General features: G+C 41.5%; 3 protein-coding genes, 1 long non-coding RNA gene and 1 pseudogene across 11 annotated transcripts; 1 reads left to right on the forward strand and 4 right to left on the reverse strand.

Moving 5' to 3' along the window:
• The first annotated feature begins 7935 nt into the window (after positions 1–7935).
• On the forward strand, positions 7936–36654 carry LOC103049562 (beta-soluble NSF attachment protein). 5 transcript variants are annotated; one of them, XM_007424726.4, is made up of 11 exons: positions 7936–8088; positions 18143–18222; positions 19527–19643; positions 21584–21630; positions 21783–21860; positions 22416–22471; positions 22942–23026; positions 23814–23918; positions 25194–25262; positions 30762–30812; positions 31957–36654. In XM_007424726.4, the coding sequence occupies exons 1-11, from the start codon at positions 7982–7984 to the stop codon at positions 32059–32061; spliced, it is 900 nt and encodes a 299-aa protein (XP_007424788.1). In that variant the 5' UTR covers positions 7936–7981; the 3' UTR covers positions 32062–36654. The 5 variants fall into 5 exon arrangements, 3 of the variants coding, with proteins under 3 accessions (XP_007424788.1, XP_087991011.1, XP_087991033.1); XR_015795113.1 differs by lacking the exon at positions 7936–8088 and adding an exon at positions 29121–29258 and having other exon boundaries at positions 17841–18222; positions 31957–32038; XR_015795110.1 differs by lacking the exon at positions 7936–8088 and having other exon boundaries at positions 17841–18222; positions 29121–30812; positions 31957–32047.
• A 278-nt stretch (positions 36655–36932) lies between these two features.
• GZF1 (GDNF inducible zinc finger protein 1) lies at positions 36933–51847 on the reverse strand. 2 transcript variants are annotated; one of them, XM_088134950.1, is made up of 6 exons: positions 51496–51590; positions 47326–48682; positions 44769–44863; positions 43053–43220; positions 41544–41701; positions 36933–40666 (listed from the first exon to the last, which is right to left on the reverse strand). In XM_088134950.1, the coding sequence occupies exons 2-6, from the start codon at positions 48669–48671 to the stop codon at positions 40310–40312; spliced, it is 2124 nt and encodes a 707-aa protein (XP_087991076.1). In that variant the 5' UTR covers positions 48672–48682; positions 51496–51590; the 3' UTR covers positions 36933–40309. The 2 variants fall into 2 exon arrangements, with proteins under 2 accessions (XP_087991076.1, XP_087991070.1); XM_088134944.1 differs by lacking the exon at positions 51496–51590 and adding an exon at positions 51630–51847 and having other exon boundaries at positions 36934–40666.
• Positions 51848–53533: 1686 nt separating this feature from the next.
• LOC103063005 (GDNF-inducible zinc finger protein 1-like) lies at positions 53534–66335 on the reverse strand. 2 transcript variants are annotated; one of them, XM_088134921.1, is made up of 7 exons: positions 65484–66335; positions 62297–63544; positions 60970–61860; positions 58798–58892; positions 57253–57420; positions 56724–56881; positions 53534–55573 (listed from the first exon to the last, which is right to left on the reverse strand). In XM_088134921.1, exons 2-7 carry the CDS (start codon positions 63541–63543, stop codon positions 55475–55477), a joined length of 2658 nt encoding a protein of 885 aa, XP_087991047.1. In that variant the 5' UTR covers position 63544; positions 65484–66335; the 3' UTR covers positions 53534–55474. The 2 variants fall into 2 exon arrangements, with proteins under 2 accessions (XP_087991047.1, XP_087991058.1); XM_088134932.1 differs by lacking the exons at positions 53534–55573; positions 57253–57420; positions 58798–58892 and having other exon boundaries at positions 56728–56881.
• A 3309-nt stretch (positions 66336–69644) lies between these two features.
• LOC112543243 (uncharacterized) lies at positions 69645–76813 on the reverse strand. Its single transcript, XR_015795119.1, has 2 exons — positions 76524–76813; positions 69645–74812 (listed from the first exon to the last, which is right to left on the reverse strand). It is a non-coding gene; the product is annotated as an uncharacterized LOC112543243 (long non-coding RNA).
• A 4015-nt stretch (positions 76814–80828) lies between these two features.
• On the reverse strand, positions 80829–89918 carry LOC103050292 (GDNF-inducible zinc finger protein 1-like; annotated as a pseudogene). The gene is made up of 5 exons (XR_015795116.1): positions 89057–89918; positions 85881–87127; positions 84554–85444; positions 82936–83093; positions 80829–82448 (listed from the first exon to the last, which is right to left on the reverse strand). The product of XR_015795116.1 is annotated as a GDNF-inducible zinc finger protein 1-like (transcript).
• Positions 89919–118776: the final 28858 nt, after the last annotated feature.

The following is a 118776-nucleotide window of genomic DNA, read 5'->3' on the forward strand; positions in this document are numbered from 1 at the left end:
AAGAGAGATGAAAGTTCAGATAATTCTCTAGCCCCCAGGCATACTGTCAAGTAGAATTCCTGAGATGCAAATATGTTGGAGGAGATGTTATTATTGAAAAACATCCTGTAGTGTAGCTATGGAGTGCTACAGGAAAGGGAATAAAAATGAAGGAGGGAGGCACAGTGCTCTCAATACAGCATATTAAAACAATCTATATCTCAAGCAGTACGTTTGTGATGCAGAATCTAGCTGGATAAAATGAAACAAAAGCCTGTAACTTGAAATCCTACTTGATTCAAAAAAATATTTTCCATTTTATTTGTGAGAGTATAACTTCTCTAGCTATTTTGATTATTGGGTATGTATTATTTTCATCAAGTGTATCTACAAAGTAAATAAATGGGAGCATGCTGTACATTTCTGTGTCAACTGTGTTCTCAAATGCTGGAAGGCCATGAGGAAGCTGTCCATTTTTTTCCTGCTGGGTTCTTGAAAGCCCCTTCAAAAACGCATTACAGTTGATCCTGTCTAATTTTGTCTTCATTAACATGATAAAACATATTCAGGTGTCACATGCTGTTGTCTTATAGGAAGCATTTTTTCATTTTGTGCTTCTTAGTGAAATAATATCCCGCCTTAGGATTCAGCCTTCAGAAGGTGGAAATTGGAGCAGAGGATAACTTGCTCACGTCTATGTAGGTCCATAGCAGATCTTCCTTCCAACCCTTTCTCATTCTTGAATTACATTGATGGCTTCTTTTCATTTTAATGGGCTGCTGCAGTGTGAAGAGCAGGAGGTAAGTTGCTTGGGCAATCTTATCCAGGAGAAGAATTTGAATGCAAAGATTATTTTTCCACTTCTTTTCTATTTTAGGTTTGGAAGCTCTGGAATAGTATCTCCTTGTTCAACTCTACAAAAAAAGTTTGGACATGTTATATTTTTCACTAACTCAGTGAATAAGGTTACTGTGGTAACTTCAATCTGGCAGAGCAGCTGCGTGTGTTGAAAAAAAGTCTTAAGTTGGGTTTCAGTTACCTTAACTATTAATGGAAACAGTCCAAATACATATTCATTTCAGAAACAAAGGTGTCTGTTACTCCCACTATATACATCTCCATGTTCAGTCTGCTAAAACATGGAAATGTTGGCAAAAAAGGTCAAGTTTGTCCCCAGAGGGAATAGTGGCTAGAAAGTGAGATGAGACTTCCAGCAAAAAATACCCGGATTGGTTTTGAAGGCTGTTATAAATCTTTCCAGATGACAGAACATAAAAAGATTAATTTGCCCCATCTTTTTTTACTTCCTTAAAGTTGCTCTTGAAGCAGAATTTCAGTTACCTTTTTTGAACCAATTCTCTTTATTTTGAGGTAGATAGCTCCTGTGCACCAGATTTTACAGGTAATCCTTGCTTAGTGACCGTTTGTTTAACAACATTTTGAAGTTCTGACAGCCTCGGAAAAGGTGCTTTACGGCCTGTAAAGCACTTCTGGCCATTGTAAAACATCACCCCCCATTCCTGTGGTCACTTAGCCGCATTTTGGGCACTTGGTAACTGGCTCAAATTTATGACTGGTTGCCAAGTGCCCCACAATCATGTAATCACCATTTGCAATCTTCTCTGCCTGCTTCCTCAGAAAGTCAATGGGGAAGCCAACAGGAAAGGTTGTAAGTGGAGGGAATGGAGGGAAACCTCTTGGTGGTGTGCAGGAACGGAGCTCAAATCCTGAAGATTTGAGCTCTCTTCCTCCAGCCCCACGAAGGATTTCCCCTTCGTGCATGGAGGGGAGGGGAAACCTCTCAGCAGTGTGCAGGAACGGAGCTCAAATCTTGAAGAGGAGGAGAAACCCTTCGAGCTGAAATCCTTCAGGCAGCTCTTTCGCCCTGTCTGCTTAACAACCCAGGAGATTGCTTAATGACTGCGAACAGGAGTGCCCTGATTGTGGTCATTGAGCGAAGCAGTCACGTGGATGTCTCTCTTAATGATTGCTTCACTCGATCAAGATTCCCATCCCTATTATGGTTGTTAAGTGAGGACTGCCTGTACAATAAAAACAACCACGTGTGACTTACCCATTCAATTGTTTTGTCCCTATTTTATGGGAAATTGGGAGTCTAGAGGCACCTTTTCAGACTAGCACATTTCATCAAAAGACATAAGCTTTTGGATGCTACAGCTCAACTTCATCAGCTTGCAATTGGTCTTCCAAGTGCAGCTCTGTAGAATGCATTGCAGTAGTCCAACTTCATGGTGACCTGAGTGAGAGATCATGAGGAAGGCCTCTTGAACCAGGTATGGGCACAACTGGAACATAAACTGGCCACCTGCTTGTTAGAACCTGACCCCTCCTGGCTTGTGAAAAGCTGCCTGGGAGGTGTCATACAGTTGGGTCCTATGCTCTTTGAAAGAGGGGGTGATTCTACTAGCCTTGAAGGATGTAGTGGTGCGTCCCCTCCTCAAGAAGCTATTGCTGAAACTTACCACCCCAGACAATTTTCATCCAGTCTTGAACCTTCCCTTTTTAGAATTTTTTTTTGAAAGCCTCACGCTATAGAAATTACACAAAGAATAGTTCTACTCTGATTTTTAAAAATTGGGGAAAGCTCCATCTTGCAGCTTGAAACCTGAAACAAAAGGTTTGATTCAGTATTTTGTGTCAACATGTATGATTGATCACCTTTTCCCGCAGTTAACGCAAGAGCTTCTTCATGGCTAGGATTAGCCTTACCATTGGGAAGAATTAAGTAAATGTCTGAGGTAGAAATCTGTAGAAAGTGAGGAGCAGGGCAACGTTAGATGACAGAGCTGTATGTGTCCAAGGCTAGCCAATCAAGTCTATATACAGCCTGATGACCATTAGATGGGTCTCATCTAGTAGTCGCCTTGGTTGTTGCAGCCCAGGTCTGGTAGCCTCACCTAACCAGGTTTGCTGTCATTTTAGTACTCTTCCAATAATTCTGTGGTGGGCCTACACTTGAAATACCTTGCAAAAGAAGAAAAATAATTATGAAAAAGAGCATTATAAAGTTTTAAAAGGTGCTCAAAACAGCAACTAAGATGATTAAAGGTCTAGATCAAAGTCTATGAGGAAAGACTGCAGCATCTGGGGCTTTTTATCCTAGAAAGACAATGTGTAAGGGAGAAGTCAGAGATACAAAATCATGCACAGTGTGGTAAAGGTAAACAGAAGTTTTTCCACTCACAATATTAGTATTTAGGCTTATCCATTAACACTATTTTGAAGAAAGTATTTCTTTGCATGGTAGCACAGTAAAACTAGAATTTATTGCCATCAGATGCAGAATCATTGAATCATTGGAAGGGGTTATGTAGGCCACCAAGTCCATCTCTGTTCATTGCAGGATTCCAGATGAAAGCATTCTCAGCAGGAGCTGCCTAGCCTCCTCTTGTAGTGCTTTGACTCTTAGAGATGTCTGTTCATATTTCTCCACCTAGGCATGGAAAGACCTGATACCACAGCCCTGAGCCTGAGCTTTCTATTGTCCTTGAATTTGATTGATTTTCAGACCACTACTCAATAAACCTGTCCCCTAATTTATATTATTACCACTTGAGATATCCAGGGGATTTCAAAGATTGAATTTAGACAGGCAATATCTAAGTTCCTCACCATTGTAACTGAACCTAAAATTAACATCTACCATTACTGAGGATGTGTTAGATTCATTCTTGCCTCATCGTTCAAGGCTGTAGTTTAACCTTTGTGTCAGATCTGAACACTGATCTCACTTAATACTACAATGGCAGAAGACTCCTGGATAGATAAATACAGGTTTCCCTTGTTTTATGCAAATTTGCTTTTTGCAAGTTTGCTGTTATACAATTGACCATTTTCATCCAAGAATTTGTTTTATGCAAAACATATTCATTACAGGTAGTCCTTGCTTAATGACCACAATAGGGACCAGAAAATTGGTAGTTAAGCGGGGCAGTCATTAAGTGAGTCACCACATGACGACCCAATTTTACAACCATTTTACAACTCATAAAGTGAATCATGGCTGTTGTTAAGTGAATCACATGGTCATTAAGTGAATCCAGCTTCCCCAATGGTCGTTTTTGCTGGAATTTGTTTAACAACCACATGATCTGCTTAATGACCTCGGTGATTTGCTTTACAACCATCATAAAAAAGGTTGCAAATCGTGATCACATGACCCCAGGATGCTGCAACCAATTGTAAATGTGAGCCGGTTGCCAAGTGCCCAAATTGTGGTGTGACCATGGGGATGGTGCAACAGTTTGTGACGGTCATAAGTGCAAGTACAGGTCATAAAACAGTTTTTCCGAGGCTGTCATAACGTCAAACTGTTGTTAAATGAAAGGTCGTTAAGTAAGGACTACCTGTATGATGCAATTTGTTGTAGAATAGCCACTTTGCACCAAAGGACTGGAAACATGCCATGACCTTTTCCTGCCAAAACCCCTTTCTCCCCTCACTCATGCATTTACCATTATGCTGTGCATTTGTTCTAATTGTGTGTCCTCTATCCCACTTACTTCCATACCAACAATAGCTATTACTGTTAACTATGGGATCAAAATGGCCATCAACATCTTGTCCAATCCCCTTACCCAAAATGAAAAGGAAAAGAGCCTCTCCAGCACCAGAACAAACTTGGACAGACTTCCAGGGGAGGTATGGTGAACTGAAGATGTCTCTGTGAAAGCAGAGTTGACTGTGGCAAAGACCAAAGAACTAGTGAGTAGACCAGTTCCTTGGAACCTCTGGATAAGGAGAGAATGGGAGATTGCCCACATGTGTTCCAGATGGCTGTTCCTCATGAGATTGCAGGACAGTGGCTTTCTACGGGTTTGAGCGCTGGGAGACAAAGGGATTTATTTAAGGTTTTCCCACAGCCAAATTAACTCATTGCTTTCCTCACTTTCTTATTTCAACATTTCAAAATGGTTCTTCCATCAAAGCACTTTAGATCTTAATGAACATTCTGTGACATTGCAGCAGCTAGAGCAGCAGCTAGGGATTATTTACGAAGAGGCAGTGAAGAAGCAGAAAAGTTTAGTATAATGCATGTGAGTTGTATGTTATATGTTGTACTGCAGCCCACATTCATTCATTCAAGAATTCATAAGGTTGCCCATGTCAATATGTTTTCTCCATACAGAAAAGAAAGCAGAATTTTAAAAATGCAATACAATACAACTGGGTGTCCAAATAAATCTCTCCCGTAATGCATTATAAAACACACACATTGGACTCAACTAACATTCTGGTCCCAATGCCTGCTAGAAAAGCCAGATCTTTAACACTTTGCCACAACAAGGCAAACTTGGATACTTTGGAGAGTGGTTTTAAGGGGGAAAGAGTTGATGTAAGGACTATCATCAGAAATAATTTCAAATGCCTATAAACATGATTGTAATTATCAATCAGGGTACAATGCGAGGGAATTTGAAATCAAGTACTTTTCCAATAATGTTTTAATTGATTTTGCTTTTTCTCATTATTTTCTTTTTTATATATGATGTGCATTTATTCTTTGAATAATGATGAACTGGTAATATTAACATCTTGTTCAAGGATTTATAGAGATTTCTAGTTTTTTTTTTTTTTAATGCAATATACTCAGTTCTTTACAATCAATCCACTCATGAAATACTGAACTTTACATTTCATAACAACTGTAAACTCCATGTACTGATATTTTCACAGATTTTTTCTAATTTCTGTGGGACATTTGGAGCTGATGAGAAGTTTGAGAGCTACGAGTCCCCTTAAACTTACATACGCTGTGCCACCCTTCCACTAATTAAATTATCATCCATGTCAAGCACATTCACATCCAGTTCGGGGAAAGATTCTTCATGATTTCAGAATGTTTTGGTACTGATTCAAACCGTTTGGGAATGGAAACCCCTTGAACTGTGGGACACCTGTGGCCCTAAACCCTCTTTGTTTCTCCAAGACATTACATTGCTGAAATTTGGCAACCAAAAGCTGGAAAACAGGTGCATAATACTTCGTTGATTCTTAGCACAAAACTGGCATTTCCTAGTGGTCTCTTATCCACATATTAACCAAGTCAGACTCTGCTTGGCTTGTTGAGATCCATCAAGGTAGAAGCCATAGAAACACTAAAAAACAAAAAGGACTAACCCCCAAAACAACCTCTCAGAAATGCCAATCTCTTTATTTATAAAATGTATACACTGCCTTGATCCAATTGGACTCTGGGCAGTTTATGGTATATATAATACAGTAAAATAATGATATATGTGAAACAATATATAAATATAATAAAACAAATCTTACAGCAGTGGTTCTGGAACTGATCCCAAAGGCCTTGCAGAAAAGGACTGGACACCATCCTTTTCTTGGAAGGCAAATTGTTCCATAGGAGAGGAGCCCCTGCGGAAAATACCTGTTTTTGGAGTCCTTCCCACTGCACCTCTTAGTAGCCCAGAATCTCAGTGGGTGTTTTCTGTCCAGATTGGGTGGGCAGATTTTTACAGGGAAGGTCTTTGAGACACTCAGGCCTTGAGATATTAAGGACTTTAAAGGTACCGACCAGGCCCTTGAATTATTTCCACCTGGGATAGCTAGAATCCAAATTGTTCCCAATAACGTGACCGATCTGGCACAATCAGATGGTAATACCACCCCCTGCAACTCTCCACTGGAAGGGGGAGCAGGCATCAGCTCCCTACCAATACCAGCCCGTCCCCACTACTACTGAGCTCCTCTGTCATCAAAGTTTGTCAGCCCTAATCCTTCCCTCAACCACTTCTTTGGCACCAAAAAGTGAAAAACTCTGAAGCCGCTGACAAGCAGGGCAAATAGCACCCACTTCCTTGAGCCCCACCAGAGCACGGATGAGGTAAAACGGCCGGGCGCAGGCCTCCCGCTGATCCACTGGTCTGCTCCACCCCTTGTTGCCATTCAGCACTGCCATCTGGGTGCCCACACCTTTTAAGGTTGGGGATCCCTGGGCCTTTGCCACTCAGAAGGAGGTGAAGAGGCAGACCCAGCCAGACATTTCAATGCTGCTGCCACCTGGATGGGGATCATGGCTAGCTCCATCACCGGCATAGCAGCATAGAGTCTGCGATACAGAAGCTGAGTGGCAGAACTCCAGCCCAACTCTGCACACTGCCAAATAGTTGACCAGCAGCACTCCGCCACCAGTTCACCCCACAGTCCAGGTGGTCAGACAGACAAGTTCAGACCCCGATCTAATACTGGTCTCCAAGCAAGTCTCCCACCCAGCCACCCAAAAGGCTGCTCCAGGGACTCTGCTCTTGAGCAACCCCTGCACCTTGCAACTTTCACATAGTCATATCAACACACTTATCCTATGGTCTATCCCATTATATATGGCCTTGGTACCATTACAAAAAAAAAAAAAAAGAATCACCATCAAAAAGTGATCCATCTGGCAAGTTTTGTTCTTGACAAATGCATTTCTATTACACAGTAATATTGCCCATTTCCATTGTCCCCTTTCCATAAGCTAGAGGTACATATAAATAAAAGCAGGAGCAAATCATAACGAACAATTTAAAGGGCAGTCTGCATATCAGTAGGTCCTAAGCTTTTGATGGGACTGCCATCTGTCATTTCTGAAAGGCAAGGAGGTTCAGGGCATTCCATATTTTAGGAGGCAAAGTTTTCCATGGCATGGGGCACCTACAGAGAAGGCAGGGATCTCTCCCCCCTCTCCTTCAGCCAAATGGGGAGATACTTTACATAGTCCTGAGCCGGGCGTTCCAGTTGAGCTGCCTATGGGGAGAACTTTATGACATCATAAAGGTGAATCCATTTGCAGGTTGCTCAGAACGTTCTTTGGGGGGGGGGGGAGGAAAGCGAGCGGCGCCGCTAGAAGTAGAAGGCGGAGAAGGGGAAGGAGGCGGAGCGGGAACAGGGCGGTCTCCCCTTTCATCTCCTTGCTCCCCCCCGCCCCCCGGCCAGAAATCGGAGCATCGCAGGCGGCTGCCGTCTTTCCTTCTGCGCCGCCGAGATGGATGCTGCAGCCGCGGGCAACAAGGAGCGGGAGGCCGTGCAGCTTCTGGCAGAGGCCGAGAAGCGGGTCAAGGCCTCCCAGTCCTTCCTCAGGGGGTTCTTCGGGTGAGCCAGCGAGGGGGAAGCGGGAGGCAGGGATGGAGCAAGGACCGCTCTCCTCGGGCCTGGAGGAGCCCTCCCTCGGCGCTACCCCCACGCACTCCTGGGTCTTCGTATCTGGAGCACTCTCCGCGCCACCGGCCTTGCCGATCCTCCCCCCGGTTGTGTTAGGCCCCGGCAGCCCGGGCGAAGGGAGAGTTAGTTGCGGGGTGACGATGAGGAAAGAGGGCAACCCTGCTGGAATAGGGGCTCACACTCTGGCTCGGGGTGGTGCCTTCGAGCGGGCGGACCAGTGTCTATTAGGGGCGAAGCTTTGCGGGCGGAAGAGCAATCTGGAGTTTTCCATTCGCACGTATCCTCAAGGGTTGCAGGAAGGAGGGGTTGTAAATAACAGCGGCTTTTTCAGCGGGCCTTAATCTGATGTTCCCACCTGTCAAGCGGCTGGAGAATGTCTGAAGGCCCGCAGGAAGTCTGTGAAGTGACAGGGCACATCTGAGAGGTCTACAAAATGAGAACAATTTTCACCGGGACTCTGGTGAAATTGCAATGCCAGCACAGGAGTTCTCACATTTATTGCAGATACTTTCCTGTGGACTTGGTCACAGGCATGGAACGTTAGTGGAAGTCAGCAGATGGAACCCCAGTATATGTGATAAGGCTGCCATCAAAATCAGTGCTTAAGATGCAAGTCATGGCCTTGATTGTGGCCCCTGGAGACTTTAAAAAGTTGTTATCAGATTGTAATTTTTAGTTGGATGAACTGAACAGGGGATATTATTTCAGTTATTAAATGCATAAATGGACAGTTATGAACGGTATTTAAATCGTAATGTAAATGAGCCTTTCATTAAAGGTGTACACTCTTGCCATAAGGGATCCAAAATAGGACTTGTGTTGTAAATGATCTAGATTTTTGTTTTCCATAGATTTAAGTTTGGCGTAGAAATTCCATTAGTCTGGTTGGATTTCTTATATCTCATGGTCTTTGGGCTCTCCTGTCTACCATTTTTTTTCTTTGTCAATCGAGACTAATGTTTCAGGGAGGCAGCAAAGTAGTCTGCGAATTGTGAAAGCTTATGGACCATTATTTAGTCATCAAGGTGCTGTTACAATGCTGTGCAGCTTAGCTACAACAGACATAAAGGCTATCTTCTGCAATTTGTCAATAATTCCCTTTCATGGCAGCCTGGGGATACAAGAATGTCTGTTTATGGTTATTCATTGATCTACAAGTGAGAAAGTGAGTACCTTCACTTGTGGATTAATTGATCCACAAAGGGGGATTGATGAGTACCAGGAAGATGGTGTTTTGTGTGGTTTCTTAAAGTAGCAACACTTAGCCAAACCTCATCTAGACTAGAAAGTTCAGCAGGGGTAGGCCTGGTTAGCACATGGATGGGAAGACAGAAAATATCAGGAATGTAAGTTAAACTGTAAAATCAACACACCATCCTGGAAAAAGGCAGGAGCAAACCATTTCCATGTTACTACTATTATTATGATGTTATATGTTGCCAAAGAAACAATATGGACATGCCCAGGAAGCCATCAGGAGGTCAGCTTGACAGTTGACAGTTGCAAATTCTCTTTCAACTTTACAATGTGGTTTACTAATTAAGATACTAGTCTGGGATTGGGGAAGCCAAGTTTCATGTCTCCGTTTAATCATGAAGGTTAGCAATCTACCTCAAAGGTCTGAGGTAAGATACAGTAAAATGAGGAGAAACCATCAACGCCCCTCCTCCATGGCACTGCCATTTAGTCCTGAAGAAATGCTGGATGATGATGATGATGATGATGATGATGATGATGATGATGATGATGATGATATTGTTGTTGTTGTTGTTGTTGTTGTTGTTGTTGTTGTAGAAATGTTTCTATATTTTGTTGAGTTCTAGAAGAGCACTTTGTGGTGATTTTATGACACTGTGTTTCAGTAATTGCCATTTCAATTCCTTTTATGTTACTGCTAATGAGGTTGTTTTGCTATTTACTCTTAGCATTGCTGTTCTACGGTTGTTCTTTAGTTTTCCTAATGTTTTGCATGCCTCCGTAAAAAGAAAGATTACAAAACTATTAAATAAAAAGCATTCCTACTCAGCCTCTGAGGCCAGGGGTCAAACATACCAATCCAGCTTCTTATTAGGCAAAAGAAGAAAAGGAGGTTAGAATCGATGTATGTTTTCTCCCATTCCCCACTCAGCTTGTCTATCAGGACAGTTTTCACAAACAGCAAGTGAGATGACCCACTGTATGTATGCAGACCGTGCTCTAGTAGGCTTCAGTCCATGGCTGAATGCTATTCCAAATTATAACACAAATCGTGTGTATTAATAATTAGAAGTCAAGAGTTCTTTGTTTCCCTAGTATGGAAAGCTTTTAGTCATGCAAATCCACTCATGACCTAAACTGGTACAATAGTTTCACTTATTTATTGTTTCAGTTGCTGCTGTGAGAATTAGGATGAGAATTTTTAATTCAAACTGAACGCTTTCCACATCTGCTTTCTATTTTATACAAGGGAAATTTCATGATTTGTTTTCAGATTATTGGTTGATTGATTATCTGGTATCTGATAACCTTTTAATTCAACTGTATAGTACATCTCTTTTTTAAAGGGACAAGATCTATCAATTAGTGCCAAAATAGATTTGTTAATATAATGGCATTATAAATTATAGTTCAGGGCCAAGGTATGTATCTCAGTGTTTTCTTTCTTTCTTAAAAAATATACAGTTGGGGAGACTGATGGACTGGGACACCATCTCTGTGTTCCCCATATATCATGTTCCCATTTTCAGTGCAATTGTTCTTGCTTATCTTACTGAAAAAAAATAGGGAATAATTATGGTGGTAGTTGATTCTTATAAATGCAAAGGAAACAGAAAATGCAGAGAAAACAAATGTTGGTGTTTTGTGATTCTGGAGGTGGTGCCAGTAAGCACTGTTGGTGCAGTTGACAGGAATAGCTGTAACTCTGAAGATGAAGATGATACTTACCAGAGGTTGTTCTCTCTTTCTTTCTCTCCCCCCCGCCTCATTCTCTCTTTCACCCTGAAAATGAATTGGCAATTATAACTGGTACCAGGTGCTGCTATGTATAAACTTCAATATATTACATCCTCCATGCACTTCTGGATTACAAGTTCTTCAATGACTTGCCTGAGATTTGTTTTTACATCACTCCAATATATGAATATTTTTACTATAGTTAGCAGACATGCCATGCTGAAGTATTTGGGGAAAGGCACATTAGGGAGAGAGGGAGGGCAGGCAGAGCTCTTCAAGAATTTAACCTTCTTTCCCCCGGTCTGGAACTTCTCAGTGTAGGAAATTTGGATTTGCTGTTCTTCCCTCTCTTCAAGACATTCTACCGCTGTGCCCAGGTCATTCAGCACCTCATATCTGTTCTGTGTAAAGATTAGGTAGGTACTCACATCAGGAAGTAGGAAGCAGCCCATCCCCATTTGTTTCCCAGCCTTGTCAGCACAGTGCAAATGGGTCTGTGGGTTGATTCTAGCAATTTTCTTGTGGTCTTTTGTCCTTGTTGGTGTCAAGGTAAGTCAGTAGGAGCTGCTCCGATATGTAGGAAGGCAATTTGTGTCAGAACTGTTAGCACATACTAAAATTTACATGTTTTATGCACTGTCTGGTATATTTTACATAGGGTGACTTATGGTGTTAGTTTTATCCACACCTTATTCTCTATATTTCTATTTAGGTTTGGCTTGCTTATCATATATTTTTAATAGACTTTCCTCCTCCTCCTTCTCCTTCTTCCCTGTAATACTGACTGGGAGAATCCTCACTATCCTATGACTGCTTTTTTATGTCTGGCCCTTATTACAGTATATTATTTCCGTATCTTCTATACTCTTATTATTCTATGCTGGTCTTTGGCTGTAATAAAGTTTAAGTTAAGGTATCACATGATAGAGGACAAATCTGTCTGCACCAGGCACGGCCTCCTTAAGTCTGCTTCTGACCAGGTTCAACTGGTCGATTTCATGCATGGAATGAACTGGCACCGGAGTCATCTTGACCTTTGACAAGCAGTGAAGTAGCTTACTTGGGCCCTGGTTAGCACTGAAATGTGGCACTAGTTTTAAATCAGGAAAATGAGAAATTCTGTGCTGCCTTTGACATATAATGCTTTTTTGTGCCTGAGCTTAGCATATCTGGGGATGGGTGGCTTTCTCCTTAGAGGAGCCCTCCTGGGTTTTAATATCTCAGCAGGACATACTCTGCAGGGCTGAGTGTGAATGACAGGCAGAAGGAATGTTCACTTTGGTGTCCTGTTCTTAAAATAAGCCATAGCCAGGGGCCTTCAAATTGTTGTGGGCTTTTTTCTTTTGTGGTTTTTTTATCCTGCCTTTATTATTATTTTTTTATAAATAAGGCGGTGAACATACCTAATACTCCTTCCTCCTCCTATTTTCCCCACAATAACAGCCCTATGAGGTGAGTAGGGCTGAGAGAGAGTGACTGGCCCAAAATCACCCAACCAGCTTTCATGTGTAAGGTGGGACTAGAACTCACAGTCTCCCGGTTTCTAGCCTGGTGCCTTAACCACTAGACCAAACTGATTAGAAAAATGTTTTCTTGTTTTTCTTTTTTAAATATGGTGTTCTGACTTTTTAAAAATGTTGCGTTAAGGACCCTTAGTAGTTTTAACATATTTTACTAATAATATTATGATTCCACTGTTTAAGAGAACATGTGGTTTTTAGGAGTGTTAATAATTACAAATTTGTACTGAGGTTTCTTCTGCATGTAAACTGGTAAGTGGAGCTGGATTTTTTCCCCTTACAATAACCATAAAACTGATTTAGCTGATTGTCAAATAAATAAATATTGATTGAGTGATTTAGTTCTGTAGGAACTGCTGTCAAACCTCCCTTTTGAAATGTGTATTTTGAATCAGGTATATATTTATTTAAATTCAACAATTCTAGCTTCTTTTTCCGATGATGACGTCCAATTCAGAATAGTGTGCAATTAAAAATGTAAGTAATTGTGAAATTAAAAAGTGTTGACAATAAAATAAGATTCACTACCAATTTAAAAACCAATAAAACTAGTTGTATAAAAATGATCAGCAACAGTAATTGGTTTTATGTTTGTTTTTTTTAACAAAATTAGAACAATACAAGAAGTGTATATACAGGATAAAAATGTTCATATTAGTGTCCAAGGGGGAATAATATTTTCCAAATTTGGGGAAGTTCTTATTAACTACTTAATTCTTCAGTAATAATTCTTGCTCCTATTGGGACAGTATCAACCAAACTGGATGTCTTAGGAAATCTGCACTTTGCAGATAATTTGATAACACAATGTAAATGTAATTCTGTAGTCCTTTAAGAGAATGTCCCATAGGCTATAGGAAGCTGTGAGCTTCCATCTGTATGGATAGTCCTGCATGGAAAATGTGGCTTTCTGCTTGTTTTCACTGCCTGCCTCTTGCTTGCTCTCGCTCCTTCCTTCCTCCCTCCCTCCCTCCTCCTCCTTCCTTCTTCCTTCTTCCTTCTTCTTCCTTCTTTTTTTCGTGATCTTTTGGTATTGCTGTACTACAAATGGCATACAAGGATTAAAAACATCCAAACAGTACAAATAGTATGCAATACAGTGGCATTAACCAGTGGGGATAGCGCCTAAAAAACCGAACATCACCCAAATGCTTTCTGCAAGTGCCACGGTTTCTGTCCTTCACAGAAACTCACTAGGGAAGAAATAGTTTTTAATCTGTCATGACAAGGTGTTCCACAGAAGGAAGAACCACCATTGCGAAAGCCCTGCTATGAGGTCCTTGTCAATGCAATCCTATAGGAAGGGCAGGATCACTTCAGAGCAGGCAATCTCGGGGACAGCCGGACCCTGAGCCATGTAGGGGTTTCAAGATGATAACCAGCACCTTGAATTGCACCTGGAAGTTGATGGATGCACTTCTGGAGTAGAGGTATTAAATGGGCAAATTTCAAAATGTCCAATGCTACTTGGGCTATCTATCTATGTGGTTGCTAAGAGTGGACACTGACTTGTTGGAACAATCAATGAATTTTTGTCTGTGTGGAAGTTCTGTTATCCTAATGGCAAAAGGGGGATGTTCCAGGGCTTTTCTGGTGTGGTATGAGAGTTTCCTTGGATCAAAATTCCTCTCCACAGTCATATCTATAGAAAAGCAGAGGGTGTGGGTAGAAACTGGTCTGAAACTATCAGTAGTATTTTTCTCCCTTTGAAATAAATGGGAATAAAAGTATGCAAAGAGAAAAAACTGGTGCCAACCAAAATATGGGAGAGGGGAGCTCCCATTACTTACCTTCAGCCCTAATTGGCACTAGATGGGCTTTTGGACTTTGAAGGGCAGGATAGAAAAAGTATTGCTGCTTTTGAACTTTGGTTCAAAAATCTCAAGACTCCTGAGAATACAATGGATAGGCAAGAAGATGAACAAATGGATCATCAAACAAATCAACCCAGAGTTTTTACTTGAGGCACAAATGACCAGGCTCAAATCATCCTACTTCGGACACATTATGTGACTATCTAGCTCTCTGGAGACGGTTCTAATCCTGGGAAAGGTAGAAGGAAAGAGAAGAAGAGGATGACCAATTGGAAGACCTGAAGAACCAGGTTCAGGACAGATTGTCATAACAAAAATCTGTGTAGTTGCTAAGGCTTGATGCTGTCTTCATGGCACATATAAAATCTGAAGGGCTTTGGACATTGGTGCAACCTGCTAGTGACACATTACATTGGCTGTAATGTGCAACCTTGTAGTATCAGCCCTTCAAGGTAGACCAGACTAGGAAACCAAAGTTATGAATGCTAATACAGGTAGTCCTCACTTAACAACCGTTTAACAATGGTTCAAAGTTATAACGGCCTCAGAAAAAGTGCTTTACAACCTGTACTCACATTTTCAACCATCACAAACCATTGCACCCCTCCGCATGGTAACATGATCATGATTTGCGATCTTTACGACAGTCGCTAAGCGAATCATGTGGTTAAGCAAATTCTGGTAAAAATCATCCATTGAGGAAGCTGGATTCGCTTAACAACCATGTGATTCACTTAACAACCACAGTGATTCACTTAATGGCCATCATAAAAATGATCATAAAATTGGGTCTGGTCATGTGGTGACTCACTTAACAACTGCCCTGCTTAATGACCAATTTTGCAGTCCCTATTGTGGTTGTTAAGCAAGGATTACCTGTGCTATTTTTATTATAAAGATTACAGTAACAGAATCTTGCAAGTCTGAATGCACCTCCCTCTCTTTATCTTCAAGAGAACTAGGGAAGGTCAAATCTGAGATGCTTCCTTAAATTACATTTCTGCCTTGGATCCAATTTTTTTTTGTCTGACTGTTGTCTTGGTCGCAGCTCTTCCTCCTGTTCCTCAAGGTTATTCCTACTTTCCATTACATACAGCCACATGAAGACCTTTAATCTCTTTTTATGCTTCCCTATAACTGCACCACTGAACATTGGTAAAGTGCTGAAAATCAGAATCATGGTTTCCTGCCATTCTGAGGCAGAACATTACATATTTTTAAATTAATAATTATATAATTCAACATAGGTGGCACCTGACTTTAATCAACTCTGGGTGGCTCACAGCATAAAAACAAAACAAGAAATTGTCAGCCCTTCAAGGTAGTCCTGACAAGAAGCGCAAATAAGGTCACAGTTACAGAATCTTGCAAGTCTGAAAGCACCTCTCCTCCACTTACTTTTACTCTCCTGAAAACTAGGGAAGGTCCCTTCTGAGATGCTTCCCACACCCCTTTTCCTTCTGTGGGCTGAGATACCTTTTGCATGACAATTGTCTAGGCTACTGCTCTTCCTCCTGCCTCCCAAGGTCATTCCTGCATAACGTTACGCAGATATACAATAAAAAGAGTGCATATAACAATAAAAAGATGCCCAATCCAGTTAACAACACAAACATATTATACACCCATAAAGAGCTTCAACCAACCTAGTCCAACACTTGGAAGAAGAACCAGGTCTTTAAGGCCCTCTGGAATAACCTCAATTGATCAATCAATCAATCTGCAGCTTCCTTACCATCATAACATATCCCATGTACATACTGTAATAATGGCCCATTAACTCCATATAATCAGCATGTCCTGTTCATTCCTTCCCACCTTCTGAAAAACACTGTGTGATTCTCCCACCAAAGTTTGTGGCTGAGAAAATACTTATACTTCTGCCATAAATCTTTTTCCCCGATGGGATTGTTATACCTATGAAATAAAATTAGGAGTGGATGCAGTCATACTGCTTATTAGTATAATACAGTAGATGTTTTACTTATTTGAAGATTGACACACTAAGATGGATATTGCCACCCACTCCAAAAGTAGAAAGTAGGATAAACATAATTCTTTGTTTTGTTAAATAATTTTAGTGATTTTTAAATTGTATGATCACATTATGAACAATCACATACAGTATATAAATAGATCAACCCTCCACTAACTATAAATGGGCAATTTAGCTTTATGGACTTTCTTAGCACCTTTACTTTCACTTGGAAAGAGGCTACTATAATAGTAAAGTACTACAGGTAGTCCTCGCTTAACGACCGTTCATTTAGTGACAGTTCAAAGTTACAATGGCACTAAAAAAAGTGACCTTCGAGTGGCGCCCAAAGTTATGACCGTCGCAGTGCCCCTGCAGTCATGTGATCGCAATCCAGGTGCTTGGCAACCAGCTTGCACTTACAATGGTTGCAGTGTCCTGGGGTCACATGATCGTCATTTGCAACCTTCCCAACTGGCTTCTGGCAAGCAAAATCAATGGGGAACCATGTGATTCACTTGAGGACTATGTGATTTGCTGAACAACTACATGATTCACTTAATGACCGTGGTGATTTGCTTAATGACCACTGCAAAAAAGGTCATAAAATTGGGTCCCGTCATGTGATGATTCGCTTAATGACTGCATTGCTTAGTGACCTAAATTCCGGTCCCAATTGTGGTCGTTAAGCAAGGACTACCTGTATTTAATAGCATCCATGTAATAATGACTCATTTTTATGTATATGGAACACCTAAATCTTGCCCAGTAGATTGATGTTTCATTTGCTTGCTTATTCATTTCTATTTGTTTTTTAATTTTTTACTTATTTATTTATTTATATCCCATCTTTCTTCTAGGAGCTTAAGAAGGTTTTTATGGGGCTCACCCCTTGTTTTATATTCATAACAACAACCCTGTGAGGTAGGTTGGACAGAGAGAATGACTGGCCCAATCTTATCCAGAAGTCCCACTGAGTGGGGATTTGAACCTAAATCTCCCCCATTCTAGTTCAGCACCTTAGCCCCAATATTGTACTGGCTCTAATGTTTTTGTTACTATTCAAATACAGTAGCTAATAATATAGTCTCTCAGGTTCTCTTCTAGAGTGGTTCCAGATCCAGTTTTCTTCATCCTGCAGTGATTGGATCCATCTTCTAGTAACATGTATGGTTAAATGAGAGAGAAAAAGCACGATTGTGTCAGGAGGGAACATTAGTAAACATGTCAAAAGTTTCTGTGGCTTTCTCAGGTGCTCACTATGCAGAATTCAATTTCCAGTGCATCAACAAAACCAAGGATTCTGTTTTTATCCCATGTTCTACGGCAGGGTTCCTCAACCTCAGCAACTTTAAGATGGGTGGACGACAACTCCCAGAATGGCTGGCTGGGGAATTCTGGGAATTGAAGTCCACCCATCTTAAAGTTGCTGAGGTTGAGGAACCCTGTTCTATGGGAAGGCTCTTTTTCGTTGTTAAAGGAATTAACAGCCCAATGGAAGCTCCCGTTGGCGCGTTTTCAGCAGCAGTTCTTTAAATCCTGTCTCCCTTCTTTTCAAGAGAAAATTGGTGGAAGTGCTTGCTTCATTTTTATGAGTTTTTATTTTCCATTTATGTGGAACTGGTGTCCATGTTGTTTATTCTTATAACTTTTCTTTGTCTTCTCTCAATATGTTTTCATATCTGGTTGTTTCATAGTATTAACGATATTCTAATTCTGTGTCTCCTTTTTGTTTCTCCTAGAGGAAATACAAGGCTTGAAGAAGCATGTGAAATGTATACAAGAGCTGCCAATATGTTCAAGATAGCCAAAAATTGGAGTGGTATATATAGACATTTCTATCTTCTTTATAAATAAAAAGGACGTATTTATCTGAAGATCACTACCACAGGGGTGGAGGGTACTGTAACCCTTCAGGTATTGCTTGATGTCAGTTCCCACCCTTCAAGATGGGCCATGCTGGTTGGGGCTACTGAGAATTGGGTTACAGTCCCTCAGTCTTCCCGTAGAACATTCAGGTACCGTGGCAAATAACTGAGGTGATTAATTGTCCTGAAATGGCGTTCCTTGATTGCACACATAAGTGATCGCAAACTGGGAATTTAGCTGCTTTGTCTGATATTTCAAGTTGTGATTCACTAACACTGAATTTTAAAACCCATCCATCTCTGCCTACAGTAGATTGACTCTGCTTTTCTTTGATGACCCAGTCCCTTTTTCCCAACATGAAATGGAGTGATTCATGCTTCCTTAGGAATTAGTATGGATATTTTCAACTCTGGTTATACAAATTGAGGAGTGATATTTTCAGCATTATTTCATTTTAAGTAAATGTTTAGGAAAATTGGTTGCATAATTGTTAACTTCATTTAACAGTTCTCTTTTGGGTAGTCTTTATGAACCTGTTATATATTTTTGAGGGTTTGTTATAGTATCATTAACTTGCCCCCCTAACAAGAGAAGTCTCTGTTTCATCTAAATCAGTGGTTCTCAACCAGCGTGTCGTGGCACACAAGTGTGCTGTGAGCTTGTTTCTAGTGTGCCGTGAGATTTTTGTCTTATTTTTTTGTATTGTGTATATTCTGTATTATCCATATATTCAATACAGTTTAACTGTTTAACTTCCCTGTGAACCATGCCTTACACATTTAAAAATATGTATTAATAATTTTCTGGCTTGCCACAGAACTACAATATTTCATATTGTGCCACGGATTCAAAAAGGTTCAGAACCCCTGATCTGAATAATGGAGCCTCCATGTAGCCAAACTACATTTACTTCCATCCACTTAGAATCTGGCTGAGAGGAAAAGGCTGGACAGACTTTGCCTCTGATTTCCCTACAACTTGCTTAGAGAAACAGATAATCCCAGGCAAGAGGATTTAAAGCACTGTGCCTGATTTGAGCAGCCACGTCCCTGGGGCAGGTAGAGAAAAAATGGAAAGTAGTGTAAGAAAATAGTTTCTTTGTTAAGGGAATTAGCAGCCCAATGGAGGCTCCCGTTGGTGGGTTTTCAGCAGCAGTTCTTTAAATCCTGTCTCCCTTCTTTTCAAGAAGTGCTTGTCGCTGATTCAAATGGCTCCTTATAACTGGATGTCAGAATGCCGCCCCTGTTTCTTTTTCAGCTGCTGGGAATGCCTTTTGTCAGGCAGCAAAACTCCACATGCAGTTGCAGAGTAAGCATGATTCAGCTACCTGTTTTGTTGATGCAGGGAATGCTTACAAAAAGGCAGATCCTCAAGGTAAGGTGCATTGGGGTAGGGTGGCCTTCCCTTGGCATTTCTTCTTGGCAAGCAAGATAGATAGGAGCATCACTGATTACAGGGGTGTGTTAAAAGAGATAAGGCATCAGACAAAAACAACAAGTGCTTTTTTGTTCAGATCAACATGAATAATTCCTGAAAGCATCTAGGGAACTTTGAAATCTGTGGAGTATTAATACTAATTCACACAGCTATTATATGCAGTTGGTCATTGGCCATGATGGGATAACAATGTGAGTGTACGTATATGCATAATGCAATATATGCCCTCCCAATTTTCTTTCATCTTGAGTATGATTAAGAAAAATAATGTGTGATTTTTTTCCCATAAACTAAATCTTTTTGAACAAGGTATGTCTAAATATGTTGCTGATCACTAACTTTGTCCTGTCAGCTCCTGAGAATTTAAAGGTTAATTATAGGATTAAAAAGATCATTATAGGAAAATCAGGAGGTACAATAGTCGGAGATTAATGAGAGACATAATTTTAGTGTATATTTCATATATATAAACATTAATTTGGACATGAAATTAAGTTATTGTACATACTTCAGCAGAATAGTATACCTGGGCTTTTGGCCAGCCCAACATTGCCAGATGTGTTGAACTACAGTTCCCATGATGATCAAGACTAGCAACTGGGCACAGTGCCTTGGAATTTCAAGAGCTGTAGTTGTAAAACATCAGGAGGGCAACAGATTGGACAAAGCTGATTAATGTACAAGACTCCTATATATATTAAACCTCTAATCTCAACTGGATTTACACATGAAGGTTACTTTTCACAGCATCTGTTTTCTCCTTGTTCTGAATATAGAATGGGGCATACTCACATGCTTGGTATATAATGAATGAAAATAATAGTAATAACATCAACAACAATAATAAGACTTGGTGCCATACGAAAAGATCTGGAAAAGTACTTGGACACAATAGGAAGAGATAAAATCTCAACTAATGAATTATAATTCTAGTTCATGCTAAACATTCTACATATGATCCAAGAAGATTCATGCACACATCTCTTCAATTTAAAGATGTGACTTTTTAATGCAGAAATTCTGATGGAAAGTCCCAAGTGCTGGAAGACAGATGTCAAATTCCTGCGTGTGTCCCTAGTCATGGGATGGACATCTCAGGCCCCTTTGAGTTTACAAAGCAGTCCTTTCCAAAGGACTGTACAGAGAAGCTCTTGAAATTAGGAATCTGTCTCTATGCCAGAGCATCAATTCCTTAAAGCCGTGTTTCTCAACCTTGGCAACTTTAAGATGTGTGGATTTCAATTCCCAGGATTCCCCAGCCAGCCAATCTTAAAGTTGCCAAGGTTGAGAAACCCTGCCATTCCTGGAAAGGAGCAGTAGCAAGAGTAGAGCAGAGATGGGCCAAAGGTAGGTCAGGATCTGCCGATAGATGTCTCTAGGATTTGCAGTGAATGGGGTGCCAAAGGTTTCCCGCTCACAATTTGTTTCAATAAGAGCAGCAACAACCTGTTTTGTCCTTCTGTTGCCCCAAACTAAGCTCCTGAAATAAAGAGAGCTAGGGATAATTGGAGTGGTTTTTGTGTAGAAAAACTATGGCATTTATTCCTCCTCAGCACTTAAAACAGGGTTTTGAATTCAGAACTCTTTAACTCTGGGTGTATGTTTTTTGCATCAAGGTTCACTTGGTGGACTTCAGGACTTTATTATGTATGAATGAATTAATGAATGAATATCCGATAGACCTGAAGTCTGCATTGCCGGCAGTAAAAGATGAAGAGGTTCTGTCTTCAGCTGACCTTGCATAGAAGAATAGCTGAGAATCTGTCTGTTGCATGTGCTGATATAACCCATCCACTTCCTTGCGCTGGTAAAATAACTACGTTTGGATGTCTGAGCTGATTGTATTCATTGTTTCCCTCCAAATGCATACGATGCAGAGGCTATCAACTGCTTAAATGCTGCCATCGATATTTACACAGACATGGTAAGACACCCAAAGTGCTAGGTTGGGATTCCGGTTTATGATCTTTCCTGTTGGTGTTAAGTCATTAACTCAAGTTGTATTCAGTTTGTATTCAGCATTTACCTCCGTTCAAAAAGAGAGTAAGTACACAGGCCAAATTCTTCTCTTCCCAGGGCCGATTTACTATTGCTGCCAAGCATCACATTACTATTGCAGAGATTTATGAATCTGAGCTGGTAGACATTGAAAAGGTAAGCCAATGTGCTTATTTGGAAAGATTTCGGTTTCATTCCTAGGCATACATGGCTGATTGAATTTGGAAGAATTGAGGAAGCCCATAAGTTTCTATTTCACAGCTACTGCCCAAGTTTGTTCAGTTTTCTTCTGCTAAATGAGAGGCCCTGGTGATCACAGAAAGTCTTCCGTGAAGGGAATGTCACTTTTGGGTTTAACTCATCAATTCTCTCAGTGTATGGATTTATAGTAAAATAGCATATGAGAGAAAAAATTTCATACGTGTATATGTGAAACGTTTCCCTTCTGTTATGAGAAGCAGTATCCCAATCGTGCATTTGGCGTCTATAAACTTAGATGATGTCCCCATTAGCAACTTAAAGGTCTTCTAGAGTCAAAATAGCAGTGATGTGGACAGGCTTTATATCATTCCAGTGATGACTGGGTGATACGATGAAGTTGCTTTAAGTCACTACAGTAGCAGGGAAATGGCTTGAATCTGTGAAATCTATTACCAGAATACCAGTTTTGAAAGTATAATGTTGAGTATGAATGTGTTGAATTCCTTTTAGGCTATTGCCCATTATGAACAAGCTGCAGACTATTACAAAGGAGAAGAATCTAACAGGCAAGTTTTCATAAAAGGCGTTCTTAATGTTGACAATCTAAATTTATTTATTTATTTAAAAGGTTTATATAGCCGCCCATCTTAAGTAACTCTCGGCAGCTCACAACAACAAATCTATATTCATTCTATTTTCTTTTTTCTTTTGCTACTGTAACATGAAATTCTATTATTCTCTTACTTAGGATTCAGGAGAACCTCCAGATCCTAAAACAACTTTCTTGGTTTGGCATTTTATTTGCCTGACAGTTGTGATAAAATTCAAAGCTCAGAAATTCTGTTCACGTGGTAATTGAAAATTGGCTAGTGGGAATGGATGTATCAGAAGATGGTTCTGTATGAATGTCAACAAAATGAATCAGATCTCAAGTAATTTAGATCCTTTTAGTGAGAGTGCCACCTGACAGTGGTACATTTTGATTTTCTTACATGTATTTCTGTGCTCTTCAGTTAATTGTGCCTTTTGCTTCTAGCTCTGCTAACAAGTGTCTGCTGAAGGTAGCCGGTTATGCTGCTCAGCTGGAGCAATATCAGAAAGCAACTGAGATTTTTGAACAGGTGGGTACATGACCTTTTGGTTTGTTAAAGGAAAACTATAAATCAGAGGTCCAAATTAATCAAAGCACTAACCTTGTGCAATCTGCTGAGTGAGGCAATTGGGCTGAATTTGTTTGAATCCAAACCATCAGAGAAGTTTCAGTTTACAACATATATAATTTTAAGGTATGGGTGGAAAAAAGCACCTGTTTTAGGTACATGTGCATAATAATTCAGGAAGAAGATTTCTAGCATTAACAGTTTAAGCAAGGTTAATTGCTTTCAGTAATCAGAGCCAAAGAGGAAAAGGGGTTGTGCAGGAAAGTAAATCCTGGGAGTTACCACCATGTAGTATTGCCAATATTTATAATCTTCTGAAATTATTTTAAAATCTCAAAATCCAGTTATCCTTACCAACTGCTTTAATATCTAGTTTCTAAACTATCAGTATGAATGTAAGAGGGAAGTTTGATGAGGAGATAAGAATGTCTGGCTAAGATCTAGTGCTTGAAGATTGATTTTGATTTGCCAAGCAGCAATGTGTGTGAGATTCAATATGTGTAAATCCCAGCTGTGGCAAAATGTGTTATGAAATTAAAAAGGTATTTACAATACCAGGTATTACTGAGAACGTTAAGGAACAATGTGACATTTGGGAACTTTGGGAAATGGGTCCTTTTGTAGTGGAAAAACATGCAGTTCAAATACAAGGGCAGGGATTCTCAAGGAACTGACTGAAATATTGTTTTCAACCGTGTTCTGCTTTTCCACACTTTATCAACTATAAATGTAATTTTTATCTCTCTAGATTGGTACAAGTACAATGGATAATCCGTTGCTCAAGCACAGTGCAAAGGATTACTTCTTTAAAGCAGCTTTATGTCACTTTATAGTTGATGAGTTGAACGCAAAGGTTAGTGCAGTCCTTTTTGTGCCATCATTATACAGATCAGAATTCCATGGTGTCCCAGGAATAAACAAAATATTTTTATTAGTTCTATATGATCAATAATGCCTGCTCTTATTGCATGAAATATCACAGTAGAAGTTCTGCTTTCAAATCTAAATGCTCTTTCTGTGCTTGCTTATGTAAACATAGGAATACAACAAGAACGATGAGACGATTGCTTTGTACACTTGCCATACAACTTAGCTGACAGATTTATGGGTCTGTTAGAAGCAGTGTTGTCATTTGCAAATATGAAGCCATAGTTTTGAATTCAGTATAAAACAGATTGATTCAAAAATAATGCTCCATGTTTTCACCATTCCAGGCTGACAGTAGATATTGGAATTGCCAGCAAGGCCATATTTGCTGGAAACAACTGAATATGCTGGAAAGCCCATATTTGACAATTGCAGATGTTTGTGTCTATCACTATTACTTCAAGTCTGATACGAATGTGCAATACAAATATTCACACGGTGTTGCATTTTGCAAGAATTGCAGCTCATGGCAGGTTGAGAATTAATTTATATGCTATGCAGGGAATGCATGAGGAGATCCCCACCTAAACTGTAGATAGGGACCTCCTAGTATTTTCCCTGAGCAGAAAAAAAGCAGCCAAATCAAGGGTGATTTTGAGTGGACTAACTGTGGGATGGGAAAGGCTTAGGTAGTCTCTCTGCAGAGTAAGGAAGATGGCCTTGACAGAGATATGCAAACTTTGTTACCAAAGCAATGAGGAATGAAACATATCTTAAGCCCACAACAGACATATAGTATTTAGAAGCAGCTCAGATGGACACCTCCCTAATTCACTGAAGTATAAGAAGGAGGAGGAGGTTCAGCACAATCAGATCTGCAAGATTCTGTTATTACAGCCACTTTCAATAAAAATAGCTTTAGCCTTCCTGTGGAGTTGATCTTCTGGTCTGGTCTCCCTAGTGGGGCTGATCCTCTCTTCCCTGTTATTCCTCAGGTGAAGAACGTCTCATGCAGTTCCATTTCAGGAAAACAAATTGGGAGGCTTTCATCTCTTATATGTGGTTTGGTGTAACCCTAAAATATCCCAGTTTGTCACTTTATAGAAAGATGCATATGTGTGGTCACTCAGATTCATCTCTTGAGTTTGTTTTGAGCATAAAGTGTGTATGTCATGGTGTTGAATGGCTGGTTTTCTGAGAAAACGTCTATCATGAGATAACATCTGTTCGATATGAATTAAATGCCGCTGCTATTTTTCAGCTGGCTCTTGAGAAATATGAAGAAATGTTCCCAGCATTCACAGATTCAAGAGAATGTAAATTATTGAAAGTAAGTGAGACAGCATGTTTTCCATTGCACTGAAAACAGAATTGATGTCTGATTGCTGGTCTTAATTAGAAGTATTTTATTTATTAAATGGTGATGGAGGGTTAGGGTCACACTGTGAAAAGAGAGGAAGAATGACCATCCCAATTTGCACGTTAAAAAGTAACAACTTCTTTCTTGGTTTGATTTGAACATTAGCTATGTGAAATATGTTTTTAGCCTATTTTCCAATCCTTGCAAGTCGGGAGGCAGAACATTTCTCATTATTCCACTGGGACTCTTAAAATGGATGGAGCCATTCACTCAAGTTCTCATAAAAAGTAAAGAAGTTGATTATTTTCAATGTTCTTCTTTTGGAACATGATTAGAAAGATTCACAAGACTCTTTAACTCCTCTAACAAATTTCCCTTCCTACTAATCCACATGGAAATAAATGACAGAGACACTACAAGTCACCATGAAAAGCTGAGCAGGATGGTGAAGGAGCTGGAGGGGCAGGTGGTGTTTCCTTCACTCCTTCCTGTCAAAGAAAGCAGACTGTGAGTGAACTGGGTACTCAGGTAGTGCCAGTGACAATGGTTTGGATTCATTGGACTGCATTTCTAAAATGGGGAAGTTCCGGCTAGAGATGGGCTGCAGTTTACAAACACTGGGAAGAATGTGTTTGGAAAATACCTAGCCCTCCTGATCTGCAAGTCTTTAAACTGAATCCTGAGAGGGAGGGAAAAGAGAACCCAAAATGTAGCGTGATGCAAGTACGGAATATGGAACTGGAAAGAGTGATGAGGATGGGGAAGCAATTAATAATGAGCGCATAAAACCAGGAAGGAACAGGTCAAGTCATGTGACCGAGGATTCCAATGGCTCTATAAATGCACAACATATGGGAAACAGGAAGAACTAAAAATTGTAATGCAGGAAGGCAAATATAATTTAGTAGGCATTACTAAACCTGGTGGACAAAACTCATAAATGAAATGCAGGGACTGAAGGATAAAACTAAAGGAATAGGCCACACAGAAGGGAAGGAGGAGTGGTGCGATATGTGAATACAGTGCCCACATATATTGAGATCCAGGAATTTGAGCATGAGGGTCTAGTCAAGAGCATTTGTGTAAGAATACAAGAGAGAGGAAACATCAAAGATGTTAACAGAGTTGGGGGACAGGGTATTACTAACTGTCAAGCCATGCAGATCTGCATAATGCCTTCCTGGACTAGTTTACAGATATTTAAGAGAGGAGAGACATCATAATTATGGGAATCCTCAAATACCTGGGCGTTTGTGGGAAAACCAACTTGGCTGAGACAGCAAGATGCCAAAAATGCCTCAGTGATTTTGCTGTCTGATTCATTTTCCAGAAGTTGGAAGAAGACCCATGAGGATCAGCTCTCCTATATCTGATCCTAAACAATAGGGATGAGCTGGTTGAAGAGATAACAGCAGTAGGCACCTTGGGAGGAAGTGACCATGTCCTCTTGCTGAGCGTACTACAGAAAGAGAAATTGGAACATAATTGAACATGCATACTAGAGATTTCAGGAGATCCAATTTCAGCAAGCTTAAAGAAGTACAGTGGTACCTCGGGTCACGAACGCTTCTGTTCACGAACAATTCGGTTCATGAACAGCACCGTTCGCAAAATTTTGCTTCCGTTCGCGAACTCCGCATCAGGTGACGAACAGGATCCGCAGCCATTTTCCCTGCCGTGACACTTGGTCATGGCTTCCTGTAGGGAGGGGGACTCTCCCTCCAAGCAATAACCGCCTCCCCACCCACCTTCCTGTCCTCCATGCCAGAAGTCGCCTCAACACAAGGTTAGTGTTCTCTCTCTTCATACTGTACTGTACTGTGTGTTTCATATTTTTGTGGTTTAAAAAGAAAAATACATATGGTTCAGAACGGATTAACTGTATTTACATTGAACCTTATGGGAAAATTTGATTCGGGTCGTGACCAATTTGGGTCGCAACCAGAGTCGCGGAACGAATTAAGTTCGTGACCTGAGGTACCACTGTATTAGGTGGGATCCTATTGGCAGAAATCCTTAATTCAAAGGGAACATAAGAGGGTTATGAATTTTTTAAAGATAAGATAGTGAAAGTACATTTACACCATTCCAATGAAAAAGAAAGCAGGGAACAGCTTAGGAAACCATTAAAGGTGTATAGGGATGTTTTTGATCAAGCCAGGAGTGATACGTGATACGTGAGATGTGACATGAGAGAGAGAGAGAGAGAGAGAGAGAGAGAGAGAGATGGAATATAGATGTAACTAGACAACCCATGACCTGTTGGGTCATTGTTTCAGAGAGATTTCCTTACCTAAACAGAGAAACAGAATGACCAAGGGCAAAAAGCAGTGGGAGTGACTTACGACTTGCTGCTGGCTTCCCCATTGGTTTTGGTGGTGGGAAGCTGGTAGGGAGCATCCGAAATCTTCCTCCCTTCCCCCTTCCTCACCACATATACTATTGGCTTGCACAGTTTGCCCTCCCCTCATGACCCTCAGGAGAGCCCCAGTGAAGCCTCCTGCTCCTCCTCCTCCTCCTCCTCCTCCTCGCCTGACCCACAGAACTGCCTGCCACTTTGCTGGGGGGGAGATGGAACAAAGGGAGCCACAGACTATGAGGAAAACTGCACCCCCACTGCTCATTGTGGTGTGTCCCCAAAAGCCCCCTCCCTTGAGGGAGGAAGAGGGCTCACCCGTCAAGCAACAGCGCCCCCACAGCCAACCCTTCCTTGCCAGCAAGCATCCAAGTTGCTCCCACATTCTTCCCTCAACATCCACTGCCGTTAAGAGATTTCAAATTTCTGCCTTGTTTCCAAAGCAGCCAATCGCCGCTCACCTGTAGGGCCTTGCCACCAGCCAATTGGGCACAGGGGAAGAGGGAGGTGGGAAAGAGGTTGGGAATATGCCCATGATGATCATGTGACCTGCACTGACCAAGGTGGTGCAGCATGCTGAAGTGGCCACAAATTTCCCAAATTTCAATCACACGGGGGTCACGGATCCTGGATTTTGGACACATTCTGTAACTTAGCTCATTTGAGGTACCTTGGTTCAAAAACTGTTGCCTAATGACATACTGTTTTGGCCAGTTGAAGGTTACAGACCAAAGAGTTTTAGTAGTATATAGATCACCAAGAAGGTATATCAGCAACTGGGTAATATCTGCAGAAAAAAAGTTTAAAAGGTTAAAGTGCAAAAGGAACTTTGGCTCACAAGGGAAGCTAAAGGCAACAAAAGTACTTTTTTGACTATATTGATAGTAGGCGGAAGAAAGAGGAACGGGTGGGCCCACTGCTAGGAGAAGAGTCCTGTTGTGCTGCCTCATCATGGTGGGGTGGGGAATGTTCCTGGCAGTTCCTTTGAGAAACCATGGAGGACAGGTGTACTGCCAGAGTGTTTGATTTTAGCAAAGTATAAAGTCTCCCATGAGATTCTAGTAAAGAAGATGGTAAAGTGTGGGATAGACTATGGGATGGACTGTGCTACCATTGGATGGTTATAGAGCTGACTCAACAATAGTATCCAGCAAGTATATGTCATCATTGCAGGGTCACCACTACTGGTCCTTGGCCAATAATAGTTTATGGAAATTTCTTCAATCGTCACATCTCCATAAAATATTGTGATATTGTCCTCTGATTTCTGGTTAGTGGCATTAGTGGGAACTTCTGGTCCTGGTACAACATTATCCTCTAAAAGAAGAAAAAGAAGAAGTGTATGTCAATGGCTTCATATCAAGTTGAAAAGAAGTGTCATAATGTACCACAGGGTTATGTTCTGTGTTGTTCAGCATTCCTTGGGTAATAACTTGGGTGAAGGTTAGAAAATGCAATTATCAAATTTGCAGGTGGCACAAAGTCATGGAGAACAGCAAAGACCTTAGAGGACGGTGTTGAGATTCAGGAGGATCTTGACAAGCTGGAACAATGGCCAGAAACTAGTCAGATGAATTTCAACTGGGACAAATACAAAATCCCACATTTTGGTAAGGAAAATCAATCGCATGAATATAGGACTAAGGCATCGTTCTAGACAGCAGTGTATAGTATGTGAAAAATATCTAGGTGCCTTTGTGCATCACAAGCTGAACATGAACCAAAGGTGTGATATCACTGCTGAAAAAACAAATGCAAGCTTTAAGAAATAATTGTCCTGCTCTATTTTGGGGTTGGTCAGATACACCCTGAATATTGTGTTCAATTCTGGGACTATGTTTTAGGAAGGTCTTTACAAATTAAGGCATATCCAGAGGACAGCAACCAAGAAGATGGGGCCTGGAATGAAAAATGTATGAGGAACCTAACTATACATATGTTTAGCCTGGAGAAGAGATGACTGCGAGAGGCAATATAGCTGTCCCAAGTATTTGAAAGACTGTCATAGAGAAGACAGAACAAAATTTCTCCAGAAGACAGGTCAAAAAACAATGGATAGAAAGGAAGTAGGTTTGGTTGAACATCAGGAAAAAATTCCTAACAGTAAGAGCTGTTCAACAATAAAACAGACTGTCTTGGAGCTGTTGGCCTCACCTTTGCTGGATGAACCAAGCTGGATGACCCATCTATCAAGGATGCTGTAACTGTGTATTCCTGCACTGGGCAGAGGATTGGACTAAATGTTCTCCAAGGTCTCCTCCAACTCTTACATTCTATGATTCTAAGTTCCCCATCTCCTTTGGTCTTTTGTAATCTCCAAGCGATACTCTGTCCTTGTTTGACTTCCTTTTCCTTTAACTTTATTTGCCACTGGGCTACTGTATAACCCCTGCTCTGGTAGGAGAGCACTTGGAGAAGCATTTCAGACAACAAAAATAATAATCTAGTGTTTCCCTTTTTGCCATTTCTGTCGCTGGGGCTGCTTCTCCTTCCATGCTTCATTCCTCTTTCTTTTCCCTTTCATTGATATGGAACTAATGCATTCTGTACTGGAGAATTGACATCCTCTAGTATTTTTCTCAAAACTCTGGGTTGGCACTGCTTATATCTTAGTCTCCCCCATGCTGAAATCTTGGCTCATTTCCCAATCTGTAAATCTACTGTTGGGACCTCAGCATGATGTAGGTACTCTGTGGCCCTCCCTTCATGCCTGATCTTGCTCTCTGTCCTCAATGATACCTGCAGTCAGCTGGGATCTCAGAGCAGTGTGGTCTTGCCCACTCACCTGCCTGTATATATACTGTACCATTATGAGGTCATTATGAGGTCACAATACCTGAATCTGTATGTGGGCTGCAAGCACATACTCTAGCAAGATATCTTTCAGATTCAAAGGTCTGGATAGGACTGAAATAAAAAAGCGTTGGGTATTAATGGTTTTCTAGTTGAAGGTCTCAATTATTAGATAGTTCGTAAAATATCTCTTCAGGTAATGAATAGACTTTTTTCACTCGTACAGAACATAAATAGGGTTCTTTCACACACCCATCATCCATGAAAATTGTAGTAAAATGATCATTTTTGCTGGTAATCCTTTTATGTCTTCCTGCTAGAAATTACTGGAAGCCCATGAGGAACAAAATTGTGAAGCATACACTGAAGCAGTAAGTAGACCTCTGTTTTAATTAAACATTTGAACTGAGTTTCAGCTTAGAAAAAAAAAGTCAAATTTTTGTTTCATTAGCAATTTCAAAGCACAGCTGGGCAACTGGTGCATTCAAGCAAGAGAGGCATCAATTACAGTCCAGTCTGATGCATGTCTAGTCGGAATTCAGTGGGGCTCAATCATAGTTCAATGAGTATTGGATGTACCTCAATTAGCTAATTTTAGTTTCCACTGAAGGCAATGGGCCTTGAAATCACAACTAACTTGTTTCACTGATTTCAGTGGAATTCATTTAATTTGAATTGAACTCATCTGACTTATAGAACTTGAAGTGAGAAATTTATATGCAATATTTTGATGATGCTATTATCACATTCTGCCTTGGTATTTCAATTTTCATAATAAATTAAATAAATAGTGTCAGTGCCTAGAGCAGGGCCAGGCATGATGAGGGAGCCCTTTCGAATATCTTCCATATATTTCATGGAAGATTCATTGTGTCAAAATTCTCCCCTACCTTTTCTCAGCAATGCATAGGCTCTGGCTATGAGGGTCATCTGATTAATGTCTGGGCTATGGAGGATGTAATGGGGAGAAGAAATTGTATTAGGGATTGTGTGAATGATTGGCAAGAATCAGAAGTATAATTCACTTACAATCTCTGAGGGAAGCCGCCTTGTAAGTAAGCATGTTATTAGTCTGCAATGATATTTGTCAGCCTGCTGGTGGCTGGGAGGAGAAAGCTGGAAAACTCTGTTCTTCCTGAAATAGCCCATTGCTCTCCTTTGGTGCTTTCTGTTCTAGGTGGCCATAAGAACAGGCATAATGCACTCTCTCCTCTCATACAGGGAATTCTGGAACCAAGGGAGAGGTTAAAAGGATTGTTGACAAACGTGGCTCACTTGCGGTTTTTTTCACCCCGGATTCTTAAAGCCACTCAAATGGGTGGCTTGTTGTGTGGAATGGTTTTGCAATATGAACAGTTGTTCTTTCCTGCTTGCCTCTAATTTTGGGTAATGGAATGAAGATGGTATAGTTTTAGCTTTCCTCTTGGACAAAATTCTTAAAATCATGAAAAAGAAAATGTGAATTCTGTGCTTATACTACATCTCCTGATCATTTACGTTACACCCTCTAACTAGGTTAAAGAATTTGATTCAATATCCCGCTTGGATCAATGGCTTACAACCATGTTGCTCCGCATTAAAAAGTCCATTCAAGGAGACAGCGATGGGGACCTAAAGTGAACTGGCTGTGCAGCGTGTGGCATTGTGACTTGTCTGTTGAAATATCCTGTGTCATGGCCAAGGATCATTATGGAATACATGATCAATGCTTTTTGCTTAATTGACTGGTGTCTCGTTTAATATCCTGTTGTGGCTCATTCAGTGTAACTGTGAACATGAATTTATATTGTTTTTCATTTCTCAAGGGAGAGCTTATGGACTGACCCTATGCATGTTTACTCAGAGGGGCAAGTCCCGCTAAGTTCATGGATCTTCCTCCCACATAACTGAGCATAGGACTGTGTACATTAACTCTGAAGTAAGTCCTCATGCAGCCATATTAAAACCCAGTCAGCTGATATGAAATGATACCCTCATGATATGGTTCTCCACATCTCCTGTCCTATAAATAGGGTTTTTCAACTTTATTTATTATAGGATCATCATAAAGGACACCACTTATTGTATATTTTAAAATATTAACCAATATTATGTTGTTTACTTGTGATTTGCATTACCACAGATGCAACACAATGAGTCACAACACTGAATAGCACTGAGATGGTAACCAAAATCCAAAGTTATCTTTACAATGCAATTCCAGGCATGTTTCAGTGGAACTAGATTGTGTGAAGTTTCAGTGAAGTTTCACAATTAGGAATAAGCCCCAAAAGGTGGCCTCAAGGGACCCATTTGTGGCCCCTCTTGCACGCTCCTGCTGATGCCTTCCCTGGTGGCAACAGAGCTGTTAGTCACCTAACTCCTGCCCTCCTGGACATTTCCTGGCCATCAGAATCACTGTCACTGAGGAATGACACAAAACAGAGTGGCTGTGTCAGCTGCCCACAGTAGCAGAGATTGTAGCCCATTCATAATGCCCTGATCTGAAGGGTGTTTTGGAGCAATGTTTGTACAGTAACCAGCTGGAGCAGCAAAACCTTCAGAAAAGCTGTGTGATTTAGGTGTTGTGAAGTGGCTGCTCCAGCAGTGAGTCACGAAGGGACTGGACTCCAACTTGTTGCCCAATTCGATCCATTGTCTGAAATGAGACTTTCACAATGGGACTGGAGTTAGCTCTGTAAGTCCCATTTTGGGCAAAGATGCTTTGGGTTGCAAGGTAAAGAGAACTTGATTTTCAGAAGGTATCCTAAAGGATGTACAAATTATAACCTTGTGTTTATTTTGATGACAAGGATGAATCAGAAATTATTACTGTATATTATAGTTAACATTACTTGAGACTAGTGACAATGGCAGAATTCTTGAAACCAGACCAGGAGATCTGGGACAATATGAGCCATCCTCTGAAATAATCAAGAGAGTACATTGGAACTGATGTGAATGAATCAGTCGCAGCTCATTCTTTCTCGGAGCTGCAAAAATTTTGATCAGGATGCATGTGAATATATGATGTCTGGAAGTTGGAATTATGTAATTCACTTGAAAAGAAAAATGAAAAGATTTTTTTTTCCAGAAATGCCCATCACGCCCCCAGGATAGACCTTTAATCCATGAGAGTGTATATCTTATTTGTGATAAATGACACGAGGAATTGTTGGATCAAATTCTATTTATACTGTTCATTTTCTGTCAATATGGATCTAAGTGAGATTGTTTCAATAGCTGCTGGCAGAAAATATGTCATTTTGATCTACACAGTATGCATGGGTGGGTAAATATTCAATAGGCATGTGAAAATACAGAACAGTCTAGGTCTGCAGTAGCTAACAGCCTTTCATAGCATAGGAAACAAATTGTTTTTCCGAAGTGTTTTTCTCAAGTCTGGTCCACACATATAGCAGAATGAAGCAATGGAAGCTTGATATGATAAAGCTGACCATCACAGCAGATGAGAAGAGCATACATGTTGACATTCCTTTACGTATGGATTCCCTTGGAGGGGAAAATCAGCATAGCCCAGCAGCCTAGATCATCTTTCTCCCCACTGCTCTTGGGTTTTGCTTTTTCCCTCTACAATGGCATCTCACCCTTAGAGATACAGGTTATTCTACCCACCTTCTTTTGCTGCTTAATCAGACCTTTGACCTAGCTTGTCATGTACTTTTACAAAGACTCTGTGCCCGTGTGTGTGTGTATGTGTGTGCATGTGTGTGTGTGTGTGTGTGTGTGAGAGAGAGAGTTACATTCTTAGCTCTGCAGGTGACATTCATCTATTTAAAGAAGTCTAGATAGTATCTACTGTGGTCATACAAGGCCAGGATAAGCATATTCCTGTTCCTCTTCTCACTGGCTTCCTCATATTGTTGCTACTCCTGAACATTGTTGAAAAACAGTAACAAGCTGCTCCACCCTCAGCTTCAACAGTATTTGCACCCTTAACTTACATTCAGTTTATGCTTTTGGCTAGGAGAGTATTACATTAGTGTTGCTTGGATGGCATTGGCAACGAAGCAGAGACGATAGAAGGAACAGAGACAGCCAGTGGGTAGTAGAAGTGGAACATAACACACACATGTATGATATGACTGTTGTACAGGGCTGGGTCTGCTGCAACCCACTCAAGTCTGGATCTAAAGAGTGCTCCAGTGGGAGGTCATTAGGGAAAGTGTGCTTCCTAGCATTCCAGTAGGAGAAGAAAGGCAAGATTGACCTCTGGCTATTTTCTAGTTTTATTTGTGGCACACAGACATCTTTATTATTTAATTAAGTCATGCTGGTTTACCTGTAAATAGAAGGTGGCTGTAACCAGTCAACTTTGCCTGATATTAAACATCTAAGCAGCGTCAGACCTCTTAGTGCTTGGAAGGGAGACCATGAGGATATCCCAGAGTTATAAACTAGCCTGGGAAATAGAAGAAAATCCAGGAAGAAGGGAATAGGAAATTACTCCTTATTCCTTGCCTCATGAAACATGGAAGTGACCAGTAGTGATGAGGAATTGATCTCAACTATATTGGTATCCCTGAAAATGATTTGTAATGCATTTTGCCACTACTGCTTTTCTGTGAGTGTAGTCACTATATTTAAATTCATCCACATGCAGTTTGTTAAAATGGGCTATAGAAGTGGCTGAATTTTGCTCTCCAAGGTCAGAGGGAGAGCTCCCGCCTTGGAAGGTAAATCCAGTATCTCGGTCTTCCTCCTCCTCTCCCCGTCACTATCTATGGTTGGAGGTTTCCAGTGTTGGAAAACCCTTATGTTGGACAGGTCTAAAAGCACTGTGTAATGAGTGTTGGGCTGGGAGGGACCATCCAGGAAAATAGAGATGCAAATGTGACTCGGGTTTCCTTCTACCTTGTTCAACTATATCACTGGACATGTTGGACTGCCCCAGTCTTAGTGTAAAATTGCATTTCATGTCATTTCATCAACTGAAAACGTTCACTTGAGAGCAAGACCACATTTTTTTGAATAAATGGCTCTGGTTTCCTAAGATCAATATGGACACAATATCAAGTTTGGATTGCTCTCCAAATAGTTCTCTGAATAGAACTCCTGTATGTCCATTGTACACAAATGCTTTCCCATGCAGTGTGAACTTTTTCCCCCCACCAGAATGCCAGTGCCACTGTTGCTCACTTGGTGGTGCCACTCACTTATTCTGGGTGCTTCTGCGTATGTGGCTGGGTTGCTTGGGCTCACTCCTCCCAACCATGCGGATGCCATTTCTTCAAGCTAAAAACAATTGTTTGGTGCATGCGTGTGCTTTGTGTGCCAGGATTAGAGGATATGAGCCAATGTTTAGCAGTGTTTAGGACCATTGCTATAGGTTTCAACAAAAAGTTTCATCTGGTAGGCTTTGGAAATATTTCAAATAAAAATCCACCATGTTGTGAAATATTCAATGTTGAAGAGATACTGTAGACATGCTTATATTCAGTCACTGACAGATTACAGTCACCATATAGATTGGTATCATAGCTTAGAAATCTGTGAAATTATCCTGGGTGCACACTTAGTAAATTCATTATTGCTTGTTTGTAACACAATGCCTATAAGTGGCATAACTTGGTCAATTCTCTTGCATTTTTATTTGTCTTAAATGCTGGAAAATGTTACTCTCTCCTAACAGCTGTAAGGTTGCAACCACCAGAGTTCTTGGCATCATCTTTAACTGAAGGAGCTGTTACTCCATTTAGGGAAGACTTCATCTGTTTGCATTGCTTATTGTTGGCAGTGTCATTAAACCAGTTTGCTACCCACTGTGAAGACAAAGTGTGTTTTTACTAATGCTATTTTTTTTTCTCTCCATAGGAGATTGTCAGGCTGGTACAATGTCATAAGAAGTAGTTATCAAATAATTATCAGGGCTGCGCAGAGATCTAGATTTGAAGGACAAAATGGAATTCAGAGCATGTACTGGCATGCACGTAGCACCTCTCCCAAAAACTGAACACAACCACGACTTTTCCCAGGCGCACATGACTGCCCTTAGCAGATTATACTTGATCTTAGGAAAAAAATGTTTGGTTTAAGATATTCCCTGCAGATGCCAAGTGTGCCCCAGATCACATTTTGCCCTGTACTTCCAATTCTTTGCAGTCCTAATAACTGTCAGCCCAGCATATAATTTTGGTAAATAGAAAAATTTACTCAGAAGTTGAACAATGACTTATGAGCCCAAAATGGAGTTCCTTGTGAATAGTTCCAAAATAAAATGCCTAACAGTTGTAGTTGCATTTTCCTTCTTCAAAAGATTTATAGATTTTGAGTTAATGAAAAAGCCTTCACTGATGCAATACTGTAATGGCTTTCATTGCTGTAGCACCTTTTGGCTTAGTATACTGTATGAATCTAATTACAGTTTAATCAGTAACCATGAGTAAGCAAACTAAGCATCGTTTAGTACGAATAGCCTCAGAATACTCTAAATCCAGCCAACTGTGGTTTATTCAATTATCTTTGGTGAAGCCGATCATAATTTAGCATGAAATATGAATACACCAATGTGAACAGATGCCATTTCAACACTTTCAGCAACAGAAATTAGTAACTGCAGCTAAGACTAGATCCCTTAGGTTGCTTTCCAATGATAATGAACTAAAAATTCTCCAGTGTAGAGCTACCTTGCAACACAGTGGCTGGTTTTAAGCATTGCTTTAAGACGTAAAGTAGCTTACAGATCGTAATTAATAATAATACTATGATAATAATACGATAATAAAATTATCGTAACAGATAATTCACATTATGGCTTAGCATGCTGTGAGAACACATCCTTTAGTAGCAAGCAGTTTCATTACTCTTGAAGACAAACATGAATGCTTACAGTGGACGTACATTAAGTCTACACGTTTCTCAGCCTTCCAGATCATGATATTTTCCAAAAAATGTAATGTCTTTCTCTAAATAAGTAACTTGCAAAAAAAGATGGCACTCTTTCATTTTTTTTTAATAAGGCCAATCAGTTTATACAACTCCATCTACTTTCACATATTTATACAGTATAAAATAAAAATCCCTACCTATTGGTACTTAAGGGTTTAAATATATTCTACAAATGCATTGCGACTCTCATTAAAATGCGATAGTCAAAAGGAGCACATGGCATACAAAATAAATATGTAAATATAACCTCTGGATAGTATTTCTAAAAACATCCCTTTTACCAGATTAAATAAAAATGGAAGAATTGACATCAAACTATTACTACGGAGTTTACTAAAAAAAACTATATATGGGAACTTTTTTATTGCTTTGCCTTCTGAACAAATAAAATACTGGGACAAGAATTTTGAAAAGCTAATATAGCAAAGATGGCCTAAATTATTCCTCCCCTCTGCAAGTGATTTTGAACTTAATGTAAAGAAAGAGAGGAACTTTTGAGGAGGACACACTTGGCTAAATGAATCCAAAACTTAACTTTCCCAAAGGATACAACCAATATCCAAAATCAGATCCAATGCAGGAATAAATCAACCTCAAAAAGTAACTGAGGAAAAGCACCAGGCAATACCATCTGAATCCACAAACACCTTGAGGAAAATAACTGTTTGCATGCTAAGATTACTTCTGTGAAAATTCTCTCCCTTGAGACAAAACAATTGTGCCTCCCCCTCCTCCAACTTACATTCTCTTGTCATAAAGGGTGCAGGGCCCAACACACACACACACATACCCATTTGCACCAAGTTCTGAAAGGGACGGTACATAAAAAACAGATGCCTCAAAAGGTTGATACTCCATGTCACGTGAGCAGATGTCCACTCTTGGAATGGGATTCCCCCTACTTTGTCGTCTTCTGCATCTTCTTATCTTTCCTAAAAATGCTGCAGTGGGTTCCCCACAACTTTCCAAAGAAAATTTGGGAGTGCACAGGGAGCGAAAGGAACCCCAACTCTTTCACTTACCTTAGTTCCTCAATGTAGAAAAACACCAAGAGTACAGTAATATGCATGGTTTTGAAAGAAGCATTTAACATACTGATAATGTTTTTAAAAAGTTCTGAATACAAAAATTAAAATTGCAGAGTTATATTGGCAAATTCAGGACATAGGTGGAATCTCAGATTCACATAAGCTTTGGCACTTCTGTATTTCCTGATTTTAAAAGTAAAAAGGCACACTACTGATGCTTTTTGAGTTTTAAAAAAGTTCTCATCTCCACAATCTGTATGATGTAGGAGGCATATTTTCATACTTTGGGGCAACTGCTTTACCTTGGTTACACTGCATGGTCTTTGGAGCTATGGGCACTGAAACATAATTGAGTAAACCTGTTTGTAAAAATCTACATGTTTTCAAACAGTTCTTCCTATCCAAACATCTGCTTTGCATTACTTACAATGTCAGCCCTGATTATAACTTAACTTGCCACAAGAGATGAAATGTTTCATACAAACATAAGCAAATCTAAACAGGGAAATTATATCCAGAATATTTCAGGCCACTGCCAGAAACCTGAAGATTTTATCTTTCTTAATTCAAAATGTTAATATAATAGGGCAAAGCAAGGCAATTTACAATAAATTATCTACAGCAAGATGTACCATCTTTGAGAAAACCATTTTTAATATTTTGGAGCAATCTGTTCTAAGAGCATACTGCCAATGAAATTAATCAAATTACAAAACAATCTTCTCCACAGGCAAATACCAGTAAATAGATTTCAGCGGCAGCTGGGAAAGAACCTCTAGGTCTCTAGGGGAACCAAGAACCGTGTGGGAGGGCAGTACCTTCTAAAGACGGTTTCTGGGCAAAGAATGTACGATAGTGAGAAGACACCTACGTGGATGTGATTAAGATGAAGAATTTATAAAACAGAGGTGGGAACCTATAGCTCTTTAGATGTTGCTAGATAACAATTCTCAGATAGCCTCATTAGTACCCATGCTGGATTGGCACTATGATTTGTAGTTTAGCAGCATCTCTGGAAAACCATCAGTTTTCTCACCTCTGTAGTACAGATATTTAAGATCACTATCATATGGGCGGACCAGTAGGGACTGAAGAAGGAAGAAATAGCTAGAAGGTTTACCTAGGAGGGAATTCAGCCCTAGAACAAAGCTTGTGAAATTATATTTAAAAAATCTGTTTCAAGCTTCTTTCAAGAAGTAGTCTGTTATATTGATTACAGGAACTTAAGGGTGCTCCACTCCTTTTACAAAGCTGAGTCAACATCCAAATTGTGGGGGCAGAGGAGGGGAGAGGGGATTTTCCCTTTCTCTCTTTCTGCTGTGATTCTGGAGGATGTCCAAAGTATCAGCTGCAGATTTTTGATAAGTGCAAAAGAGCTACATAAGGGAAGGGGAACCCAGGATTTCATTGCAACAGCCAAGGGACATAGTTGGATTCAAATAATAATTTTTCCACATTTCATCAGAAGAACAATTAGAAGAACATGTAAGATATTTCCTACTATCTGTTTAAGATGAGATATCTTAAAAAAAAAACATTAAAATTGCATAAAGTATTGGGCCCAGAGAAAGATTGTACTACAGTATTTCACATTCTTTTGCGTACAATATAAAAACAATGTTAAATAAGAGATAAAAAAGGAAGCTAACAGAATATTATGCCAAGAAGAAAAAAGAGAAATCTGGATTCAAACAGTACTGAACCTTTACTTTCTTTTATACTGACTGTGTGATCTGGACCCTACTTTACGTTATGCAGACAAAACATGAAAGAGAGTGTTTTTTTCTTTGACAAATGGGCTAAGTACTGAATTCATCCACTTGGATTCAACTAGTTTCGGTAGAATACAGAACTCTAACAGCACCCTTTTACAGGTCACTGTACTACAAGAGTTTACACAGTATAAAGTAATTTTTCCCTTGCTGAATTTCTCCACTCAGCTGATGGTGCTATTACATGTTCACCAAGCTGTGAAGAGGTGGTTGAAGCGAGTCTGTCTGGGTGTGCAACACTGTGAGATCATGCAAAGCTGTGGCTACGGGGACTTCTTGGGACCCCACTGCAGGTCTCAATTTACAGTCTGTTACAGAGGGAGATCCATTTTCATGCACAGCAGTCATGCTTTCTTGAATAGCCGTCAAACTTGGATAATGCCCATTTTCAGAGAATGACAGCAGCTTCTCTGATAACTTGGGACGAGCTCCATCGTATTCTTCATCAGGAAGTTCAGTCTTATGATCCTCATCATTCTTAGAAGCACCTTCAACAACTACAAGAAAAGACTTCCAGGGTGTGTTCTTATCATGAATCTATTAAAAAAAAATTACACATACTAAACACTCAGTATTCATTAGGTTCTACAGCACCTTCTCTAGTCTGAAACTGTAACAAACCATTCACAGAAGCTTTAAACTCTGATAGTGTGTGGAGAAGATTCTTAGTTAAGTAGTAGCCAACCTAGCTATTCTTCTTTCATTCCCCAATACAGCAGAATTAAAAATTTAGGAGCATTTTATGAGGCTTATATTCAACTAACAAAGTCTACGCTAAAGAGAGTTTAGAATTCAGAGAAGAACAATGGCTGGAGCAATTAAAATGTAGAAAGAGCAAGAAGAGGGGCACATTTTTCCCAAGTGAAGAGAAGGTGTGAAGCATTACAAGCAAACTAAAAAAAAATCTCAAGCATTAAACAAACTTGCATGTGCATTTATTCATGTGTAAATTATTTGCTCCTTCAAGGAACAGTTTGGGGGCTTTCTGATGGCAAAGATCAGGCTCTATAGCTGAAGCCCTTTACTCTATATATCACATTCCTAAATTGCATTGGGATGAGTTTTTGCAGATTTCCCCTTTCAAAATGAAAGCCTACATTGTTGCTGTACTCATGAAAAGCCTGTTTTGGTAGATGTCACCAATCAGGAACACAACAATCCAACAATAGGGAGGGTCTTTCATTCAGAGAAATGGAAATACCCTCTGCTAAGATGTGAAAGGTTCCCTTTTTTCCCATCTGCATAAACTGCCTGCCCATGGAAAGCCCTTATTCTAGTCCCATTATCCAAGAGGCAACCATACTATACTGTGGGATTCATACAAGGTATCCATCCCTGTCCTTTACTGCAACAGTAACATGTAATTGGAAGTAGACAACGAGAGATTTTCACAGAAGTGCCAGTTCTCCCTTACTGAGGTATGACGCCGAAGAGTAGATTTGTCAGTGAATGTCCGACCACAAGCATTGCACATGAATGGTTTCTCCCCTGTGTGGATCCGATGATGGCGTTGCAGGGCATTGAGCTGAGTGAATTGTTTGCCACACTGATCACAGCAGTATGGACGCTCACCTGTAAGATAAGGCACATTATTACTATTTCCAATGCTCAACTTTTCCAGATCTGTAACTCTAGATAGCACAGAAAAAAATTACAGTGTCCATCTGTAGGGCAACATCAAATGGCTTTCAATCATCTCAGAATACATCAGAATCCCCAGCTATAGAAATAATGTGAAGTTGAAAGCCTTAGCTACATTGCCACCTTGCTACTGTTAACTGTGCTACTCCGCATACTTACCCCCAATTAAAAGCAAAAAATAAAAATAAAAATACAACCAATTGGAGATTATAGAAAAAGATTAAGCATAACGTCTTGAAGATTAATCAGGAGATTCTTTTCAAAAGATGCAAAGAACATCAGCTGGTAATGCAGTTGCAGTGCAACGAAATAGATTCCTACATACTTTAATGAGGAAAGTGCCTAAAAGTCTGAAGAACAGAAATTCAGGAAATAATATATGAGAGCTAAGCAGGAGTTGGAGAATTTGCAGGTAAGCAAATAACAACAGTAACAAATTGTTAAGCTAAAAAAAAAAAAAAGTAGCAGTAACCAGTGAAGATCATAAGCAGAGAAACAGGTTCATATGCACGTATAAAAAAACTGAAAAAGTAAACAAAAGCAGACAAATTTTAAGTTAGGAACAGGAAGTTCAGTCAAAAGCAATAAAGTAAAAACAGCGCAAGGGGAGAGTTACTATTTTCTGAAGAGGTCAAAGTATGTATAAACACTAGATTCAAAGACAACAGGAAGAAATAGTATTTACGGTGGTGCTTAAAAATTTGTGAAGCCTTTTGAATTTTCAATATTTCTGCATAAATATGACCTAAAACATGATCTGTTCTCCACACAAGTCCCAAAACTAGATAATTGTTTCAAATGAGTCAAAAATGTGAGATCTGGGATCTCAAGCTATTGAAGATAGTGTGTGTCTCTAGATTAATTTGTCAGATTCAAACAAATATTAGATCTGAAACAATCATTTCTAACAACCAGTTTGCACTTGGCTACAGTTCATTTTAAGCAAGAGACCATAGCAGCCTGATTTACAAAGCCACAAATGATGGTTTACAAATCACAGTGACTGGTTGGGCAAAAACCCAAAAAACCATGGTATAATTCAGTAGGGTTGTGAATTCAGCCTAAAACACAGATGTTCTTAAAGGCTGGTGACCTGGCAGACAGCCCCATGGAAACCTGGAAGTTGTAAAAGATGCTACCATGATCAGATAAAACTGCCATCAGAATAAGGGCTACGACTGGCATCATCTAGCAAGAAAACTTTAGAGAATGCTCTCTCTTAAATTTTCCAAAAAAGTTTTAAAGTCAAACATTTTCCTAAGCTTCTTCTGTAGCTTCCTACCTGTATGAACTTTGATGTGCTGATATAATGAATTCCTCTGCGCAAATGTCCTGAAGCAAACTTCACATTTAAAGGGTTTAGATCCAGTGTGGATTCGATTATGGTGTTTCAAATACTCCTTGGAGGCAAAGCTCTTCCCACATGTTTCACACATGAAAGGTCGTTCTCCTAGAGTACACAGGAATTAGAAAAGCAAAAAGACTATTTTTAAAGACACCAAGATCAACTGACACACGTGAACGTGGATTTTGTGCACAAGGCCATCCACTCTACTATGTCTGCACAATAAACTCTTCCCATGACCATCATTATGCACAAGTTCTTTGGGGCCTGACAAACAGCTGTATGTCACAGAGTACATCAATCCATATAGCATCCTCAAGACAGTTTAGCCTCTACAGTGTCAGGCTACATCAGTTCCCCCTAGCTGGTGACCTACAGGTATTGGACAAAAGGTCCCAGCCAGTACGGCCAACTTAAAAAATGATTATAGAAAACCAAGTTCTCCCTGAATATTTTATACTGACATCTACAAAGTTAACACGGCAAAAGAAATTTCAAATACATCCCACAATTAATGATGGATGAATGAAAACGTTTCATAGTCAACATTTTAAAAAGACTGAAAACAAAGACTGTTACTTTGCATTACAGTTCCTACATCAGAGTCATATATAATTAGATTCATTAGATTTTTATAGCTGTTACAAAAAGCCTGTTATTATCTCATTGCTGTAGGACTTAAGATCAACATGAGATTGAGATAAAACCACAGCAACATTGGCATATAGCCAGCTTGGAATCAACTTACCAGCTAGCTAAGGGGGATGGAGATACAGCTTGTACATATGCTTGATTATGGGGTTATTAAGAATTAAACAGCAAGGTCACCAATACATATCCCTGCTTAACACAATAATATATTGTGGCATTTCCAACAGCACCTATTTTTCTGTACATAGTTTTTAATGTACTGAAGAAAGGAACTTATCTTGCTCTGGATGACTGCAGATGTTTACCAGAATCTAATTTATGCTACTGCAGTAGACAATAAGGTTGTTTTCACAACATACAATGAACTACAAACAAGCCAACTATGGTTTAGGCTAGCATGTTGTCCATGTGATTTTTATGGTTCAGGTATCAAAAATCTAACCAACTGAGTTAACTGAGTGAACTAGGATTCAATTAACTATGGGAAAATATGTCATGCGAACACAACATATCCCAAGTTACTAGCTAGTCTACAGAATAATTATCTCATGGTTTGGTTGATACCGCTAATAGTAAAGTCTCTAAATAACAAATCATAAGATTTAACAAGATGTAATAACAACCTACTCTTATCATTTGATCTGCTTTTTAAAAATAGAAAACTGAATTTCTCTTGATTCCAACAATAGCCTTGAGCCACAGAGTTCTGGAAAACAGAATGGGCAAACAGAATGGGCTACCCATATTAAGGTATACAGTAATTTTTCTAAACTGATGAGGACCAGATAAATATTTTTATATTGACAAAGAATAAGATTTGATAGCCATCAATCTGCAAGCACATTAACCTTTATTTTACTTCCCCCCATCATCTCCTACATACAATAATAACATACATCAGAACAGATTATATATCATTATTATGTTATACAGATTATGATTATACATCAGAGACTGAATGAAAAAAACCTGGAGTGTAAAAATGCGGTATTATCCTAGTACCTGTATGGCATCTTTTATGATATATAAGCATGTGATTTTGTGTAAATCTTGCTCCACAATCATTACAAACAAATGGTTTTTCACCTGTGTGGATTCTGAAATAAGAAAAAAATAATACAAATCAGGACAAGTATAACAGTTGCTCCTCAGCATCACTGAGAAGTAACCAGTAATCAGCAATCAATGACATTAACTGGATGACTCTTAAGATTTTGAGTTCAGAGGGGGGATCCCTCCCTTAGCCTGGGAAATGTAATACCTAACAGATACTTGTCCATGAAGTGCCCAACCCAATGGGTAGTATGTACATAGAAGTCTTCTATGTATACACTTTCCCAGTTGAATGGCAGGATGAGATGAACTCTCATATTAAAAATACATTTTTAACAAAATTCAGAGAATAAAAGTCTAGGCACACTGCCCCCAAAAGAGAGAAATTAGAAATAAATGTCAAAACTGACAAGAGAATGGTCTAATTAAAGGTTATTTTCTTAAAACAAAAAGCAACAGTGATCTAAATTAACCTGCAATAAAAAAGAACAAACACACTTAGAATTTGACTTGTGAAATGAATCACAACTAAAATGCCTTAACTTTCAGATTAATAATATACAGTAGTCTTATATTATTGTATTTAATATAGTAAATATTGCAAATATTTCAGTTTTCAAAAGCTGTGAAAAATTATTCACTTGTAGAAGCTATATGGCAAAAAAATACTAGTACATAATTAATTATAATTAATCATACTGGGCTATGATTAATCATCAATTGGGTTCTTACCTACATGCCTCATTTCTTCTGCTGAGATCAAGGACTGTTCAGTAATATTTAATATGCCTGGCTCAGCAATATATTGGTTGGGGGATTATGGAAGTTATAGCTCAACATTACAGGCAGCCACCAGGTTGGGTGAACCCATGTTGCTCTTTAGGTTACGAAAGTAGATCTGCCTTGTTCTAACCTTCTATATATTCCTGAATCTGAAAGGCAGTGGCATACGTCTTTGCTGTAGTGCTTAGCTGCTGCATCTCAGCTAGGAAGCCACGGAGAAAGCCATTCAGATATCATCCTAAATTGTTGCTTAGCACAATGTAAGCATACACAGCTTTCTCCTAAAGCATGCCTACTCCCCTCTCCAACTCCCTCTGCACAATCTTAACTTTTACATGAGGCAAGCACAGCTGCCTATTTCATCCAAACTTAGAATTTGTATATGATTATCTTCAACAAGTCAAATTTATAACCAATGGTTTGAAGTTGGGTTGTTTTGAAATTAGACTTCACTGGTGTTAAACCATAATCCCCAGTTTAGACAAAACAAAAATCAGGATCAATCAAAACTAAAAAACTTCTGAAATTCTCCTCCCAGCAGTGCAGAGAGACAGCAAGGGACTATAACTACCCAAAAAGGGTATGTTCATTTATGACACACTAAACCATGGCTTACAGTCTAACACCCAAATATGATAATAGTTTTGCATATCCCTTGCATGTATTATGTTACTCGCTTGGCTATAATAACAGGAAAGGACTATATAGCCAAGCACAGGCAGAAGTAACTCTTTCTTAAAGACAATCCAATTTCAAGTTCTTGTCTTACCAAGGAAATGCCTGCTACCTTTAAAAGAATCCATCCAGTGTTCCACTGCGACCTGCTTAAACCCTATAAAGAGTCATCTCAATGGCATCCCTCCCCAGTACCTCCTAAACCAATGATGGTTGAAGGAGAACAACATTTTGAAGTTAAAGAGATACTGGACAGTAGAAAGCATGGGGTTTTTTTTCAATTTTTCTACTCCCTGGAAGTAATATTAGAAACATACTCTAGTTTCTTTTCAGATCATGCATCAGAAATCTAGCCAAAAGCAGTTATTAGAAATGTTCACTCGGGACCCTTAAACTTCCACTGAGATAATATATCTGCTTGGGACACAGCCAAACATTCTTTAATGTTTTCTCTCTGAATATTTAATATGGTAACTGTCAACTGCACTGATTATCTCCAAAATCATGTCAAAAGGAGTGGGGGAAGGAATGGCAGTTCTGGGAGTTCCAGTCTACCCCATCTGGAGAGGACCAGAATGAGAAGGCTGTCTGAGCATACCACTGTAACACTCTTGAGAGTATTCCAAGTACTACCTAGACAAGGCTTTAATCAAGATGTATGAACTGGTTCTCAGGCTTATGACAACCTGCTACAATTTTCCTTAACTTTTGCACAGTATTGTACTTTACCCAAGTCAGTCTGTCACTGGAAGCCTTTTTTGATGTTTGACATTCCCACAACATGAACATGTTAATAATCAGGACTCTAAATGTTCTCAGGTGTTTAGCTAAGGCTTACATTTATTCCAAAGTAGATTATGGTGGCTCGGGAGCATTTTAGATTATGACTGTGATCTGCAGTTTCAAAGGAAAACATGTATTACTAAACCTGCTACAGAGGAGCTCCAACCCTATTTTACTTTCTTGGCCAGGAAGAAGCTGCCTCAGGGAGGGCATTAGCTTTCTGCCCAGAGATTTAGCTAACAAGGCCCGTTCCGTCTGTTCATACCTCATGTGTGTTTTAAGTGCCGAAGGCTGAGAAAACTTAGCCTCACACTCTGTGCACCCATAAGGCTTGTCGCCTGTGTGTGTCCTTTCATGAAGCCTCAGGGCTGTTTTGGAGCTCAAACCCTTTCCACATTGTAGGCAGTGATGACGCTCCCCACCACCCTCATGAACCTGCAGAATGTGCCGCTTGACGTCCTTCTTGCGCTTGAACTTCTTACCACAGAGCTCACACGGGAAGTGGCGCTCACTGCTGTGGACGTGGCGCTGGTGGCTTTTGAGGTTGCACCGGTTGGCAAAAGTCTGGCCGCAGGTTTCGCAACGGTAAATGATTTCAGCTGCAATTCCGTGGCTGTGCTTGATGTGTTTCAGAAAGCTCTTCTCATAGAGGAATTCTCGCTCACAAGTACTGCAAGTAAAGTTGCCACTGCGGTTCTTTTTATCCTCCTCCAATTTATTCAGGTTTTTTTCCCGGTGGTCCTCAGCACCATCACACCCTTTCTCCTCTAGTTTCACACTGTTCACCACTTGATCTTTCTCCTCCTCCCCACCTTTGTCATGTATGCCCTGGTCTTTGGAAATCCGGCTCTCTTCCACAACAGCTTCAGCGAACTTCTGTTGCTCTCGCAGGCGCCTTGTGTACTTCTTCTTGGGTATCTCTACAAACACTTTTCTGCCAGCCAATCTGCCACTTGCCCGCCTGATTTTGGCACAGGGGGCCTTCAGGGCTTCTTTTTTTTTGTCCAACTTCTCCTTTAATTTCAGGGTGGGGGACTCAAGGTCCACTCCAGTCCTGGGTCTTCTGAGTGCAGAATTTGTAAAATAGTCCACGTCGTCCCCTTGCAGTTCAGTTATTGTTTTTGGTTCAAGTAAAGTGCTAGGATGGGCCCCACCATCCTCGTCAGTATCCTGTGACTCAGAGAAATTTTGTAACTCCAGCAACACTGATTCGAGCATCTGTTTCTTTAGCTGAAAGCAGGTCTCTGACAAATCTAAACATTTCAGTTTCTCAGCCACTTCCAGCATGCGCTGCACCCGATCTTCTTCCACCTCTACCCGGGCAGTATAAACAAACTCCAGAAAAGATGCAAAGTCAGCTACCTGGACTTCATTCAGCAACACATTGGTCCTTGGTCCATCCATGCCTTTTTCATTAAGAAAGACCTCTTTAAAGAACTTGCTTGTGGCTGCCAGCACAGCTTTGTGAGCAACAAACTCTGCCCTGACACCTTGATATTCTACGCTCACAGTCACATCACAAAGGTGGCCTAGCAGACGCAGCTGGTGCATTTCATTCAGAAGGTTGATTGGTGAGGATTTGGATTCCAGAAGAACAGCATTACTTTCCATCTTCTTTCTCTCTAAAAAATACATTATTAATGTTAATAGTATGCCAGACAAATGAGATCAAGACCCCAAACTAATGTTTTCCTAACCAGTTTGAACAAGAAAATAAATCTGTAAAATGTACAAAATTCAGTTATGGCCCTTCTAATCAATGAATGGTATAGCAATTTCCTTTGCAGCAGGAGCTCATAGACTTTGATAAGATAGACTGCCAGTGATTTGCAACTGCATCTCCCTAAGTTGTTTGGCGTATGCAGGTAGCTCTTGTTTAGCAACCAGAATTGGGACCAGCAACTCAGTTGTTAAGCGAAGCAGTCGCTAAGTGAAACTGTGACTATGCTTATGATCTTACTTCAGCTTTCCTTTGCTTTACAGACCTGCGAAGGTCATAAATGCACGGCTTGGTAGCAAAGTTCCTTTTTCATCACCGTCTAAACTGTGAATGGTCACTAAATGAGGCAGTCACTAAATGAGGACTACCTATATAAAGAACAAGAGAGGAGAAGTTAATTTATTATTTTCTATGTTGCAAACTATCGTAAAGCTTTTATGACAGCTTCCGGGATTTAAAAAAATGTCCTCAAAACAGGAATAAAAAAAAGACGTGATGTTGTGTGAAAAGAATTCAAATTTAAGGTAAAAATAACTTAAAGTTCTTGGAATATTTTAAAAAATCATAGTTGGATGATAGCTTTACCCAACCCCCAAAAAGGAGTGTGTCATTGAACCAGCATGGTTATCATTGCTTTTTATGGGGAAATACATGTTTTTCGCCTGATGCTGAAAGACAAAAGGGAGACACCAAGGAGGTGAGCCTTCCTGGGAAAGGCCCTTATACTTGTACGCACAGCATTTCACCTGACCAAGAATGGAAAGAGCTCGCAGCCCTCTTTGTATTGGGCTTGGTTTTACAGTACCGTCTATTACTCTTTTACTCTTCTGCCACTATAAGCTCAGAACAGAAAAAGAGATTTAAAAAATCACTCCTGAGTAGGATGGCATACCAAAGAATCTGGGTTTTTTTCTTTCACATGTACATACAAAAGAGAGGATGAAAAAATATGTAGCCAACAAAGTGATGAGTTAACCAGATACCTGCAATGAGAGGCAAAGCTGCTTAGTTCAGCTCTTTAATGGAACAAGAGTCTGGGGCTGGGGAGGGGAGGGCTCATGGACTCTTTGAAGCAAAGCTCAACAAATCTGAAAGTTCTTTGCCATCCCTTCCCTTCTTCTCAGCCCCACTGAAACTCCTGTTCCTCAAGTCTGAATAACAGACCATTTTGCAGCTTTCCATATACACCTTTCTTACAATTTTCAGTTCGTTGCTGCACAGCCCACAGTGCCTTCCATCTTGACTCTCACCCTTGAACTGCTTAACACTCACATCTCAGATCTCTTCATCTGGAAGCTGGGAGGAAGAGTTAATCACACTGAACCATCCCTCCCAGATTGAGACAACACAGACCTACTGCTGAGGTAAGTAAACCTACAACAAATTAGTGCCTTGAACAAAGTTTGATCCATGGTCTGACTGGATAACCTGCCCATCTGATAGCCAGTTGCCTTACCATGTCATGCAAACTCAGTCCAACAACTGAGGTCCACATTTCCTTATTTTCCTTACTGTCTTTCCTTTCATACAATCTCATTTAGATGGTAAACTGGCAGATAAACTTATGCAAGCTGTTCTGAAAGCCTTTTCTGATTGAAGAGGGTCAAAAGTACCTCAAAATCCTTAAATGAATCGGTGAAAAGAGTCCCATTGAGGAGCAGTAAGAAAGTTGTTTTAAAAAAACCTCAACTCAATTTCCCTATTTCTATTATTTCATAACAAATTTTATCTTTAATATGTTAATTTACTTCTAAGTAAAATCATTTACACTGTTTTTCATTCTGATGATCAGGCTTCATGTCTCTTTCTCACAAGGTATGTTTTGGAGGCTTTCTGTGCCTCAAACTAGGGTTTTCCTTATGACCCTAGCTTGAGTAGGTGACAAGGTACAAACAGGGTTTCAGGGGATCTGACTGAAAAAGGCAGGGCCACATAGGTATCTGGTTCCCCTCCCCCCACGTTTTAGTCACTGAGAGGCAGGAGGGAGCCAAGCTTTATCAAAACAAACAAGTAGTTCCACTCTCCCAATCCCAAGCACCGCTAATTGTTTTGCATTTTTTTGCTAATGATTCTCTCCTTCCAACTGACAGCCTGACACAGCCTGTTACAAAAGTATCAAATGAGCATTTTTTTCTCTGATCTCTAACTTCTAGTTCAAAGCCATTTGAAACACAAACCGCTGAGAAATTATAATAGGTATTTAAAGTAAGTGTATCTGTACTATTTTTTTTTTTTGGAAAAGCCTACTTCCATCTACGTTACTCTTCTCCCCCAGCTGAACTTCACCCCAGATGTCCTCTCGTTCTGTCTGCCGCCTTCCCCTTCCACTCTGTCCAAATTTTAATTTAGCCTTCTCTAACTCGATGCCCCCCATAGGTATGGAGCTACAAGTCCTATTTTGTCCCAGGCAGCACGGCCAACTGCGAAGGGTAACCGGAGTTATCACAAAGACACTGGGGAGATACCAAGGTTATTTTAAAGGCTGGGGAAGGGGACCGTTTGGCGACCTGCTTTTTGTCCAAGGCACTGATGTCACTGCATAAATCACTCCCCCCCTTCCTGAGCTGGCTGCGAACACACTGCCAGCTCACAGCCACACGGTGTTCTTTGGAAATGACGGGGACTCCTATTCGTCCCCAGATCCGCACCGCGATCTCTTTCTAACAGCATTCCGGCGGAACCCCCCCCCCCGCCCCACCGGAGGAGGATAATTACAGCGCTATCACTTTGTCTCGCTCCGTCTCCCCCCTTCGTAAGGGCAGGCCCTCTTCTCCAGCCCCCTCCGGCCCGCCCTCGAAGCGCCGCGGACCAGCCCTGCCCCCCGCGTCGACTCCCCTCGTCCCACTCACCGGGCAACCCCGCAGCTGGGCAGCCTCAGGGCAGGATGGCCCCCCGTCACGCTTCCACATCCGGTAACGGCCGCCCTCCGCCCCTTCCTCCCAATGACGCCACAGCATATCTAGGGCGTTCGTTGCCAGGAGAAGGCGGGGGAGGGGTCGGATTTCGCTGGGACTTCCGCCGTGCTCCTATGGCCGCTCTATTGTCCCCCCGAAGCGGAGAAAGGCCTTTCACCATAGAGACGTCGAGGACTAGAAGGGCGGCGTCTTCGTGCTTAGCGGAGGTCCGGGTTACCGAATCTCTGTCTCGAGCGCTGCTTCTCGCGCTGTCTGTGCGCGCGAGCATAAGGAGCGCGTCCGAAGAAGAAGGTTGTCGTCTGCTTTTGCTGCACGCATAAACCGTCTCAGACTAGCCATTTTGAAAGTAGTAACGGGAACAGTCTTCCAGAAATAGGGCGACAGCGTCTGGCTTGCCCATGCCCCGCTGAGACTGTCTTCACCCAGCATACTAATGGTAAACCCTGTGTTAAAATAATCGTTGGATTCACTCCGTGGGGTAGGCTAGGCTAAAATGGGAAGGGATCGTTAGGCCCTGCAACGTCACTGGGTAAACCAGACAACGTAAGGCATTCGTCGCATGTTGTGGGAAGTGTGTTTTGTTAACCTGGGCTTGGCGTGTGTGTATCTCCACTAAGTCACGAAGAAGCAAACTTCTTCTGCTGGTGTGTTTGTAAACAGTCTAAAAGCAGTAAATCTCGTAAAAGTGAGAATAGCTTTTCAAACGAGATGCAGCAATCCTTAAATGCCCGTTTAAGCGTTCCACCTGTCCTCGTTATGTGAATGCAAATAACTAGCACGCAAATCACCCAAGTCAGATGTAGAATCATCAAACCAACAAGCCCAGACAGGGGTACGGCTAAGCCTTCTAACGACATAGCCAACTCCCATCGTTTGTTTACGATGCACAGTATGTGGAACAGTTTCATGGGAAGCACCACATTTAGTGCCTCTTTTCACAAGTGCCTGCATTTGTAGAGAGCACAGCAGCCCCAAACAAAGGCAATATCTCAAAAAATAGAGATCAGAAAGAAACTGAAATGACGGAATCCCAGCTCTGAGTTTATCTGCATAGTAACATAAAGCACTTTAAATGTAGGGCGTCTGTTATACTAATGTACAGTAGCCTTCTCTGAATTAGAATAAATTATCCCATTTTTATTGTTTGTTACAACTCTGCCAACTAAAGGTGCTCCAGTTGCATGAGTATCCCAGAAAATCCCACTTTTTTGAAAAAAAAATGGTTCCTTCTTTCGGATTGAGTGGTCTTTAGTGTTCTTACAATCCTACACAACTTATGCTTTGAACTACAGCAAGCTATTTTGTGTTCTCTCATTGTCCTTTTCTTCTTTATGCAGCACTTTGTAAGTACTGCAGTAACGTTTCTTGCTTTAATCAGATGCTGTTGCTTCTTAAATCTCTCTATTGGCTTCTTGTCTCCAAATCCAGCAAAAATGCCTTAGTCAAGGGCTTACATGACCTTGTTCTCTTTCTCTCCGGCGTTGTATCTTTTTTTAAAAAAAGATTTTAAAGTTTTTTTTTATTTAGATCTTCCAACATACAAAGATCTCTTACTTATAATTGGAAGTTCAATTTCTTTCAAATTCTTCCACACACTGCCTTCCCCAATCTCCTTCTCTCAGGCAACTTCAATGCTAGGTAGTAGGTGGATATGTTGTTCTACAGATCTCCCCAAAAGCACAAAATTGTTTACACGCATCACTTAGGATTGCATTCTTACAAAATCTTATGCTTCTGCAACAGAATGGGTCACATTACTTCTTTCTACTTCTCTTCCTGTAGTACGTTTATTTCGTTGAATTTTAGATTAGAATCAAAAGAATTAGATTAGAATCAAGACTGATAGGACAAGCTACCATATAGAAACAGCCAGCAACCTCCCACGAACTGATGCTGTTACCTAGACTGGTAAGAAAACATCAGCTGGAAGAGAAGCAAGTTCAGAGAACTTGAATTCAACAATTTAACCTTGATCTATGTATGTTTTTCACTATTGGATACAGGTTTGCAATTTTATTATCAGATACAGATAAAAGTTAGCAAAAAAACATAACAAAGTAGGTGGATTTGTCTTTATTATATTCTGAAACAAGAACGTCTTCAAATGAGCAGTAAAACTTTAGCGTTTAGCATCTTTAATTAATATGCATTGAAATCTAAGCAGAGAACAAGATACTGCCCCTATTTTACAAGATGCTTCTTCTAAAAAGAATTTTGCTTATTGTTAATTATTGCAGTTCTACAGCATCCAAATAACAATATATTCTGGAGAGGTTGTACAATACCATATTAGGTAGTGGTATCTGGACAAGAATTTCTAATGAAGATTATCCGATCCCCCTGAAACAGACTGACTAACGTTCAGGCAGATGAATCACTCACTAACCTAAGCAGCATCCTATTTGATATGCTAACAAGCTTACTGCTAATGGTCCATACAGAATTTTCCAAGTGCCAATCTAACATGCTCTGATCAGTTTTCCTGCAACTACTGGAATGGAGATTGAACACCATTATTTCCTGGCATTCTGTGAACTTCAAGATCCTGCCCTTTCTCAGTGTCTACTCCACATCAAAACCTTCACTTCAACAACTACTTTTCCTCAGTTTATATCCTGTTCTTTGTATTCTAATCAAGTTACTGTATTTCATATTCAGCCGTCCCATTCACTATAAAGTTCAAGCAATACAAGGCTAGTGAGAAACCTCTGAAACCGCAGTTTTCAAAGTGTGGCCTAGGGACCCCTGAAGGTCCCTGAGACCCTTTCAGGGGGTTTGCAAAGTCAAATAAATGTTTTAAACTTTCAGTTTTAATTTCTAATACAGTAAATATCAATAGGTATAATCCACATAAACCAAAGGTCTTTGGGGTTCTCAATCATTTTTCAGGATGTAGAGAGGTCCTAAGACCAAAATGGTTGAGAATTGCTGCTCTAACAGTTACATTCACCACTAGGAGACACCACCTGACGTGTTTCACCCTTACAGGGGCTCTTCAGATGTGGGTAGCTGGATTCTACCAGGAATTGAACTGGGGACCTTCACACTCTAGAAAACTACATACAGTGCATTAGCTTTAGAGACTCTCTGGTCCTGGCACTCAGCAGCTGCAGGAAGAGATATCTAAAAGCAGTATCAGAATGGTATACCTAGTGCACCTTCCCTTAAGCTCTCAAAGAAGACACATGTCATGCCCCCATGCACGTTTTACATTAATTCCACACACCCTTCTTGGCGGAGGGGGCATGCTCTCTATTTTTACACGGTCTAAATCTTTCATGTTTAATCACATCCGTTAACTATTACCCTTTTCAGCTTTGGCTCTCTCTCTCCTTTAAAACAAGGATGAACACTCTCTGACTTGAAGATGGCCATCCGATCATAATGGTTTGGTCCCAGGGAACCTGACAACTCGTTTATTTCATCTCCCAAGTCCTCAAAACCTGTTGAAAACATCAGCATTTAAGCTAACAGAAAGAGCCCAGTTAGAAACCATTCCATATCAAAATCTAGGCTGATCATTGGCCATGCCTCTTTGTAGATCCTGCAGGCAGATGGAGAATATTCCCATGCAGGGAAAAAACTGGAAGTATATCAGATGCTTATCCCCATGTTGAACTTGAATTGTTGATAGTTATAAAAGCATAAGAGTAGGTTCAGATTCTTTCATGTCATTATTCCATGCTATCTGTTCCACTTTTTTTAACAATTGTGCTTTCTGATGTGTAGCATTTTTCTTGGCAATCAGACCAAACTGTAGTAGAATTCTCTTCTATTCATCAAATAGTAGACAAAGTCTCTATTTTGGACCAGTTATGATCCTTTTTGATCGTAAGATCTATTAAGAAGCTTCTCCAATGAGCATTCCGATCATGGACCTACAACAAAAGAAGAAACAAATACTTTAGTATTCAAGGTCTCCCCTGACTTGCCAAACATAAAAACATATTTAAAAAACCCTCTATCGGTATGGTCATTAACTTTTAAAAAATGAAATCAGGACCAATTTATTATCTATTGGCTTGCTGATTTTTAAAAGAAAGCATTCAGAGTACAGGGAATGAAATCCTACATTCTGTATTTAGCTGCAGTGAGACAACAGTATTACCCTTCCCACAAAGTTTTCTCTCCTACATTGAATAGCCTAACAATCATCAGAGCTGGGATCACTGATGTACCAAGATGGGAGGCTTAATTCCAGAGGAAATTAGTTGTCCTTAGATTGCATTGAAATCAATAGAACTTCACTTAGTTGTAATTAATTTCAGTTAGTTGTAGTACCACTGATTTCAGTGGGACTGAAGAGTATCTAAGTTTTGCTACCTCTAACCCAATGTTTTTCAAACTTGGCCACTTTAGATGTGTGGACTTCAACTCCCAGAATTCCCCAGCCAGCATGATGGTTGGGGAATTCTGGGAGTTGAAGTCCACACATCTTAAAGTGGCCAAGTTTGAAAAACATTGGGTTAGAGGTAGCAAAACGTAGATACTCTTCAGTCCCACTGAAATCAGTGGTACTACAACTAACTGAAATTAATTACAACTAAGTGAAGTTCTATTGATTTCAATGCAATCTAAGGACAACTAATTTCCTCTGGAATTAAGCCTCCCATCTTGGTACACATCCACACATCTTAAAGTGGCCAAGTTTGAAAAACACTGATCCAACCCAAGGTAACTTCAGCTGCTTTGAAACCACCACACAGAATGGATGTTGTCGGCCCTTCTGCTTTCCAAAGCTGGGTAAACCTTGTGCATAACAGAGTTGTACTATAAGAAAACAGGGCAGAAATCACTGGGGCATTGTCAGTTTTCTCTGCCTGTGCAGAGGTGCCTTTGCTTTTGTCTCCCTACCCCAGCAGCTGGGCCACACTGCACGGAGCGACGGGAATGAAAGATGATTGCAATGCCACGCACTGCTTTAAAAACAACAGCAACAACTCAGTGAGGGAACTCTTTTAATGACCTCAGGACATAAAACTACCTATTCCTGCAGACAAAATTTGTAGCACAAACCAGCGAACGTACCAATACGTGCCTCCTCAGGGTAGACATATCTGTGAAAGTTCTCTCACAAGCCCTACATTTGTAGGGCTTCTCTCCAGTGTGAATACGCTGGTGACGTCTTAGGGCTCCTTGCTGAGTAAATGTCTTTCCACACTGCTCACAGAAATAAGGAGGAGTCTCTGGGAAGAAAATGAATGTGAAAAAAATAAACTTATTTCCGATCCCAAGGCTATTTTGAAAACATATTTCTATCTTGGTTTCTGACCCTCAGAAGACTTGTCACTTGCAGAGGTGAAGACAAGCTGGAACATGCTTGCATATTTATTGGACTGGTATACGTAGGTCTTTGGCTTACGAGCTAAATTATTTTAAGTGCAATCAATGAATGGAAAGCTATTACTTTTTAAACAAAAAAAACCCAATGTGGAGATCCTAGTTTCCTTTGCGTGATATTTGTATGGAACTTATTCCATTTATGGTGATTGTAGACCCCAAAACCCAGAAACCTGTTTTGCATATCCATCTCCTGAATCCACCATTCCTCCCTTACCTGCGTGCACATTACTATGTTGGGCTAATGAAGCTCTCAATCCAAAGGTTTTTCCACACACATCACACTTGTATGGCTTAGCTCCCATGTGACAACGCTTGTGACATTTTAAATATTCATTGGTAGCAAAATGTTTCCCACACACATCGCATCTGAAGAGGCGTTCTCCTGTAAAGGAAATGCATGCATACAGTACATACAAATATACATACTGTAGCCATCACTATACTCTCTTTCATGGTAAGCAATGTTATACAGAGGGCAGAAAAGGAATAATGAATGAACATTTCAGTTCCAATGCAGGATCATCCAAGTTGAGGATCACCCATAGGAGGTTTTCCAAAATATTGTTTTCTTAAGCTTTTCTTAATACATTTCTCTTTTCCTTCCCCTTGACTTTCAAATAACTTTCAGTAATAATGTATTTTTCTGTTCATAATACCCAGAAACTTCATGCAGATGTCAAGCCATGAAGAACCTGAAATGGTGTCAGTTTGCTTCATCCCAATTATCACATGTCCAAGGTCTCATTTGTAACATAACATGCTTGCAGCAGCATATAGGTAGTCCTCGCTTAGCGGCTGTGCTGTGGTCACTAAATGAAATGTCATGTGACCACAATGGGCTTACAACCTCACTTCCCCTTCAGTCGTTAAGCGAATCACTGCAGTTGTTACACAAAACATCATGTGACCACGACTTACAATTTTACTTCTGCCTTCTCTATTAACTCTGCTTGTTGCAAGCCAGTTGCAAAGCACCCAAATGGCGATCACATGACAGGATGCTGCAGGGCACTGCAATGGTCATAAATCTGAGGATTGGTTGCAAAGCTACTTTTTTATACTGTGTAACTTCAAACGGTCATTAAACGAGGCAGTCAGTAAGCAAGGACTACCTGTACTCTTCTTGCTTCTTTTTCTTCTTTTACAAATTCAGTGTAATGTTATTACATTGAATAACTGGCACCTGATAGCCCCATCTCTTTTGCAAGTAACTCCTTCTGTAAAATGAGAGAAGGATGGGATGGACAGAGGGAGCTGAAGCTCACCCCTGCATTTCTCCTAAAATTGTATAAAAAGAAAAGGGTGATGTTCAGGGGAGAGTTAAGCATTCCTTTCCTCCTGAAGGATCTCTGCAGTGCAGAAGGTTCTTGGACTAACATTATGCACAGTTGCAATGTCACAGACAGCTTGATCTTGCAGAATGAGTGGGCAACACGCAAACCTTGGCTACATTATATGCAGCTTTTTGGAGCTGTGGGGAACCTTGTCACCATCAGCTGGTTGGCAGAAAAAGGCTTTCCAGTGAGGACTAGATCCCTGTTTTCCCACTGCTAAGAGCAGCGGGAAACCAGGAATGTGTGCACGCACAGGCAGTCAGACCCAGATTATTCTCTACGTGGCTATCAGAAAACAGGCTGAATTGCTTGCATCAAGATACTGCACTATTGATTTTCTTCTCATTAAAAAATCTGATATTCCTCCTTTGCAACTAAGTAAATTTGGCCTTTTGCCATGTTTAGGAAATGAATTTAAGCCTTACCTGTATGTGTCCTCTTATGACCATTGAGTTTGCCTTTATCAGCAAAAGATGCCCCACAGTCCTCACAAACATATGGCTTTTCACCTGTGTGAGACCTGCATTCAGAGGAACATGAAAACGCTGTCAAAGCTATTCAAAATCAAATTTTGCTCCCAATTTTCCCATTTGCAAAAAGTTCATCAAGACCTTCCACTACAAACCAAGAGTGTGCAAGAAACCAACTCATTAAGTTTAAGAGCTCAGAGAAAAACATTGCCAATTCAAGGACCGAGGTTTCTATTGAAGCATAGAGGGAAAGAATTCCTATCCTGTCCTGGTTCAGATTCAATTTAATAAGGGCTGAGCATAAGGCTATATGCAAATAATGTATCCTAAGGCTCTGCTTTTAAAAAATAAACAGGATTAAATATTTAATTTATATAATAAATATGTATATATATTTTAGAACAAAATGCATTCATTTATTTGTTAGATTTATATCCCACCTTTCATTCAGGAACTCAGGGAAGGATACGTAGTGCAATGTAATTCCCCACATCAAGAATCTTGTGAGGTAATTCAAGCTGAGTCATTGGCCTAAAGTGAGTCAATGAGCTTCTGTGGCAGAGGGTAGACTAGAACCTGGGTCTCCTCAGGGCCAGTCCAACACCTTAACCCTTGCAGGTAGTCCTCAAGTTACGACTGCAATTGGGACTGGGATTGCAGTTACTAAGTGATGCGGTTGTAAAGTGTGATATCACATGACTGCATTGCTTAGCAACGGCAATCCAGGCAGTGCCGTGACATGCAAGTTGTTAAGCTGCAAGCAGAGGGACTCCCAGGTAAGGAGCACGGGGGTGCTGCAAGGGGATGGGGAAGGCCTTGGGCGGCTCAACGCAGGCCATGCACAAGCTGGGGGAGGGGGTGCTTGGTGCAGCCCGAGCTTAGAAAGCCCGGGGAATGAGGGCGTGGGCTGCATGCAATCGCAGGGAGGCTGGGAAAAGTCGGCGCAGGGTGCATGTGATCGCAGAAAGACTGTGGAAAGAGGGCACATGGTATGTTCATATGTGCGATTGCTGGGAGGCTGTGAAAAGTGGGTATAGGGTGTGTGTGTGTGCGATTGCAGGGAGGCCGTGGAAAGAGGGCCTGGGGTGCGTGCATATGTGTGTGGAAGTGCAGGGAAGCCAGGGAAAAGGCATGGGATGTGTGTGAGCACAGGGGGGAAGGAGGGCACAGTGCGTGCAAGCAAAGAAAGGCCGGGGTGGGGAGACTTACCACAGCTCCCTTGCTGGCTTCCCACTTACTGGGCTTGGGGAAAGTCAGCAGGGAAGCTCGGAAATGGTGATCACATGATCGTGGGACACTGCAACTGGCTGGAACTTCAAGGACTGGTTGCAAGTCCCTTTGTTGAGAACTGTCGTAACTTTGAACAGTCGCTGAACAAATGGTCATAACTTGAGGACTACCTGTATGCCACCTGTTCAAACCTATTGGGAGTTTACACTGTCTGCTCCCAAAAGGTCATCAAGGGAAGGAGACCAATTTGCCCTATACACTGGACAGAGATAGAGCAGCTGATCCAGTGTTGGCTTGGCTCTTCCTTTTCCATTTTTTGGTTCCTTTTGTTTGCTATAAAGTAGATTGTAAGTTTGTGGGGAGGGGCTGTCCTATCTTTCAATATCCATACAGCACTTAAAACCTTTTAGGTGCTCTATAAGACTTAAATAACCAGTAATAGTAATGGTATCAGGCCTAGCCCAAGGAACTCCAGGAGACCATGCAGATTCAGTTCAGCAATGTGTATTAGCTACAACCTCTATCAAGAATCTTCCCAAACTGAAACTCTGTTCCCACAGTAGCAAGCGAAAACAGAGTGAATTCCTCAGGGAGGTGCCAGCCTCATCCTCTTATCTCTTCCCCTCCCTTCCGGAGACGAAAGAGGATGCTTCTCTCCCTGAGTCTGGCCTTCATAATTCCATTCCATCACATCTGGACTGTAATTATGCCACCATCCAAACACTGCTGAAGGTTGACAGCTACATCTCCCCAGGAAGGCACCCACGTGCTATGGATTTTCATTTTACAATTTAATTTTAAATAGGCACAACCAGCACAAGCCAGCACAACAGCTAGCCCAAACAGCAGAAGATATGAGATGGTAGGGAGCAGAGGGAAGAGATAGTAGAAGCTGACCTGGTATGAATCTTGAGCTGTGATGGCTGAGCAAATCTTGAGCCACAAACGCCACACTGATACGGCTTCTCTCCTGTGTGGGTCCTCATATGAAAGACCAGGGCTGTCCTGGAACTCAGTATTTTTCCACAGACAGAGCAGAGGGGACGCTTCACTCGGCCTTCATGCTTCCGCACACAGTGAGTCCTCACATCCCTCTTTCTTTTAAAGGTGGCATTGCACAGGGTGCAGGCAAACTTCCTGTCTTCTGTGTGAACGCAGGCTCGGTGCTCTTTCCAGCTGTTGTAACTTGCAAAAGATTTGCTGCAAACATCACACTGATATACTTTCCCAGGCAAGGAATGATGGACTTCTTTGCAGTGGTTGACGTATTTCCTCCGTGACGGAAACTTCTCAGTGCATTTGGTACAAGTTATGATGTAAGCAGATTTGGGGATGACCTTGTTTTTGTTAACTTTGCAATTTACATCCTGTTCAGGGTCTTCTCTATCGTGATTATTTGAGTCCTTGTTGTGATTATCACCTGAAGAAAAGGCCTCATTGTTGCTATATCCTCCTGCTTCACAACGTCTTTCTCCATTTCCTTCCACATCCACAGTTCCTTGTCCACTGGTTTTCCCTTTTTCAGTATTAGTTTCATCACCTAGTTCCAGCTTCTTGCCTTTGTTGTCAGGCTGTGCTTCCCCTGGAAGAGATCTACTGGATTCTCCCTCAGGCTCCTGAGTAGCTTTGCCCAGAATTTCCCTTTGCTGGCCACTATTTGGCCCCTTGTGATGTATTTTGTTACTCCTGTTGATTCCACTATCTACCACTTCTACTTTTTCTGCTGGTGGAACTATTGTCCAATAAGCTGGCACGCATTTTCCATCATTCCTGGATTCATGTATTTTTCTGTTGGAGAAAAAATAATTTACAGATAGAAAGATGGTGCTTTGAGCCTTACAAAGACTTTAAAAAGCCATTTGCACATAGTATCTTCCCAAATGAGAACCATCAGCCTGATTTTGCCTAATAACGTTGTCCCAAGCCTCCAAAATAAGGCATTCCAAAATCTTTAGCCCCACCCACTCAGGCTGCACTGAAGGTTACAAACGGAGTGTCCAGGAACCACAGCTGGTACGTGGGCTGCTCACCTCTGCCGTAAAGCAGGATGTAGAAACCACAATGGCTGGATTCAGTCCACACAGTAAACCAAAACCAAACCAGTCCCATTATGGCTGAGCATAATGTGAAAACTCTGCCACAAAATCAAAAGCTAAAACGCTCACCAGCCAACTTCTGTTTGGTTCTGTTGTCTGCTTTTTATGTAGTTAAAAAAAGGGATTACCTTACATGAGTAGTAAAGGCTGACCTCTGAGCAAAACTGGCCGGACAGAGTTCACACTTATAAGGCTTCTCCCCCGTGTGGGTTCGAATGTGAACTGTCAGGCCACACTTGGAGCTGATGACTTTGTCACAGTAGGGGCACGGCTGCGGACGCCGCTCCTTTTCATGCACCCTGCGGACATGAGCACTGATATCCTTCTGACGCTGGAACTTTTTGTCACACAGCAAACAAGGGAAGCCCCGCTCTCTGTTGTGGACAGTGAGCCTGTGTCGCCTTAGATTGTGGCAACTGGGAAAGAGTTGGCCACAAATGTTGCAGCTACACTTAATTCCCAGGCTTGTGCTCTGCTCCAGATCAATATGAGAGTGGTACTGCTCAGCAAAGGGGAACAAATTATTACATTTGTCGCATGCGTACGATCTTGGCGAGACTCTTGGCATACTGCGGGTTGATTTTCTGAGTTTGGCGTTACAGAGAGTCAAACTACTTTCATCCTTCTGTTGGTCCTGCAGTGTCCTGCTTAAAGCCGTGTGGGCTTCCTTTAAGTCGTCCTCATTTAGCGAAGGACCATCAGTCTCACTGGTATGGTCAGATGTCATTGCTGACTCATCTTTGGACTTACCACTCACAATCCTATCTTCATTAGGGTTTATAGGTTTATTTTTGATATCATCAGAACTGGTGGTTAGTTTTGAGTGGTTCATTCTCTCCCCCAAATGCTTCTTCATTGGTGCAGCAGCCAAAACATGGGATAATTCACACTGTTCTTTCCCTCCTCCTTGTTCTGCTCGCTTCCAGGGCAATCTAACATCTTCATTTTTTTTCAAATGAACACTCGGTTCCAAATCTCCACCTACAGCCTTCATTTCTTCAAAAATGTCAAGCAGATCCTGGCATTCAAGCCTTTTGGCAACCTCCTTGATCCGGTACAGTCTGTCCACTTCAATTTCTAACTCTGCTGTGTAAACAAATCTGAGGAATGACACAAATTCTTCAGCTTGAATATCCTGGAGGATAATCCTGCAGTTTTTGACATTCATCATTTCATTATTGAGGAAAAGGCTTTTAAAGTAATTGCTAGAAGCTGCTAAAACAGCTTTGTGAACGTAAAATTCCTTCTGGATACCCAGCTGGTCTGTGTATATTGTAACATCACAAAAGTGTCCAAACTGATAGAGAGAATGCAATGTTCTCAGGAGGTTGGAGGCAGCAACACTGGATTTCATTAAAATGTTCTTTTTTTCCATCCTATTAAACAGAAATATAATTGAAAACATCCCATTGGGTTGTACAAATTACCCTTCTCATCAAGTTCAGTGTTAATGTCAGATCTTCCACATTCACACTAAGGACTTATACATGATCAAATTTTCAGTATTTAAAACTCCTATAATCAATGGCCAGATAGATGGTGGTAGATTAACATTGTCAAGTGATAAAAAGTCTCCTTTAGTTCAAAGGCTGCAATACCATCTATATTTACTTAAGTCACATTTAATCCAATGTTTTCTTCTGAAAATCCATTTAAGAGGACTATACTATGAGACCTGGTATTGAAAGGTTTTCCAGAGATTATTATGTTCCAGCCTCTGTTCTCTATTGTGAATTGTTTGTAAAGCTGAAAGGATGCTTCTTTGACAACCAGCATATAAAAAACAAATATGAAGATGAGATATACATAATTCAAATCCCTATAAATCATTGTGGACAGGCTTGAAAAAGTAGTGCATTTTAAATTCTTCTAAGCCATAATGTAGAATTTTGTGAAATGTTACTTTTATGTATGAAAGCAGCCAAACTGGGAAGGAGGAAACTACACTGATTCAGCCAATGAAACAAGAATAGATCTAATTGTAGTCTAATTTATACATGCAGTAGATTTAAGTGGCAATTCTTTCCAGAGACTGTGCCACTTCACATGGAGTGAACACTGCTCCTTCAGAAACTTTCATGCATGTAGAAAGAGGAGCATGGCACAGAAAATACTAAATCAGACATTCTTCCTCAGCCCTTTATCTTTTTACTTGCAAGGAAACTGTTTTTATTTAAATAAAAGAACATTAAAAAATACAACCTTCCTATTTGTAGGCCAACTACCGTAATGCAGTTCAGCAAAACCTTAATCTGACTGAATGCATTAACTGGATCAGACAATTTGCAGGAATAGTTGATAGCTAATTAATGGGGCAGGTTCCCTTGATCTGTTCCTAGGAGAAGTACACGTTTCCCCTTTGCTTCCTGTAGGAGAAAGCTGATGTATCTAGAGCATTTATTCCATTTTTTGGATTGGCAGAGAATGATCAGAAAGAGGCATCACTCTCCTAGAGTCCTCCAAATATGCCTAGACTAACAAATCGTGTCAGTCCAAGCAACCAGGGGGGGGGGGGGGGATGCATTAATGTGTTGGACTATAGCCCCCAAGGGCACTATGTTGGGGAAGGATGTAGTACAGCAGTGATGGTACTGAACTGGAGAGGCTGAGGCTCCAGGCACCGTTCAATAGGGCTTCCTGTGGACGTTCGCCCTCCCTTGGTCCAGGCTACCTCACAGGGTGGTTGTGGGGGTACAATTAATGGACAACTTCATGTAAGCCATGAAGGTTGACTTCTCAGAAAAACGGAGGGGCATAAACACGATGATTTCTAAAGATTACCCAAGTTGTAGTGTTAGCTAAATTAAACTTTTACCTCCTAACCCTGCACCTGGGGAAAGGCAGTGGTCTAATGAAACTGAAAGGGATCCAGGATTCGTGAAACAAAAACAGTTTTCCATATGGTGCTGATGTTAAGGTATCCAAGGGAGCTTTCTCCCAACCATATCCTCCAGATATGTCGTGCTATAGTTCCCGAGGATAACGGCGTTGCAGTCCAGTCCAGTCCTGGAAACTCATTGAAGAGCACCAGGTCGGGGAAAGCTGCCTCGCTTTTACGTGCAACCCCAAGGGGTCGCCCCGGCCAGCAACAAGGCGGGTTGCAATAGCACCGCGCGGAGTTCCAGACGGGGAAAAGGTCGCTCGGCAGCTCTGAACGCAAGACCCGTCCCTAGGCGCCGCGCAGCCCCTGCCCGCTCGCGGACAAAGAGAGAGGCGGTGGCGCACCTTCCCTCCCCGCTTGCGGGCTGCGGGGACCTGCTGGGACGACGCTCCGGACCGCCTTTCCGGCGTTCCAATCCGGGAGGTGCGACTAACCTGCTCAACGGGGCCGCGCGGGGCTTCCGCGGCGGAGGCGGAGGCGGAGGCGGAGGCGAGGCAGCCCTCGCGCCGCCAGCGGGAGTTCGCGCGGCCGTCGCTGAAGCCGCGGCTGAAACCGACCCGCGGCGGGCGCCGCCCGGGGTCAGGGATGGCGCGCTTGGGGCCCTGAGCTCGTCCCCGCCTCGCCTTCATCGACGGCGGGCCGTTGAGCCGGAGCGGCCCGCCATCTTTCTGGTGGGCGAGGTACCCCAAAAGCCATCTCGAGCGAAGCGCGCTCGGCCCTCCCGTTGGTCTGCTCCCGCCACCTGCTGGAGAAGGGAGGCGTTGACGAAGAGCCGCACTCCCTTTCGGAAGCTCGCGTCCGCCCCGCGGCTTCTTTCGCTCGGTGGTGTCGTCTGCCCCGTTTTTCCGAAGCCTCCGGAACTGCAACGTGGCCCCTACGAAACTCGGTCCTCTTAAGGGGGCAGGCTGGCAGGTCGGCGCAGAGGGGACGCACTGAGATTTATCCCCACCTAAAGTGCATTTCTGCTTCCTTCCGAAAGCTGATTTGCTCCGTAGAGAACAGCTGTAAGCCACATAACGCAATTTGGCCCACGTCTGCTCTGGTGTGAATGCCTCCGGCCTCGACAGGCCGCGCTTCTGCACCTCTGTGCTTAGGAGTTCTACCTTGCTGCTGCCCAAATGTTGCTTTTGCCGTTAATGGGACGGCGAATTAAAAGGAAGGCTCCACAGAATTACCTGTAGAAAAGGGACAGGGAAGAATATAAGAGGTTGGATACAGTGGGGCAAAAAAGTATTTAGTCAGCCACCAATTGTGCAAGTTCTCCCACTTAGAAAGATGAGAGAGGCCTGTAATTTTCATCATAGGTATACCTCAACTATGAGAGACAAAATGGGGGAAAAATCCAGACAATCACATTGTCTGATTTTTAAAGAATTTATTTGCAAATCATTGCAAAGAATTTGCAAATAAATTCTTTAAAAATCAGACAATGTGATTTTCTGGATTTTTTTTTCTCATTTTGTCTCTCATAGTTGAGGTATACCTATGATGAAAATTAGGGGGACGCGGTGGCGCAGCGGCTTAATGACGCGAAAGTTGCCGGCCAGAAATGGTCGACGCCTCAGTGCTTCGAGTCCAGCCTTCGCGTTAAACAGGGTGAGCTCCTGTTTCCTCCCCAGTTCCTGTCAACCCAACAGGTCGAAAACTCACATGAGTAGATAAATGGGGACTCTCACTCTGGTGGGAGGAAAAATGCTGGCGGCGCCTTGCAAAAAGGAGTTGGGAGCAGTTGCCGGTAAGTGCGAAAAAACGGAAGCCTCCTGCGCTCGCCAGCTGGGCTCTGCCCTAGGAAGGAGGCTCTGGCAAACCACTTCCGAAAAACAATTGCCTTGAAAACTGCAAGGACTCGTCCAAGCAGTCACTGCAGGGTCAGCAATGACTGAGCGCAGACAAAAAAAAAAAAAGTGATGAAAATTACAGGCCTCTCTCATCTTTTTAAGTGGGAGAACTTGCACAATTGGTGGCTGACTAAATACTTTTTTGCCCCACTTTAGCTCCATCCTGGTGGTGTCCGTACCACATTAGGATGATGTCATCACACAAAAACCCCAACAGCGTACTTGCGTTGCAGCATCTGATGCAAATTCTAAGCTGCGGCATTTCAGTGAAGTAGCCCTTCACGTGTCATAATGTTCCTCTGGTGGGTAGCTGTACTATACCCGCTGCTTCTTCAAAAGAGGAGACTGAAATTGGAGCCGAGAATGACGACATGGGAAGGACCCAAGCTTTTAATTAATAATACAGAAGCCCTAAAAAGACTTTGCAATAAAAAGGCCGGGTTTCCACAGTACGTTATGGTCACTTCGCCATTAGTGATTTATAGATCACCCAGAGTCATCCAACTACGGTTGTTCCAAAATAACAATAATGGGGACAGGCTTTATATCACTGCACTGAGGACCGGATGATGCTGTGAAGATACGCTAAATCACTGATTACGAAAAGAGCCATATGGTTAGCGAGCTATGAGAACCCGGCCATGATGGCTTATAAATTATGATTTAGTGTGTTTTGTGAACACGGCCTATGTTGTGTTTATTACTTTAGGCGACAGGTGAAGCTAAGCAGTTTTAAACATTGGTTGGTGAAATTGCTGTGTTCACACCCATCATTACTTAATCATGGTTTACTGAATAAATCATGTGAAGAAGTTGTGAATTTTATTTTGAATGACTTGTGAAGTTTGTTGAATAAACATTGTGAATAAACCACAGTCGGCTGCACTCGTGTAACATGTTAATATATAAATCACTGTTTATCCATCGTGTCAGGGCTTACACAATATAATACGATTTAGATTCCCAGAGTGGCACTGCCCACAGTCACCTCTCTTGCTGTCTGTCAGGCTCATGCCCTCTCTGAATTTGTTTTATTATTACTAATTTTAAATTACTTTAGTTCTTTAATTTTTAAAAAACTAGTGTGCTGCAAAACAAAAGACCGGTCTCCAATTATCCAAACATCCAAGAATGTTCCTGTGTCCTATGTATTCCCTGAAACATTCCTAATAAATCAATGTTTATGTATTACCTTTAGAGCTTTGGGTCCATCTGTACCAAAAAAAAAAAAAAGAGTAACCTGAAACCCTGGGAGACTAGAAAAAGCATTGAGGAGCAATCTCACCAATTTGCCTTCTGGTAATTGGCAATTTTGTTTTCGGCCATGCTCACTATGGCAACCGTTTCGCAAAAGTGCCTGCAAGATGCTATCAAAATGCCAAATGCGCCCACTGCTCCAAAAAGATTGGGGTTCCTCCAGTAAACTCCCATTTGGCTTTGGGTTGGCTCTGACTTAACATGTCGAGCAAGCACAGCCAATTTAGAAATCCAAGGATATTTCCTTTGGTTATTCAAAGGAAAAAGGGTAGCTGGAAATGTGCTAAAAACATTCATTTGAAGTGGTGGTATTGGCCTACCGTTACGACTGCCTGAAGATAACGCTCCAAAAGGATAAAGAGAACAAAGAGGCAGAAAGGTAGTTAGTTGGGCGGGTATACAGTGATAGTTAAGAGAAGGCTCTTGCTCCCACGGAAAGGCAAAAAGAAGATGCCGACCGAGACGAGTCCAGACAGCCGGGTGATCGTGTGATGACCCTTTCCTTAGACGGCTTCTAGTTTAATAAGTGAATAATAGCGCCTACCTTGATGCTTCCAAAAGTTCAATATGCATCAATGCATCTTAAGTGTTGTCAGAGAGGGACTTCTGAGGCCATTGCCAGAGAATTCCAATCCTGCTTCCTTCAGTCTGTTCTCTTTGCATAATTAGTAGAGTATCGCCACTGAAACCCTTCATGAAATAGGGGTCTGCCTGAAATGTATATGAAATAAGGCCCAAACAAAAATGAGAAACCTGTAATTGGACTTTGGTACATGTTTTTCCTCTTGGAATTTTAAAGCAGAGGTGCGTTGTTCCACTTAATTGATCTAATTGTTATTAGCCCTTCAAAATGATGGTGGGGATATCGGCAAAGTGCAAATACACTAGCAGAGCAACTATTATCCTTAAAGAGTAATTTAGATCAAGAAAATAGTGCAAGCAGAATGGGTTGGGTGATGGACAAAACAGGATTGTTTTCCAAAGTCTTTGTATTTTTATCATTCTTTTCTTTTAAAGATAAACAATCTTGCCTCGCAGTTGTCTGAGCCCTAGTAATATCGGTTGTTTGTGTGTATATTTTATCATCATGATGAAGCCAGTAAAATCCATGGATGCTGTCAGAATATATGTACCCTGTCTGACAACATGAGGTTATGCTGAGATTTACACAAAGAACTTTTATTTTGCCACAGGAGGCTTACGGAAATGTAAAATCCATTTCAGTTCATTTACAAGGTGGAAACCAGTCCTGACATCTGCTCATTTTCAAGCACAGCAAGGACAAAAGAAGTGCTCAAAAATTAAAGAGCACCAAGATGCAGGCAGAGGAGATGCAATCTGTGCTATAAATTACATCGGGGGGGGGTGGTGGTGGGAGAAATCCAACTGCTGTTAAATAATTTGCCATGAATATGTTTAGTTAAAATATAAGGCTTCATCTGTTTGTAAGAAACTGCGCTGCTCAGCTCCCAACGAAAGCAACTCTCCTTGAAACTGATGCAGGTTCAAAAAAAAGTTCATTTATTTAGAAGTAGCATACAGCTCTCAAGCACTGCTAGACCTAAGTCCCGCACGCGCCAAAACTTGATTTTACCCCCTGTCCGTTTCATCTCCTCCCCCCCTCAGCTTCTGTCTCCAAGTCTCTCTTGCACATGTCAAAGGTTCTCTCCTGGTCTCACACTGGTACAGCCTTGGGCATTCCTGAGAACTAGATAACAGTCCATCTGCACCTAATGATTCACCTTCCAACCCCCCCCCCTTTTCTCTGTAATGGCAGAAATGAAGCAAGCAAACTAGCAGGATGGTTGATTGATTGCTAGGATTCTAACATTCCACCCCACTGGAAAAACAACCAGTTTCAGTCTTTGTGGATGAAGACCTGTAAAAAAAAAAATTAGAGAGAGGCAAAACATATATACAATTTTTTCAACATTAAATGAAATCATTACTTTGGTTTGTTTGGGTATTTTTTGTAAAAGTCCTTGATCAGCTACGGTGCTCTCACATGTTTCTTTGCAACCCACTCGCATTGAGATTTGGGAAAATGTTTCCATTTCCCCTCTGTGGTTTCTGGCATTTAAAATCTCCTTCACTTCACTTCAAAATGCTATTCGCCTTCAATCATTACAGGGCCGGGGGGTGGCTGTGTAGCATGCCACTCCAGTGATTCTTTGCAAGGTTTTAGAAGGCTACAATGAAATACAGGATGAATTCTTTTAAGATTTTTTGGTAACTGCAGTTGAACTGTGATGGGGTTAATGACCTTTTCTATTATAAAAGGCCCCACAAATTTGGGTCCTAATTTTTTCGATGGCTCCAGTGTTTTGAGGTACTTGGTCAATAAGTATACCTTGTCTCCCACTTTCCATTCTTTTTCAGGTGATCGCTTGTGATCAGCGTACAGTGGTACCTCGGTTCATGAACAATTCGGTTCACGAACAGCTCCGTTCGCAAAATTTTGCCTCCGCGAACGCCAGATCGGTTTACCAATAGGATCCGCGGCCATTTTCCCTCCCGTGACATGTGGTCGCGGCTTCCTGTAGGGAGGGGGACTCTCCCTCCAAGCAATAACCGCCTCCCCACCCGCCTTCCTGTCCTCCACGCCAGAGCAAGGTTAGCTTTCTCTCTCTTCATACTGTACTTAGTGTCATATTTTTGCGGTTTAAAAAAAAAAAACATATGGTTCAGAATGGATTAATCGTAATTACATTGAACCTTATGGGGAAATTTGATTCGGGACGCGATCAAAAATCGGGTCGCGACCAAATTCGTAGGGGTCAGAACGGATTAACCGTATTTACATTGAACCTTATGGGAAAATATGATTCGGTTCACGACCAATTCGGTTCGCGACCAGAGTCGCGGAACGAATTAAGTTTGTGAATCGAAGTACCACTGTATTTTTTGTAATTCTTAATTATTGGCCACATATCTGTCATCTGTTTAATCCACTCATCCGCTGAGGTCACTTGAGTGGATTGTTGGGGAAACTCTGGGATTGGCACAAAGTCCTGCCCTGTAGCTACTTTGAACACGGCAAACCCAGTGCTTTGATGTACAGCATTGTTATAAGCCACTTCGGCAAAAGGCAGGAGTTCTGCCAAATTGTCTTGCTGATAATTTACAAAGCACCTTAAGTATTGTTCTAACACAAAGTTCAGGCATTCAGAGGCACCGTCTGATGACTCAAACTCAGGGCTTGACTTGACCCAATTAACTTCAGGAATGTTTTCCAGAACTTCAAAGTGAACTAAACTCTACGATCGCAAATGATCCGGTTGGGGGTCCCATGCGGTCTGTAAACATGCTGTATAAACATTTTAGCCAACTTCCCCCCGAAGGAATAGAGGTACATATCACAAAATGTGCTTGTTTCGAGAATAAGTCAGTAACTATCCAGATTACTGCTTTCTTCTTACGCTCGGGTAATTCAACAATAAAGTCCATAGCAATGTTTCCAAGGTCTCACAGGGCTCCCTACTGGTTATAAAAGACCCATCTGTTTACCTCCCTGCCTTTTTGCCATAGCGCACATTGGGCAGCTGGCCATGTACTCAGCTATGTCTTTCCTCATAGATGACAACCAAAATTGCCTTCGAAGAAGGTGTAAAGTCTTTATGAACCAGCACTGTTTTAATGAAAATTCAGGGACCATTCCCAAGCGAACAGCCAAAGCAATGTAATGCTGTAATTCCTCACCGGCAATAGCCCATAAAACATTCATGCTTATGTAACAGTATTGAGTTCTTATTCTTTTCAAACTGAAGTTGCTATTTATTTAGATTTATAAAATTGCGAAAGCCACACTTTAGCGATACAGATTTAAACTATATACACATAGATGCACACAAAATGTTTAACCAAAACTGCAAATGGAACTGTTGATAGCAGGCGTTACTGCTTAGGCACAGCCAAGTGAGTAAAGGTTTAGCAGTCTGATCATTACTCTTGCTGAAGGACACTAGGAAACGCAGGGCCCAGTTCAGCATTAATTCTCAGACATCTGGAGGTTTGTAGCAGTTACTGAGTACCATCCCCTTCGAATCAGAAGTTCAATAGACAACTATTGTAAAATGGAAGTGCATATAGAAACCTGCCTCCAAACCTCAGTTTCTCTTGTGTGATAGATATGACTGTGGCCATCAGATTTTGCCACTAAAATCTTAACTATGAATAGTTCAGACTCAGGAATTCATTTTTATGCCGTGCAGGTTCACAAACCTACTGCAATTTAATGGGGATATTTCAGGAAATGTGAGAGCAGAGGGGGGAATTAATTCATATAAATGTATAAAATAAAAACCTTTACTGTCCTTGCTGTCCACTATGTGGTACAATCTTCAGTTTTGGTTAATCTGAGAAATGAAGATCTCTTATGCTATTATGTCAAAGAATTTCAGTAATCAGGATAAGTAATTACACTCAGGTACAGAAGACAGAGATCCATAAAACAGATACCTGTACCATCAAAGAGGCAGGAGGCAAATTCTTCATCTTCCCACAGCTAGACCTGTTTGCAGGACCTGATCTCTGATTTGCTAACTCCCTGTGTACGATATAATTCTTTGCTTAACTGCCTTGGTTCCCTGTCTCCCTCATTGGGGTTCAGGGTTCTTCAAACTTGGCAACTTTAAAATGTGTGGACTTCAATTCTCAGAATTCCCCAGCCAGCATGCTTTTTTAGCCCATCTGGATCCCATCAGTAAGAGATACTAGACAAGATAATACAGACCATTGATGGCAATACCTTACTTCTCCGTGCTTTTTTTTTTCACCCATTCAAGTATCCACTCAACCTCATCTTGCATTTCAAATTTTGAGATGCAGACTTATTTTATCTGCTTGTTAATATGTCCTTTCCTGCTTTACTTTATTTTTTCTCCCTTTCTTTTTTGCTACAGCTTTTTCTTCTTTTTTGCAGAAAGCTGCTTAGATCTGGCTCTCTAATGTTTCCCTTCACTATCTTGTTCCTCAATTCTTCCTTTGCACATTTTTAGATTTTTCAGCTTTCAGGGTATTGAATGTGGTTTGTGGTACATGAGATCTCTGGTCCATCTAGGCCAGGGAAGAGCTGGCAACAGCTCATTAAGTTTTAGCAGGGTCTTTTTTCCATACAGCAACCTAACATCATTTACATCCGAAATATCCAAGGCTGAATTTTGCAGAAGAAAAAAAATCACCTTTGGAAATGATTACTGTAAGTGAGAAATACAGCTGGATCTTCTAGTCTGTCATCCAGATCCCAATTGTTTAAAGACTCAGTTCTCATTTATTATTCATTTTTTATTTTCTCTCTCTAAAACTGACTTGAAAGGATAGCCTTTAACTAAAAGACTCTTCTCTTAAACTTGGCTTACACTTTCAAAACCCTTCAGATAGAGGGTTTTTTTCTGTAAAGATGGTTTCTCCATATCCTCCTGAATGGTTGAATATGCTGTGTTTGGTTTTCGCCAAATGTGGTGCTATGCATTATGGTCAAACATCTCCACTTTGATCTCGTCTTTCCAAAGGAGTGTTCAGGAGGTCTTGTGATTTGTTCAGATGCAACTTCGCAAACCTAAGTCGTGCTGCCATGTTCTTTTTAGAGAGAAGAGGCTTTCTCCTGGCAACCCTTCCAAACAAACCATACTTGTTCAGTCTTTTTCTAATTGTACTGTCATGAACCTTAACATTTAACATGCTAACTGAGGCCTGTAGAGTCTGAGATGTAACTCTTGGATTTTTTGCAATTTCTCTCAGCATTGCACGGTCTGACCTTGGGGTGAATTTGCTGGGACGTCCACTCCTGGGAAGATTGGCAACTGTCTTGAATGTTTTCCACTTGTGAACAATCTTCCTCACTGTAGAATGATGGACTTTAAATTGTTTGGAAATGGCCTTATAACCCTTCCCAGATTGATGGGCAGCAACAATTGCTTCTCTAAGATCATTGCTGATGTCTTTACTCTTTGGCATTGTGTTAACACGCACCTCAATGCTCAAGACCAGCAAACTCCTAAAACTTTTCCTTTTATAGAGGTAGTCACACTTGCTGAAGATCAATTGATCAAGAGCATTTGATTAGCAGCACCTGGCTGCTACTTAGCCTCATACCTAAGGAAGCAGTAAGGGTGTACTCAGTTCTTCACGCATGGCTTCTCCATTTTGGCTTTCTTTTTGTAAAATAAATGATGACATGGTATAATGTGTCATGTATTGTTATTCATCTGAGGTTGTATTTACCTACTTTTGAGAACTGCTAAGGACCAGATGATTTTTATTATGTCTTGATACATAAAACTATAGAACTCAAAGAGGGTGTGCTTTCTTTTTCACACGACTGTACGGCTCTTCCAATCAATGAATGGTATAGCAATTTCCTTTGCAGCAGGAGCTCACAGACTTTGATAAGATAGACTGCCAGTGATTTGCAACTGCATCTCCCTAAGTTGTTTGGCGTATGCAGGTAGCTCTTGTTTAGCAACCAGAATTGGGACCAGCAACTCAGTTGTTAAGCGAAGCAGTTGCTAAGTAAAACTGTGACTGTGCTTATGATCTTACTTCAGCTTTCCTTTGCTTTACAGACCTCTGAAGGTCGTAAATCCGAAGCTTGGTAGCAAAGTTCCTTTTTCATCATCGTCGAAACTGTGAATGGTCACTAAACGAGGCAGTCACTAAATGAGGACTACCTATATAAAGAACAAGAGAGGAGAAGTTAATTTATTATTTTCTATGTTGCAAACTATTGTAAAGCTTTTAAGACAGCTTCTGGGATTTAAAAAAAATGTGCTCAAAACGGGAATAAAAAAAGATGCAATGTCGTGTGAAAACAATTCAAATTTAAGGTAAAAATAACTTAAAGTTCTTGGAATATTTTAAAAAATCATAGTTGGATGATAGCTTTACCCAACCCCCAAAAAGGAGTGTGTCATTGAACCAGCATGGTTATCATTGCTTTTTATGGGGAAATACATGTTTTTCGCCTGATGCTGAAAGACAAAAGGGAGACACCAAGGAGGTGAGCCTTCCTGGGAAAGGCTCTTATACTCATACCCACAGCATTTCACCTGACCAAGAATGGAAAGAGCTGGCAGCCCTCTTGGGGTTTTACAGTACTGTCTCTTACTTACAGTACTGTCTCTTACAGCCCTCTTTGGGCTTGGTTTTACAGTACTGTCTCTTACTCTTTTACTCTTCTGCCACTGTAAGCTCAGAACAGAAAAAGAGATTTAAAAAATCACTCCTGAGTTGGATGGCATACCAAAGAATCTGGGTTTTTTTCTTTCACATATACATATGAAAGAGGATGAAAAAATATGTAGCCAACAAAGTGATGAGTTAACTAGATACCTGCAATGAGAGGCAAAGCTGCTTAGTTCAGCAATTTAATGGAACAAGAGTCTGGGGCTGGGGAGGGGAGGGCTCATGGACTCTTTGAAGCAAAGCTCAGCAAATCTGAAAGTTCTTTGCCATCCCTTCCCTTCTTCTCAGCCCCACTGAAACTCCTGTTCCTCAAGTCTGAATAACAGACCATTTTGCAGCTTTCCATATACACCTTCCTTACAATTTTCAGTTCACTGCTGCACAGCCCACAGTGCCTTCCATCTTGACTCTCACCCTTGAACTGCTTAACACTCACATCTCAGATCTCTTCATCTGGAAGCTGGGAGGAAGAGTTAATCACACTGAACCATCCCTCCCAGATTGAGACAACACAGACCTACTGCTGAGGTAAGTAAACCTACAACAAATTAGTGCCTTGAACAAAGTTTGATCCATGGTCTGACTGGATAACCTGCCTAACTGATAGCCAATTGGCTTATCATGTCATGCAAACTCAGTCCAACAACTGAGATCCATATTTCCTTATTTTCCTTAACGTCTTTCCTTTCAATTTGGCCTTCTCTAACTCGATGCCCCCCATAGGTATGGAGCTACAAGTCCTATTTTGTCCCAGGCAGCACGGCCAACTGCGAAGGGTAACCGGAGTTGTCACAAAGACACTGGGGAGATACCAAGGTTATTTTAAAGGCTGGGGAAGGGGACCGTTTGGCGACCTGCTTTTTGTCCAAGGCACTGATGTCACTGCATAAATCACTCCCCCCCTTCCTGAGCTGGCTGCGAACACACTGCCAGCTCACAGCCACACGGTGTTCTTTGGAAATGACGGGGACTCCTATTCGTCCCCAGATCCGCACCGCGATCTCTTTCTAACAGCATTCCGGCGGAACCCCCCCCCCCCGCCCCACCGGAGGAGGATAATTACAGCGCTATCACTTTGTCTCGCTCCGTCTCCCCCCTTCGTAAGGGCAGGCCCTCTTCTCCAGCCCCCTCCGGCCCGCCCTCGAAGCGCCGCGGACCAGCCCTGCCCCCCGCGTCGACTCCCCTCGTCCCACTCACCGGGCAACCCCGCAGCTGGGCAGCCTCAGGGCAGGATGGCCCCCCGTCACGCTTCCACATCCGGTAACGGCCGCCCTCCGCCCCTTCCTCCCAATGACGCCACAGCATATCTAGGGCGTTCGTTGCCAGGAGAAGGCGGGGGAGGGGTCGGATTTCGCTGGGACTTCCGCCGTGCTCCTATGGCCGCTCTATTGTCCCCCCGAAGCGGAGAAAGGCCTTTCACCATAGAGACGTCGAGGACTAGAAGGGCGGCGTCTTCGTGCTTAGCGGAGGTCCGGGTTACCGAATCTCTGTCTCGAGCGCTGCTTCTCGCGCTGTCTGTGCGCGCGAGCATAAGGAGCGCGTCCGAAGAAGAAGGTTGTCGTCTGCTTTTGCTGCACGCATAAACCGTCTCAGACTAGCCATTTTGAAAGTAGTAACGGGAACAGTCTTCCAGAAATAGGGCGACAGCGTCTGGCTTGCCCATGCCCCGCTGAGACTGTCTTCACCCAGCATACTAATGGTAAACCCTGTGTTAAAATAATCGTTGGATTCACTCCGTGGGGTAGGCTAGGCTAAAATGGGAAGGGATCGTTAGGCCCTGCAACGTCACTGGGTAAACCAGACAACGTAAGGCATTCGTCGCATGTTGTGGGAAGTGTGTTTTGTTAACCTGGGCTTGGCGTGTGTGTATCTCCACTAAGTCACGAAGAAGCAAACTTCTTCTGCTGGTGTGTTTGTAAACAGTCTAAAAGCAGTAAATCTCGTAAAAGTGAGAATAGCTTTTCAAACGAGATGCAGCAATCCTTAAATGCCCGTTTAAGCGTTCCACCTGTCCTCGTTATGTGAATGCAAATAACTAGCACGCAAATCACCCAAGTCAGATGTAGAATCATCAAACCAACAAGCCCAGACAGGGGTACGGCTAAGCCTTCTAACGACATAGCCAACTCCCATCGTTTGTTTACGATGCACAGTATGTGGAACAGTTTCATGGGAAGCACCACATTTAGTGCCTCTTTTCACAAGTGCCTGCATTTGTAGAGAGCACAGCAGCCCCAAACAAAGGCAATATCTCAAAAAATAGAGATCAGAAAGAAACTGAAATGACGGAATCCCAGCTCTGAGTTTATCTGCATAGTAACATAAAGCACTTTAAATGTAGGGCGTCTGTTATACTAATGTACAGTAGCCTTCTCTGAATTAGAATAAATTATCCCATTTTTATTGTTTGTTACAACTCTGCCAACTAAAGGTGCTCCAGTTGCATGAGTATCCCAGAAAATCCCACTTTTTTGAAAAAAAAATGGTTCCTTCTTTCGGATTGAGTGGTCTTTAGTGTTCTTACAATCCTACACAACTTATGCTTTGAACTACAGCAAGCTATTTTGTGTTCTCTCATTGTCCTTTTCTTCTTTATGCAGCACTTTGTAAGTACTGCAGTAACGTTTCTTGCTTTAATCAGATGCTGTTGCTTCTTAAATCTCTCTATTGGCTTCTTGTCTCCAAATCCAACAAAAATGCCTTAGTCAAGGGCTTACATGACCTTGTTCTCTTTCTCTCCGGCGTTGTATCTTTTTTTAAAAAAAGATTTTAAAGTTTTTTTTTATTTAGATCTTCCAACATACAAAGATCTCTTACTTATAATTGGAAGTTCAATTTCTTTCAAATTCTTCCACACACTGCCTTCCCCAATCTCCTTCTCTCAGGCAACTTCAATGCTAGGTAGTAGGTGGATATGTTGTTCTACAGATCTCCCCAAAAGCACAAAATTGTTTACACACATCACTTAGGATTGCATTCTTACAAAATCTTATGCTTCTGCAACAGAATGGGTCACATTACTTCTTTCTACTTCTCTTCCTGTAGTACGTTTATTTCGTTGAATTTTAGATTAGAATCAAAAGAATTAGATTAGAATCAAGACTGATAGGACAAGCTATCATATAGAAACAGCCAGCAAGCCTCACTTTCCCACGAACTGATGCTGTTACCTAGATTGGTAATAAAACATCAGCTGGAAGAGAAGCAAGTTCAGAGAACTTGAATTCAACAATTTAACCTTGACCTATGTATGTTTTCCACTATTGGATACAGGTTTGCAGTTTTATTATCAGATACAGATAAAAGTTAGCAAAAAAAACATAACGTTGGTGGATTTGTCATTATTATATTCTGAAACAAGAACGTCTTCAAATGAGCAGTAAAACTTTAGCGTTTAGCATTTTTATTGAAGAAACATTGAAATCTAAACAGAGAACAAGACACTGCCCCTTTTTTACAAGATGCTTCTTCTAAAAAGAATTTTGCTTATTGTTATTTATTGCGTTTCTACAGCATCCAAATAACAATATATTCTGGAGAGGTTGTACAATACCCCCATACCCCTATGCATGTTTTACATGAATTCCACAGATCCTTCTTGGCAAGGGGGAGGCATACTCTCTATTTTTGTTGTTCAGTCGTTAAGTTATGTCCGACTCTTCATGACCCCATGAACCATATCGCGCCAGGCCTTCCTGTCCTTCACTGCCTCCCTGAGTATGCTCAGTTTCATGCTCATTGCTTCAGTGATGCTCTCTAACCATCTCCTCCTCTGCCGTCCCCTTCTGCTTTTGGGTTCAATCTTTCCCAGCATCAGGGTCTTTTCCAAGGAGTCCTCTCTTTGCATTAGGTGACCAAAGTATCTGAGCTTGAGCTTCATTATCAATCCTTCCAATGAGCAGTCAGGGTTGATTTCCTTTGACTGGTTTGACCTCCTAGCAGTCCAGGGGACTCTTAAGAGTCTTCTCCAGCACCACAGTTGAAAGGCATCAATTCTTCGGCACTCAGCCTTCTTTATGGTCCAGCTCTCACAGCCGTACATTACTACTGGGAAAACCATAGCTTTGACTATGTGGATCTTTGTCGGCAAGGTGATGTCTCTGCTTTTTAATATGCTATCTAGGTTTGCTATAGCTTTCCTCCCAAGGAGCAAGCGTCTTTTAATTTCACGGCTGCAGTCTCCATCTGCGGTGATCTTGGAGCCCAAATAAATGAAGTCTGTTATTGCTTCCATTTCTACCCCTTCTATTTGCCAGGAACTGATGGGTCTAGAACTCTCTATTTTTACACAGTCTAAATCTTTCATGTTTAATCACATCCGTTAACTATTACCCTTTTCAGCTTTGGCTCTATCTCTCCTTTAAAACAAGGATGAACACTCTCTGACTTGAAGATGGCCATTCGATCATAATGGTTTGGTCCCAGGGAACCTGACAGAACTCGTTTATTTCATCTCCCAAGTCCTCAAAACCTGTTAAAAACATCAGCATTTAAGCTAACAGAAACAGCCTAGTTAGAAACCATTCCATATCAAAATCTAGGCTGATCATTGGCCATGCCTCTTTGTAGATCCTGCAGGCAGATGGAGAATATTCCCATGCAGGGAAAAAACTGGAAGTATATCAGATGCTTATCCCCATGTTGAACTTGAATTGTTGATAGTTATAAAAGCATAAGAGTAGGTTCAGATTCTTTCATGTCATTATTCCATGCTATCTGTTCCACTTTTTTTAACAATTGTGCTTTCTGATGTGTAGCATTTTTCTTGGCAATCAGACCAAGCTGTAGTAGAATTCTCTTCTATTCATCAAATAGTAGACAAAGTCTCTATTTTGGACCAGTTATGATCCTTTTTGATCGTAAGATCTATTAAGAAGCTTCTCCAATGAGCATTCCGATCATGGACCTACAACAAAAGAAGAAACAAATACTTTAGTATTCAAGGTCTCCCCTGACTTGCCAAACATAAAAACATATTTAAAAAACCCTCTATCGGTATGGTCATTAACTTTTAAAAAATGAAATCAGGACCAATTATTATCTGTTGGCTTGCTGATTTTTAAAAGAAAGCATTCAGAGTACAGGGAATGAAATCCTACATTCTGTATTTAGCTGCAGTGAGACAACAGTATTACCCTTCCCACAAAGTTTTCTCTCCTACATTGAATAGCCTAACAATCATCAGAGCTGGGATCACTGATGTACCAAGATGGGAGGCTTAATTCCAGAGGAAATTAGTTGCCCTTAGATTGCACTGAAATCAATAGAACTTCACTTAGTTGTAATTAATTTCAGTTAGTTGTAGTACCACTGATTTCAGTGGGACTGAAGTGTGAGACCTGCATTCAGAGGAACATGAAAACGCTGTCAAACCTATTCAAAATCAAATTTTGCTGCCAATTTTCCCATTTGCAAAAAGTTCATCAAGACCTTCCGCTACAAACCAAGAGTGTGCAGGAAACCAACTCATTACAAGGATGCTGCCTCCACTTAATGATTTGGACTAAATAATTTCGTCTTTTTCAGAGATCTACAATGTTTTACGGGCCAAGGGCTTTCAGTGGTGAGTTGGGAGCCTCGTTCTAAAATTAGGTAGAGCAAGCACACAAAAAAAGTTGATTTTATTCCATTTTAATTTATAGTAAATTAAAACAAAATTCTATTTTATTAAAATGAAATGTAACTGAATTTTAATTAAATCCATAGAGTTTATATCATCGTTCTCAACATATTGGATAATTTAGAATTCCGTCGTATTAAAAATTACAATTAGGCAGTAACTTTGCAGCAGCCAAATCCACCTCTCTCAAGCAGCTTTGAGAGGTAGAAGGAGGCATGCTGTATGGGGGCCCCCAGGGCACAGACCTCTTCATCCCATAGCTCTCTTGACTAGTGCAAAACAAAAGTAAATGCAACACTGGAGATGACATCCTCGAATGATAAAATAAGAATTCTGTCATTTTCTACATTACAACCAATATGGAAGCCTTTAAAAAACAGGAGAAAAAGTTTAAGAGCTCATGACAAATAGCAGAGAAAAAGATTGCCAATTCAAGGACCGAGGTTTCTATTGAAGCATAGAGGGAAAGAATTCCTATCCTGTCCTGGTTCAGATTCAATTTAATAAGGGCTGAGCATAAGTCTATATGCAAATAATGTATCCTAAGGCTCTGCTTTTAAAAAATAAACAGGATTAGATATTTAATTTATATAATAAATATGTATATATATTTTAGAACAAAATGCATTCATTTATTTGTTAGATTTATATCCCACCTTTCATTCAGGAACTCAGGGAAGGATACGTAGTGCAATGTAATTCCCCACATCAAGAATCTTGTGAGGTAATTCAAGCTGAGTCATTGGCCTAAAGTGAGTCAATGAGCTTCTGTGGCAGAGGGTAGACTAGAACCTGGGTCTCCTCAGGGCCAGTCCAACACCTTAACCCTTACAGGTAGTCCTCGAGTTACGACTGCAATTGGGACTGGGATTCCAGTTACTAAGTGATGCGGTTGTAAAGTGTGATATCACATGACTGCATTGCTTAGCAACGGCAATCCAGGCAGTGCTGTGACATGCAAGTTGTTAAGCTGGAAGCAGAGGGACTCCCAGGTAAGGAGCACGGGGGTGCCGCAGAGGGGTGGGGAAGGCCTTGGGAGGCTCGGCTCAGGCCATGGACAAGCTGGGGGAGGGGGTGCTTGGTGCACCATGAGCTTAGAAAGCCGGGGGAATGAAGGCGCGGGCTGCATGCAATCGTAGGGAGGCCGGGAAAAGTTGGCGCAGGGTGCATGTGATCACAGAAAGACTGTGGAAAGAGGGCACAGGGAATGTTCATATGTGCGATTGCTGGGAGGCTGTGAAAAGTGGGTGTAGGGTGTGTGTGTGCAATTGCAGAGAGGCTGTGGAAAGGGCCCAGGGTGCATGCGTGCGATTGCAGGGAGGCCATGGAAAGAGGACATAGGGTACATGTGTACGTGTGCGGAAGTGCAGGGAAGCCAGGGAAAAAGGGCATGGGATGTGTGCGAGCACAGGGGGGAAGGAGGGCGCAGTGGGTGCAAGGGAAGAAAAGCAGGGGTGGGGAGACTTACCACACCTCCCTTGCTGGCTTCCCACTTAACTGGGCTATACAAAAAACAGAAACATGAAGATGAGATATACATAATTCAAATCCCTATAAATCATTGTGAACAGGCTTGAAAAAGTAGTGCATTTTAAATTCTTCTAAGCCATAATGTAAACTTTTGTGAAATGTTACTTTTATGTATGAAAGCAGCCAAACTGGGAAGGAGGAAACTACACTGATTCAGCCAATGAAACAAGAATAGAATCTTGTGCATAACAGAGTTGTACTATAAGAAAACAGGGCAGAAATCACTGGGGCATTGTCAGTTTTCTCTGCCTGTGCAGAGGTGCCTTTGCTTTTGTCTCCCTACCCCAGCAGCTGGGCCACACTGCACGGAGCGACAGGGGAATGAAAGATGATTGCAATGCCACGCACTGCTTTAAAAACAACAGGAACAACTCAGTGAGGGAACTCTTTTAATGACCTCAGGACATAAAACTACCTATTCCTGCAGACAAAATTTGTAGCACAAACCAGCGAACGTACCAATACGTGCCTCCTCAGGGTAGACATATCTGTGAAAGTTCTCTCACAAGCCCTACATTTGTAGGGCTTCTCTCCAGTGTGAAAACGCTGGTGACGTCTTAGGGCTCCTTGCTGAGTAAATGTCTTTCCACACTGCTCACAGAAATAAGGAGGAGTCTCTGGGAAGAAAATGAATGTGAAAAAAATAAACTTATTTCCGATCCCAAGGCTATTTTGAAAACATATTTCTATCTTGGTTTCTGACCCTGAGAAGACTTGTCACTTGCAGAGGTGAAGACAAGCTGGAACATGGAGGTGGGGAAGGCCTTGGGCGGCTCAACGCAGGCCATGCACAAGCTGGGGGAGGGGGTGCTTGGTGCAGCCCGAGCTTAGAAAGCCCGGGGAATGTAGGCGTGAGCTGCATGCAATCGCAGGGAGGCTGGGAAAAGTCGGCGCAGGGTGCATGTGATCGCAGAAAGACTGTGGAAAGAGGGCACATGGTATGTTCATATGTGCGATTGCTGGGAGGCTGTGAAAAGTGGGTATAGGGTGTGTGTGTGTGCGATTGCAGGGAGGCCGTGGAAAGAGGGCCTGGGGTGCGTGCATATGTGTGTGGAAGTGCAGGGAAGCCAGGGAAAAGGCATGGGATGTGTGTGAGCACAGGGGGGAAGGAGGGCACAGTGCGTGCAAGCAAAGAAAGGCCGGGGGTGGGGAGACTTACCACAGCTCCCTTGCTGGCTTCCCACTTACTGGGCTTGGGGAAAGTCAGCAGGGAAGCTCGGAAATGGTGATCACATGATCGTGGGACACTGCAACTGGCTGGAACTTCAAGGACTGGTTGCAAGTCCCTTTGTTGAGAACTGTCGTAACTTTGAACAGTCGCTGAACAAATGGTCATAACTTGAGGACTACCTGTATGCCACCTGTTCAAACCTATTGGGAGTTTACACTGTCTGCTCCCAAAAGGTCATCAAGGGAAGGAGACCAATTTGCCCTATACACTGGACAGAGATAGAGCAGCTGATCCAGTGTTGGCTTGGCTCTTCCTTTTCCATTTTTTGGTTCCTTTTGTTTGCTATAAAGTAGATTGTAAGTTTGTGGGGAGGGGCTGTCCTATCTTTCAATATCCATACAGCACTTAAAACCTTTTAGGTGCTCTATAAGACTTAAATAACCAGTAATAGTAATGGTATCAGGCCTAGCCCAAGGAACTCCAGGAGACCATGCAGATTCAGTTCAGCAATGTGTATTAGCTACAACCTCTATCAAGAATCTTCCCAAACTGAAACTCTGTTCCCACAGTAGCAAGCGAAAACAGAGTGAATTCCTCAGGGAGGTGCCAGCCTCATCCTCTTATCTCTTCCCCTCCCTTCCGGAGACGAAAGAGGATGCTTCTCTCCCTGAGTCTGGCCTTCATAATTCCATTCCATCACATCTGGACTGTAATTATGCCACCATCCAAACACTGCTGAAGGTTGACAGCTACATCTCCCCAGGAAGGCACCCACGTGCTATGGATTTTCATTTTACAATTTAATTTTAAATAGGCACAACCAGCACAAGCCAGCACAACAGCTAGCCCAAACAGCAGAAGATATGAGATGGTAGGGAGCAGAGGGAAGAGATAGTAGAAGCTGACCTGGTATGAATCTTGAGCTGTGATGGCTGAGCAAATCTTGAGGCACAAACGCCACACTGATACGGCTTCTCTCCTGTGTGGGTCCTCATATGAAAGACCAGGGCTGTCCTGGAACTCAGTATTTTTCCACAGACAGAGCAGAGGGGACGCTTCACTCGGCCTTCATGCTTCCGCACACAGTGAGTCCTCACATCCCTCTTTCTTTTAAAGGTGGCATTGCACAGGGTGCAGGCAAACTTCCTGTCTTCTGTGTGAACGCAGGCTCGGTGCTCTTTCCAGCTGTTGTAACTTGCAAAAGATTTGCTGCAAACATCACACTGATATACTTTCCCAGGCAAGGAATGATGGACTTCTTTGCAGTGGTTGACGTATTTCCTCCGTGACGGAAACTTCTCAGTGCATTTGGTACAAGTTATGATGTAAGCAGATTTGGGGATGACCTTGTTTTTGTTAACTTTGCAATTTACATCCTGTTCAGGGTCTTCTCTATCGTGATTATTTGAGTCCTTGTTGTGATTATCACCTGAAGAAAAGGCCTCATTGTTGCTATATCCTCCTGCTTCACAACGTCTTTCTCCATTTCCTTCCACATCCACAGTTCCTTGTCCACTGGTTTTCCCTTTTTCAGTATTAGTTTCATCACCTAGTTCCAGCTTCTTGCCTTTGTTGTCAGGCTGTGCTTCCCCTGGAAGAGATCTACTGGATTCTCCCTCAGGCTCCTGAGTAGCTTTGCCCAGAATTTCCCTTTGCTGGCCACTATTTGGCCCCTTGTGATGTATTTTGTTACTCCTGTTGATTCCACTATCTACCACTTCTACTTTTTCTGCTGGTGGAACTATTGTCCAATAAGCTGGCACGCATTTTCCATCATTCCTGGATTCATGTATTTTTCTGTTGGAGAAAAAATAATTTACAGATAGAAAGATGGTGCTTTGAGCCTTACAAAGACTTTAAAAAGCCATTTGCACATAGTATCTTCCCAAATGAGAACCATCAGCCTGATTTTGCCTAATAACGTTGTCCCAAGCCTCCAAAATAAGGCATTCCAAAATCTTTAGCCCCACCCACTCAGGCTGCACTGAAGGTTACAAACGGAGTGTCCAGGAACCACAGCTGGTACGTGGGCTGCTCACCTCTGCCGTAAAGCAGGATGTAGAAACCACAATGGCTGGATTCAGTCCACACAGTAAACCAAAACCAAACCAGTCCCATTATGGCTGAGCATAATGTGAAAACTCTGCCACAAAATCAAAAGCTAAAACGCTCACCAGCCAACTTCTGTTTGGTTCTGTTGTCTGCTTTTTATGTAGTTAAAAAAAGGGATTACCTTACATGAGTAGTAAAGGCTGACCTCTGAGCAAAACTGGCCGGACAGAGTTCACACTTATAAGGCTTCTCCCCGTGTGGGTTCGAATGTGAACTGTCAGGCCACACTTGGAGCTGATGACTTTGTCACAGTAGGGGCACGGCTGCGGACGCCGCTCCTTTTCATGCACCCTGCGGACATGAGCACTGATATCCTTCTGACGCTGGAACTTTTTGTCACACAGCAAACAAGGGAAGCCCCGCTCTCTGTTGTGGACAGTGAGCCTGTGTCGCCTTAGATTGTGGCAACTGGGAAAGAGTTGGCCACAAATGTTGCAGCTACACTTAATTCCCAGGCTTGTGCTCTGCTCCAGATCAATATGAGAGTGGTACTGCTCAGCAAAGGGGAACAAATTATTACATTTGTCGCATGCGTACGATCTTGGCGAGACTCTTGGCATACTGCGGGTTGATTTTCTGAGTTTGGCGTTACAGAGAGTCAAACTACTTTCATCCTTCTGTTGGTCCTGCAGTGTCCTGCTTAAAGCCGTGTGGGCTTCCTTTAAGTCGTCCTCATTTAGCGAAGGACCATCAGTCTCACTGGTATGGTCAGATGTCATTGCTGACTCATCTTTGGACTTACCACTCACAATCCTATCTTCATTAGGGTTTATAGGTTTATTTTTGATATCATCAGAACTGGTGGTTAGTTTTGAGTGGTTCATTCTCTCCCCCAAATGCTTCTTCATTGGTGCAGCAGCCAAAACATGGGATAATTCACACTGTTCTTTCCCTCCTCCTTGTTCTGCTCGCTTCCAGGGCAATCTAACATCTTCATTTTTTTTCAAATGAACACTCGGTTCCAAATCTCCACCTACAGCCTTCATTTCTTCAAAAATGTCAAGCAGATCCTGGCATTCAAGCCTTTTGGCAACCTCCTTGATCCGGTACAGTCTGTCCACTTCAATTTCTAACTCTGCTGTGTAAACAAATCTGAGGAATGACACAAATTCTTCAGCTTGAATATCCTGGAGGATAATCCTGCAGTTTTTGACATTCATCATTTCATTATTGAGGAAAAGGCTTTTAAAGTAATTGCTAGAAGCTGCTAAAACAGCTTTGTGAACGTAAAATTCCTTCTGGATACCCAGCTGGTCTGTGTATATTGTAACATCACAAAAGTGTCCAAACTGATAGAGAGAATGCAATGTTCTCAGGAGGTTGGAGGCAGCAACACTGGATTTCATTAAAATGTTCTTTTTTTCCATCCTATTAAACAGAAATATAATTGAAAACATCCCATTGGGTTGTACAAATTACCCTTCTCATCAAGTTCAGTGTTAATGTCAGATCTTCCACATTCACACTAAGGACTTATACATGATCAAATTTTCAGTATTTAAAACTCCTATAATCAATGGCCAGATAGATGGTGGTAGATTAACATTGTCAAGTGATAAAAAGTCTCCTTTAGTTCAAAGGCTGCAATACCATCTATATTTACTTAAGTCACATTTAATCCAATGTTTTCTTCTGAAAATCCATTTAAGAGGACTATACTATGAGACCTGGTATTGAAAGGTTTTCCAGAGATTATTATGTTCCAGCCTCTGTTCTCTATTGTGAATTGTTTGTAAAGCTGAAAGGATGCTTCTTTGACAACCAGCATATAAAAAACAAATATGAAGATGAGATATACATAATTCAAATCCCTATAAATCATTGTGGACAGGCTTGAAAAAGTAGTGCATTTTAAATTCTTCTAAGCCATAATGTAGAATTTTGTGAAATGTTACTTTTATGTATGAAAGCAGCCAAACTGGGAAGGAGGAAACTACACTGATTCAGCCAATGAAACAAGAATAGATCTAATTGTAGTCTAATTTATACATGCAGTAGATTTAAGTGGCAATTCTTTCCAGAGACTGTGCCACTTCACATGGAGTGAACACTGCTCCTTCAGAAACTTTCATGCATGTAGAAAGAGGAGCATGGCACAGAAAATACTAAATCAGACATTCTTCCTCAGCCCTTTATCTTTTTACTTGCAAGGAAACTGTTTTTATTTAAATAAAAGAACATTAAAAAATACAACCTTCCTATTTGTAGGCCAACTACCGTAATGCAGTTCAGCAAAACCTTAATCTGACTGAATGCATTAACTGGATCAGACAATTTGCAGGAATAGTTGATAGCTAATTAATGGGGCAGGTTCCCTTGATCTGTTCCTAGGAGAAGTACACGTTTCCCCTTTGCTTCCTGTAGGAGAAAGCTGATGTATCTAGAGCATTTATTCCATTTTTTGGATTGGCAGAGAATGATCAGAAAGAGGCATCACTCTCCTAGAGTCCTCCAAATATGCCTAGACTAACAAATCGTGTCAGTCCAAGCAACCGGGGGGATGCATTAATGTGTTGGACTATAGCCCCCAAGGGCACTATGTTGGGGAAGGATGTAGTACAGCAGTGATGGTACTGAACTGGAGAGGCTGAGGCTCCAGGCACCGTTCAATAGGGCTTCCTGTGGACGTTCGCCCTCCCTTGGTCCAGGCTACCTCACAGGGTGGTTGTGGGGGTACAATTAATGGACAACTTCATGTAAGCCATGAAGGTTGACTTCTCAGAAAAACGGAGGGGCATAAACACGATGATTTCTAAAGATTACCCAAGTTGTAGTGTTAGCTAAATTAAACTTTTACCTCCTAACCCTGCACCTGGGGAAAGGCAGTGGTCTAATGAAACTGAAAGGGATCCAGGATTCGTGAAACAAAAACAGTTTTCCATATGGTGCTGATGTTAAGGTATCCAAGGGAGCTTTCTCCCAACCATATCCTCCAGATATGTCGTGCTATAGTTCCCGAGGATAACGGCGTTGCAGTCCAGTCCAGTCCTGGAAACTCATTGAAGAGCACCAGGTCGGGGAAAGCTGCCTCGCTTTTACGTGCAACCCCAAGGGGTCGCCCCGGCCAGCAACAAGGCGGGTTGCAATAGCACCGCGCGGAGTTCCAGACGGGGAAAAGGTCGCTCGGCAGCTCTGAACGCAAGACCCGTCCCTAGGCGCCGCGCAGCCCCTGCCCGCTCGCGGACAAAGAGAGAGGCGGTGGCGCACCTTCCCTCCCCGCTTGCGGGCTGCGGGGACCTGCTGGGACGACGCTCCGGACCGCCTTTCCGGCGTTCCAATCCGGGAGGTGCGACTAACCTGCTCAACGGGGCCGCGCGGGGCTTCCGCGGCGGAGGCGGAGGCGGAGGCGGAGGCGAGGCAGCCCTCGCGCCGCCAGCGGGAGTTCGCGCGGCCGTCGCTGAAGCCGCGGCTGAAACCGACCCGCGGCGGGCGCCGCCCGGGGTCAGGGATGGCGCGCTTGGGGCCCTGAGCTCGTCCCCGCCTCGCCTTCATCGACGGCGGGCCGTTGAGCCGGAGCGGCCCGCCATCTTTCTGGTGGGCGAGGTACCCCAAAGCCATCTCGAGCGAAGCGCGCTCGGCCCTCCCGTTGGTCTGCTCCCGCCACCTGCTGGAGAAGGGAGGCGTTGACGAAGAGCCGCACTCCCTTTCGGAAGCTCGCGTCCGCCCCGCGGCTTCTTTCGCTCGGTGGTGTCGTCTGCCCCGTTTTTCCGAAGCCTCCGGAACTGCAACGTGGCCCCTACGAAACTCGGTCCTCTTAAGGGGGCAGGCTGGCAGGTCGGCGCAGAGGGGACGCACTGAGATTTATCCCCACCTAAAGTGCATTTCTGCTTCCTTCCGAAAGCTGATTTGCTCCGTAGAGAACAGCTGTAAGCCACATAACGCAATTTGGCCCACGTCTGCTCTGGTGTGAATGCCTCCGGCCTCGACAGGCCGCGCTTCTGCACCTCTGTGCTTAGGAGTTCTACCTTGCTGCTGCCCAAATGTTGCTTTTGCCGTTAATGGGACGGCGAATTAAAAGGAAGGCTCCACAGAATTACCTGTAGAAAAGGGACAGGGAAGAATATAAGAGGTTGGATACAGTGGGGCAAAAAAGTATTTAGTCAGCCACCAATTGTGCAAGTTCTCCCACTTAGAAAGATGAGAGAGGCCTGTAATTTTCATCATAGGTATACCTCAACTATGAGAGACAAAATGGGGGAAAAATCCAGACAATCACATTGTCTGATTTTTAAAGAATTTATTTGCAAATCATTGCAAAGAATTTGCAAATAAATTCTTTAAAAATCAGACAATGTGATTTTCTGGATTTTTTTTTCTCATTTTGTCTCTCATAGTTGAGGTATACCTATGATGAAAATTAGGGGGACGCGGTGGCGCAGCGGCTTAATGACGCGAAAGTTGCCGGCCAGAAATGGTCGACGCCTCAGTGCTTCGAGTCCAGCCTTCGCGTTAAACAGGGTGAGCTCCTGTTTCCTCCCCAGTTCCTGTCAACCCAACAGGTCGAAAACTCACATGAGTAGATAAATGGGGACTCTCACTCTGGTGGGAGGAAAAATGCTGGCGGCGCCTTGCAAAAAGGAGTTGGGAGCAGTTGCCGGTAAGTGCGAAAAAACGGAAGCCTCCTGCGCTCGCCAGCTGGGCTCTGCCCTAGGAAGGAGGCTCTGGCAAACCACTTCCGAAAAACAATTGCCTTGAAAACTGCAAGGACTCGTCCAAGCAGTCACTGCAGGGTCAGCAATGACTGAGCGCAGACAAAAAAAAAAAAAAGTGATGAAAATTACAGGCCTCTCTCATCTTTTTAAGTGGGAGAACTTGCACAATTGGTGGCTGACTAAATACTTTTTTGCCCCACTTTAGCTCCATCCTGGTGGTGTCCGTACCACATTAGGATGATGTCATCACACAAAAACCCCAACAGCGTACTTGCGTTGCAGCATCTGATGCAAATTCTAAGCTGCGGCATTTCAGTGAAGTAGCCCTTCACGTGTCATAATGTTCCTCTGGTGGGTAGCTGTACTATACCCGCTGCTTCTTCAAAAGAGGAGACTGAAATTGGAGCCGAGAATGACGACATGGGAAGGACCCAAGCTTTTAATTAATAATACAGAAGCCCTAAAAAGACTTTGCAATAAAAAGGCCGGGTTTCCACAGTACGTTATGGTCACTTCGCCATTAGTGATTTATAGATCACCCAGAGTCATCCAACTACGGTTGTTCCAAAATAACAATAATGGGGACAGGCTTTATATCACTGCACTGAGGACCGGATGATGCTGTGAAGATACGCTAAATCACTGATTACGAAAAGAGCCATATGGTTAGCGAGCTATGAGAACCCGGCCATGATGGCTTATAAATTATGATTTAGTGTGTTTTGTGAACACGGCCTATGTTGTGTTTATTACTTTAGGCGACAGGTGAAGCTAAGCAGTTTTAAACATTGGTTGGTGAAATTGCTGTGTTCACACCCATCATTACTTAATCATGGTTTACTGAATAAATCATGTGAAGAAGTTGTGAATTTTATTTTGAATGACTTGTGAAGTTTGTTGAATAAACATTGTGAATAAACCACAGTCGGCTGCACTCGTGTAACATGTTAATATATAAATCACTGTTTATCCATCGTGTCAGGGCTTACACAATATAATACGATTTAGATTCCCAGAGTGGCACTGCCCACAGTCACCTCTCTTGCTGTCTGTCAGGCTCATGCCCTCTCTGAATTTGTTTTATTATTACTAATTTTAAATTACTTTAGTTCTTTAATTTTTAAAAAACTAGTGTGCTGCAAAACAAAAGACCGGTCTCCAATTATCCAAACATCCAAGAATGTTCCTGTGTCCTATGTATTCCCTGAAACATTCCTAATAAATCAATGTTTATGTATTACCTTTAGAGCTTTGGGTCCATCTGTACCAAAAAAAAAAAAAGAGTAACCTGAAACCCTGGGAGACTAGAAAAAGCATTGAGGAGCAATCTCACCAATTTGCCTTCTGGTAATTGGCAATTTTGTTTTCGGCCATGCTCACTATGGCAACCGTTTCGCAAAAGTGCCTGCAAGATGCTATCAAAATGCCAAATGCGCCCACTGCTCCAAAAAGATTGGGGTTCCTCCAGTAAACTCCCATTTGGCTTTGGGTTGGCTCTGACTTAACATGTCGAGCAAGCACAGCCAATTTAGAAATCCAAGGATATTTCCTTTGGTTATTCAAAGGAAAAAGGGTAGCTGGAAATGTGCTAAAAACATTCATTTGAAGTGGTGGTATTGGCCTACCGTTACGACTGCCTGAAGATAACGCTCCAAAAGGATAAAGAGAACAAAGAGGCAGAAAGGTAGTTAGTTGGGCGGGTATACAGTGATAGTTAAGAGAAGGCTCTTGCTCCCACGGAAAGGCAAAAAGAAGATGCCGACCGAGACGAGTCCAGACAGCCGGGTGATCGTGTGATGACCCTTTCCTTAGACGGCTTCTAGTTTAATAAGTGAATAATAGCGCCTACCTTGATGCTTCCAAAAGTTCAATATGCATCAATGCATCTTAAGTGTTGTCAGAGAGGGACTTCTGAGGCCATTGCCAGAGAATTCCAATCCTGCTTCCTTCAGTCTGTTCTCTTTGCATAATTAGTAGAGTATCGCCACTGAAACCCTTCATGAAATAGGGGTCTGCCTGAAATGTATATGAAATAAGGCCCAAACAAAAATGAGAAACCTGTAATTGGACTTTGGTACATGTTTTTCCTCTTGGAATTTTAAAGCAGAGGTGCGTTGTTCCACTTAATTGATCTAATTGTTATTAGCCCTTCAAAATGATGGTGGGGATATCGGCAAAGTGCAAATACACTAGCAGAGCAACTATTATCCTTAAAGAGTAATTTAGATCAAGAAAATAGTGCAAGCAGAATGGGTTGGGTGATGGACAAAACAGGATTGTTTTCCAAAGTCTTTGTATTTTTATCATTCTTTTCTTTTAAAGATAAACAATCTTGCCTCGCAGTTGTCTGAGCCCTAGTAATATCGGTTGTTTGTGTGTATATTTTATCATCATGATGAAGCCAGTAAAATCCATGGATGCTGTCAGAATATATGTACCCTGTCTGACAACATGAGGTTATGCTGAGATTTACACAAAGAACTTTTATTTTGCCACAGGAGGCTTACGGAAATGTAAAATCCATTTCAGTTCATTTACAAGGTGGAAACCAGTCCTGACATCTGCTCATTTTCAAGCACAGCAAGGACAAAAGAAGTGCTCAAAAATTAAAGAGCACCAAGATGCAGACAGAGGAGATGCAATCTGTGCTATAAATTACATCTGGGGGTGGGTGGGAGAAATCCAACTGCTGTTAAATAATTTGCCATGAATATGTTTAGTTAAAATATAAGGCTTCATCTGTTTTAATGAAAATTCAGGGACCATTCCCAAGCGAACAGCCAAAGCAATGGAATGCCGTAATTTCTCACTGGCGATAGCCCATAAAACATTCATGCTTATGTAACAGTATTAGAGTTCTTATTCTTTTCAAAGTGAAGTTGCTATTTATTTAGTTTGATTTATAAAATTGTGAAAGCCACACTTTAGCGATACCGATTTCATCTATATACACATAGACGCACACAAAATATTTAACCAAAACTGCACACAGAACTGTTGATAGCAATCCAACCTCCAGACGTTGCTGCTTAGGCACAACCAAGTGAGTAAAGGTTTAGCAGTCTGATCATTACTCTTGCTGAAGGACACTAGGAAATGCAGGGCCCAGTTCAGCGTTCATTCTCAGGCATCTGGAGGTTTGTAGCAGTTACTGAGTACCATCCCCTTCAAATCAGAAGCTCAATAGACAACTATTGTAAAATGGAAGTGCATATAGAAACCTGCCTCCAAACCTCAGTTTCTCTTGTGTGATAGATATGACTCTGGCCATCAGATCTTGCCAGTAAAATCTTAACTATGAACAGTTCAGACTGTCCTTGCTGTCCACTATATGGTGCTATCTTCAGTTTTGGTTAGTCTGAGAAATGAAGATCTGTTATGCCATTATGTCAAGGAATTTCAGTAATCAGGATAAGTAATTACACTCAGGTACAGAAGACAGGGATCCATAAAATAGATACCTGTACCATCAAAGAGGCAGGAGGCAAATTCTTCATCTTCCCACAGCTAGACCTGTTTGCAGGACCTGATCTCTGATTTGCTAACTCCCTGTGTACGATATAATTCTTTGCTTAACTGCCTTGGTTCCCTGTCTCCCTCATTGGGGTTCAGGGTTCTTCAAACTTGGCAACTTTAAAATGTGTGGACTTCAATTCTCAGAATTCCCCAGCCAGCATGCTTTTTTAGCCCATCTGGATCCCATCAGTAAGAGATACTAGACAAGATAATACAGACCATTGATGGCAATACCTTACTTCTCCGTGCTTTTTTTTTTCACCCATTCAAGTATCCACTCAACCTCATCTTGCATTTCAAATTTTGAGATGCAGACTTATTTTATCTGCTTGTTAATATGTCCTTTCCTGCTTTACTTTATTTTTTCTCCCTTTCTTTTTTGCTACAGCTTTTTCTTCTTTTTTGCAGAAAGCTGCTTAGATCTGGCCCTCTAGTGTTTCCCTTCACTATCTTGTTCCTCAATTCTTCCTTTGCACATTTTTAGATTTTTCAGCTTTCAGGGTATTGAATGTGGTTTGTGGTACATGAGATCTCTGGTCCATCTAGGCCAGGGAAGAGCTGGCAACAGCTCATTAAGTTTTAGCAGGGTCTTTTTTCCATACAGCAACCTAACATCATTTACATCCGAAATATCCAAGGCTGAATTTTGCAGAAGAAAAAAAATCACCTTTGGAAATGATTACTGCAAGTGAGAAATACAGCTGGATCTTCTAGTCTGTCATCCAGATCCCAACTGTTTGAAGACCCAGTTCTCATTTATTATTCATTTTTTATTTTATCTCTCTAAAACTGACTTGAAAGGATAGCCTTTAACTAAAAGACTCTCCTCTTAAACTAGGCTTACACTTTCAAAACCCTTCAAATAGAGGTTTTTCTTCTGTAAAGATGGCTTCTCCATATCCTCCTGAATGGGTGGATTCAACGCAATCTTACCTGGTCCACTGAGAGTGTGCCCCAGAGAAGAGTGTTTAGGATTCTGACTTTTGACCAATTTGACCAATGGATCTTTGTTGCCCCCCAGTTTCTTGTCCCACCTGCCTTTTTAAAGGATCTACTGTATTTAGTTAAAAATAAAAAGGAGAACTGGCATGCTGCAAAGCAAACCTCTACCCTCAATCATCACCTTTTTAAAGAAAGTCCCTGAGCTAAGCCACATGCAGAACTATGGGTATTCTCAGGAAACAAAATAATGCTGGGTGACTGCATTTCACTTTCCAGCACTTTATAACGGGCTATATGCAGAGGCGGTTCTTCATCACCTCTATTTTGACCCTAGCAATATTTTCTATTTAGCGTATGTGTGTTTATGATTTCAGTGAAATCAGTAATAGCCATTAGTAGTAGCAAAATCCAGCTGCACAGTTGGAAATCTGGAGAAATTGAGATCTGCCAGGAAAAAGTTAAAAGGTCTTGGGGTAGCCAAGAGCTTGCTGAGAGCTAGAAGAGGTGGAATGCAGCGATCACACCATTTGCAAGCTCTAGGGCAACTATTTTGTGAGCATATCCAGGACACACTGTTCAAACTGCAACTATGCCTACTGGTCAAAAGGATAACCTACCCTTGGCCCATATTCCCCTATATTTAGGCAAAGTGAAGCAGCCCTTTGAGGAGCTGATCATTCAAGCTGCCTTCTGAAGCAAGGCTTCATTGCCCCCAATGCAACAGTCCTCCAGAGCAGAGTATTGACTCATTGGACCCTCTGGAAGCATTGCTTTGAGGGAGTCCATGGGGCACTCGAATCATGCGATGCTTGGCTCTGAGGATCCCTTCAGAGTGAGGTCTATTGCCTGTCTAATTGTCAGAGAGAGCAGGACAACAATTCTGAAGTCAGAAGAGGCTCCCCCGAAGGGAGGTGTAGCAATGGTGGGGAGCATCAGCCCTGCTTGACAGAAATAGGTCCACCAGCACCCCTCCCCCAAAAACTTATTTTCTTGTCACATAGTGAAATGAGCATGGACTTTAAGATCCTTTCAGACTTAACATTCCTTGGCTAATTATTGGGCAGAATAGGGTAGAACTGCATCACTCTCCTTTTTGATGTGCTTAATTCTTCATCTGTTTCTCTTCTTAAAATCACTCCAAATTCCAACTACAGAAGAATAATTAGAACAATTGGAAAAAATGGGATTGCTGTATTTCCCAGTTGAAGCACCAGATGTCACTAAAACCATTCTTTGTGGGCATCTATAAGAAGTATACTATCCTGGTAAAGAGCAACATTAAAAGTGTCATCTGCAATTTCTTGAGCTTGGCAAAAGGTACAGCTCTCTAAGAAATATAGTGCCCTTGCATCAAATAGCAATTTGATTGGCACCAGCATCACTAGCATCATAAATCTTCAGTAGCTGCAAAGCAAGCAATTTATCCTGTCCTGTTGCCCATTCATTGCAACTCCAAGCCTAGGGCAGTTGAACTTGCTGAATTTATGTCTGTAATCTATTTAAAGATAAAGTAACTAATTAATAAGTGGTGGGGCAGAATGGGAAAAGGGTACTCTATATGTTCGAATAAATAAACAAACAAATCAATAATCAGCACACAGCCTGCAGTATTGGTGTTCTATGCTCCCACCATTGGGTGTCAGTTGATATATGGACCACTGTGCTCAGGAACAATTGTCGTCTTTAATGTCAGCCCTACGTAGAACTCATTGCAGTAGTCTATCCAGATGGTAATGAGGGTATAAGGTGCCAGGTCCCCCTGCACTAGATAAGGCTGCAATTGGCATACCAGCTGAAGCTGGACAAAGGTCCCTCTAGCCACAGCTTCTGCTTGAACAGGAACTGTGAGTCCAGAAAAATTCCAAATTGCAAGGCTTGCTCCTTCACAGGTACTGCTTGCTGTCCAGAGATAATACTGGTCTCAGTAGAGAACCCCAATGAACAAATGACAACTCCTTGCCTGGGTTCAGAGTCAGTCTATTCTGTCCCATCCAGACACTTGCAGCCTCAGAGCAGCAAGCTACAACATTAATGGCATTCCCCCTTCAACAATGGATAATTGGGTATTATTAACATACTGATGATACCACGCCCAAATTGTTGAATGACCTCTCCTAGTGGTTTCATGTAGATGTTAAAAAGTGCAGGGAGAAAGCACAAACCCTGTAGCTTCCAACAAGTCAGGGGCCACTAGGCCACCTCTCATCCCCCACTACAACAGACCCAAACTGCCCACTGAGGAAGGAGCGGAACCATTGCATAATAGTCTCCAATCCCCACAAGTGGTCCAGCAAGATACCCTGGTTGAAAGCTGCCAAGAGGTCGAAGAGGACATGGGGAGGCAATACCATCCAAGTCCAAATGCAGGTCATCCAGGAGAGCAACTGGTGCCATCTTAGCCCCATAACTCGGCCTGAACCGTGACTGAAAAGGGCCCAAATAACTTGATTCTTCCAGGATGTTAAGGGTGCTGAATAGTTGATCCACTCCTACTGTCTCAACAATTTTCTCTAAAAAAAGGGATGTTGGAGATTACTAGATCCAAGGAAGAGCCTGAAGGGGCATGTCAGCCTTTCAAGATAGGCCAGGTCAGGAAACAGACTCCACAACTTTGATTGGAAGTCTACTTTATTGATATAGGCAATAGTAACAGAACCCTGAAAATCTTATCTTGTTTTCCTTCCCTCACTTTTATGCCAAAGAGAATTAAGATGAATCCAGTTTAAGTTTGTTTCTAATGTTCTCTCTTTTCCCAGTCTTAAATCATGTTTTGCTAACCATCACATTCCTTCTCCAATGTCATCTCTGTGGTTTTCTATACTACAAGACAGTTTATTTCAAAACTGCTGCTAGCTTCCCATCTCATAAAGAGGTATTGACTATCTCCTGGATCCAGATAGTCAGGTCTCCACCTGCTCCTCTCAACAGCCAGGGTGGAAATCCCCTTCTTTTCCAGAACACATATAATTTGCTCTGAGATAAAAACAAGGTCTAAAGTATGACCATCTATGTGTGTTGGGGCATGAACCTCAAGACTTTACTTGAACTAGCTCTCAGGGCATGGAGATTAAAGTCCCCCAGCACCAAAAGGCTGGGGTTCTACACCACTAGCCCAGAGATTAGTTCCAGCAGCCCAGGGAATGATCCTGCAGGTCAGTAAGGCTGCCAATACATCAACATGTGTGAGCCTTGAGAGATAGTCCAGACAGGAAACACAACCAGATGAAATAATTCTAATTTATTGTAAGGTTTCATTAATCGAATCTTGCAAGTCTGAAAGTATATCTCTACCCCACTGACTTTACAACCCAAAAAACTAGGGAGGGTCCCTTCTTAGACGTTTGCCATGCCCACAATCCTTTTGCAGGCTAAGCTGCCTCTTATCCAACTGTTCCCCTGGCTGTGGCTCTTTCCCTTGTCTTCCAAAGTCATTGCACATACAGTACCATTACAACATGATCCCAAGTTTGTTTCTATGGCCCAGCCTAACACACAAGCACTCACATCCTGGTATCTTAGGAGCAGAGTCACTATCACAGGCAAGGTTCCCCTCACAATCAAAGCCACCACAATTTCAGCCTTGGCTAAAGAACCCAAAACTGAGCTGGGCAGATTTCAGACAAGGCAGCATTGTTACCTTCCCCCGGCCAGATCTGCTACCTCCACCAGGTTGGGAACAAAAGTGGTCTTACTGTAGATAGATCTGGCACTGACCACCAGTACCTTGAAGCCAAGGTCTGCAGCAATATGGCTGCCTGGCTCCCAGAATGGGCCATTGGGTTGTAAGTTGGGGTTGCCACCAAATTGAAAGTCTCTTTATCTGATGGTTCCTGCCATATCTCCAACACTAAAGGGATATGATTATCTCTGTCCCTCTCCTGCCAAGGCTGACCAGTAAACGTCTCCCTGTGCAAGGAGAAAGGAGCCTCCATATCCCAGCCAGTCCAACCACCCAGGCCTGTTGTTGGAATACTACTCAGCTGGACCTTACAACCAACACTACACAAACTTGCTCACATACAGATATACATACATATACCCTTACTATACTGTATTAATACAAAACTGGAAGCCCTCTACCTCCCAGAAACCGTCCCACTAGCATCTGGACAGCTGGGCTTCAACACCTGTCTGCTATCACCACAGAGGAGATGGGGCCCCCTTGTCCCCTGCCTCACCTTTCACCCCAGCAGACTTTAACAATTCCATGGCAGGAAAATTTAGGACCAGAGCACTCCCAGGAAGGTATTATTAACCACCCCCTCCACCTCCCACTGTTAGTGGAAGGTAGTGAGGTGGCTGCTACTGCTGCTGCTGCTGCTTGTGAACTGTTAGATTAAAAACTGGTCCTAAATCCTAGCTGATGACTGTGGATGGAAGTGCCTTGAGGTATGTGAGATTAATGGTTCCTCCTCAGATATGGTCTTTGTGAAAATAGCTCATAATTTTGTAAGCTTTTCTTGCCTTCCAGAGCCCTGCAACAGGAAGAGAAACCACAACAACAGCCATGTATGGAGAGATGGGAAGCAGGAGTGACTATGTACATGTGAGTAAGTCTCCTGTGTATGGGTGAGCCTGAGAGGGAAAGGTGAAGTATATTGGGGTGTGAGTCAGAATGGCAGAGACAGGAAAGGTGGGGTACATAAGGGTGTATGCCCAAATTTATGGAAAGAATCATAATTCAGCTACAAATCACAAAAGAGTTGTTCACAGGACATGCTTACCCATGGCTCACTGAACTATGGTTTACTAATTTAACCCAGTTGTCTCAGTTCACACACATTTACCCATAAACTAAACAATTACATTTTAGCCTAGTGTAGAGGGTGTCCATGTGAGGAGGAAGAGGGTGGGCATGACATCATGAACATGCTCTACACATGTGTGACTGAGGATGTTGGGTCATCGCAATGGGCAAGGCTGAATGTTTTGGACCCTTTTTTTAGAGGCTTAACATAACTACAGTATTGTATCTTTTAATTCTCCTCCTTCCCCCAACTGTGATTTGAAATATTGCCTTACTTCTCTTTCCATTTGCATCCAGAAAATTTTCCTTCTGGAAGCCAGATTGAAATTACAATATATACAGAATTGATCTTTCAATGCTGTGAAAAAGAATCACAGCCTTATAAACAATTATAGTAAATGTCACTGTAGAAATCTAGTCTGTTTTGGAAGACAAAGCATCTACTTCCTTGAAATGGACATTCTGAAAGACACCAAAGGCTCTGTGAGGAGTGAAAACAGTAGGTGAAATTGTTTTCAGCTTTCCTGCACTTGATGTAATGAGATGCATCTACTTTTCTATCTTAGTAACCAAAATGTCACATAACAAAACTGTACTGATGTTTGGGGACATATGAAGCTTTATTTTGGACAACTGTTGTTTAAGATTGTTGTCTCAGTGTTTTGTGGTTTCTATGGTGTTTACTACGTGATCTCTTTAGGCTCTCGCCTAGGTTTCCTTCAGGCAGTATGTCCTCTGCATATGGTGGTCTGGCCCACTTCCAGGTACAGCAAACATTCCAACATTGTGAACATGTCATCCAGGGACTGTAGATGAGTCATATGCTTACCTTGGACAGAAAGGGAAAGGAGATCAGTCAACATCTGTTTTCTAACACTGGCCTATCAGTAACCTCCAGGCTTAGAGACAGTTTGCCTTATAATATGAGGTGCTGGAGGAATGGTGGAAAATGAAGGAAAATGTTAGGTTTCTAACAAAAACAAGATGCTGGATAAGGCAACTTTTGGGTCTCTCTCTGGATTCCAGAGTCTGGAATATACCCATTATCAGGACAAGCATCCTGGTTGTGACGTTCAAATAACATTTCACACCTTTTTTTAGCTCTTGGGATAATGGGTCATGCAGGCACTCAGTTACATGGGGCCTTCCAAGACATGGTTTGGTATTGTCCTGTTTATGGCTTTAAGCATGTTACATTTAGAGGTTTTTGTGGAATTATTATGTCTGGACTAGTTTTACACTTATTGTACACTGCTTACAATTGTTCACCACCTTGGGATTTGTTTTTTAACATTGAAAAGTTTGTCAATAAATAAAATAAATTTTGTCAGGAGAAAAATCCCAAAGAGTGCTTAAGAATACATCCAAAGCCATCAGCCACTGAGGGCAGCGCCACTACCCTGGCTGAACATCTGCTGGAATGATTTATTTATTAAATTTTTATCTGGTTTTCCCTTAGGAGCTCAAGATGTATACAAGCCTCTGTGGATAAATCCCACTGAGTCCTATCACAACATGTTCAAAACTTCCACCATTTCTTGCCCAATCTGCATGTGCAGAAGACCACAAAGCAGACTGAGGTGTGACATGTCCAGAGGCATCTATAAGGAGGCTAAAGGGGGGCAAAAAATGATTTTCATCATTTTGATCAAAACTTAAGGACCTGTTGATACCTCTGGACACATCACATGAGTTAGGCCTAGGTGATCTATCAGAATACCACCACAATACCCATGATGGCCATGAATTCTTGAGTCCCATCAAACACAGAAGCCTTGCCAAGGATATCAAGGTTTCCCAGAACTAAACATGAGGAACATTTGTGGCACCACGTCTGAGAGGAACCTCTGACAGTTCAGGTAGATAAATCATGATTTTATCAGTCTCTCAGGCATAAGATGATCACAATTGTTTTTCATTTTCAGATAAGAAACTGAGATGTATTGGAGATATTCCTTCTAGTTTTAGCTGCAGGGGCTTCTAGTGGAGAGAAAGATTAGAATCGTACTAATTTTCATCCAAAGATGGAAAGCTCCATCAATAAAATGAAGAAGGATGCAATTTTTAATTATCTGCCCCTACTCTTCCCTCTACATTCTCCAGACTTATCAGGAATGTCCCACATCTTTTGGGAAAGTTTGGGAGGTTATGGAGGGGTGAAGAGAAAAAGAGAAATTGATGAAAATTGACCCTTCCTCATTAGGCTGAACTATCAGCAGAAAAAGCCTAATTTGATTCTATAGCAAGAAGTTTTTTGTAGGTATTGAAAAAGAGAATAATTGATATTGCTAGACAGTTTAGCATTTAATGGCTTTATGATATTAAAGTGCCTGAGCCACTGTTTCATTGACAGGATTCCTGTTCAATGACAAGGAAACATTTTCAAGTTTCAATTCCAGACTTCCCCACTATTTGTGGAACAGAAGCAGTGACTGTAATTCATCTAAGAATTATACCAAAACAATGCATATGAAATACTATAAACACTTAGTTTGGGGCCTACAAGTTGCATTAGAAGCACCTTTTGCCTTTTCTTTCTTGTGGTGACAGCCTACTATCTGGACTGAATCACCAGCAACCAGAAATCGGAATTAGAATTGGAATCAGAATATCAGCTGCACTGTTCCTCCCTCCCCAGTGTATCTTCAATTGTTCGATCTTTAAATAGATTTTCACTTTAAACTATTTTAGAAGCAGATTTTGGTGGATAAAAAACAGATTTAATATGAAATAAACATAAGTTGAAGGCTTATGCCACATGCTTTGAATGCAGGAAACTCAAATCAGAAAGTCTAGGGCTCCATATGAGGGCTAGAGCTTACATGGTGGGAAATAAGAACCATTATGTTAACATGAAATAAAGGTTGGCCTTTAAGGCTGAGAAACAAATGGCTAAGCATCTGTTGATTCAAAAAATGTTAATCTTCTGTGCATATATGACCTCTCTGCAGCCAGCATAAAAGCTACTTAGCTAGTGGTGGCATGTCCTTGAAGCTTATGAGTGTGGGGTTGAGTTTCTGAAGAGAAGAGATTTATTGCTGGGCCTGTGACATTCTAATTTCAGGAGTTTATAGTAAGTTTTCAGGATTCATGTTTATGAGGCAGGAGTTCAAATATTTTGTGCCATCATTCATCATGAATCCTCTTCCTGTGATCTTCCCAGTATATTTACATGTTACTGATAACATGATAGCACTACGAGAAGGGAAGCACTGGCGCAACGTGATCTTACTTTAAGCCAATGCTTACTTACTTTACTTATTTAAGAAATACAGCCCCCTTGTATTTTTAAACATGGCACTGATGCTGTATGATGGAAAGAGCTTGCTTCTCCTGCTCACCAATGTTGTGCCTGCTCAGCCAATCTGATGGCAAAATCTTACTGCTATACCAAGGGACTGTTGGAAGTCTTTATGTTGAATGCAATGTCTATCTCAATTCTTGCAACTCAGAAGAAAACCTGACATAGCATCTTTCATTTAAAGTATCCTGGAACATATGCCAACGTCATCTTATGAAGCATCTGAAGCACTCTGTAATTAAAGTGTTGCAATGTTGCCTTTCTGGAATCTTTCTAACCTTCTCTCACACACCCTTAGACATTCTTAAAATAAGAGACACGTTTTGTGAAAAAGGGCACATCGTGTAACTGCTAAGATTGCTTCATTTTGTGAAATATTGGGATCTTACCATTAATTCTTTAAATGGTTAAGGCCATGAATTTATTTCCCATTATTCATGTGGCCCTTTTCATGTGAGGAAACAAGGCAGTTGCTCCCCTCTTATGACAAATGGGCACTTGTTCTGAGGAAGTGCTTCCTCTGTCCCTTTTTACTATTAGGCAAAGCACTGCGAAGGTTCTTTCAAAGTTCATATGTCATCTACTTTTAGCAAATTTATGGCCCCCAGCAGTAAAAAAGACATGTGTAGGATGTGTAGGAGAGTTATTCACTTCTCCAAACAATATAAAAGTTGATCATACAACCAAAACAGTTTTGATCAGAAAGCTGACAAAGGTATTCCAGACTCAACTAATATAAAAAATATGGAAGCAAAACATGATACCCAGCCTTTGAAATGCAGTTGTTTCTATAGCTCTCAGAAATCGATGTCTGAAAATATTTTGAAGTAAAATGTTCATTTAAAAAAAGAAGAGGAAGATGCTGGAGTGCTCCTAAAGCTCTTCTTAGGCCTTCCCCCATTTTTCAACTGAAGTACACTCTACCCATGTTTAAGTTGGCTGAAAACGTTATTGTCATGCAATTTGTTTGCTTCCGTTAGTGATCCCTAACTTGTCTCTATAAATGTTAGTTCTGAGTCACCACCGAATGATGCTGTCCTGATTAGGGATATACAGGACAGATTTGGCAAAGCTGTTGGTTGAGTTCTCCAGCTTTGTCTCTTGTCCTCTTCAATACGTCAGCATTTGCCAGGCATGGTGCTGCAAGGAGGGTCTGACATCAGGACTCTGATGGCATCTCTAGACTGCTTTGCTGGCCCCTGCGCCTAGCTCCATTCTGTATAACACAAGTTTAATGGAGTGTTTTAAAAAACCAAATAGGACTTGTAAAGGGAACTGAGCCTCTTGTGACCTTTCCTGGGCGTAGTGTTTGGTCCCATCATTTCACTGTTCATTATTGCAGCCTTGAGCAAAACTGGAAAGGGTGATAGAAAAAGTATTCTCTACAATATCAGCTGGGCTGCAGCACAAATCCACTCAACAGCCCCTGTGCCTGCTCCAAATGTAGGTTTAAAAATAACAGAGTCTCCTTTAAGTCTAATCCTACCACTGGTGCTGTCAAGCACGTTCCATGTTGTTTTCTTTGCAACAACCTAGACATGAATTAGTGGTTAATCTTGTACAGCTCTTTTTGGGGTGAAAAGCAGAATAGGAGCAGAAGAGGCTGACTAGAGATGAGAATGTATCCACATCACCCTGATATATGCAGTAGGTGCCTCTCTGATCACCCCCACTACTGGTCCTTGACTTGGCTTTCGCCATCAGGGGTAGTGAAGCGTAACAGATTTTATACACCTTGAGGCTGTTGCTGGATGATGTTAAAATGTGGGGGGGTGGGGGGTGGACTACTTTAACACCAGTAATACTAAGGATTATTTTTGCCTGTCTTATGGGTAGAGATGAAATGAAAGAAAAATCATGGGGACAGGGGAAGAAATTGCTGTTGTCAAGGAATGCTTGTGCTAGAGTTAACTGCAAGTGGGGACACAGCCCCGGTAGCAGAGAACCATATCCTCACAAAATAGGAATGATAAACAGTGGGAGTCTATGAGAGGAGAGCACATTGATATGGGGGGTGTCTTTCTTATTAAAATATCAGCTCAGGAGCAGGCCGTCTGTTGTTTTCCTTTCCTAGTGAAAATTTCCTTATATTTGACAGCGAAGAAGCTTTGACCTGATGTTGCATTTACAAAGGTTGCCCTTTGGCATTTTCACTTCTAAATATTATTTAAGTGAACATCAAGGTAAAGAACTGTATCTAAAAACAGCTACTGTACTATTCTGCAAGTTGGTAGGCTGGAGAAAGCAGTTTATATTCTCCAAAACTTTTAGACTATAATTCCAGCAATTCCTTGTTTTTCTCATGCTTCTCCCTGTATAAGAATCTCCATAAGTTTAGTCTTAACTGAACTGTTCTTATGCAGTACTCTAGTGAAGGTGCTCAACAGATATTCAGAATTACAGTTCCCACAATCAGTATCTACTGGAAATATTGGCTGGGGTTTATGGAATGTGTAGTACAGAATATTTTTAGAGCACCGGTTTGGCTACCATTACTTTGGTGCAAGATGGGAAACAGCCTTCTCATGAATGGAATGGTCTCCTTCCATTCTTTCTGGATCCAATCATCTGTGCAGTTGGCCAAAATCAGCATATGTGCTTCAGAGTCACCCGCTGGGGGGAGATGGGTGGCATACAAATTTAATAATAAATAAAATAAATAAATAAACCTATTTCCCCCATAGCACATTTTCTAAGATGAAATACACAGTTTAGGAAACTGCTAAGCTAAGATCATACTTCATACAAACAGTCCTGGATGTGACAGTTTCCATGGTAAATACAAGTGTTTCCCGCCATTTCATTTCATGGATTACTTCTTTTGGGGGAGGAATCTTCCAAAACAGTCTTGCGTATTTCACCTATAGCAATTATTTATAAAGATGCTATTGAATGACACCCAAAGAAAGTTCATTACTGGTATTGATAAACCAGTCCATTTTTCTGTCTAACTGCAATTGATAACAGGGTGTTTCAGCTGATTTTTAAAAACCAAAATCATTTGGAAAATCCATCTTTATAGCAGCATGAATATTTTTTGTGGAGATGCCAAAGACTGGACTTTAGGTTCTTATCATTCAAATCACCAGGAAATACATAAACTATGTTGTGGGTGGGGATATTAGATCACACCTGTTAATACACAAAGATCTTTTCCCTCTAGGACTGAAGCTGCCCATGTCCTCCCTGGGTTCTTTTCCACTTTCTATCCCTCACTGAAGAAATATTTACACACACACATCATTTGGCCCTTTGATTTCCATGTGTGAAAAATGAAAAAAAGACGTGGGAATCTTTTGAACTGATAGGAATAATTCCATCTCTCATTTTGAAGTTTAACCTCAAATGCTCAAGAGTAAATAATGGGGATCAAACAATAAAGATTGTTTGGCCAGCAGCTCAGTTTCGCTGAGTTCACAGTCAAAAGCATGGGAGAAGTTTGAGTTTCAGGAGAAGCATTTTCCACACAGTACAGGTACAGAAAATCAAGAATATGCTGTTAGACTGACATATTCTAAGCAGGCAACTATGTCCCTAACCTTAAAACTGGAGAAAACAGCCTGATTAAATTAAATTATTAAATTAAAATCGTTAATGCTTATCTATGGAATCTTTTCTCCCTTCCTGGTAGAGAGATCCTCTTGAATTGAATTATTCACTTGGAATCCTCAACATTGATTTCATATTCATATTCTTCAATTTTATAAGCATCACATTGGTGCTTTGACTCTGTTCTTAATTTTTTTTTTCTTAACCTGCGAGCCACTGTTCAGGTTAAAAACCAGGATAGACATCTAGGACTCACTGCAGTTGTAAGTTGTGTATTTTAATGTACAAAATGGTTCGATGCAATGGAACATTTGTGAACAGTTATCACAAATTAGGAGCTTGCAGTCATGTATATCACTGTGGAAGCCAGGCTGGAAATGATATGTTGGTCACATGGCTACCATTAAAACGGAACGTATGTATTTGTTCCCAACACACTTATCATAACTAACAGCTCTGCACTTCAAGAAGATCTTCCTTATTCAAGTATGGCATTTAATTCTGCAAAATGCTAAAGCCTAGACTGAAAGATTCACCCATGGTTGTAATTATAAGCAGGAAATAAATATTGCTTTCAGCAGATGCTGGGGACTAGTTTGAGAATTGTAGAAGTGCAGGGCCCTTTGAAGTTAACATTGTTTCAGTCCAAATAATCAAGAGCTCCCCTCCCCCCACCTCATTTATGGCTGTCCAGCCTCTGCTTAAAGACCTACACTGTCTCTCTAGGAGTACATCTCCATTATATCACTGATATAAAGTGAGGTTGTCTTTTTTTTTTAATATCAGGGTGCCTTTGTTCCCTTTAAACTTTTCAGAAATACAGTCATCTTCAATTGGGAAAGCCATGACAAAGACAATTGGACTGATGGTCATCATCCGTGTCAGATTCAAGTATCACTTGTATTATAACAATAATAGCAGTAGGATTAGTGTCAGTACTAAAAACACCCTTGAGACAAACTTGACTCATGGTGACTACACTCCATGTCATTTTCTTGCCAATAGCATTTGGCTGTTGCCTTCTTCCAATCGTCATCATCATCAACAACAATGTCATCCTCATCATGATAGCAGCATGTTAAATGATCAAAAGTAACCTCACTGGGTGAGAGAGCAGAACCTCAAACAGTTAATCATCATTGGGATAAAGCACACAAGCACACAGCACTCTATGTGTCAAGCCTGAATTCTGCCCTGTGAGATAGTGAGATACTAAGCCCATTTCAGTGGGGTTGTTTGTATCATGTGTGTGGGAAATATGAAAAAGGGAGGATTCGCATTTTCCCTCTTCAAAATACAGCTCACCCAGGGTGTATAGCAACTGGCATACCAAACCACCCTGTAACTCGCTCACTCCTTTTTGCCTTCAGTGGTAAGTGGCAACGGTAGGTCATTTTTCTACTAAAACCTGTACTCTATGTGTGAAGCTAATTTATTTCTTTGCTCCCTTTCTAGTTGCAGAGCACAATTCAATGCCTGTTTGGGTAGATGGAAGGCCCGCTGCTTTCACTGGTACTGTAAATGTGCATAGCCAGTCATATTGTAAGTCTGTCAATGGCACCAGAACAAACTAACAATAACTGAATAGAGCACTAAAGTTAGTTGCAGTGACAGACAAGCATTCTTCAGGCTGTTTTCTAGCCCACCTCCAGTTGGTGGCTGAATGATGTGTTGATTATGACTCCTAAAAGCCATCTGGGGATGATGGGAGTTAGTCCAATATGCCTCCAAGACCACCATATGGGGAGGGAAGCTTTAGAGTGGCAAAGGACCTAATAAATACAACAGAATGTATGCGGTACTATAAAAGGTACAGCAGGCTTGTGGCTAAGAATGGAACTTAAATCCACCTGTGAGCAGTTTCTGATGATCTAAGAGAGAAAAACTGTTTGGGTAAAAATGCTGGGACATAAATGATGAATGGGTTGCGACAACAGCAGAGGGAAGAGGTGTGGCCATGCGAATAGTGTGACAGGTTAAGTCCTAAGCAAGCCTGCAGATTGCTACGTGAACCGTAGTTTGTGCCCCTTTGCGGAAAGGGGCTCTCCGCCTGACTGGGTGGCAACCAAAGCACCGAAACCCATTTTTAAGGAAGGTTAGAAGCTGATTGATCTCAGACTGCAGTGATTGAAGCAGATTATTAGTTGCAACCCAACAAAATGACCATTTGTTTGTGAGACCTTCACTGGAGGAATCCACTTTATGTAAGAGCTTGAAAAACAGAGCTATTTGTACATAGCCTTTTAGTTTGGCTGCAGCATACAAATGGACTGACAGCTCAGGAAGAAAAGTGGGTGATTTGCAGGAGAAGGATGAACTGAATGTAAGTAATTTTTTTTCTTCCTTTCATCGATCTTCTTGGATGGTTTAATTTAGCTGCCTTTGTTTCTAGCACATCACCCTGCAAGAGTTAATGTATTGTTCTGAGAGTCCTATCTATTTCTTAAATGGCTTCTCACAGATACAATAGCAGCCTTCTCCAGCCTAGTGTCTTCCAGATGTTTTGGATGCATCAGCCCTGGTCATTGGTCATGTTGGCTGCCAATATTAGGAGCTGCAGTCCAATCCACACAGATGGCACCCAGGATGGGGAAGGCTGGATCACAACGTGCTGCTGTTCCTTACTGCTGCTGGCTGAAAGAGAATGGGAGGAATGAAAATTATAGTGAGAAGGAAGAGGAAGATCTGGTGAGGCTTATTTCCCCTGTCTCATGTTGTTTGAGGGTGAGCATGGTCTTACTCTCACTAATTAATAGCAGTAACTGGTGGAAAAAGAATCCTTTGATTAAGGATGTGTCTGTATTCTGATTATTGTAGATCAAAGCTGGACAATGATAGGATGGCCTTGGTCAGTCCTTGGGTCCTGACACTGGGCATTCTTTGTCATTGATTCAGATTGCCTGGGTAATGGAGGATGTGAAGCAGACGAAGCAAGATGAATAGGGCAAGATGGAGATAAATAGGGCACAGCCTAAAGACATGAGAAATATATCATTTTTAAAGGACTGCCCAACAACACTAGCAGTGACAAATCCTTGGCACAATCCATTTCCAGCAAAGATATTTCACAGGATAAATGACTGTCTCTGCATCAGCTTATTGTTAGAACTGATCTCCAAATTCCTTGCAAGACTTCTTCCTGTGACTTCTTGCACTTGAGGGAAAGCAGGGGAGATATATCTGAACCTCTTAGAAGCCTGCAGGATGGGTTTTACAGGATGAAGCAACAATCTCACAGCAACCATCTCCTAATCTCAGCCCCTAGATGGCATTAGGATCCCTCTGTGGCCACATCCCTAATTCCAAGTTTTGTTGGATGGCCAGCAGGATATCAGGGTTGATGGGATGGAAATCTCCTGTGAGGTCCAAGAGAACTGGGACAGGGGCAGTCCTGAGAAGATTGTCCAACAGCAGGGCCAAAGAAGTTTCTGCTTATTTAGTCTAAAAATGAAGCCTGAAGTGGGTTCAAATATTTATCTTCAGTGAATAGGGCTTGAATGGAGGATGAGAGTCCAACTCTTTTTCTGGCATGGAACCAGAATATGAATGCTAACACAAGGAGGAATAATGAGGCCACACCACATATCCACACATGGCATGGTGTGGCAGCCCCCCAGCAAGCAGTCTGTGTTGATGGTGAAGTCTATAGGAGGCTTTTATTTACATTTGTGGTGAGGTTAGTAAGTTTCAGTACAACTGGCAGTCTTGGTTCAGCAGGGCTCCTGATAAGTTAAGTTTTTCTACCCTTTTCAAATGAGCACAGCTAGGCGGTGACACTCCTCCACACACATGTCTACAGTATTCTGCAGAGATCCAGCAGAGTAAAGTCAGGGACATTTATGGGACAGTCAACATGTGGCCCTGACTCTCATGATTTGAATGCCTTCCCCCAAACCCATGAACTTAATTATCTAGAATTCCTCAGCCAATATGGCCATTCCTGAGAATTCTGGAGCTAGTCCACATAACTGGAGAGTGACCCACAATGGGAAATGGTATCATGTCAAATCACACCCACAAGACTAAAGTAAAATCTCCTTTGAATCTAGCTCTATTCCTGGTGAGTTCATGGACACAGCCTTGTGTTTTGTGTTTTGTTTTTTCTCGAAAGTGTAGAACTTTGCCACTGTCTTCTTCCAGAATGTTTTCCCAGTCAGGACTAGAGCCTCGGTATTTCCTGATGGTCTCCCATTCAAATGCTAAACACAAGTGACCCTGCTTAACTTTTTCAGACCAACCAAGGTCAGCTAGGGCTACAGGACTGCATTTCTCTGGACTTAGAATGTTCAAGGACGGGGCATTCCAGAGTGTCCTCCGGAAGGAGGTTCCTCCCCTGGTGGTGTTTTGAAGGGCCTTGAAGACCCGGATCTTTCTCTTTGGGGAGAATGATTGAAGCCCCCTTGGGTTGTGTGGGTCTGTTTCTTTTCATTCCTGTCCTTTTTAAAATCATCTTGCTATCTTTTACTGTTTTATTGTTGTCTGTTATGGTGTGTGTGTACGTATACATACTGCTTTTAGTATTTTTTTAGTAGTGACCCACCCAGAATTGTTGGGAGTCAAGCGATATATAAATTAAACAAATACATGCATAAATACACATACAAGCAAATAAATAGAGAACTAGTTGCCCATCATCTTCTTCTGTGTCTTTTCCAATTTCCCTGTCTAGTTAATAGCCCTGGAGTCTCAAGGTGGTTTTCCCAGCCAAATTCTCACCAAAGTCAACCTTATTTAGCCCAGATCAACTGAGTACTGCCACCTGCTAAGGCTAACTCATTTCCATAAAGAAAGAATGCATTAGCTCAATTTTGGGCTTGTTTGCTTTCCAAATAGTTTCACAAATCTCCGGCCTTACCACCTACAGCTTCAGGCTCAGAGGTGCCATTCATCAAAAGTGCCATTTTGATGAGAAAACCCTACTCCTTTTAATCAGATGCTGATCCATTTAACAGATCTTTGCAATCTCAGGTTAAATTGCAAGGATTTGGCCTACTCGTGGCTGCCCATAAGTAGCACAAAGAAACTCCAGCTAACAGAAAATGCAGTATTTGGATAGGTTACCTGGAGTCAATGGCAGCAGCAATGGTGTATTTGAACTCAGTGTTGGTGTATTGTCTTTGAATGTGTTGGGATATCGTTGGCAGGAAAGCTAGAGTAGTTACTGGGTTCATACAAACACTAATCCTGTATGTTTGCTTTCAGCTCAATGTATTATTATGAAGCCAAGTACTGTGGTTTAAACTCATGCTTGGGTTTGCGTATAGCAAGGTCCCAAAATTGTGTTTTATTAAATAAGCAATAATATTATAAATATAGCTAATATATCTACCAGTATATTCATTGCTTGCATCCCATTACAAATTATTATGATCTTAGACTCTGGCCTTAGAAATCTGCTAAAATCTAAGTTTGAATTAGATGCTGATCTACTCAGGTAGACATAGAGTATAGAATTAGACTTACATTTTCATTTAAACTTTGTGATGCCCTGCCTCTAATGTTTTTCTCAGAAAATGAGTTCTTAGTTAAATTTCGCAGGACCATCATTTGTATTTATCATGGACTGGAGATATAATGGTATACTTTTCATGGAGAAGGCACATACTGTTTACAGAAAACTTATTTTCATATTTAATGCTAGAGTATTGCATAAGACAAGAGAAAATAAATCAAACTGTTTTTCCCCCAGTTGTTCAACTCTTTCAGAGATACAAGTATGAGAAAGTATCATATCATGGTGTGAACTTTTATATGAGCATTTGCAAAGCTACATTATTTCCCTTTAATTTTTTGGATCCAGCTCATCATCTGTACTGGAATATCTGAACTAGATTACAAAAACCAACATTTGAGTCAGCTCAGCCCTCAAAAACCTCATAAAAATATTATTATGGATCTAGAGAATTTAATGATGGTTGGTTTAAGCTTATTAGATTGATATTTATTAGCATTTAGGTTTGTGGGTTTTTTGTTATCTTGCTGAAATGGTTACTTTGATTTCTACTTTTGTCAGTAGTTTGTTTTTTTAAATTAAAGTGCTAGGATTTTAAATTAGGACAATACTCTTATCGGTAAGATTCTGCATATTTGTAATCACTACTGTAGACAACTTCCTGATGTAACACTGCATTAAAATCCATTTCAAAAGGCTGTTTCCAGAAATAAGTGTGATCACCCTTTGGAAATTTTAAGTCATTTTTGTGTAAACTCATTGAATGATAATTAATGGCCCCAAACTGCTGAATTAATGAAAGGTCATCCAGGGTTTCAAATGGGGGAAATCAACTTTCTTGATATTAAGCACTAGATATAAGTTAGGAATGTTTTTCCACAAGCTAGAGTTGTGGAATTGGAAGGGACAATGGAAATAATCTATCCTAACCCTTTGCAATATGCAAGAAAACCAATTAAACCATCTTCAAAAGGTGACTGTCCAGCTTCTTTTAAAAAACTTCCAGAAATAGAGAATTTGTAACCTTCATAGACAGACTGTTCCCCTGTTGTACAGATCTTACTACAGTATTTGGAAACTTTTCCTTATATTTAAATGAAATTTAATTAGCTGCAACTTATACCCCTTATTTCTGATCCTACTTTCTGTGGGAAATGTAAAATAGTTCCTGCCCATCTTTCATATGGTATCCTTTTATGTACTTGAGTACCGATATCATAGTCTGTCTTTTCTCCAGACAGAGCGTCCCAAATTTCTTCAACCTGCCCTCATATAGCATGCCTTCAAGTCCCTGCGTCACCTTTGTTTTCCTCCCCTGGACCTGTTTCAAGTTTTCAATATGCTTCTGGAACGATTGTGCCCAGAATTCTGGCCTCACCTGTGCAGAGTAGAGGGAAATTAGGGCTTCGTTCATCTTTGATTCAGCCGTTCTTTTAATGCAGCCCAGAACTGCATTCTGGCAGCTGTTTCACACTCTGGCCCATGTTCATCTTGTCACTGTCCAAACCCAAGTTTTTTTTCCAATATAGTACTTCAAAATCCTGAATTCCCCATCTTCTGTGCATGCCTTATATTTTTCTCCCTACATACAGAATCTAACATTTTGTAATACCTACCTATTGTTCCTCTCAGCCCAGTGAGAGGAGATTGCAGTGTCATTTTGTCATCTTGGCTGTTGGCCAGACTTTTCAATTTACTGTCATCTTTAAATTTGACAAGCAGCCCATCAACCTTGCTAACCAGCTCAATAATAAAAACGTTGGAAATACTGCTCCCAAGGACATATCCCTGCAAGACCCTACTGGCTATGCAAACCCAGTCACGGGTGGTTTTTTCAACAAATAAACTACAGTTTAGAACAATGATATACAAAATGTATATCAGGCCATAATCCGTATATTCAGCTTATTCTCAATCACTAGGATTTTCTTTATTTTGCAACAATTTTAACTGTCAATGCTGCTCCGCCTCCAAGCAATTGATCACGACAATCATTTGTTTTTGGCACCAGTCTGGCAGCCATAATTGGGGAGATTTTACAGTGCATTTCTTTAACAAGCTAATCATCTGCTCCCAAGTGCTATGAATGGAGACATGTTCAAAAAATCAATGTATTCCATCCATCCATCCATCCATCCATCCATCCATCCATCCATCCATCCATCCATTCTTCAACTGTCAAGACAGCATGCATCAGATGAAGTAAACTAGAGTAAAGCTGTCATCTTGAATGCTTCCCTCAACCTCTCCTACTTCTGCTCTCCTCTGGTAAAAGGACCTGACCCATTTTGGTTCATGTTGATAGAATCTCAGTTTGTCATGTTAGACAAACCAGAAAATGTGCTTTAGAATACTGTATATTCTAGTCAATTTCTGTAGAGAGCCATAGGGATGACCTTGGAAAAACTATACAGAAATGGTTAGAAAAACAAAAGCATGCTTTAAGCTCAGGAAACAGAGAAAGAAGGAAGCACAGACTAGCTCTACCCTAATTCACTGGGGTATAAGAGGAAATCACAGTTAGGTTTTCAAGATCCTGTTACTGTAGCCTATACAGGACAGTATAATTCCAAACTTGTAGAGCCTATTTCCTGATTTGGCCCATCATGAAGGTCTGACAATTTCAAAGCAAAACAACTTAAAACAGGGGTCATGAAGCTGTCCTGATTCACTCATCAGAGTTTGTTTTAAATCACAATCTCTGGTTCATATGATACAACAAACTGAGATTACATGAGCATGAAATTAAACACTAGTAAAATTCCCTACTGCCTGAAGAAGGAGAGGGCAGGGGACCACCTGCTGTGATTTGAAACTTTGTTTGGGTATGCTCCAGCTTTTGCATGCTGTGATGTGCAAATCAAGATGGAAAAGGTATGAGCTGTAATGATTATTACGGTGATGGCTGTTGTTTTTTAAAAAAGAGAGAACTGTGATATTTACAACTTCTGAAAAAGAGCAAGAAAAGAAATACTGCTAATGTTCATGCAGATTGGTTGATCTCATTGATTTCTGGAATGTGGATGTAATTTTTTAAAAAATGATCTGATATTGTAGCTCAAGTCACTGATCAGATTCCCAAATCAGCATCTCAAAATGTTTCCCATCCCCCTAGTTTTTTCTTGCAATAGGTTTGCATATTTCATGCCATATAGTTAAAATAGATTTTTTTATGCCAAATATGTTCAATTTCTCTCTCTCTCTCTCTCTCTCTCTCTCTCTCTCTCTCTCTCTCTCTCATATCTATCTGTCTATCCTCTATATCTATCTCTTTGCTTGTTTTTAACGAAATTTGTGATAGCAAGCAGCTTTCTTCATTGCTTCATTAATATGTTGTGTAATCTAAAATAACACTTGGGGCTAACATAAGCATGTTTACTAAAAAGAAAATTATATCGTTTCGGAGGCATGTTAAGCTAGTACTGCATTCCCATGTAGCATTCCTTAGCTTCTCACTCTCCAGATGGGTCTGAATACAAATTAAGGCTATGATGTCTGGGTTAAAAAAAAAAAAATCTGGCCAACCACGAGAGGTTTTTAAAATTTCTGCACTGCAGATTTTTGTGGCTCAGATATGGTAGCCCTAGCACAAATCCCATAATTTTCAGTAAACAGCCTGGATGATCAGCTCAGTATTCGTTGTGGAAGCTGTGGTCTAACACATCCAGAGGGTGTGTCTTGCCATAGTTCACACCTTTCTGCCCCATTCTAGTTCTGTGGATTCAGAGAAACATCTCCCTCAGCCTAGACTCTACACCTTGCCAGATGTTAGACGCATGTGATTCTGCTTGTTTATGTGTGTGTGTGTGTGTGTGTGTATACACACACAGCTAGTCCTCGACTTACGACCATTCAAAATTATGATAATGCTGAAAAAGGAGACTTACGACCAGTCCTCGAAGTTGCAGCCGTCCCAGTACCCCTGTGGTCACGTGATTGCAATCTGGGTGCTTGGCAACCCGTTTGCACTTATGGCCGGTTGCCAAGCGCCCATGATTACATGATTGCCATTTGCAACCTTGTGGAGTCCTTGGGGTTCTCTGAGCCTGGCTGTTTTCTTGCAAGATGTTACCTAGTCGGGTAATGAACCGTTTGCAAGAAAACAACCAAGCTCAGAAACCCCAAGGACTCCACAGTTCAACCCTGAGCTACCCATATTCTCTTCTATTTGCAACCTTCCATGCCGGCTTCCCCAGAAAGTCAAAGGGGAAGCCACCAGGGAAGATTGCAAGTCACTGGGGTAAGTCTCCCCCACCCATGCACCCTCCCCTAGCCCCTCTGCACTCGCGCCATGCTGGCCACTCACGCACCCCCACGCACCCTTCCCAACCCTCTGCCACACCCCTGCCCACTCCCTCGCTCCCTCCCCCACCCAGAAGCAGCCACTTACCTACCTGTGGGCCTGGGACGTGCAACTTCCTGCTAGCTTACCCACTGACTTTGGTTGTGGGAAGCTGGCAGGAAGTTGCCTTTCCTGAGGACCACATCGCTTAGCAACAGAAATTCCAGTCCCAATTGCCATTGTAAGTTGAGGACTACCTGTATATGAGATCCAGGATGGTGTAGTGGTTAAGGTGCTGGATTAGGAGTGGGGAGATCCAGGCTCTAGTCCCCCTTTAGGTATGGAAGCAGCTGGCAGGGTGACCATGGGCCAGATACTGCCTTTCAGCTGTAAACTGGGAAGTTGAAACACATCTATCTACACTGGACTAGTATGGTAGATTATGATCCATAACTTTCAGTGAAGAAGTCTTTCTCCTGCAGTGGATTGATTTGGGATGAAGATGATGATGATGATGATGATGATGATGATGATGATGACAGTAATAATAGTATTATACAACATTATTCAATTTGTAGGTAACTCAATTTGGACTCAAATTAGGCAAAGGCCTCTGAATCAGGGCAATTTGGATGGGTTTAGACATGTGCAAGAATGACTTTTTCCCTCAGTGCTTCAGAAATGTGAATTGAATTAATCTAATTTGATCAATCAATTTGAATGCCTAAATAAAACTGGAATGATTTTCTGAATCAAATTACTATCTGAATTGAATTTTGCCTGATTGGCAATGTAGCCATGGAGTCTTGTTTGTTAAAAGCAGGAGTGCATTTAGTGATTTAAGGATGGACTTCCAGGTAGGCCATTAAATGTTTGTTTTGGGGAGTGGCACAGACCTCCCTTTAATAACAACAATAGCAACAGTCTTCGAAGCAGAGAACATATGCTAATCTGGCCAGAATATTTGAACAAAGATTCCTAATGGAAGTTTTTTCTTTTCCACTGATCAATATCAAGTAACAATATCACCTTAAAAAGAAGGGAGTACAAGCATCCATTCTTATGTGGTTTATTTTGAGATTTTTTACCTCTTCCTTTACAAACTAAATGGAAATGGAAAGAAGAGAGACAAATCAGAAATGAGGTGAGATATCAGTGAATAAGGTTGCCCCGTTCATATTATTTGATAGTAGTTTTTCTCAACCGGGTATCTTCCAGACTTCCTGGTGCAACAACTCCCAGAACTCCTAGTTGAAATTCCCAGCTGGCTAGAGTTCCCCACAGAAACAAAAGAAAGGCACAAATTGACCCACATAGTTCAAGCCTTGGCCCTCGATGATTTGTGAATGACATTTGATTTGTTCCTATGGTGAGCAATCATGTGGCCAGAAGTTCGTCCACCATTAATGATCCTCTTATGAAAGAAATACGCTCCCAAAGAACTACAGAGGCTTTCCAAGGGCACACCTTTCGAAAGGCTTGAGAAATATACATCCCCTGAGGTAATCTTGTTCCATTGTTTTCTCTTGGTGAGCCCTGCAAAACATAAAACAAAGGCAACAGGTATATGCTAAGTGATCGTACCATTCATGGTTGGATGAGCTGAATTTTTGCAATGTCTAGGCCTAAAGCCAAGGCACCATGCCCACTCCCAGAAAAGTCAACAGAACCACTGAAAAACACAGCATTTTCATATTTCTGTTCCAAATAACAATACCTATAGAAATGAACCGACAGACTGTGGCAACTCCAAAAATCAACACTCACACAAAGGTTACTATAACTTGAGTTGGTGACTTTCCACACCTTTAGCTGGGTTTGTTTTCGCTCCAGACCTTCTGAACTACAATTTCCAGTATCCAGTATTAAGTACCAAATTGAGGACCAGTTTGTCTGGAGACAGACTGTACATTTTTCAATCAAAAATTAAAACCCTTTTCGTGAAATTTAAATTTGCAATTATTGGAACACTTTCTAATAAATATCTCATCATTTCCTATAAACAGTAGGAATGCTTCAAGAGTAATTTACTGCAAATATTAATCTAAACTTATATATACACACACACACACACACACACACACACATACACACTTTAAAATAAACATTTAAATGTGTATTTAAGTTGGATTTAAAGACGGAACATTGTTACCTAGCTAGCTAGCTAGCTAGAGATATTTCAGGTTAATGCAGAAATGCAAATTAATATGTTGGCACATTACAAGCTGATATTATCCTAAAAGGCACTGACTCTTCCATATTTATTTACAGATTGAAATCCAATCTACAGAAGTAATATTTTAGTAGGCCAAGCTGTATGAAATTAAGGGCAATTTTGGAGTTTTAAGAATGCTGCATCAGGCTGGTGGTGGGGAATATAGCCAACTATGCTATGTCTGTTGTTAGCTGGACTGAGGGGGATCCTTCAGATATGCAAATTGGTATCATCCCAGATAAGGTTGCGATAAATGTGCTCCCAGAGTTTTGTGGGAGGAAGCAAGCAAATATATGTAAACCTCCCCCCCCCCACCATTTTGAAAATATAAATTCTAGCTGTTCACTTTAAAACTGTTTCT

This window comes from Python bivittatus, unplaced genomic scaffold (genome assembly GCF_059951505.1).
Source record: "Python bivittatus isolate LINGU-HERP-01145 unplaced genomic scaffold, Pbiv_v1 ctg000020_np1212, whole genome shotgun sequence".
In the NCBI taxonomy this organism is placed as follows: Eukaryota; Metazoa; Chordata; class Lepidosauria; order Squamata; family Pythonidae; genus Python; species Python bivittatus.

Coding starts and splice junctions, on each gene's coding strand:
- LOC103063005 (XM_088134921.1), bottom strand. CDS start 63,543: ATGGAAAAAAAGAACATTTTAATGAAATCCAGTGTTGCTGCCTCCAAC. Junction 61,861..62,296: donor GCCTTTACTACTCATGTAAG/GTAATCCCTTTT, acceptor TTTCTCCAACAG/AAAAATACATGAATCCAGGA. Junction 56,882..57,252: donor ACATAGTAATGTGCACGCAG/GTAAGGGAGGAA, acceptor TTTTCTTCCCAG/AGACTCCTCCTTATTTCTGT.
- LOC103049562 (XM_088134885.1), top strand. CDS start 18,030: ATGTTGTTTATTCTTATAACTTTTCTTTGTCTTCTCTCAATATGTTTT. Junction 21,631..21,782: donor TCGATATTTACACAGACATG/GTAAGACACCCA, acceptor TTCTCTTCCCAG/GGCCGATTTACTATTGCTGC. Junction 23,919..25,193: donor TTGATGAGTTGAACGCAAAG/GTTAGTGCAGTC, acceptor GCTATTTTTCAG/CTGGCTCTTGAGAAATATGA.
- GZF1 (XM_088134950.1), bottom strand. CDS start 48,671: ATGGAAAGTAATGCTGTTCTTCTGGAATCCAAATCCTCACCAATCAAC. Junction 44,864..47,325: donor GCACTTAAAACACACATGAG/GTATGAACAGAC, acceptor TTCTTATTTCAG/AATCCACACAGGTGAAAAAC. Junction 43,221..44,768: donor TCATAAAAGATGCCATACAG/GTACTAGGATAA, acceptor TGTGTACTCTAG/GAGAACGACCTTTCATGTGT.